This window comes from Schistocerca cancellata, chromosome 5 (genome assembly GCF_023864275.1).
Source record: "Schistocerca cancellata isolate TAMUIC-IGC-003103 chromosome 5, iqSchCanc2.1, whole genome shotgun sequence".
Taxonomy (NCBI): domain Eukaryota; kingdom Metazoa; phylum Arthropoda; class Insecta; order Orthoptera; family Acrididae; genus Schistocerca; species Schistocerca cancellata.
The window spans coordinates 365,383,308-365,527,486 of record NC_064630.1 but is presented as its reverse complement, the minus strand read 5'-3'; the positions used below and the strand labels follow the sequence as shown (position 1 = coordinate 365,527,486).

Sequence of the window (144,179 nt, the reverse complement as noted above, 5' to 3'; positions counted from 1 at the left end):
CGAACATAGATCGCTAAAGAATGTGAAGAAAGAGATGCGAGTAGCAATTTCCAGTTTAGTGTTGACATTAGATGAACTGATGATAAGGAAACGGGCTTATTCTTTCCACTGATTTAGTTCCAGGAACAAGATGTAGTGACAATAAAAGTTGATTAAAATTTCTCATCTAACATTTATTAAAGAAATAACTACTCTTACTCATTCTTTTCGAAGGATTGTTTATCCCACACTTCGAGTCAGATGTCACTTGGGAAAGGAGCCACGGATGTTTAAGTCAAGAGAGTTCTGGATCCAAAAAGTTTGAAAACCACTTGTATATTAATGAAACTTACTTCATATGTGCTAGATGATGAAATAGTTCTTCTTTACTCAGCCATTATAGCAAAAACCATCAGCAGCAGCAACAGCAGCAGAAGTAGCACCTACTTGTCAACCACTGTTCCAGTTGATCTTTCCATGCACTAAGGTCTTTTGCCATACACATCCACGTGGCTGTTGCATATTTTCCAATTTCCTCTGCCCATCTTCAATTGCGTCATCGGCCCTGTCTTTTCTTATATGTCGAACTGTCTATTATTCATTTCCCAGACTACGTACATATCCCTCCCAAGTCTATTTAATTTTCGTTAGGTCAGCGTGACGGACTACCGTCCTAAGGGGCCCGGGTTCAATTCCCGGCTGGGTCGGAGATTTTCTCCGTTCAGTGACTGGATGTCGTGTTGTCTTCATCATCATTTCATCTCCATCCGGCGCGCAGGTCGCCCAATGTGGCGTCGAATGTAATGAGACCAACACCAAGGCGGCCGGACCTGCCCCGTAAGGGGCCTCCCGGCCAATGACGCCAAACGCTCATTTCCATTTCCATTTTCATTTGTCAAAATTACATCTGGCAGTCCAGTCCATTCTTTGAAACACTTGACTTTTTTCCAGTCTGGTCCTGTAATTCGCAACTTGATGACAATAAAGAGACTGTGATATGTACAGATCATTTTGGATTCATCCCACTGGTCATCGCAACTTCTCTCCTTCCTTGTTTGCGTCGCTGCTGACACCCACGGTAATTAATTCATCGAGAATAATTTTCAGTTTTGGCAAAGTCTCTTAAAATAAATAAATAGAACATATAGTTCTAAACTAATTTCCCAAGCTCCCAAGAGAGCTGGTAAATCCTTTCACGCCACCATATCAAAAGTCCTAAATGTCCCTATTAATCAGAATCTAAATCGTAACAATGTAAATATCATGCAGTAATTTACGGCTACTGCTATTTAGGATAAAAGTAAACCCACTGATAATGAAAGTAGATCGTACATCCTAAGTGTATTAATGAGTCAAATAAATCTAATTATTGGCTGGCAACAGATAACCACTTATTAATATAACAATCGGAAATAGACCTACGACCACACTTGCTATATCTGTGATCATGTCCAACCTGTATTCATGGAGCCAAGATCTAATTCAGGAACAAATGAGGATTCAGAGTAGTAAATTTGAGTGGAGATTTCGTAGAGGTTCGTAAAATTATAGTCGTACTTCCTAACAATGTCCACTTGCGATTTATAGAAAAATGCAGGAAGAGACCTCATTAAACACAAGCTACACAAAAATTACCAACTTAAACTGGTCCCAGCGTTTAAGAAACTTAGTTTTGCTGTTATAGAGAAGACAGCATTTTCTTATAAGTATGTGATCATAAGTTTGAGGATGGATACGGGGCAGCACATAGCACAGGTATGCTAAAACGGACAGCATTAATTCTTGCATGCATACAACATACCAGACACAGTAGATTTCTCTTCTATAGTTCAGGATCATGTAAACACTGCGAATGACACAGAAGCAGAGCTGTGTTCTCAGGAGACGTCCTTAATTCCAGCAAAAAGTTAATTCGAGAATAACAAAAGCACACAAAATTTACGGTATTAGAAGGAATCAGAAAACTGATTTCTATTTATTAAGCAACATGACAGGGACCTACGCACTGACTAATACAAAAGTGACTGGACATGTGTGAAGCATAAGGAAAGACTAAACATTCAACTTTAAATTAAGTAAGAATAGTATATACACAAATTAAATAATTAAGACACTTATTAAAGTCTTAAGCTCAAACGCCGTATAATGCCCATGTGGCTATGGGGTCGACAAAAAGGGTTATCTTTTTAAGTACTCTCATAAAATATAGTGGATTTCTGTTCCGTGTTAAGCACGTATCTCTCCTTGATATTATTTCTACATTACAGCAATGAATTTACTTTGAGAAGCAATCAAACAAAACGCGATTCCTTTGTGTGATAAAAAGCACATGTGCACCCTGCCTGAACGCAAAGAATTTCTGTGAAAATCGCAGTAACTCTCATAAAAGCAATATCATACTCATTTCAACAACTAAACCTTCTAGTTATATTCTAGTGCTGAAAAAAAGTGTTAGTAAGGATACTTTCTTACCTAAGTACCATTATAATACTTTCGTCGTACAGGTTCGAGAGTAAATTGCAACCACGTCTCCCTTACCCGAAGTCCAGACGAAGAGTGTCGTACATAACCGTGAACGTTACCTTGCCCGTGTTAAGCTGTGGCAACAAGGGGAACAGTACTCCAAAGAGGCTCTCCGCTCCCTCGCCATATAGCGAAACTACTTTGGCAAAGGAACCGCTCCTGCCGCCACAGTTAACCTCTCTGTGCACATGCCAGTATCCCCAAGATGAAAAAACCTGAGTTAACAGAACGCGAATACCATCACCCACAAGGAATTACGTTCGATTCAATTTATCACGTATTCAGATTCATACAGATGTTCGGAGTAAAGAAAATAATGCGATACTCTTGATGCAGAATTGAAAATAGAGAAACAAAACTCTTTTCGTTCCATGAGGTCAACTACTATCAAAAACATGTAGCAAGAGGGAGAGAAAACAAAAGAGAAGATTACCTACTATGGAAGAGATCTAACAGATCCCTTTCAGAGGCAATTTTCTTTGTTGCCGCACATAGTCTACAAACGGATGTTCTTCTACACTGTGACGATTTCTATGAAAATGAATTGTGTATAGAATAGAAATCCTGTGCTGACACACAGTCGGCTTGTAATGAGAATGAAAATGGAACTGCCACATCCCATGGATGTATCTGCAATAACAAATATTTTACGTTACTATTGTAGGAAATATTGTTAAGATTTTGCAATCTTTATCCAGGATAATGGCACAAAATCTCATGTGCAGTAAAAGGATGTTACTGATCGTCATATGACAACGATCCAATAGTACTCATTTAGTTTCTTTTACGTTACCAAACGTTTAAATGAGAAACGTCCACTTCCTGGCAAGTCGTCTGTGGTGACATCTTTGTCCCTCAGATGCTTTTTTTTTTTTGCAGGAACATGGATTTCAAATATTAACAGATGTTACTCCGATATATTCTTGTTTTTGAATTTTCACTTCGTTTAATTCAGTATCTCGGTAGATAAATACGCATACGAGTACTCCTCTTTGCGCACTATCGCTTATTGTAAAATTTCAAAATTTTAAATAGTTCATGAAACGTTAGGAATGTCTACAGTACATTAACACATTAAAGATCGTGTCATAAAGGCAGAGGCATCAAATAAGTTTCATTGATCGTGGTGTAAATGACATGAATGTCACAGTGTTCAACACTATCACATTAACCAATTTCCAATATATCTTGTAAAAAGACACCGTAACTAATTAAAGCCACAAACTGAAATACTTTTTATAAGTACATGTGAACTCACTGCTTACAAATTGTTAGTGAAATATATATTTATGCAGCATAATATCCCCTCTAGCACTACAGTATTAGTGTGATTGTATGTATCAGATGAATCGTAGCATTCAGACTTCACTGTCACTTGATACACATTTTCAAATCTCCCGCTTGTGCCTTATTTAATGGGAATCAGCGTTCTCATCGTAATTCTAAAAATCGCACTGCAACACTTGTCAGTGACCTGCCGATTCCACTTCCTTCTCTGAACATCTGATCCCTTCTTACTTGGTTGTAATCCCAGAAACAACAGACATTTGTGTGTTTCCAAGCGAAAATATTATATCTTGGTTGGTGCATAAGTTCGTAGCGTTTTCAAAAAATACAAGAGATATACGTAACAGAGACTTTAGTGATCAATACTGTATTCTCTTTCACTGTTTATAACATTCTGGCAACGATGGGATATCTTTTAGATTCCACGACTGCAGAAACCACGTGAGTATGAGGGGAAGAACTCGTCGAACCAAGTACGAAGCGAACTTTCAGCCAGAAACGAAGTTCCTTGAAAGTTGTTCGATAGGGAGCGGAAAAGATGAAAATCTGAGGGCACAAGATCAGGTTAATGTGGTGGGTACGGAATGACTTCCCAACCCAATTACTGCATAATGTTTATGCCAGTGTAGCAGAACAAGGTCGGGCGTTACCGTGGATTGGCATCACTTCACGTGGTCTTCCTGGTCGTTGTTCTTGGACTGCGTCAGCAAGACGAATCAGTTGTTGACAATAAATGTCAGCAGTGATAACTAAACCTCGGGAAAGTAAATCGTAGTACGCTACCAGACGTATACCATTCTCCTTTGTCGATGCGCGCGCTCTTTGTACAGGAAGTTGCTGCTTCATTTGGACCCTACCATTCCTTTCTTTTTCTTATGTTTGCATAGACACACCATCTCTCGTCACCAGTAACGATACAAGATAAGAATGATCGGTGTTGTTCACGAGCCAGTTGGTGACGAGCAGTCAGAGAGGCACATACAGCCACTCGCTGAGTTACGTGATTGTTGCTTAGAGCGCGCGGTATGCATACACCCGATTTTTGAACCTTGTCAATTCCATGCAAATGTCGCACGATAGTGGAACGATCATAGTTCATCACATTTGCCAGTTCTCGAGTACACTGACATGGATCATCGTCGATTAATGCGTTTATACGGTCTTCATCAAACCCCGTAAGTCTTCCTGAACACGGAGATTCAATACGATCCTCCTTAAAATGAGAAAACCAGTTTCTTGCTGTGCTATGTCCAATGAAATTATCTCCATATATACCGGAGATGTTTCTGGCTGCCTCTGCTGCTGTCACCCCTGTATTCAACTCAAACAAAATAATGTCGGAAATGTTCGATTTGTCCACTTCGTACTTCATTTTCTACCGCTCCACTTTCGATCTCCGAAGCAACCGGAATACCAACACGCTAAACAAAAACACCACGAACTTATGCACTAACGTGATAATTTACAGTGCATGTCTGACCTGCACGCCATTTATCACAAAATAAAAGCTTTACATGAAAAATTGTACATTAGTGGTTTTATTTGTAGAGAAAGAAAGTACAGACTTATAAACAGAAAAAATATAGCCATAGTTACGTTAAATTATTCGCTTTTAAACATACAAAATGGCTAAATACAGATTTTCTAACATCTGAATGTGAAAAGGCTTAAGTTTAATACAAACCATATACATACCTATCTTTTTTTTTTTTTTACACGTTAAGTATGTTTGAGACCTGTTCGTCTAGCGCAAGGTGCAGCGAATTAGCTTGTGTGACAGAGACATGAACTAGAACCAGGCAGAATCCGCGTGACGCATTGAAGGCCGTAGGCTGGTACAATGACTAACCCGGGTGTTGCTTCTAGGCGGTTTCCCATGATCACTTAGGTCCCCAAAATCCACCTCAGAGGACAAAATACAGGAACTTTTAAAGTAGGATAATACACAGAATAAAGTTCACACAATTCGCAATCAGATGGCGCACGCGACTTCCCTCTCTTAGGTCGCCTTCGACGACTGTGACGACTGGCCACAAAATTAAATAATAAAATAAAATACAATTTTCCAAATTCTGAAAAACGGGAACTCCGGGTTATACGGGATAAACGCTAGGAAAACGAGGAAGAAGTAGACGAACAGATTTTAATTCAGTTCACAGTCAGATCTTGTGGGTAGATGTATACGCTATAAAATAAGTTTCCTGTTATTAGCATTCAAGACGCCATATGTAATTGATTAATTATCTCAGCTCATTCGCAACAGCACGCGTTGAGACGTATATCCTCTTCCCACAGAGGAGAAGCACGTCTAAGTTGCTTCGACAAAAGAAGTAACATCGCATGTAGAGAGTAGACTCAGTATTGGTGGAAAGATTTAAACATTGGATTTTCAAGGATTTCCTCCTAGAACTGATGTCCTCCCATCCGTCTCTGTCCCTCCGGCTGTCTTCCCCCTCATCTCGGCACTTATGTCCTCGAGCGTTCGGCCCTTCGTTTCTGGAATCAAGAAGAACGTGAATATGAATTCTGCAAAGGCGCATGCTCCGAAGAACCAGAAAGGGACGTAGGTGCCGAGAGCCGACGAGACGATCTGGAAGAGCTTCATGATGGCGAAAGTGACAACCGCCGTCAACACCGCCACTGCTGAGTTGGCTAGACCTCGGATCGAGGTCGGCACGATCTCGTTCACCACTGTCCACGTGAGCGCGTGGGCGCCCATGTTGTAGGTCACCTGCAGAACACGACAGCTGCTTAGTTCTCGAATTACTGCAAAGGGACTTGTATCCGTTCGAGTCCCTAATGATAGATACAGCAAGGTTAACAGGAAGTAGTAGCATTTAACTTACTAATCAAGGAGGTATTTGCTAAAACAGATAATTGATTACATAGAATCAAAGTGACAGATATGAACATGACCGAACCATCAGTTTAATAAGGCATGGCTGTAAATACAGGATGTAACTAAATTCCCTTTGCTGACTTTGAGGACTTGTAGAGGGAACAAAGTTTAGCATAGAAACTCACATCCAGAAAGGTACTATTTTCCAGATATATAAAATATCACTAGACACACTGCTCCCTGTCTATTGCTGCTTGTGGTTTGGATCCAGTGTCAAGTAGGGTTCGATGTGACTATCATCGCCGTCAACACCGATACGGTACATCTATACCATGTTCCGGTGCACACGATCACCAATCCCTGGTCCTCCGGGATTCACCGTATTCGTGACTTGTGCCAATAGGTTTTCCTCGGATGCCACAGGGGCCTCGTAAATCAAGGATTTCATCTGACTCCACAGGTAGCAGTGTAACCGGTTCGAGTCGGGAGAAGGTGCAGACCAAGCAGTCGGGCCACCACGACCTATCCACTGCTGGCACGATCGATGGCCCAGATGATCTCGGACAGTACGAGAAAAATGATGTGTTGCGCTATCGTGCTGGAACCACATGTTTTGATGTACATGCAATGGGACACCTCTCAATAGATAATGCAGTATGCCGTCAATGAATTGCAAACGCGCGGTACCCTTGAGATATGTCGGAAGAAGGTATAGCCCAGTCACACGTCCATCCAGGAACCCTGTCCACTTGTTCACGCCTTATAGTTCCTGAAACCCATGAGGGTGTTCATCAGGTGGGCTTCTCACACGTGGCCGTTGTGGAAATTGAGAGAATCTTCCCTAGTAAACTTGACTTCAGCCGTGAAAAGGATACCCCGTGGTAAGTCGTGCTCGTCCACAGAATGGTGAAAGAATCACCAGCAGAAGTGACGTAAAATCGTGTGGTTACATTGTCTGTGCCTTTTGGGGGTGTATTTACTACTCATGCTTAACAGGCCAAACTGTTTGGTGATCCAAATTCAATCCACCTGCTACGTTTCTGGTACACGCCGTCCTCTTCCACTGCGTGGAATACAGTCTTTCAGGGGAGGGTGCGCAGCGTCGGCGTCGAGCACTACAGTCGGCTCTGATGGTGATGAGTTTACCCTCTCTAAGGTACACTTGTGCACCGTAGCAAAGAGGGACTGCGAAGGTATTTGGCTGTGTATAAAACGCTCCATGCACGGCTGACGAGCAGGCCTACCCTTGCACGGAGCTTTGCCGTTCAGTAACATCATGTCGGTGTACGTGTAGTTCACTATGGTCGGTAGCAACACATTAAAAATGAAATGTAAGTACAACTTGCATTCTATACTGAAGTGAACGATTACTACCACACAACAGTCCGGTATGATCAAATACCACAAGCATAACAGCAGGTATAAACCTTTCTGATCAACAGCTCAACTGAATGACATTTAAAGATACTTGTAGTGGGCATGGGACATTAGGTGATCGGTGAATGACGTACGTTATAACCTAGTCAGTAACGCCGAAAATGCTGGAGAGTTGAACCTGTGTTGTGGTATTTTGCGTGTAGCGAGAAAACGGCACGTATCCGGACTTGTGTTGCTATGCTGAACTTAGTCGTCTTGGTCCTCACTACAAGTCCTCAACGTCTGTAAGGCAATTTAGTTATGCCCTGTGTACTAGCACGAAATATTAACAGAAGAATAGAAAAACGGCTAGAATCCGACATCGGGGACAGTCAGTTTGCGTTCCGGGAAATGTAGGAAAGTGCACGACAATACTGACCCTATGATAGACTGAAGAAAGGCAAAAATAGCATCTGTAAGTATAGTTATAACTTTTCGCAACGTTGACTGGGCCACACTGTTTGAAATTCTTATGGTAGCGGGTGTTAAATACAGGAAGCGAAAATTTATTTAGAACCAGTACAGAAACTAGACTGCAGGATCATGATCTTCGACACCATAGTCGAAAGACATGAATGGAAAGCATTGGTTGTGAAGGAAGTGTGATATGGTCGTACATGTCCCCGGTGTTGCTCAATCTGTGCGTTGAGCAAACGTTCTTTATCTTTATTCTTCGTTCCTATATATATTTTATTTCTCAACATAGTCATTATGGCGACGAAAAAATTTCTCTCGGCGAGACTAATTTGTTGTTTCGTCACTGAGAATGTTTGACTATGCTGACGGAGCCACAACCTCACCTCTGGGGATCAAGACGGAAATGTATGGAGCACGATTGATGACAGTGGACCCAAAGCGTCGGATTGTTGGAGAGGTTGCAGCAGAGTGGCATTGTCATACTGAAGGAGAGAGTGCTCCATGTATGGATAACCTCTTACAATTCGTGCTTTCAGTTTTCTGAGCCGACACACTTATGTTACACGCCGTCACGTCACACCCTACAATCTGGAGCCCTCCAGCGGCAGTGAGTTGAAAATTGCGTCAGCGAAGCGGAAAGGTTGCCGTTGCAATATGCATGACATGAAATGCCTCAAGCGATATTGAGAACACAACAAAATTCGGAGGCATTACTTTTCAGCACACTCTCGTAAAAAAACTGAGGTTTTCGAATGACATCGTAATTCTGTCGGAGGCAGCAAAGGACTTGGAAGAGCAGTTTAATGGAATGGATAGTGTACTGAAAAGAAGTTATGCGTCGAATATCAACAAATGTAAAACAAAGGTAATGATAAGTAATCGAATCAACTCAGACGATGATGGAGTAATAAGACACTAAAAATATTGTTTTTCTCTTATTTTCTTGTTGGGGGGGGGGGGGGAGGGGGGGATGGCTCCTCTGTTACTGAAGGGGAAAAGGTTGGTTGCTGAGGAGGGTAGAGGAGTGGTGGTTTAAGGATGGAGGACTGGCGCACAGTGTCGATGGGGTAGGATTGGCTGTTGGGGTATAAGAGGTGAGGAGTAGATTGAGTATTAGTAAGGCTAAATTTTGATTGGGAAAAGGAGTAGGGAGAGAACAGGGAAAGTAGGTGGAGGAAATAGAGAGAGGAGTGGAGAGAGAGAGCCCTGATGAGGTGGAATGGGTTGGACAGATGGGGTGGGTAAATGTAAGGATGGAGTTCATAATGTGGGAGGGAGAAATGATCGAAATTTCTTTGGGGGAGTATGTGGAGTGTGTGAAGGTGTACAGTTGGCGGGAAGTGTTGTTAGAGGTGCATCAGCATACGATAACTGGAAAGTAGATGGGAAACTGTAGGATTGTTGGATTCTAGCTTGTAGGTGGTGTAGATTGTTCGGAATTGTCCAATATGAGTGAGGAGAGGCGGGAATCTCATGAATCGATAAAGGATGCAGGAAAGCATGCCAGAGCACCTGACATTGCATGAGCTGGAGCGACTTATAGAATTTAGGTGGGGTGGATATTGATGGAACATTTGTGTAGCAAGGGATGGGTGACATCAAGGTTTCGTAGTTGTGGAGGACAGTGCAATCCTTAAATTCGACCAGATAATAGCTTTAATAGTTTTAATCTACTGTATACATTGGGACATTTCTTGTACCTACGTTTTTCTTTCCAACTTCTGTGATTGCCCTTTTTAGAGATGCGCATTCCCCTTCAACTGTATTGTCTAGTCCTTATTGCTATATCTATGGGTTTAGAGAACTTCAAGCGTATCTCGTCATCCCTCAGCACTTCTGTATCCAACTTTGTTGCGTGTTGATTCTTCGTGACTAATCTCTTCAGTCTACTCTCCGTCACTACTACATTGTCATCTTAGTCTATATCTGGTCCTGGGTACGCCTTACAATCCTGTATCTGATTTCGGAATCTTTGTTTGACCATGATGTGTCTAACTGAAATCTTTCCGTATCACCCAGCCTTTTCGATGTATATATCCGCCTCTTGGGAGTCTTGAACAGAGTATTCTCTATTACTATCTGAAATTTATTACAGAACTCAATTAATCGTTCTCCTCTGCCTCAAGCCCATATTGTCCTCTAACCTTTCCTTCTGTTCCTTCCAGTCCTTCATGACTTTTAGATTTTCATCTCCTTTATTTACTGAATTACCTTTTCAATATTCTGATATACTTTTTTTGTCTCTTCATCTTTTGCTTGCGACGTCGGCATGTATACCTGAACACCGACAGTGTTGGTTTGCTGTAGATTTTGACAAGAACAACCCTATTACTGCACTGTTCACTGTAACACACTCTTTGCTCTACCTTTCTATTCATAACGAATCCTACTCCCGTTATAGCCTTTTCTGTTGCTGTTCACATTACCTTATACTCATCTGAACAGAAATCCTTGTCTTCTTCCCATTTTACTTCGTTTACCCCTACAATATCTAGATTGAGACTTTGCGTTTCTCTTTTCATATTTTCTAGCTTCCCTAACACATTCAACATTCCATGCCCTGACTCGTAGAACGTTATCTTTTCGTTGATTATTGAATCTCTTTTCACGGTCCCTCCACGTTGGTAGTCCCCTCCCGGAGATCCGAAAGGGGGACTATTCGGAATCTTTTGCCAATGGAGAGATCATCATGACACTTTTTTAATTACAGGCCACCTGTACTGTGGACACACGTTATGTGTCTTTAATGCAGTGGTTTCTGTTGCCTTCTGCATCGTCATACCGTTTATTATTGCTGATTCTTCCGCCTTAAAGCGCAGCTTCCCACCCTAAGGGCAAGAGCGTGCGCTGTACCTCCGCCATTTTTGACAAGGCCGTTGGCAGAACGAGGGTGACGGCCGCCAATGCTGATTATTCATCAAAATGTAAGGAGTGGGGTGTTTCGACCACAACCTTTTTTGTGGATCTCATTTTGTTCACTAATTGTTCGTTGTATTTGTTGGGGGTGGAGGTCCCATGACGCTTGTTCAAGTTCTCCGTTGATGCATTAACTCAGTTTTTCTTTTTTTTATTACAGAGGGCAGCTAACCCCTGTCCGAACACACTGAGCTACCGTGCCACCAACCCCTAGATCATTGTGCCGTTTAGGCAGCAAGATAACTGATAATAAGAGACATAGTAAGTATACGAAATGGGGACTGACTATAGGAAGAACAATAGTTATGAAAAAGAGGAATTTGTTAAAATCCAGACGAAATTTAAGTGTTAGGAAGTCTTCTCTGAAGATATTAGTTTGAATCGTAGCTTTGTAAAGGTGTACGATAAACATTTTAGACAAGAAGACAATAGAAGCTTTTGAAATGAGGTGCCACAGGAAAATGCTGAAGATTAGATAGGTAGATCGAATAAATAATGATCTACTTGGGGTTAAAAGTATGAGACAACTTCACTAAAAGAAGGGATGGACTGATAGGAAGCAACCTGAGGCATCATGGAATCGTGATTTTTGTTACTGAAGGAAGTATGGGGGACAAAAACTGTAGAGAGAGACGTAAGCATGAATCCAGTGAACAGGTTCAAATGGGTACCTATGCAAAATGACTCTTGCACACAGTATTCTAGCGTGGAGAGCTGGAGGAAACAAGTTCTCGGACTGAAGAGCCACAACAACAAGAACAAGAACAAGAACAAGAACAAGAACAAGAACAAGAACAGGATCAAAATATGAAATCAGGAGAGGATGAAGATTAAGAAGACAGAGAATTCGCTACAGCACAACTCAGGTACACAAATCTGATGCCCCCATTCTCTAATAGCCACCTTAGAAGTGGCAAGAGTAGGTTTTTCTGAAAATGCAATACTGCTAGATAGTTTTCTCTGTTAGGTAAGTATAACAGCAACAAAACATGACACAAAATGTTGACTTAGTATTAAATGATTATACTCAGTTTCTTTTTCTCCTTTGTTAAATTTTCGTTACAAATACTAGACTCAGATTGTAAATTCATCTTATTTCTAATGACCTGTAAAATGAATCTCCACATAAAAGCTTTGTTTTCCCCCTGTTTCAGTTATTATAATTAAACTTAGCATCTGAATTGATGATTACTACAAAGTACACACTGGCCATTAAAATTGCTACACCAAGAAGAAATGCAGATGATAAACGGGTATTCATTGGACAAATATTTTATACTAGAACTGACATGTGATTAAATTTTAACGCAATTTGGGTGCATAGATCCTGAGAAATCAGTACCCAGAAAAACCACCGCTGGCCGTAATAACGGCCTTGATACGCCTGGGCATTGAGTCAAACAGAGCTTGGATGGCGTGTACAGGTACAGCTGCCCATGCAGATTCAACACGATACCACAGTTCATCAAGAGTAGTGACTGGCGTATTGTGACGAGCCAGTTGCTCGGGCACCATTGACCTGACGTTTTCAGTTGGTGAGAGATCTGGAGAATGTGCTGACCAGGGCAGCCGTCGAACATTTTCTGTATCCAGAAAGGCTCGTACAGGACCTGCAACACGCGGTCGTGCATTATTCTGCTGAAATGTAGGGTTTTCGCAGGAATCGATGAAGGGTAGAGCCACGGGTCCTAACACATCTGGAATGTAATGTCCACTGTTCAAAGTGCCAACAATGCGAACAAGAGGTGACCGAGACGTGTAACCAATGGCACCCCATACCATCACGCCGGGTGATAGGCCAGTATGGCGATGACGTATACACGCTTCCAATGTGCGTTCACCGCGATGTCGCCAAACACGGATGCGACCATCATGATGCTGTAAAAAGAACCTGAATTCATCCGAAAAAATGACGTTTTGCCATTCGTGCACTCAGGTTCGTCGTTGAGTACACCATCGCAGGCCCTCCTGTCTGTGATGCAGCGTCAAGGGTAACCGCAGCCATGGTCTCCGAGCTGATAGTCCATGCTGCTGCAAACGTCGTCGAACTGTTCGTGCAGATGGTTGTTGTCCTGCAAACGTCCCCATGTGTTGACTCAGGGATCGAGACGTGGCTGCACGATCCGTTGCAGCCATGCGGATAAGATGCCTGTCAACTCGACTGCTAGTTATACGAGGCCGCTGGGATCCAGCACGGCGTTCCGTATTACCCTGCTGAACCCACCGATTCCATATTCTGCTAACAGTCATTGGACCTGGACCAACGCAAGGAGCAATGTCGCGATACGATAAACCGCAATCGCGATAGGCTACAATCCGACCTTTATCAAAGTCGGAAACATAATGGTACGCATTTTTCCTTCTTACACGAGGCATCACAACAACGTTTCAACAGGCAACGCCGGTCAACTGCTGTTTGTGTACGAGAAATCGGTTGGAAACTTTCCTGATGTCAGCACGTTGTAGGTGACGCCACCGGCGCCAACCGTGTGTGAATGCTCTGAAAAGCTAATCATTAGCATATCACAGCATCTTCTTCCTGTCGGCTAAATTTCGCGTCTGTAGCACGTCATCTTCGTGGTGTAGCAATCTTAATGGCCAGTAGTGTAGATTAAATCAGAGGATTCTGCTACCTAAACCATTAGGGACGCAGCAACGAGCACATAAAAAGCAAACTAGCACGAGCAAAAAGGGAATTCCTGGCCAACAGTATACTTGTGTCAAACAATAGGTCATACGTTGAGGCAAAAGTTCTGAGAATGTACGTTTGGAGCACAGCATTGTATGGTAGTGAGACAAAGACTGCCGGAAAACCAGAACAGAAGAGAATCGAAGCATTTTATATGCGGTGCAACAGAAGAATGATGAACATTAGGTGGACAGATTAGGAAAGGTATTAGGAGGTTCTCCGCATAATCAGTGAGGAAAGGAATATATGGAAAACACTGACAAGAAGAAGGGACAGGATAACTGGACATCTGTTAAGACATCAGGGAATAACTTCCATGTTACCAGAGGAAACTGTAGAGGGAAAAACTGTACAGACACACAGAGATTGGAATAAATCCAGCAAGTAATTGAGGATGTAGCTTGCAACTGCTATTCCACATCAAATGAGACAGACAAGGCAAAAAAGGGAGAAAAATCTTATTTCTATGTGACAGAAAATGTAATGTTTTCATGTATAAACACTATACCATTTGTGTATCTTCTGTACATATAATGTCTGCGTAAGTCGCACATCACTTTTATCTGTGTTTGTGACATGCAGTTGTCAATCGAAGATGGGCTAAGAAATCATAACCTGGTACGTGACCGAATAAATATAGTATTGCAGGACAACGGGACGTATTTTCCTAGTTTTTATAGCACACTGCCTTTTAGTTTCAGTCGCTTAAAATTCTTCATGAACCGACATTGCCTGTCACGTGTCAGTAGGGAAGAAGTTTACACTACGGACTACATCTATAAAACTGATGATTTAACAGAAGATGCATTTGTTTGTTTAGAGAGATGTATGTTTGAGGAATATGATGGATCCAACGTGGTATACAAATGAAAAAATAAGGACGCCTCATTGACCAAATGCGTAGCTACAATATGACCACAAATGCGTAGCTGTAATATGACCGCAACGAGTAAAAATGCATAAGTTGCGGTAAGTCGTAATGCTGATGACTTCACACTGAAGTAAAGAATAAGCAGACTACTTGACATACTATGATATTAACCAGGAATTGACGTATTTTGTAGAATGTGACACAACAATCTCTAACTTTTGTTATTGTCATGGAATGCCTATGAATACAAATCTTGTGTTTACACATTTTATGTAACGATTGAATACACCGCATTTGGTCAAAAACTTTGACATTAATTAAGTCAGATACACAGTACATGGTAAATTTTCCCTATTGTGAAATGAAACAGTGTTATTGCACCGCAGCTGCAGTGCACTAATATATAGAATTTTCTGTATTAAAACCATGTTATTTTCGAGTTATGAACCGAGCTTTCGCAGATAGTGTTCACCTTCATCATCGGGAGCAGACTGAATGCTCTCTTGCATAGCAGTTGCCTCGTTTAATAGCGGTGGAACGTCGTCATCTGCACTCTCCACTCACATTTATTTGATCATCTGCGATAAGCCCGAACGGCCACCTTTTGCAACGCGGCCCACTGGAGAAGTGCTGGAAAATAGTGATGTTCTGGATATGGAGCCATGCCGATTCCAGTGCCGTGGCCATTTGCGCTAGGTTTCTCGGCTTATGATGCATGGTGCGAATAACCCTATCGAGATGTTCTTACAGTTTCACCATTGACTTTAAATCCGCGGAGTTTGGTGGCCAGGGGCGTACGGTAAACTCATGTTGGTGCTCTTCGAACCACGCACGTACACTGTGAGCTGTGACACGTTGCATTGTCCTGCTGGTAGATGCCATTGTGCCAGGGAAACAAAAATAGGGATGGACATGGTCCCCAAGGACAGATGCATATTTGTGTTGGCCCATTGTGCCTTCTAGAATGAGCAGATCACTCAGAGAATGCCACGAAAACATTCCTCAGACCACAACGCACCTTCCTTCGGACTGGACCCTTCCGACGCTTGTAGCTGGGTGTTTCACGCCGTACATGTCAACAGCCGTCTGTTCGATGGGGCATAAAACGTGATTCATCTGAATGGCCACTTGTCGCAACTCAGTGGACGCATAGTTGCGATACTGCCGTGCAAATTCCAGCCTTCGTCACCAATAAAAGGCCATCAGCATGGGTGCGTAAACCAGTCGCCTAGTGCGATAGCTCATACGTAGTAACGTTTGCTGTACGGTTATTGAGGATACACTGTTGGTCGTCTCTTGGTTCATATGGGTAGAAAGTTGCTGAACAGTTGTAAGTCTATTCATCTGTACATATGCCCGCAGCCGTTGACACCGGTCAACGGCTGCTGGCCGTGCACCACAGTTACCTCGGCACCGGTTTTGGATAGCGCCATTTTGCCATGCACTCAATACCTGAACTATGGCGGCAAGCGAACAGTTTACGAAGTTAGCTGTTTTGGAACTGCTTCCACCCTTAGACGGAAAGCCAATCACCATGCCCTTTCGGACGTCAGATAAAACGGGTTTTTATATGCCTATTCTTGTGATCGATGGTCCGTGAAACACATGCAGCCGTTGTTTTGATGTTATTTTATTGTATGGCAACCAGTTTCGGGAACTTAGTACGCCATCTTCAGCCCCTTAGCTGATGGTGAACTCCGATCGTATACGCGATCCAATAATGAGCAATATCTGTGAACTGGCTTCCATAGAATACTGTAACAGCGATGTTGTTTCTGTGACCATCAATAAGTTGGTACTGCTGCACGTATTTCATTTTATCACGGCAAATAAATCTCTCCGTTTCTGTATTACGACGACTGCACTATTTTCTGCGGTTCCGGACACGCTTTACATACCCTCCACTGATAGTCCTGCTACCTGCTGTCTGTGACTGTGTAAGTAGGCTGTTTAGGTTTTTATGTTGGTAACGCCATGTAGCGCTCTATATGAAAATCACTGGCTGTGCTGTGTGCAGTCTTTGGCCGGTTTGCATTTTTGGAATATTCGCCATTGTAGCGTTGGGCAGTTGGCTGTTAACAGCGCGTAGCGTTGCGCAGTTGGAGGTGAGCCGCCAGCAGTGGTGGATGTGGGGAGAGAAATGGCGGAGTTTTGAGAGCGGATGATCTGGAAGTGTGTCCATCAGAGACAGTAAATTTGTAAGACTGGATGTCATGAACTGCTATATATATTATGACTTTTGAACACTATTAAGGTAAATACATCGTTTGTTCTCTATCAAAATCTTTCATTTGCTAACTATGCCTATCAGTAGTTAGTGCCTTCAGTAGTTTGAATCTTTTATTTAGCTGGCAGTAGTGGCGCTCGCTGTATTGCAGTAGTTCGAGGACGAAGATTTTTGTGAGGTAAGCGATTTGTGAAAGGTATAGGTTAATGTTAGTCAGGGCCATTGTTTTGCAGGGATTATTGAAAGTCAGATTGCGTTGCGCTACAAATATTGTGTGTCTGTTTAGTGTTGATCAGAATAGGTAAAGAGCGAAATGTCTGAGTACGTTCAGTTCTGCTCAGCTGTTTGAAAATCAAATAATGTAAGAGGTTTATCAGCACAGAAATTCATTAATTTTTCTAAGGGGACGTTACAACTAGTTAACGCACGTTGACTTCGAAGAAAGGCGGTGGTCACATTAATGTGACTGAATAGTGTGGGACGGCATCTGCGTCGGACAGTGCAGGAAATGGACAGTGAGTGGAGTACAGGCGCCCAACTGCTAACCCTCTCCTCCATCCCACCCCCACCCCCACACCCCTCCCCCTACCACCGGTTCAGAATTCCGTGGTGGAAGGAGACCAGAGAAAGCCCGCAGCGCCAACACTTTCCTTTGATATAAGGTTTTTAATTTTGGTTGTACGTGACCGCCGAGTTCCCAGCGTCGGCTCCAGGCTCCACTAACATTATGGCTACAGACGTCTCTGTTAAATTTACTTTTGCACGACCTAATTTCTACCGCTTCTTTTATTACAGAGTCCCAGTAAAACTTAGAATGAGATAAGATCTTCGTCTCTTCAAAGGAGATGTTGTGTCCTTTTGTGAGGCTATATTCCTCTATCGCTAATGTCAAGAAAGTGTAGCGTCATGAAAGAGAACTATGGCACTCGTGTCTACCGTTTCTGCACCGCGGTAGTGAGATAAAAGGGTGTGTATTTTGTCAATTTATCAGTCATTCTAAAAAGTAAGAACTGATTTCTCACTTTGAGTGTTTTATGATGCACGTTCCACCGAACGACACAGCTGAGCGAAGTTCATCCAGAGCAAGTCACATGGGGTCAGCGTTCCTGGATGTTATGGCAATAAGAGATGCGAATCTGCAATAGGAAGCGTATCTTCGGTCTACAGCGAGGTAATTGGACTTTAATTTTGATTGTTAAACATGTAATGCAATTTTTATATGTTTTATAAAGAATTCAAAAGCCAAGATCGCTTAAATCTTGTATACTAGATGACCGGGACCGATGACCGTTGCAGTCTGGTCCCTTTAATCCCACAAACCACAAACCTAGATGACCGGTTTCAGCACACTAAAGGTGCCATAATCGGATCTGTGAAGATGTAACATGACAGCTTTGAAGGAGGGCTTACATGAGTTACACTATATACATTACTATTAGTACAGTACCACATACCTGAATGTAGATTAACATGTATAAATCATTTTGCATATAAGGACACATGAGGCAGACTAGCTGACATAAAATCAGTGTCGCAGAAATAAAAATTAGAAAACAACTGCTCTCATGGTCATACTATTCCATCACACATATAAAACCGAAGTCACAAGATGAAACTGTTTGACACGTGATCGGAGCTCGACCAACAACGGTCGGCATCACTCTCCCTCAAAGCTGTCATGTTACATCTTCACAGATCCGATGATGGCACCTTTAGTGTGTTTAAGCGATCTTGGCTTTTGAATTTTTTCTACAACAGAGTGAACGCCCCACAACACACTATGTCTTCACCGCAAAATTTTATATGATTATTTACCGCTGCAAAGAAAATTACATTTAAAGCGCAATTTTGCGTGCACGTTCATAGAACGGCCCAAAATTAGTCTAGAGACATATTTGTTTTATCGATAAGCATGAACGCGAACATTAAAACACGAAGGGTGACCAGTACCCAAGTAGCGCTCCAGCATTGCGGCAGCAGCCGGCGCGGGCTAAGGCACTGTTCAGTCGCTTATGGAGTACTGGTTGTTCTTCGTGTTTTAATGTCCCTGTTAACGCAGGTCGATAAAACGAATATCTTGCTAGACTAATTATGGAGCGGTAGGTCGAATGGGCACGTAAAATTCTACTGTAAAAATCTCTTTTTCGGTAACGGGAAACAAACCGATGCTTTCCAAAACATGGCTCTGAGCACTATGGGACTTAACATCTGAGGTCAACAGTTCCCTAGACTTATAAATACTTAAAGCTAGAATGAGATTTTCACTCTGCACCGGAGTGTGCGCTGATATGAAACTTCTTGGCAGATTAAAACTGTGTGCCGGACCGAGACTCGAACTCGGGACCCTTGCCTTTCGCGGGCAAGTGCTCTACCAACTGAGCTACCCAAGCACGACTCACGCCCCGTCCTCACAGCTCATTCTGGAAACATCCCCCAGGCTGTGGCTAAGCCATGTCTCCGCAATATCCTTTCTTTCAGGAGTGCTAGTTCTGCTAGGTTCACAGGAGAGCTTCTGTAAAGTTTGGAAGGTAGGAGACGAGGTACTGGCAGAAGTAAAGCTGTGAGGACGGGGCGCGAGTCGTGCTTGGGTAGCTCAGTCGGTAGACCACTTGCCCGCGAAAGGCATTGGTCCCGAGTTCGAGTCTCGGTCCGGCACACAGTTTTAATCTGCCAGGAAGTTACTTAAATCTAACTAACCTAAGGACATCACACACATCCATGCCCGAAGCAGGATTAGAATCTGCGACCGTAGCAGTCGCGCGGTTTAGGACTGAAGCGCCTAGAACCACTCGTCCACCTCAGTCGGCTCGATGGTTTCCGCTGACACAGAGCATTGCATGAAAAATGTGATAAATACAATTTATTTGGTTTGACTCTAGCTACAAATTAAAAAAAAGAAATTGCAAATATCTGCCGAACACTAGAGAAAATGTGCCTGACGCCTCTTTGGAGGGACATCCGGTATACACTGCGTCTGACAAAAAAAGTGAGGCGCCCAGAAACGAGATTATTGAAACGAAATAAAACTTTACTGGTTGAAAGGATATGCAAAGGTTTTTAGTAATTAAAAAATCTAATCAACTTTATGAGAACTTGGCAATATGACTATTATCAGTATGACTTTGCACTCTTTCTAACCAGGAAGCGTGCGCTGATTCGGTTGGGAAGGGTGTCGTAATGTCATTTTATCTCTTCCTGAGGCAAGCCGCTCCACAATTTTTGTAACTGTTACTTGATAACCTGGATATTGAGAATGAGACGTCCGAGCTGGTCCCATACATGTTCTGTTGTGGACGGATCGAGGGTACTTGCTGGCCACTGGAGTACCTCAGCATGACGCAGACAATTTAGAAAGACACGGGACGGGTGCGGACGAACGTCCTGTTGAAAAATGCCACCATGAGACTGTTGTACAAGAAGTAGCCTGTGGGGGGGCAGGCCAACCGTAACATACCGTTGTCCCGTCAGAACACCGTCAATCACTACCAGCCGTGACCTGAATCATAATCGATAACTACCCAAATCATGACACTAGAAGTAGCACCGTTGTGGATCTCCAAAACACTGGGAGAACTGCGTCTTTCCCAAGATCGCCACCGTAATCGCCGGCGATGGTCACCCAGGATAGTTCAGAACCGCGATACATCGCTCAGCACAAAGCGATGCCGCTCATCAGCAGTCCATTCTTATCAGTCACGGCACAGCTCCAAAGGCAGCCGTCTGTGTTATGGTGTTACAGGCAGCCAGCACACGGGACAGTAATTCCGCAGCCCCCCGCTGTAGCCAATCTCCGACCAATGCTGTAGCTAGTCTTCGAGCAATGCTGTAGCCGTCTCCGACCAATGCTGTAGCCAGTCTCTCACCAATGTGTAGCCAGTCTCCAACCAGTGCTGTAGACAGTCTCCGAACAATGCTGTAGCTAGTCTCCAACCAATGCTGTAGCCAGTCTCTGACCAATGTGTAGACAGTCTCTAACCAGTGCTGTAGGCAGTCTCCGAACAGTGCTGTAGCTAGTCTCCAACCAATGCTGTAGCCAGTCTCCGACCAATGCTGTAGCCAGTGTCTGACCAATGCTGTAGCTAGTCTCTGACCAATGTGTAGCCAGTCTCCAACCAGTGCTGTAGGCAGTCTCCAAATAATGCTGTAGCTAGTCTCCAACCAGTGCTGTAGCCAGTCTCCGACCAATGCTGTAGCTAGTCTCCGACCAATAGCGCGGAATGACTCAGCACGTTGCAGGGAGTTCATTACTCGTTCCCGGTCGACAGACGCAGATGGGGATTATGACGTATTTGCTACACATATCCTCCCTTGTGGTTGGCTGATGTGGTGGACCGAAAGCTTGACGGCAAGTATGCCAGCCCCTACTATTCCTTGCAGTTCAACAGCAGGCCACTGTCGCATAAGCCACACAAATATGGAATGTTGCAACATTCGACAAACCGGCCATATGGAGTCCCACAGTGAAATCCCTTTCAAACTCTGTCAGGCGCTGATAACGCTGTCTCACACATGTATGCGGCATCTCCGCGTTCTTTACAGTAATGACTCAACATCTGAGGCTCGTATATACGCTACCAGGCCTGTAGCACTAAAGAAAATCAACACTACAGCTGTTTAAGACTTCCCCGACATAGTAACTGCTTCATTAGTTCACGGGCCTCGCGTCGGATAATGTTCTGGAAGCTGCACAGTATTCAGACGAGCTAGCTACTCGTCATCTTCAGGTACTTACTGACGTGTTGCTCAATTGGCTCGCCAATATATAAGCTGACACGCAAGAAAAGCGCAGGCGCCAAAGGTTGAGACTATAACGTCATCGTAGACGAATCATAGAGTACGGCGACATCCAGTGGCCCTACCATACAAACGGGTCACGAGCTTCTCACTAGCGACGCGGGAAACGTGCGGCCACAAAAAGCTTGCTTCCCAGCGCGCACGCTGGCAGAGTGTTGACGCCCAGTTTAAGTGCGTGGACTTTGATTCTCCGGTTGTATTGTCTCGTAATCGTTCGTCTGCGGCCGACGATGCCTTAGTACGGCAAGTGCTGGTTCCCATTCCTTGTTGAGTTGAAATCCCTGTCTCTACTGATTAGGCCCTTACTTATACAAATTTTGACTCCTTCTTTAATGATGGAGTCCCAGTACGTGACAGCGGACAAAAGAATCTTTGTAGCCGACAGAGATAGTACCGAAAGTGCTCTGGCTATTAAGAACGACACATTCAAGGATAACTGTTTGAACTGAAATATTATCAATGCCATCGGTTTATGCCAATGCTCCAAATCAATCTCGGATAAATTACTAACTGTAATTGAAACATTCAGTTTTTTTAAAATGAACAAAAATCTGTTAAAGGATAAACTATGGATTCCGCTATTTGTTTTATACAGGCACGTTTTGAAAGTGAAAAAAAAAATCGCTGTGTATTTTCTGTGGAAAAAGCTATAGAGTAGGAATACGTATGGCGTGAGCATAGGCAACTGTGCCAGTAGTCAACATTACCCAAAGTGGTTAGATGAGATTGGTATGACGCCGTTGTTTTGATAAGAGCAGAAATTTAATTTCACATGTATTTTTATCTGTTTTCACGCACTATTTATTAGTAACAGCAGTGGCGCTGAACTGTCGCTGTTACGGATACAAATTGAAATTCGTCCAAGAGAGAACAGTCTCGTTTCATAAGTAAGTACCAAAGTGTATATTTATGGTTATCGTACTAATAAAAGATGTTCTGTGTGTTGATTAATACTGACAACAAATGCATAAAATCATAGGACTAATTTACGTGACTGTATCGACATATATTTGAGAGAAATGTGCTAAACAAATACTGGTAGTGTGGGAGTGGGCTCCCAGACAATTCGTTGAATGTGCACACATTTCGAGGAGTTTTCACGAGCAGACGGGATTCATATGTGGCAGTATACAAGGGTTGCCCAGAAAGTAATGCACCGCATTTTTTTCCTTCAACAATTCTTTACTGAACATAATGAGAATTACACGCACGAAAGAATGGTGTTTTATCTACACACCCTATTTTTCCACGTAATCTCCATCCCGTTCTATGGCCTTCCTCCAGTGCGAAACTGGAGCGTGTATGCCCCGTCGGTACCAATCCTTGTCCTGGTGGCGGAGCCAGTGCTTCACTGCGTGAACTTCGTTTGGTGACTGACAGATGCAGCGCCAACGGACGAGTCGCAATGCGTCTGTCCTCGCGAATGACATCAGCTCGCGGCAACATGTCAGGTGTGACAGACGTGGGTGGTCTGCCCGACCGCTGCAAATCGTGGAACTCCGCCGAACCGCCTTCAGATGACGTCACCCTCCGTGCGCAACTACTAACTGTACTTGTATCGGCAGCACATGCTCGATAGACTTTGCAACAAACGTTTGTGAATTTTCCCCACAGTTTCTTTCTCTGCACTGAGAAATTCAATGACAGTATGTTGCTTGTAAGGTATATAACCTACAGACGCCATTTTGAAACTGTCCTGCAGCTACGCTATCTGTCGGAAGTACGGAAATTTGGCGCGCTCACTCAGGAGACTTCAAATAATAGATACGTAACGTTTCGCATTCGAAGCTTTGTTTTCGGCTGAGAAAAAAAATGCAGTTCATTACGTTCTGGGCAACCCACGTACATACCTCGAAACCATTGCGCTCATTTTTAAGTAGTTACAAAAGGCAACCTGAATACTAGTACCTCCGATGTGGAGAATGAATATGTGTGACTGATATTTTAACTTGCTAAGAAGAGGCGAAGATTAGCTATATAGTACATGAAAGCGTAAGCGGAAGAATTGAAGTCATTAAAAAATTTCAAACTAGGATAAGTCGCTAATTTGAAACAGATTCGATGTTTTCTTTAACACTTTCAATTTGACTAATGGGGAAGCTATTTCGCAATCCCACCGTAGCATATGTATTAAAACAGAGGCAAAGCAATACGGCAAAGTTCACCACAAAACATAAAAACATTGTTATGGGTACTCCTTCTTTTCCTGTTACAGAAAACAGCGATTCTGAGCTGTGATACTAGCCGCCAACAAACGAAATTCCCTTGCTTTTATCTGCTGCATGTTTTAAGCCACGTTCATTCAAAATATAGAATTCAAAATGTTAGGATCCCAATGAAAGGAATGTACAAAGTGCAAGTTATTTTTGAACGGGATATCTCTGCAGTAGCGATGTAATGACATTCAACGGTTGCAGAGCACTTGCAGATAAGCCTCACTTCGCATCGCAGTCGCGTGACTATTGGCCGACGTACTTCGGCGATGAAGATTCTGTTCTGTGCCTCTCAGTGCTCATTCCATAGATATTCTTGCTCAATGGAAAAAGCATTTGACATCGTATTAATACTTCCGTTTCTGCTTATGTTGAGGACAAAGTGATTAAGTAATAATTTCCAATTAAACCAGCTTGGCTACGTTTTGGGTTATTGGACCAGTGGAGCTCCGTAATCACGGAGTTATAATAAGGAGAGCTGTCATGACGTCACAAACCTGTAGCTATGTCCGCCATGTTAACTGCTCCAAATATTGGCTTCTGATGAAGTGTTTTGATAAGAAATGGCAGCCTGCGTCATTTACGCTTGAACTAATCATTGTCACTTTAAAGTGAAAAAGAAATACTTTTCATTCTCTGGCCGTAATTTTTAAGTTTATTAAAAGATGCGCTCTCTGACCGGTAGATGGGGATACCATCTGTGACAACGATGAAAGATAGCGGGGCCAAAGATTATTATTAATGACCAATCCAGTGCGCACTAATTAGGTAGTTGCTGTCTGCCTGCGTTGAGATCCTAAAGAGACTAGACGAATGTGTAGCACACCAAGTATGAGTCACCTACTAGATGCGTTACGTAAAGTTTATGTGTGAAAATACATTCAGGACAATTTTAACAAGTTGTTTGAATATTTACTTATTAGTCTTTGAAAGCACAGCGTAATGCATGGACGGTCGTGGAACTTGCGAGCTTACGGTCAGCCGTTGTACGACACTGACTCACGTGCGATCAGTCAGCGCCACGGGCAAACAGACATGGGCAGTCGGTAGTACTGTAATTAGTCTAACTTTGTTCTCACGCTCCATGCAGGAAATATTAGGACGAAGCTGAAGAGTATCTCTAGATTCCTCAGGTACACTGAGGTGACAGAAGTCATGGGATACCTCCTAATATAGTGTCATGCCTACTTTTGCCCGGCGTAGTGCAGCACCTCGACGTGGCGTGGACCAACAAGTCGTTGGAAGTCCCCTGCAGAAATATGGAGCTATGCTGCCTCTACAGTCGTCCATAACTGCGAAAGTGTTGCCCGTACAGGATTTAGTGCACGAACTGACCTCTCGATTATGCCCCATAAATACACTACTGGTCATTAAAATGGCTACACCACGAAGATGACGTGCTACAGACGCGAAATTTAACCGACACGAAGAAGATGCTGTGATATGCAAATGATTAGCTTTTCAGAGTATTCACACAACGCTGGCGCCAGTGGCGACACCTACAACGTGCTGACATGAGGAAAGTTTCCAGCCGATTTCTCATACATACACAGCAGTTGACCGGCGTTGCCTGGTGATACGTTGTTGTAATGCCTCGTGTAAGGAGGAGAAATGCGTACCATCACGTTTCCGCCTTCGATAAAGGTCGGATTGTAGCCTATCGCGATTGCGGTTAATCGTATCGCGACATTGCTGCTCGCGTTGGTCGAGGTCCAATGACTGTTAGCAGAATATGGAATCGGTGGGTTCATGAGGGTAGTACGGAACGCCGTGCTGGATCCCAACGGCATCGTATCACTAGCAGTCGAGATGACAGGCATCTTGTCCGCATGGGTGTAACGGATCGTGCAGCCACGTCTCGATCCCTGAGTCACCAGATGGGGAGGTTTGCAAGACAACAACCATCTGCACGAACAGTTCGACGACGTTTGCAGCAGCATGGATTATCAGGTCGGAGACCATGGCTCCGGTTACCCTTGACGCTGCATCACAGACAGGAGCGCCTGCGATGGTGTACTCAACGACGAACCTGAGTGCACGAATAGCAAAACGTCATTTTTTCGGATGAATGCAGGTTGTGTTTACAGCATCATGATGGTCGCACCCGTGTTTGGCGACATCGCGGTGAACGCACGTTGGAAGCGTGTATTCGTCATCGCCATACTGGCGTATCAACCGGCGTGATGGTATGGGGTGCCATTGGTTACACGTCTCGGTCACCTTTTGTTCGCATTGACGGCATTTTGAACACTGGACGTAACATTTCAGATGTGTTACGACCCGTGGCTGTACCCTTCATTCGATCCCTGCGAAACCTTAGATTTCAGCAGGAGAATGCACGACCGCGTGTTGCACGTCCTGTACAGGCCTTTCTGGATACAGAAAATGTTCGACTGCTGCCCTGGCCAGCACATTCTTCAGATCTCTCACCAGTTGAATACGTCTGGTCAATGGTGGCCGAGCAACTGGCTCGTCACAATACGCCAGTCACTACTCTTGATGAACTGTGGTATCGTGTTGAAGCTGCATGGGCAGCTGTACCTGTACACGCCATCCAAGCTCTGTTTGACTCAATGCCCAGGCGTAGCAAGGCCGTTACCACGGCCAGAGGAGGTTGTCCTGGGTACTGATTTCTCAGGATCTATGCACGTAAATTGCGTGAAAATGTAATCACATGTCAGTTCTAGTATAATATATTTGTCTAATGAATACCCGTATATCATCTGCATTTCTTCTTGGTGTAGCAATTTTAATGGCCAGTAGTGTATAAGATGGAGTTTATGTCCGGCGATCTGGGTGGCGAAATCATTCGCTCGAATTGTCCAGAATGTTCTTCAAACCAATCCCGAACAACTGTCACCCGGTAACATGGCGCATCGTCATCCATAAAAATTCCGTGCTTGTTTGGGAGCATGAAGTCCGTGAATGGCTGCAAGTAGTCACCAAGCAGCCGAACACAACCTTTTACAGTCAACGATCGGTGCAACGGGATCAGAGGATGGTGTCCATTCCATGTAAACAGAGCCCACACGTTTATTGAGCCATCACCAGCAGGTGCAGTGCCTTGTTGACAGCTCGAGTCCATGGCTTCGTGGGGTCTGCGCCACATTCGAGCCCTGTCATCAGCTCTTACCAACTGAAGTCGGGACACATCTGACAAGACCGGTTTTCCAGTTCATATGGTCATGATCCCAGGAGATGCGCTGCTCCGATGTGCTCCTGTCGGTCGTCTGCTGTAGCTCATTAAGGTCAGATTTCGACGCAATGTCCTAAAAGATACGTTCGTCGTAAGACCCGCACTGATTTCTGAGGTATTTCTGCAGTACTGCTTGTCTGTTAGCACTAACAACTCTACGCAAATGACGCTGCTTTCGGTCGTTAAGTGAAGGTCATCGACCACTGTGTTGTCCGTGTTGGGAGGCAATGCCTGATATTTGGTATCAAGATCTGAGGAGTCCAGCAATCAAATGCTTACATTTTAACTTGGTTGATTTCAAATGGGAGTGCGGGATGTGCAAGAAGCAAGGGTCGCTGCAGAGAGGAGTGGTGCAGAGGAAGCATTTTTTTAACAAGTGTCTACCTTCAGTATGGATAGTTAGGTTTCTTTTCTGAGTAGGAGTTGCAGGCAGCATTTGAGATGCACTGAGAACTATTTCATCATCCTGCAGAAGAAGGTTGTTAAAAATACAAAGAACTAGTTATCTCATTGACATATGAGTTCGTGGTTTAATAAAACATCTACAAACAATAAATATGAATTATCTCTCGGCATTTTGAAAATAAAAGTACCGAAAGAAAATTCTTTTTGTTTCTAGGTTGTAGTTAGGTGTTAATGTTGATGATGGCGGCGGGGAGGGGGAGGGGTGGGTTGGGGGGTCAGGGATGCTAGCTAATATTTGCTTGCTCTCGAGCGCAATGGTCTCAGAAAAGTTGGGAAGTACTGGCGTAAATTTTTACTCTCAAATTATTGTATGGGTTGACTGATCCTAATTATGAATCACTGATATTTTAGTCAGAGAAGACTCCTTTTTTTCATTTTCATTTTATGATGTGCATAATATTTTCGGAATCCTTGATAGTCGGTGTGAAAGAGCTCATTATGTTCGAGATAGAACTCGTATGAAGCACGACGGTACTTACGAAGAAGCACACGAGGGCGGTGAGTGGCAACCATCCGAGAGGCTCTATGACGTCCTGGTCGGCGTGCTCCCTGAGGTAGAAGTAGACGCCCTCGACGGCGACGGAGATGGTGGCTGCGAGGTATGACGTAAGCAGCACAGGCCGCCTGCCTAGGCGGTCCACCACCAGCGAGCCCGCCAGCGAGGACGCCAGCTGGATGCTGCTCAGGATGATGGTGGACACGTCCGAGTCCAGGGAGCTGCCGCTCCACAGGAAGATCTGTGTCGCGTTCGCGGTCATTGCGGAGCTGCCGCACAGGTTGTACAGCCCAGCGAACACGAGCGCCATCTGGCGTGCAACAGAAAGGAATATCCAGGCCATAGCACCGCCGACGACTTGGAAGAAACTGACACCCCAGCTATCACAAGAACTATGGGCACTATCGGAGTAGTCCGAAAACCGTAAAGCTGCTGTATTGGGCAGACAGCTTGGAAACAGGACCTTCAAACAATGACTCTTATGCCTTTAAGCTCTGTTCCTTATGAATTCCGAGCATCTACAGTTTTAAAACTATACAGAAATGATAGGGACAAATGTCACTTACACTGAAATATTTTAACACGACGGAAAAGATGTTTCGAACTGCCACTGAGGAGAAAAAAAGCCACATTGCTTATGGACTAACAGTCATAATTAATGAAGAACCAATGTCATTGATCAGAAACATCATTAGACAACTTTTCATCGTAAAAGAAATAAGGGGTTAGTTTATGATTTGCTTATTTCAGTGTCAAATTTTTATGTTATCTGTTTGAAGCCTGATTGATAACTGGTGACGGCAGTTTGAACAAATTCACTTACATGTTTCTCAGATAGCTCAGACTGATGTTGCGGATGGTGCTCCAGTGGCAAAACGCATGGCTGGAAACCGAAAAGTCTTAACCTATTTTTGGTCTTAAGTCTTCCAAACTATTTTAAATTCTGATCCTATTACTGAATCCCCTATCCTTTCTATATATAGACTCCTATCACGCCATCAGAGAAGTCCTCCCCCTCATAGAGGCCTTAATTGTACTCTTTCCACCTATCCCCTCACCCCAACACATTTAATAGTGAAATATCCATTGCACTTTTAACGTTACTGCTCTTGCTTTTAATTTATTCGAAGGCTTTTGTGACTGTTCTATTTGCCAGTCAGTCATTCCGACAATCATTTCTTTTTCGATATCTTCATATTTTTAATGCAGTCATTTCGCCTTAGCTTTCCTACGCTTCCTGTTTATTTCATTCCTAAGTGTTTTGTGTTTCTGTATTACTGAGTTTACCTGAACATTTTTCTACTTCATTCTTTCGTCGATGAATCAAAGTATTTCTTCTGTTACCCATGGTTTTCTCGCATTTATCTTTCTTGTACCTATATTTTACTTTTCAAGTTCTATGGTCGCCGTTTTAGAGATGTCCATTCCTCTTCATCTGAACTGCCTACTAAACTATCATTATCATAGTATCTATGGCCCTAGACAACATTAAATTATCTATTTGTCCCTTCTTTCCGTGTCTCCGAGTCTTGTCCAAGTATACCTCCTCCTCTTGTGATTCATGAACAGCGTATTCCCCTTTTTTGTGCGCTGATTATTCCTGACTAGGCTCTTAAACTTCAGCATTGTATTGAACTGTATGTTAACCGGGGGCCTAGAAACGACGGAGAGGCTCCGGCCCCTCCGCAGCCCCAGTGGTCCGCAACCCCACGACGACTACCGCAGTCCACTTCACCCCACCGCACCCCACCGCCACTGAAGTACTCTTTCAGGGTTGTTATGCGGTGCGACCCCCGGTGGAACCCCCCTCCCCCCCCTCCCGGGAGCGTCTCACACTGGACGAGTGTAGCCCTTATATTTGCATGGTAGAGGAAGGGTGGTGTACGTGTACGTGGAGAATTTGGTAGCGCAGCAATAGCCGACATAGTGGAGCTGAGGCGGAATAAGGGGAACCAGTCCGCATTCGCCGAGGCAGATGGAAAACCGCCTAAAAACCATCCACAGACTGGCCGGCTCACTGGACCTCGACACAAGTCCACGGGGCGGATTTGTGCCGGGGACCAGGCGCTCCGCCGGACGGTGTGGCCGAGCGGTTGTAGGTGCTACGGTCTGGAACCACGCGACCGCTACTATCGCAGGTTCGAATCCTGCCTCGGGCATGGATGTGTGTGATGTCCTTAGGTTAGTTAGGTTTAAGTAGTTCTAAGTTCTAGGGAACTGATCACCTCAGAAGTTAAGTCCCATTTGAACCAGGCGCTCCTTCCCATTCCGGAATGACGTGCGTTAGACCGCAAGGCTAATCGAGCGGGCCTAAACTTCAGCAGAGTCTTCGTCATTACTAAATTGCGATATGAGTCTATATCTGCTCCTGAGGACACCTTACAATCCAATATCTAACTTCGGAATCTCTGTCTGACCATGGTGTAATACAGCTGGAGTCTTCCCGTGTCTCCAGGTCTTGTCCAAATATTCCTCGTCCTCTTGTGATTCAGGACCAGAGTATTCGCTACTGACGTCTGAAATGTATTGGGGAATTCAATTAGTCTTTGTCTTTTCTCGTTCCTACTGTCAATCCCATATTATCGCGTAACAACAATTTCTGCAATTCCTTCCCCAATAACCACGTTCCAGTCCCCCATGATTGTTAGATTTTCATCTCAATTTACAAACTAAATCACCTGTTCAAATCATCGTATATACTTTCAGTATCTGTTCACCTTCTTCTTGTGATTTCGACATGTATACCTGATGTGTCATTGTCGATGTTGGTTTTCTGTCGAATCTGATGAGAACTGACCTATCAATGAACTATTCCCTGTAATTCACTTTCTGTCCTACTTTCGTATTCATAACGAATCCTACTCCAGATATAAGATTTTCTGTTGCTGTTGTAACTTACCTACATTCCGTCTGACCAGAAACCCTTATCTTCTTTCGATTTCACCTTACTGACCCCAACTATATTTAGACTGAACCTTTGCATTTCCATTTTCCGGCTTTCTGTATTTCATACTATGTCCAAAATCTGGCATTCCACGCTCCTATTCGTAGACTGTTATCCATTCGTTGGCTATTGTATCTCTTTTTCATGGGCACCTCTCCGTTGCTGTTCCTTTCCGCAGATGCGAATAAACTATCCGGATTCTTCCGCCAATGGAGAGATCGTCCTGAAGTTTTTCTCAATTACGGGGCAGTTACAGGCCACACGATCTGTGGATATACATTCTGGATCGTTAATTCAGTGGTTTCCACTGTCTTCTGTATTCTCAAGTCATTAATCATTGCTAAATCTTCCTCCTTTTAGGGCAGTTTCTCATACTAAGGCTAAGAGAATGCCTTGAACCACTATTCGCTCCTATGCCCTCTTTGACAAGGACGTAGGCGGGACGATGGTAACTTCTTATGCTAGATGTCTTCTGCTGATATTGCTGACGACGTTTCCTGTCAGCTGGAATAGTTGCCAAAATCGTGAGATCACACTTTGTGGTACACGGAGGGCCCATGCTACGACCTGCTGTGTTTGACCAGCCTCCAGTCGCCCTAATGTTCTACCCCTCTTAACGTCATCAGTATGTGTTCTTTGAGCCATTTTCAACACACAGTTACAATTAGCACGTCTGAAAACACTTACTCGCTGCACCGTACTCTGACATGCACCAACACACCTCTGCACATGTGGACTGCTGCCAGCGCCACCGTGTGGCGACCGCAGGTCAAATGCACCGCATGGTCATACCCCGAGGTGATTTAAACCCTCAAACAACCCACCAGAGCGTTCTTTCACAATGTACCAGCATTATCCTTAATTTATGAAGATGAGTGTATTTAGAATTCCATCTCTGGTGAAAAGGTTTGAACAGTGAAAAATTCATACGCAGGAAAGTGAAGATAGACTGTAAGATGATGCTAGAACCATTGGCTGAAGAAGGCACGAGGTTCAAGTCAGCAGGAGTCAAAGCATGCAGTTTCTGTGCATGGTAGGGTATAGTAATCTGTGGATGGTAGGGTGTAGTAACACTCATCACACAATACAATACTCTGCAAACATTCATTTCACATGCAACTGTCGCGTGCTGCATCATCTGGGTCGGGAGTCTGTATAGTTCGTCCTCTTCCTCAATAGCTGTACTGTGGTACCAACTGCCCTGTGTCACTGACGGTAGCTTGTGTGTGAATCCGCTTCGAAAAATCGATCGTTTTGTTTTTGATTTGAAATCGGTTTGATAATGAAAGAAACTGATTTGGACATCAGGACGTTGTTTTAATACCAACTTAAAGATCTCTCGGCGTGCGTCCGCACCCATTTTTCCGCTGCTTTCACATGTCAATGTGGCCGTTAGACTCCTGTTCGAGAAACATGTGCTATGCACGCAGCCATACATTATGTCTGTGACTATACAACTGTTTTTCAAGTTGACAGCACTGTTAGAAGATGGTCTTATGTATACCTGTTTCTCGAGCTTTATTTTCCTTACAAACACTTCTGTAGTTTGAGTTCCTGCTATTTTGTCATTCTCGAAAGTTGTTACGTCTGTAATTTGTTTTAATATGGGACAGTTAGCAGGTGTGAAGTTCTAGAGTTGCTAGCAATATAGTCTGTATTTGATATGAGACAGTCACTGTTAGCAGTCGATTTGATGAGAGTGACCGAAGCTGAAAGACGGGTCCTTGAGGTAACCAAAGACGCCAGAGTAAAATGAGAAATAAGAAAAGGAGAGAGAAGTTGAGGAGCATGTAAACCAAGAAGATTTTGCAAATGGGGTGTGCTACAAGCAACAGACATGAGCTATAGATCAAATATAACTGAACTGAATTTTCCGAGAGTTAAATTTTCTGGCATGGTTATTTTGTACACAAAAATCTATTAGAGATAGAGGCCTGAATTTTTTCGGGAAGTTCCATGGTAGTGTTTGGAGGGAAACAGACTACAGACACTAACATACTATCAACGGGAAGGAAAAATACAAACTGATTACTTACAAAAATGTAACCTAAATCTAGATTACCAGCTGTGAACATTTGTAGAATAGAAACTTGCAGCTGAAGTGACATCTACGTTTTAGACAGACATGTTGGTAATATGTACTTAAAGTGTGAAGAATGTAAGTAACATTCAGCGTGAGAGAGCTGATTGGCCTCTGTAATAAAAAACTGAGTCGAAGGATCAACAAACAAATTTGACCGAATGTCATGTGACGTCCGCAGTGACCAAACACAACGATCAACAACGAACAAAATGCAAAAAAAAAGGGCTAGCATCTTTGATTCAGGCTCAAAACGTATTCGCTCCCGGGTTCGAATCCTGCTGCTGCTTGAATTTTGATTAATAATCAGCATTGGCGGCCGAAGACTTCCGGGATAAGAAGTCACCCTCATTCTGTTAACGGACTTGTCATAGAGGGCGGAGGAGCGGATAGAGATTCAAGGCAAACTCTTGTCCTAGGGGTTTGCCCCTAAAGGTGGAAGAATCAGCAATGATCAACGGCATGAGAATACAGAAGGCAATGGAAACACTGCACTGAAGACACGTAACGTGTTTCCACAGGACATGTGGCCTGTAATTCAAGAAGTGTCATGACGATCTCACCATTGACAAAAGATTCCGGAACAGTCCCTCATTCGGATCTCTGGGAGGGGACTGCCAAGAAGGAGCTTATCATGAGAAAAAGATTAAGTAATCAACGGAAGGTTAACGTTCTACGAGTCGGAACGTGGAATGTCAGAAGCTTGAACTTGATAGGGAAACTAGAAAATCTGAAAAGGGAAATACAAAGGCTCAGTCTAGATATAGTAGGGGTCAGTGAAGTGAAGTGGAAAGAAGACAAGGATTTCTCGTCAGATGAGTATAGGGTAATATCAACAGCAGCAGAAAATAGTATAACGGGAATAGGATTCGTTATGAATAGGAAGGTAGGGCAGAGAGTGTGATACTGTGAACATTTCAGTGACAGGGTTGTTCTTATCAGGATCGACAGCAAACCAACACCGACAACGTTAGTTCAAGTATACATGCCGACGTCGCAAGCTGAAGATGAAGAGATAGAGAAAGTGTATGAGGATAATGAAAGGGTAATACAGTATATAAAGAGGGATGAAAATCTAACAGTCATGGGGGACTGGAATGCAGTTGTAGGGGAAGGAATAGAAGAAAAGACTACAGGGGGAGAAGGTATACTTGGAAAAGGCCGGGTGATACGGGAAGATTTCAGTTAGATTACATCTTGGTCAGACAGAGATTCCGAAATCTGATACTGGATTGTAAGGCGTACCCAGGAGCAGATATAGACTCAGATCACAATATAGTAGTGATGAAGAGTAGGCTAAAGTTTAAGAGATTATTCAGGAAGAATCAACACACAAAGAAGTGGGATATGGAAGTACTAAGGAATGACAAGATACCCTTGAAGTTCTCTAAGGCTATAGATACAGCAACGGGGAATAGCTCAGAAGGCAGTACAGCTGAAGAGGAATGTAAATCTCTAAAAAGGACCATCATAGAAGTTGGGAAGGAAAACATAGGTACAAAGAAGGTAACTACGAAGAAATCATGGGTAACAGAAGAAATACTTCAGCTGATTGACGAAAGGAGGAAGTACAATAATGTTCTCGGAAGCTCAGAAATACAGAAATACATGTCGCTGAGGAATGAAATAAATAGGAAGTGCAGGGAAGTTATGACGAAAAGGCTGCAAGAAAAATGTGAAGACATAGAAAAAGAAATGATTGTCGGAAGGACAGACTCAGCATACAGAAAAGTCAAAACAACCTCCGGTGACATTAAAAGCAAGGGTGGTAACATTTAGAGCGGAACGGCAATTCCACTGTTAAATGCTGAGGAGAGAGGGGATGGGTGGAAAGAATACACTGAAAGCCTCTATGAGGGGAAAGATTTGTCTGATGTGATAGAAGAAGAAACAGGAGTCGATTTAGAAGAGATCGGTGATCTAGTATTGTGATCAGAATTTAAAAGAGCTCTGGGGGACTTAAGGGCAAATAAGACAGAAGGGATAGATAACATTCCATCAGAATTTCTAAAATAATGGGGGAAGTCGCAACAAAACGACTATTCACGTTGGTGTGTAGAATGTATGAGTCTGGCGACATGCTATCTGACTTTCGGAAAAGTATCATCCACTCATGTCCGAAGACTGCAAGAGCTGACAAGTGCGAGAATTATCTCACAATCAGCTTAATAGCTCATGCATCCAAGTTGCTTACAAGAATAATATATAGAAGAATGGAAAACAAAACTGTGGATGCGCTAGATGACGATCAATCTGGCTTTAGGAAAGGCAATTCTGACGTTGCGGTTAATAATGGAAGTAAGACTAAAGAAAGATCATAGGATTTCTCGACCTGGAAAAAGTGTTCGACAATGTAAAATGGTGCAAGATATTCGAAATTCTGAAAAAAGTAGGAGTAAGCTAGAGGGAGAAACGGGTCATACACAATATGTACAATAGCCAAGAGGGAATAATAAGAGTGGACGACAAAGAACGATGTGCTCGTATTAAAAAGGGTGTAAGACAAGGATGTAGCCCTTCACCTCTACTGTTCAGTCTGTACATTGAGGAAGCAATGATGGAAATAAAAGGAAAGTTCAGGAGTGGAATTAAAATTCTGGGTGAAAGGATATCAATGATACCATTCGCTGATGACATTGCTATCCTGAGTGAAAGTGAAGAAGAATTACATGATCTGCTGAACGGAGTGAACAGTCTAATGTGTATACAGTGCGGATTGAGAGTAAATCGAAAAAAGACGAACGTAATGAGAAGTAGTAGAAATGAGAAAAGCGAGAAACTTAACATCAGTATTAATGGTCACGAAGGAGATGAATAAGGAATTCAGCTACCTAGGCAGTGAAATAACCCATGGCGGACGGAGCAAGGAAGACATCAAAAGCAGACTAGCAATGGAAAAAAGGGCATTCCTGGCCAAGAGAAGTCTACTAAAATCAAATATCGGCCTTAATTTGAGGAACAAATTTATGAGAATGTACGCCTCGAGTACAGCATTGTATGGAAGTGAAACATGGACTGTGGGAAAACCGGAACAGAAGAGAAACGAAGCATTTGAGATGTGATGCTACAGACGAATTTTGAAAATTTGGGGGACTGAAAAGGTAAGGAATGAGGAGGCTCTACAAAGAATCGGAGAAGAAAGGAATATGTGGAAAACACTGATAAGGAGAAGGGACAGGATGATAGGACATTAAGATATGAGGGAACGACTTCCATGTTACTAGAGGGAGCTGTTGAGGGCAAAAACTGTTGAGTAAGACAGTGATTGGAATACATCTAAGCAAGTAATTGAGGACATAGGTTGAAAGTGCTACACTGAGGTGAAGAGGTTAGCACAGGAGAGGAATTCGTGGCGGGCCGCATCAAACCAGTTAGAAGACTGATGCCAAAAAAAGAAAAAAAAGTATGATGAAGTCAACATGAGAATTAATGTGATTAAATGTATATCAGAATGTTCACCAAGAAACACTCCTGTTGCCCTACTCTATTTCCATTCCACCAGGAGTCACGTTTATTAGTCAGACATGTAAACTTTTTGAAAATTGTTAGCATTTTTCCAGACTTTCAAAGGCAAGCTAGCTTAACTGTTGGAACGGTCATGGAAACGTTGTGTGAGCCATACGTCTTCCATGAGGATATTTGGTGCCGCACAATTTTTCCGCTTATCTGCTGCTTTCATCTGTTTGCTCATACACGAAAATCATGTCTGCAAATTCCATCACTGGGTAAAGCTCCATTTGGTTAGAGCTGTTCGACGCTACTACTTCAACTTGTGAACACAGACTGCAGTCAACTACGGTACACCAGGATTTCTCGTGTCAGTACGCAGTATGACATCTGCATTGGATTAGTTATGTAATCATCCCAACCTCTACAGTCCACTCCTAAGCTCTTGTTGGGATTACCTACCCCACAATCTTAGCAATGTAGGTACTGATACATGTACTCCACTTCAGACATATCAGAACGATTTTCGACTCGTCATTGCCGGATACGTCATATTGATACTCTTACCTTTTCCATCATCGTTGCAAGTTGGTTAACATCATCAAGGAATCGACCTGTATAGATCATTTCTGTATTCCAGTTGACACGCTCCTCATTACAGCGAACAAGATCCGCGGAACTAATTAATTAACGGGATACAATCGATACGAGAGCCACGGTACACGCAGGCTATATGAACTGCCACGTAGGACCCGCACCACAACACAGAAATGTGAAATAAGAAGTCCTTTTTTCAACCCTGTAGTGCAGACCTTCTTGATATCGTCAAAGACGTGCACGTGCTTACTTTGTGTGACCGTATACCGCTGAATTACGCAGAGAATTGGTTTTACGAATCAGGTCAGCATTCAGCTCTCAAAATGTCACCCACTGTCTTGCCTCAAATTCTCGGTAGCTGGAGGTCAGGGTGAAACACGTGGCATTTCAGTTGTCAAAATAGCTGAGCATGCTTAACGGAGTGTTGACAGTTTAAAGTGAGTTCGATATCCCGAAAAGGATTTTTTCCCATACTTAGTTGAACGGAATGGACAGTGTCTTGGAAGGAGGGTATAAGATGAACATCAACAAAAGCAAAACGAGGATAATGGAATGTAGTCGAATTAAGTCGGGTAATACTGAGGGAATTAGATTAGGAAATGAGACACTTAAAGTAGTAAAGGATTTTTGCTATTTGAGGATCAAAATAACTGATGATGGTCGAAGTAGAGACGAAATAAAATGTAAACTGGCAATGGCAAGAAAAGCGTTTCTGAAAAAGAAAAATTTGTTAACATCGAGTATAGATTTAAGTGTCAGGAAATCATTTCTGAAATTATTTGTATGGAGTGTAGCCATGTATGGTAGTGAAACATGGACGATAAATAGTTTGGACAAGAAGAGAATAGAAGCTTTCGGAATGTGGTGCTACAGAAGAATGCTGAAGATTAGATGGGTAGATCACATAACTAATGAGGAGGTATTGAATAGAATTGGGGAGAAGAGGAGTTTGTGGCACAACTTGACTAGAAGAAGGGATCGGTTGCTAGGATATGTTGTGAGGCACCAAGGGATCACCAATTTAGTATTGGAGGGCAGTGTGGAGGGGAAAAATCATAGAGGGAGACCAAGAGATGAATACACTAAGCAGATTCAGAAGGTTGTAGGCTGCAGTAGGTACTGGGAGATGAAGCAGCTTGCACAGGATAGAGTAGCATGGAGAGCTGCATCAAACCAGTCTCAGGACTGAAGACTACAACAACAATAACAACAACAGTTGACCTAAACCAGAATCCATTATTCTTTTGTTCTTTTTACCAGGCACCGAATCTTTAGTTAAGAACAAAACAATACCTGGGGAATAACATTTATTAAAAGACATTGATGGGAACGGAAAGGGTGCAAAATATCCTCCATAGCGTCTGGCATACAGCTGACTCTTTTCGTAGTACTAGGTCACAAGACGACCGTAAATACTTATTGCGGGACATTCAAGAATAAAAAAAACAAATGTTCTTCACCCTTTCACTACCATTCGAACGTATGTCCTAGGAGAGGTTATCAGAAAGACAGTGGTAATTTGCTGCATGTTATTGCTATGTACGAGGTTCCACTCCAAAAAAAGAGAAGTCTGCTGATAATTTTAAGAGAAATAGTAACTACAGCTGGCACCCACAGGTTGTGGTGTCTTCAAGTTTCATTGTTAACCTTCTGCTCAGCCCAGGTCCACATTGTCACATCGAATTAGTTTGTGCCTGCAGATAGGCAGCCGAATAAACTGATTCGTAAAGCTAATTGCCGTCGCCCCCTCCCCAACAATTCGTGTTAATGAACTGTACATATACAGGGTGTATCAGTAAGAGCGTGCAAAAATGTAACAGGACATATAATATGCTCCATTAAGAAATTTGAGATAACAAACGTGTGGGCGGAGAGGTCAGCTTAAGGAGACATGGAAATAAACTTGTCTACCGCTTTGTCTAACATTACTGTTTTCCAGTTTATTTACAACTAACATGCGTACAAGTTTACACGTACTGTGCTGTTTATTTTAATGTACAATCTTTATTTCTTGTAAGGAAAAAAGAAGGGAGAGCCTGGTTACTAGGAATTCATGATGCAGTTTTTATTTACTTGGCTTGTCCAGAAGTTGCTCTGTTGTGTTTACATCGTCCCATGACAGAACGCGCTATGAATCGACAGATCCTTCATTACTGAGTGCTATTCAGAGACTTACAGTGCATTACGATGGAGTAGTACAGGTGCAGTTTCGTAGAAGTCACTGGCATGCACCTTGTGTGCGTGGAAGCACGTTCCAATGCTCTCGCTGCTGAAAGGCTGTACAGGGAACGATTGCCTAACAGGCATCATTTGTCGCGACGACTGTTTATTGCTCTCGACCGACGGATGCTGGAGACGGATTCATTGGAAAGGAAGAGCGAGGGATCTTGCAACATGAGGAACACCCGCATACCCGATTTTGAAAAGGAGGTGATGGAACGTGTTGCAGGGAACCCCACTACAGTTACTCATCGTATTGCAAGTGAAATAGGCGTTGCATATACTGGCGTATGGGGCGTGTGGCGAATACTCCACGAACAATAATTACACCCATATTATACACAATGATTCCATGCAACACTTGGGGCTGGCTGTGTGCCAAGGGTCGCATTGTGTCAGTGGTTGCTCCAATAACGGATTGATGACCAGACTTCCTCCAAATCATGCTAGTTACTGACGAGACGTCGTTTGATTGTGATGGTATTTGGAACAGGGGGAATAGCCATGTGTGGGATGAGGAAACCCCCTCACGCCGTTGTAGAGTTACAGCATCAAGTACGTTTTGTTGTGAATATTTTGGCCGGCATTGTAGGCGACAATCTCAGTGGGCCGTATCTTTTACCTGGCCGTTGAGTGGCCATTGGTACTTGAGGTTCATGCAAAGAGATCTACCTGAGTTGTTCGTGAGAGGATGTGGATACAACATGACAGTGAACTGCCTCACTTCAGTGTGGATGTCCGCAACCATCTCAGTGCCGTATTTCCTGATCGCTGGATTCGAAATGGAGATCCTATTCCATGGCTTTCGAGGTCACCTGACCTGAATCCCCTTGGTTATTTCATATGTGAACATCTAAAGTCACTCGTGTATGAGACACCAGCGGATACAGAGATGAAATTAGTTGACAGAATTGTAGCTGCCTGTAACTTGATTCGAAAAATACCTGGGATATTTGTCAGGTTGCGTCAGAATCCTGTTCGCCGATGTCATGCTTGCATTGATGTTGATGGCAGTCAGTTTGAGCACATTTTGTAAGATATAGTACAAATCGTACGTTCATTGTGTCAGTGATGGTATTTTCAGTTAACTGTAACTTATGTAAATAAAAAATATTCTATGTGTATTGACGTTTGCTGCGTCACAAACGGTGTCCATACAGAGAACCTGTATTGGGACTTAGAATGTCTAAGAGAGGCTCTATCCACTGATGTGTGTCTCTTCTGTGCGCCTTATAGCGTTGGTACGGTGGTCTACTGCAACCCCAGAGGCACCTATGAATAACACTGCATGTCCCACCCCTCCTTGCGGTGTCAAACAAAGTAGTGGGAATTTTTTTCCCGTATTATTACCTCTGACTTAAAGTAGTAGATGAGTTTTGCTACTTGGGCAACAAAATAGGTGATGATGGCCGAAGTAGAGAGGATATAATATGTAGTCTGGCAATGAAATGTTTCTGAAAAAGAAAAATTATTAACTTTGAATATAGATTTAAATGTTAGGAAGCCTTTTCTGATTTTTTGGTATGGAGTGTAGCCACGTATCGAAGTGACACATGGACGATACACGGTTTAGACAAGAAGAGAATAGAGGCTTTTCAAGTGTGGTGCTACAGAAGAATTCTGAAGATTAGATGGGCATAACTAAGGAGAAGGTACCGAATGGAATATAAGAGAAAAGAACACTGTGGCACAACTTGACTAAAAGAAGGAATCGGTAGGTGGGACACGTCCTGAGACATCAAGGGATCACCAATATAGTATTGGAGGGAAGTGTGGCGAGGATGTAGGTTGCAGTAGTTATTGAGGGATGAAGAGGCTTGCGCAGGATGAAGTAGCAGATATAGCTGTATCAAACCAGTCAACCAGTCTTTGGAGTGAAGACCACAACTGCAACAATCTCTGGCTATGACATTAATCAAAATAACCCTACACTAATGTGTTTCACTCCCCCCCTTCCCATGCCCTCCACAAAAAAAACTTATCCTGAAAGTGTTATTCATAAAAAAACGAATATATTTTTCTGACATGTTTTGTAGTCCCGATAACTGTACTATTGCCAACTGAAAAAAAACCTCCACAAAACTGTCAACGTCCCTATTACGCCATTATCCGTCATTGTAGGCAAGTGACAAAAACATAAGAGTGAAGTGAAACTGCTACTATAATACAAAGTTTTCTAATTTTTTTGTGTAATCTAACGTGGACCGCCATAAAATACAAAGCGGACACCGTAAGAAGGAGGAAAGTGTAAAAGTGGCAAATCAAAAATTTTTCCTATTTTTCTTAGGTCGTCGATGCATTAAGCATTAAAGTGTAGAGTAACAATCCTTAAAAGCTGTGTTACAAGATTTTAATTTGAAAATTGCTGCATCATCCTGTTCTGTGAAGCTACACCGTCAAGGACTATGATCAGTAGCAGCAAGGTAGATATGTGGATAGTGAGGGATTGTAGTGCTAGTGATTCATTTGTCTTGTCATCGGCGACGACAGGGCGGTCAGGAGGCCTTTTGTGATCCTTCTGTTTTGAGTCGACAGGCAGTGTTGAGTTTAGTTTGCAAAAATCATTCTGGGGTACAACCCCGTCCCATCGTCTAGTAAGTACACCTGTTGAACTGCTTCGGCCATTTGGTCGGGGTGGTATTGTGGGCCTGCGGGGAGCTGAATGCACGTATAGACGGACTGATCCACATGTGGGACACAATATATTAGCGGCGTGTAGATTAAAACTTCCTGGCAGATAAAACGGACCGAGACTCGAACTCGGGATTCTTTTAACAGTGGTCTTGAGACATTCCCTCGCCTGTAGAATAGGTTCTAGACGTCCGCGTAGTAGGACGCAACTTAGGATCGACACACTGTGCGAGCAGCGGTGATAGAATGAATGTCATCCAGGGGCGAAATGTGGACACTTGTTGCACCTGATGTGTAATCAGGAACCACTGATAACTGTATGCTTGCAACAAGATTGAGACCACTTGTGAGGAAATGGGATATTTTTTTTATTTTGTCCGTCTCAGTTGCGTTGATATACAATTTTTACTGCAGTGGTTACTGGTTGACGCGTCCATTCTCAAACCACACATCCTGATATAAACCGTGTCTAGTCATGCAATACAGGGTGATTCAAAAAGAATACCACAACTTTAAAAATGTGTATTTAATGAAAGAAACATAATATAACCTTCTGTTATACATCATTACAAAGAGTATTTAAAAAGGTTTTTTTTCACTCAAAAACAAGTTCAGAGATGTTCAATATGGCCCCCTCCAGACACTCGAGCAATATCAACCCGATACTCCAACTCGTTCCACACTCTCTGTAGCATATCAGGCGTAACAGTTTGGATAGCTGCTGTTATTTCTCGTTTCAAATCATCAATGGTGGCTGGGAGAGGTGGCCGAAACACCATATCCTTAACATACCCCCATAAGAAAAAATCGCAGGGGGTAAGATCAGGGCTTCTTGGAGGCCAGTGATGAAGTGCTCTGTCACGGGCTGCCTGGCGGCCGATCCATCGCCTCGGGTAGTTGACGTTCAGGTAGTTACGGACAGATAACTACCTTTTTCGTAGGACTCTCCATACAGTTGATTGTGGAATTTGCAGCTCTCTGCTAGCTCTGCGAGTCGATTTTCCTGGGCTGCGAACAAATGCTTGCTGGATGCGTGCTACATTTTCATCACTCGTTCTCGGCCGTCCAGAACTTTTCCCTTTGCACAAACACCCATTCTCTGTAAACTGTTTATACCAACGTTTAATACACCACCTATCAGGAGGTTTAACACCATACTTCGTTCGAAATGCACGCTGAACAACCGTCGTCGATTCACTTCTGCCGTACTCAATAACACAAAAAGCTTTCTGTTGAGCGGTCGCTATCTTAGCATCAACTGACGCTGACGCCTAGTCAACAACGCCTCAAGCGAACAAATGTACAACTAAATGAAACTTTATAGCTCCCTTAATTCGCCGACAGATAGTGCTTAGCTCTGCCTTTTGTCGTTGCAGAGTTTTAAATTCCTAAAGTTGTGGTATTCTTTTTGAATCACCCTGTATAGTAACAAAAGAGACAAATAGCTTCAGTACAGAAAGTTAACTTGTGGGCAACAAGTACTTTCATTGAAATTAGCTTATATGTCCACCGTTGCACCTGACATAACCAGTTTTCCTGTGTTAGTGCCATTTCTTCGAATGGAAGGTGACGTGATTTTTCAGCAGAACAATGCATTCCACATACAGCTACTGCGACGGAACGTGCTGTTCGTAATGTACAATAACTGCCCTGGTCGGTAAGATCACCGAAAACTCTCGCCAGTTGAACACGTGTGGGATATTATGGAGAGGGAACTTACTCCTTCTCCACAGCCCTCAAGAACAATTGCCAAATTGCAACACAAAGCGCAAGATACTTGGGGCAACCTGTCGCAGGATGCCTTACGGCACCTTTATCATATTAAGAATATTTTGGAACATTGTTCTTAGGAAAACAGAGATCGATAATGCTTTAAGGTAACTGCCATCGCACCATACACGCTATGTGAACTAAGGTCTGCCCACATCTCACAACTCTTACACTCCTGGATATCTACAACTAGGCCACAAATGTTTCAACCTGTAAAACAAGCACATTTATCGCAGGCGAGTGAGTATGTTACGACACTCTACACTACCACTTGTGCCACAGGATAGACGCAATGCATTACTCACACAAGAGAGTGTGCCTTTGAGCATGCGCCACTTTTAAATAAATTTTGCACTGTTATGTAAACATAGGCTGATCATCATATCATCATGGCCTCTGTACTCACTGCTTGTGCTACTTGTCATTCAAAATATCCTCATATTAAAAAAAAGGCGTTACTATCTGGTACTTCTAGTAAATATTTTCTTTTTTTAACAAGCTATCATAGTTTTTAGCTGTCTATTCTCACTGATACTTTTATGTAGTACGAATATGCTACATAATGACTATATACAGTTTGTCGGCGCACGCTATGATAGTGCTACTATCACTTGGATGCTCCTTTTAATATTTATATAACTGTTCAGTTGTAACCTAGATTTGCATATTGTTCCTCATCTCCACAAAATGTGTACTGCATTTTGTAATCGGTATTTAAAACATGTCTTGGTCATTGCTTTGTAAAAAAATGGCGTGGCGTCGTAAACCATTATTTTACAGTTATTTTATCATAATTGTACAACAGGCAACTAAATATTTATGTAAACGTGTAAGACAGCAGCAGACAATTCCACTGTAGGCAGTACTCATCGAATTCCGCATCACTCCCGAATTGATGCCGCAACGTCTTTGGCTCAAGGCGGAACTTACCAACTCACGTTCGTCGCTTTGGTAATCGGTTGGCACCCTATCTGTCACTAACTTATAATACTATACGTTTAAAAAGAGCTCTAGTGAGCTACAGAAACGGTTGTCTACGATTGGCTGTTGGTGGCAGTATGTAAGAGCTCTAATCAGCAGTGTTCCACACACTTGCAGAGCGGCCTGGTCCACCCCACGACCAAGAGCATACCAGCCATTTATTTTATGCTATTTTCCTTCTATGACTGTATTCATTCTTCGAGCATCTACAATATGTATGCTCTTGTTTGCAGAGTAAAAGATGTTCAAATATGTGTGAATTCCTAAGGGACCAAACTGCTGAGGTCCTCGGTCGCTAGACTTACGCACTACTTAAAGTAACTTAAACTAACTCATTCTAAGAACAGCACACACACCCATGCCCGAGGCAGGACTCGAACCTCCTGCGGGAGGGCCCGTGCATAGTAAAAAATGGTCTGATGATGACCTGAGAAAAGACCGAAGCCGATCGCCAAATGAAATATATGGGAGTTACTTGCGAACTAGACTGATTCATTGGAATTTATAGTCGTACCCAAGCAAGAATACACACCTGCGTTGTCTTCAGAGGCGTCTACACTTTATTGATTTAATTATTTTAAGAAACTAGTTTAGTTTTAGGTTATTTTTACACTATTTTGGTACATATCCGATAGCACTATTCAAAATAACCTCTGTCGGTCATTAGATATTAAGGGCGATGAAGGCGACGTTGTACGTCCTTTCACGCAATTACATTAAGTCTGTCCTACTAATTCGAACCTTTTCTGGTCAATAGCGCTTAGAATTTAATATAGTAACTTTACACGCTTATCCAAGCGTAGTCAACGAATACTATCACCGACCCCAAGTAATTGAAAAATGGGTTATTCATCCCCCATATTTTTAGCCTGCTTCAAGCTGATCATATTTTGTCTGTCCTGCTTGCATGCGTTTCGACCATACGTGGAATTTGCTATCTCACATATACAGTTTCAGCCTATCCACGTTCTATAGTTCTATAAAATCGTCCTCGAGCTAGGACATTATACATACACACGCATTAACTTCCTGCGCCTTTGGTCCGGTCATCGGATCACTTTCGTAACACATTTTATGCCAGTCACATAGAAGAAGACGATTTCTCAAGTTACGCATGCGCGTTCCTTTCTGACATTCTCACAGCCTAGCTACCGGCGCAACCTCAGTTTACCTGAGAGCCCGTGGCCCACCGAACGTTGGCTGGGGTGTGGAAGCACGCTTCTGACGTTTGAGCCAAGTACAGCTATTGACATGACGTACACAAGTACCGTTTATTTTACATTTTATACGAGTCTTTTGCCCCTTTGGGCGTTCTGTATTAATGTTGTACCATGCCTCTTTAGGCAGATTGTAGTTTTAGTGTGTTCCGAAGAAGGCGTGGTTATCCGCGCCGAAACATAGGTCAGCATCCGGTTTCTATTTGCAATCGAGTCGGATTCTTTATTATCATTAAATTATTCACGATTGCTGACGCGCTGCAATGTTAAAAGTTCTCAAGTCTACACTTTGTGTTGATGCGACAGTTTGGGCACCTTTCAGGGTGACATGAGTTTTTCATCTGGTCTGTTATCATATACTTCTACAATAACGTATTATCTGTCACTTCATTTGTCACTAAATTGGTTTTATCCACGACGTTGTTGTATAATACGCACCAGCAGCGCCCTCCTGGCCGGAGCGCTGCGCCGCAGCTCCCGAAAGGCCTCTGCGGTGCCGCTGCCGCCCTTTCGGTCGCGCTGTTCTGCAGAGCGCAAGATCTGCTGCAGCTCGTCCCCCACCTCTTTGGCAGAGTCCTTCCCGCGCAGCCGCATCAGCGCCTCCGTCGCCTCCTCCGTGCGGCCCTTCGCCACCAGGTAGTACGGGCTCTCGGGCATCCACCAGAAGGTCACCACGAACAGCACAGGGATCGCCAGCATGACCTCGCACAGTGTGAAAAAGTCCACGTAGGGTGCTATGCTGGTCATCAGGATGCCGCCGATACCCATCATGACCATGCCCATCGAGATCATGAGTCCACGCACGCGATCCTCAGCAATCTCCACCTGATACTGCGGGCTCACCTGCCAACAACCGGATAAGTGCCGTCAAGCAGGTGCACATACTGTAATTACAGGCCTGCATTGCTAAGCTCTTGTAGAATTATGGAATACGTTCATTGCTCACATAAAAGAATCAAAATAAGAGAGGTTCAAATGATTCAAATGGCTCTGAGCACTATGGGACTTAACTTCTGAGATCATCAGTCCCCTAGAACTTAGAACTACTTAAACCTAACAAACCTAAGGACATCACACACATCCATGCCTGAGGCAGGATTCGAACCTGCGACCGTAGCGGTCGCCTGGTTCCAGGCTGTAGTGCCTAGAACCGCTCGGCCACGCCTGCCGGCAATGAGAGAAGCATCAATAAGTAATGTAAAACATTAATTTCTGCTAGCACGTTGGTTTTATTCAGGATTACATTACACCATTTTATACCTCACTCCTTTGGGTTCAAAACCCTACTTTCTAAAAATTTCCGTTCAATGCAGTGGACACCTTCCTGGGAGGGCCTGTTTATGCGCATGGTAATACGATCATTTCCGTTTACCACTCTACTGGCAGACGTCGATTGTCAACATCTTGCTGCGTGAATAACCTTCCAATCAGTCACTTATTGGTTCCTGCAGAGTGCATCCTCCATTGGATCAGACACATGGAAGTCGTAAGGTGCGAGATCCAGGAGGTAGGGCGGATGAGGAAGAACAGTTCAATGAAGTTTCGTGAGCACCTCTCGTGTGCACAGATTTGTGTGAGACCTTCCACTGTCGTGAAGGATGAGAAGGTGTTTCTTCAACTTCACGGCTCTCTGCAGCCGACCGGCACGCGGGAGATCTCACAGGTTTGGGCGACCTTGTTGCGATGATGACAGACTCCTCGTCCAACTACTCATCGTGCTTTCGCTCACTTCCAAGTCTACGTAGACATTCTGCAAGCGCCTATGAATACTTGCGATTCTCTGGTTTCCCTCTCTCAGCTTGGAACGTACCTCCATTACAGACGCTATTTTTTACGCTACATGTAGTGGAGCTGCCCATCGGAACTTCATGAACTTATAGGGGCTGAAGTGGGAATATTTTTTGAATAGTTATTTTTATTGCATGAACCGGTTTTTGAACCTTTTCAGGTTCATCTTCAGATGGTTACTGGAGGACACGTCCTTATTTTTAGCATAATGCTGGGTGCTGGCTCTTTGACAAGAAGATGGAACACGCTTTAATGTATCGCCATGACTATTGCTTATCTGACGATATCGTTAGTGTCCATCTTTCTACATCCATTCTGATGGTTAGTTGGTATATCATTTCGCACACTTTAACACAAAATATATATTAATTTACACTCTGACAGCGAAACTTCGCCAGCATCCAGCGTGTGCTGTACAACTGTTGCTTATAACACAGATCTTGACAAAAAGATATGGCATAGGCCTACTTTCCACAGAGATGTAATTTGTTCTTTTTTACATGTATTAAAGTCGATATAAGGGCAAATATTTTAACCAGACTGGCGATAACGTGAGAGCGCAAAATAAAATAAATAAATAAATGAATTACGACAAGAACAAACTTCAAGTGATATGATATCTTATTTCTATTTGTATATTAACGTATAACACAGTCATAATACATAAATTTTAATCAAGATTGGCATCAATATGAATGCACAGGAGTCAATAATACAGAGTTATCGCCTGTACAATGAGATACATCCATTTATATGGCCACGACCTTTACATTTAAACCTGTCAGGTTAGCCGAGAGCGCTAATGCGCTGCTTCCTGGACTCGGGTAGGCGCGCCGGCCCCGGATCGTATCTGCCCGGCGGATTAAGGACGAGGGCCGGTGTGCTGGCCAGTCTAGAAGTGGTTTTTAGGCGGTTTTCCACATCCCACTACGTGAATAGCGGGCTGGTCCCCACGTCCCTCGTCAGTTACACGACTCGCAGACATGTGAAGCACGTTCGCACTGTTTCATGAATTACACCATACACATGCAGCTCGAGTGCACTGATTCTGTCCCGGAGTTACAGGGTGGCGACAGAGAGAGCATCAAATTAGCCATGCCAAATCAGATTGTAACCACGCCGATCGTGTGAAAACTGCGGGACAAAGGCGCAAGAGAAACAAGAATAAGAAGAAGACCTTTACATTTAAGTTTAAATTTTAAATAATAACCAGCTTTCAAATGAACTGTTGATTTATTTCTGTTTTTACGATAATATAATCTGGAATATTAGTAAAGGTGGATTCTTTTTTTTTTTTAAACTAAGGTAATATGTATAAAAGTTTTAGTGTTTGTAATGGACTAAAGCTGTTGATATGACCATACACTTTATATCTAAAACCAAGAACAAAAGTTCAAGTGAACTGTCGACTCATTTTTGTTCTTACATTAACGTGATCTGGAATATTGGTGAAGGCAGATTCTGTTTGTTCCAGCTAGAAGTGACATGTATAAAAGTACTGATTTATTTTAACAGTAGAGGGTTTTACCATTTAGAAAAGTAGTATAGGTTTTATTCGGTGGTGGCATATTTGCATTGACACCAGTGTAGTTAGAATGTAAGGAGAAGGATAGGGGGGAGTGGTTATGAGGGAGGTGAGTGGTGAGATGGAGTAGGGTTGGTTGAGTGGTTACTTCTTTGGATTTGTAAATATTCAGAATGGGTACCCGTGGTCTAGGGGTAGCGTCTTTGATTTATAATCAAAACGTCTTCAGTTCCGGGTTCGATCCCCGCCACTGCCTAAATTTTGATAAATAATCAGCATTGGCGGCCGAAGACTTCCGGCATAAGAAGTCAGCCTCATTCTGCCAATGGCCTTGTCAAAGAGGGCGGAGGAGCAGATAGAGGTTCAGGGCACTCTCTTGTCCTAGGGGTGGAAAATTGCCCCTAAAGGCGGAAGAATCAGCAATGATCAACGACATGAGGATGCAGAAGGCAATGGAAACCACTGCATTAAAGACACGTAACGTGTATCCACAGGACATGTGGCCTGTAATTGAAGAAGTGTCATGATGATCTCTCCATTGGAATGGTCCCCCATTCGGATCTCCGGGAGGTTACCATGAGAAAAAGATTGAGTAATCAACGAAAGGACAACGTTCAACGAGTCGGGGCGTGGAATGTCAGAAGCTTGAACGTGGTGGGGAAACTAGAAAATCTGAAAAGGGAAATGCAAAGGCTCAATCTAGATATAGTAGGGATCAGTGAAGTGAAGTGGAAGGAAGACAAGGTTTCTGGTCAGATGAGTATCGGGTAATATCAACAGCAGCAGAAAATGGTATAACATGTGTAGGATTCGTTATGAATAGGAAGGTAGGGCAGAGGGTGTGTTACTGTGAACAGTTCAGTGACCGGGTTGTTCTAATCAGAATCGACAGCAGACCAACACCGACAACGATAGTTCAGGTATACATGCCGACGTCGCAAGCTGAAGATGAACAGATAGAGAAAGTGTATGAGGATATTGAAAGGGTAATGCAGTATGTAAAGGGGGACGAAAATCTAATAGTCATGGGCGACTGGAATGCAGTTGTAGGGGAAGGAGTAGAAGAAAAGGTTACAGGAGAATATTGGCTTGGGACAAGGAATGAAAGAGGAGAAAGACTAATTGAGTTCTGTAACAAGTTTCAGCTAGTAATAGCGAATACCCTGTTCAAGAATCACAAGATGAGGAGGTATACTTGGAAAAGGCCTGGAGATACGGGGAGATTTCAATTAGATTACATCATGGTCAGACAGAGATTCCGAAATCAGATACTGGCTTGTAAGGCGTGCCCAGGAGCAGATATAAACTCAGATCACAATATAGTAGTGATGACGAGTAGGCTGAAGTTCAAGACATTAGTCAGGAAGAATCAATACGCAAAGAAGTGGGAACGGAAGTACTAAGGAATGACGAGATACGTTTGAAGTTCTCTAACGCTATAGATACAGCAATAAGGAATAGCGCAGTAGCCAGTACAGTTGAAGAGGAATGGACATCTCTAAAAAGGGCCATCACAGAAGTTGGGAAGGAAAATATAGGTACAAAGAAGGTAGCTGCGAAGAAACTATGGGTAACAGAAGAAATACTTCAATTGATTGATGAAAGGAGGAAGTACGAGGTGCATTCAAGTTCTAAGGCCTCCGATTTTTTTTTCTGTGGACTGGAAAGAGATAGAACATGCGCATTGTTTTAAAATGAGGCCGCATTCATTGTCAATACGTCCCAGAGATGGCAGAACCGTACAGCAGATGGAATTTTACCGCCAGCGGCGAGAATGAGAACTGTTTTAAATACTTAAAATAGCGACGTTTTCCTTACTTGAACAGCGTGCAATCATTCGTTTTCTGAATTTGCGTGGTCTGAAACCAATTGAAATTCATCGACAGTTGAAGGAGACATGTGGTGATGGAGTTATGAATGTGTCGAAAGTGCGTTCGTGGGTGCGACAGTTTAATGAAGGCAGAGCATCGTGTGACAACAAACCGAAACAACCTCCGGCTCGCACAAGCCGGTCTGACGACATGATCGAGAAAGTGGAGAGAATTGTTTTGGGGGATCGCCGAATGACTGTTGAACAGATCGCCTCCAGAGTTGGCATTTCTGTGGGTTCTGTGCACACAATCCTTCATGACGACCTGAAAATGCGAAAAGTGTCATCCAGGTGGGTGCCACGAATGCTGACGGACGACCACATGGCTGCCCGTGTGGCATGTTGCCAAGCAATGTTGACGCGCAACGACACCATGAATGGGACTTTCTTTTCGTCGGTTGTGACAATGGATGAAACGTGGATGCCATTTTTCAATCCAGAAACAAAGCGCCAGTCAGCTGAATGGAAGCACACAGATTCACCGCCACCAAAAAAATGTCGGGTAACCGCCAGTGCTGAAAAAATTATGGTGTCCATGTTCTGGGACAGCGAGGGCGTAATCCTTACCCATTGCGTTCCAAAGGGCACTACGGTAACAGGTGCATCCTACGAAAATGTTTTGGAGAACAAATTCCTTCCTGCACTGCAACAAAAATGTCCGGGAAGGGCTGCTCGTGTGCTGTTTCACCAAGACAACGCAGCCGCACATCGAGCTAACGTTACGCAACAGTTTCTTCGTGTTAAAACCTTGAAGTGATTCCTGATGCTCCCTACTCACCTGACCTGGCTCCTAGTGACTTTTGGCTTTTTCCAACAATGAAAGACACTCTCCGTGGCCGCACATTCACCAGCCGTGCTGCTATTGCCCCAGCGATTTTCCAGTGGTCAGAACAGACTCCTAAAGAAGCCTTGGCCGCTGCCATGGAATCATGGCGTCAGCGTTGTGAAAAATGTGTACGTCTGCAGGGCGATTACGTCAAGAAGTAACGCCAGTTTCATCGATTTCGGGTGAGTAATTAATTAGAAAAAAAATCGGAGGCCTTAGAACTTGAATGCACCTCGTACAAACATGTTCCGGGAAAATCAGGAAGCTCAGAAATACAGAAATACATGTCGCTGAGGAATGAAATAAACAGGAAGTGCAGGGAAGCTAAGACGAAATGGCTGCAGGAAAAATGTGAAGACATCGAAAAAGATATGATTGTCGGAAGGACAGACTCAGCATACAGGAAAGTCAAAACAACCTTTGGTGACATTAAAAGCAACGGTGGTAACATTAAGAGTGCAACGGGAATTCCAAGTCTAATGAGTACACAGTATGGTTTGAGAGTAAATCGGAGAAAGACGAAGGTAATGAGAAGTAGTAGAAATGAGAACAGCGAGAAACTTAACATCAGGATTGATGGTCACGAAGTCAATGAAGTTAAGGAATTCTGCTACCTAGGCAGTAAAATAACCAATGACGGACGGAGCAAGGATTACATCAAAAGCAGACTCGCTATGGCAAGAAAGGCATTTCTGGCCAAGAGAAGTCTACTAATATCAAATACCGGCCTTAATTTTAGGAAGAAATTTCTGAGGATGAACGTCTGGAGTACAGGATTGTATGGTAGTGAAACATGGACTATGGGAAAACCGGAACAGAAGAGAATCGAAGCATTTGAGATGTGGTTCTGTAGACGAATGTTGAAAATTAGGTGGACTGATAAGGTAAGGAATGAGGAGGTTCTACGCAGAATCGGAGAGGAAAGGAATATGTGGAAAACACTGATAAGGAGAAGGGACAGGATCATAGGACATCTGCTAAGACATGAGGGAATGACTTCCATGTTACTAGAGAGAGCTGTAGAGGGCAAAAACTGTAGAGGAAGACAGAGATTGGAATACGTCAAGCAAATAATTGAGGGCGTAGGTTGCAAGTGCTACTCTGAGATGAAGAGGTTAGCACAGGAAAGGAATTTGTGGCGGGCCGCATCAAACCAGTCGGTAGACTGATGAAAAAAAAAAATCTTCAGAGTTCTGAAGGAAAAATTTGTTTCTCAGTTCAGTTTGGTCATTGAGTAAGTAGTCAGATGCTGTATTTGTATAGATAAATATTTCAATTTCTACAAGAAGGTCAAGTATCGTGCCTTTGTTGATAAAATGGAGTATTTTAGATTTTGTTCTTTGCTGTTTGCAGAATGATTGTGTTGGGCAAGATGAGAGGCAAAGCTGGATTTATTCAGGTTGTTAAGACGAAGTGCATCTATGTGTTCTTTAAATCTTGTTGTGAAGCTTCTACCGGTTTGTCCAATGTAGAAGCTGGGACATGAGTAGCAAGTGAGTTTATATACACCTGACTTTTGATACTGCTGTATAGTAGTTTTGGTGCTGTATACGATTTTATTTTGTATTTGTTGTTGGTGAAGAAGCTTATTTTTATGTTGTATGTCTTGAAGAGGTTGGCAATTTGGTGAGAAACCTTTCCTAGAAAAGGCAGGCTTATAAATGTTTCAACATAGCGTTTGTTGATGATTCATTCTGCTCAATGGAACATAACCGAAAACAGCCGCCCATACTGTCGCAAGCCAGCACTAATCATTGTGCTAGAAATGATGTAACTTCCAGAAATCATCTGAAGATGAACCTGAAAAGGTTCGAAAACCGGTTCATGGAATAAAACATAATTATTCAAAAAAATGACTGATTGCAGTTTTATGTAACTTATTTACAAGACAACAAGTGTCTGGAGTTGTTGTCAGATCGGTTACTGCTGCTACAATGGCAGGTTATCAAGATTTACGTGAGCTTGAACATGGTGTTACAGTCGGCGCACGAGCGGTGGGAGACAGCATCTCTGAAGTAGCGATGAAGCGGGTATTTTCCCCTACGACCATTTCACGAGTGTACCGTCAATATTAGGAATCCGCCAAAACATCAAATCTCCGATATCGCTGCGGCCGAAAAAAGATCCTGCAACCGGACGAACAACGACTGAAGAGAATCATTCAACGTTACAGAAGTGCAACCCTTCCGCAAGTTGCTGCAGATTTCAGTGCTGGACCACCAACAAGTGTCAGCCTGGGAACCAGTCAACGAAGCATCATCGACATGGGCTTTCGGAGCCGAAGCCCTACTCGTGTACCCTTGATGACTGCACGACGCGAAGCTTTACGTCTCGCCTGGACACGTCAACGCCGACATTGGACTGTTGATGACTGGAAAGATGTTGCCTGGTCGGACAAGTCTCGTTTCAAATTGTATCGAGCGCATGGACGAGTACGGACGTGGAGACAACCTCATAAATCCATGGCTCTGTATATCAACAGGGGACTCTTAGAGCTGGTGGGAGCTCTGTAATGTTGTGGGGCGCGTGCAGTTGGAGAGATATGGGACCCTTGATACATCTAGATACGACCCTGACAGGCGACACGTACTTAAGAATCCTGTCTGATCACCTGCATCAATTCATATCCATTGTGCATTCCAACGGACTTGGGCAATTCCAGCAGGACAATGCGACACCCCACACGAGCAGAATTGCTACAGAGTGGCTCCAGGAACACTCGTCTGAGGTTGAACACTTCCGCTGGCCATCAAACTCCACAGACATGATTATTATTGAGCGTATCTGGGATGTCTTGCAACGTGCTGTTCAGAAGAGATCTCCACCCCCTCGTACTCTTTCTGATTTAAGGACAGCACTGCAGGATTCATGACGTCAATTCCCTCCAGCACTACTTCAGACATTAGCTGAGTCCATGCCATGTCGTGCCGCGTCACTTCTGCGTGCTGAAATCAAATGTTCAAATGTGTGTGAAATCTTATGGGACTTAACTGCGAAGGTCATCAGTCCCTAAGCTTACACACTACATAACCTAAATTATCCTAAGGACAAACATACACACCCATGCCCGAGGGAGGACTCGAACCTTCGCCGGGACCAGCCGCACAGTTCATGACTGCAGCGCGGCTTTGCGTGTTCGCGGGGACCCTACACGATACTGCGCAGGTATACCAGATTCTTTGGTTCTTCAACACATTTCTGCAGTTCATCAGACATATTAAGTACCTCAAGACTACTTTGCCGGCAATGTGAAGAAAATGTATTCAGCATCAAGAAATAACACGAAATAGATATTTTCAGGTTTCATACTAGAAATGACAAACTGTTCCTTATCTGTCAGCTCAGTTCTTCAGTTGCTCAAGAACTTCAAGAAAATTTACCTGAACCAGCTTGTTAGGAAAAAATGAGGTCTGAGTAGACAGTTTAAATTTTTAATAGTGTACGTCCAGGTGGCGGACATTAAAAGCTCCAATTCCCTGCGACAAGCCGAACAGCCACCATAGTGCAATAGTGATGTTCATATTTAATGTTATTACCAGGTCTGGTAGGGTATATAAGTGGCATGAACAGCGTCAGATACTGAGTGATTACCGACAGCCGGCCGAGGTGGCAGAGCGGTTCTAGGCGCTACAGACTGGAACCGCGCGACCGCTACGGTCACCGTTTCGAATTATGCCTCGGGCATGGATGTGTGTGATGTCCTTAGGTTAGTTAGGTTTAAGTAGTTCTAAGTTCTAGGGAACTGATGACCTCAGATGTTAAGTCCCATAGTGCTCAGAGCCATTTGAACTATTACCGACAGATTTTGAAAGGATCTCAATGTGGGTCTCCATTTGACCGGCTGGTCGAATCGTGCAGTGTCCAAGTTTTTGTGTATTCGTATGAGACAGAGGTCCAACATCGGGCTCGATTAGACCGCACGGGAACGCGAAGACAGGCATAGCTGTCGTCAACGTTGCAGTCGACCACGTCTAGGTATCACTAGGGTGAATCGTCTAATTGTGCATCGCGCGCATAGTAACCCCTTCTCATCTGCGCCTGCCATGCGAGAATAAGTAATGGAGTCTCTGCCACATTCTTTGGTCGGAGACTGCCAGCAGTCTGACTAGGAACTTCCGATAGTGTAGTGATCAGGTAACCAGGATTGCTGAAGAATGGTGTCGCGTTGTGATCAGAGATGAAGCATTATTCTGTACTACCACGGATGACCATCGTTAGAGAATATGGCGGCGACCTAGAGAGAGGTTCCATTCTTCCAATGTTTTGGAGAAACACAGTGGTATTACTCCTGGCGTTGTGGTTTGGTGAGCCATTGGATACTACTTCATGTCACGGTTGGTATTGATTGAGAGAACTCCGGCGGCACAATGGTAAGTCGAATGGGAGATATTGACGACCATTATTAGAAGCTGTGGAGCAGCTTGCCGCAGGAGCATATACAACGGCTTTATGACATAGTTCTCAACCGAAACAGTGTATACGTCCCCCAGGGAGAAGGGGGGGCTACAACATCAAATTGACAAATGAGATCATACTGCCAAGGTCTTTGTAAACTTGACCCGATTTCTTAATCACTGAAATAACATCACATTCCTTCTGAACCTGTGAACTTTCGTTTCGTTTCCTCCTCGCTTTCTCGGTAATTCAATTTTTTGCCAGGCAATAAGATCGAATTGGGGGAAGGGGGGGACGGCAAGGGCATTTTACCTCCAAAATGACATTGCTCGAAGAAGCACTCTGGTGTTCAAATCAACCTTCATGCTAATGTTAAGTTTACTTTAGTCCACTGTGATCCTTTACCCATCCAGCGTCATGGTTAAGTCTCTGATTCAGCTCTTGAGCGCACTTAAAGATGTGGCGATCGAAATCGTCATAAGCTCAAATCTGCGTAAAGATTGCGAGTCGTGCGTGGTTCGTAATGGTAAATGCTAGTCCATTAGATATAGTGTTACTCCGTTACTTGTTGGCGAATTTTGAGGCATCCCGGCAAGGGCATGCGAATAGCGGGAGTAGGGAATTAGCGTGGGGCGCGTCTATATTGGTTCGTACGCTGGTTAGTGTTGACTGTAGCAGTAGCCGGTGCTTCGACAGACTGCAACCCTTGTACATAAGATGGGGGTGATGATTACGGTGAACTAGTAAAAGCCAGTCATAAATGAGCTATCACGCTTTTGAGCAGCACGTTTATTACAGAAATCATTTTGAAATTTTTGTGTACGTGAATTTTTAAGGTTGTAAAGGTGTATTTTTGAAAATCCATTTGTGTGATATTTTTCTTAAATTATAAGAAACTTCATTTGTTATTACATCTGGGAATAAAGATAATTTATTTAATTTTACATTTAATAGCTTGGCCTTCCCACGCTCTGCTCCATGCATTGCTAACATTCCAGTGTTAGCAAGAGAATACACTACTGGCCATTAAAATTGCTACACCAAGAAGAAATGCAGATGATAAACGGGTATTCATTGGATAAATATATTATACTAGAACTGACATGTGATTACTTTTTCACACAATTTGGGTGCATAGATCCTGAGAAATCAGTACCCAGAACAACCACTTCTGGCAGTAATAACGGCCTTGATACGCCTGAGCATTGAGTCAAACAGAGCTTGGATGGCGTGTACAGGTACAGCTGCCCATGCAGCTTCAACACGATACCACAGTTCATCTCGTGACTGGCGTATTGTGACGAGCCAGTTGCTCGGCCACAGTTGACCAGAAGTTTTCAATTGGTGAGAGATCTGGAGAATGTGCTGGCCAGGGCAGCAGTCGAACATTTTCTGTATCCAGAAAAGCCCGTACAGGACCTGCTACATGCGGTCGTGTATTATCCTGCAGAAATGTAGTGTTTCGCAGGGATCGAATGAAGGGTAGAGACACGGGTTATAAAAGATCTGAAATGTAACGTCCACTGTTCAACGTGCAGTCAGTGCGAACAAGAGGAGACCGAGACGTGTGACCAATGGCACCCCATACCATCACGCCGGGTGATACGCCAATTTGGCGATGACGAATACACGCTTCCAATGTGCGTTCACCACGATGTCGCCAAACACAGATGCGACCATCATGATGCTGTAAACAGAACCTGGATTCATCCGAAAAAAAGACGTTTTGCCATTCGTGCACCATGTTTCTTCGTTGAGTACACCAATGCAGGCGCTCCTGTCTGTGATGCAGCGTCAAGGGTAACTGCAAAAAAATGTTCAAATGTGTGTGAAATCTTATGGGACTTAACAGCTAAGGTCATGAGTCCCTAAGCTTACACACTACTTAATCTAAATCATCCTAAGGACAAACACACACACCCGTGCTCGAGGGAGGACTCGAACATCCGCCGGGACCAGCCGCACAGTCCACGACTGCAGCGCTTTAGACCGCTCGGCTAATCCCTCGCGGCGGGTAACTGCAGCCATGGTCTCCGAGCTGGTAGTCCATGCTGCTGCAAACGTCGTCGAACTGTTCGTGCAGATGGTTGTTGTCTTGCAAACGTCCCCATCTGTTGACTCAAGGATCGAGACGTGGCTGCACGATCCGTTACAGCCATGCGGATAAGATGGCTGTCATCTCGACTGCTAGTGATACGAGACCGTTGGGATCCAGCACGGCGTTCCGTATTACTCCCCTGAACCCACCGATTCCATATTCTGCTAAGAGTCATTGGATCTCGACCAACGCGAGCAGCAATGTCGCGATACGAGAAACCGCAATCGCGATAGGGTACAATCCGACCTTTACCAAAGTCGGAAACCTGATGATACGCATTTCTCCGCCTTACACGAGGTATCACAACGTTTCACCAGGCAACGCCGGTCAACTGCTGTTTGTGTATGAGAAATCGGTTGGAAACTTTCCTCGTGTCAGCACGTTGTAGATGTCGCAACCGGCGCCAACCTTGTGTGAAGGCTCTGAAAAGCTAATCATTTGCATATCACAGCATCTTCTTGCTGTCGGTTAAATTTCGCGTCTTTTGCACGTCATCTTCTTGGCGTAGCAATTTTAATGGCCAGTAGTGTAGTTGTGTCACTGGCAGAGAGTGCTATAGCAGGAGATATAAACGAAATTTGCTAACTTGAGGAACTTAAATTGATAGACTCATTGTTTGGAACCGTTCCTTGTATTCTGATACCGGTTGTTGTACTTGCAAATGTGGGCACCTCCAAGTGACTTGCAAGAATCTTTACAATGCGAGCTGTGTGTGAGAGGGCAAGCTAGTGGGGGGAGTTTGACGCAGTTAACATTGAGACTGCGCCGGTCGGATTGGCCGTGCGGTTCTAGGCGCTACAGTCTGGAGCCGTGCTGCTGCTACGGTTGCAGGTTCGAATCCTGCCTCGGGCATGGATGTGTGTGATGTCCTTAGGTCAGTTACGTTTAAGTAGTTGTAAGTCTAGGGGGCTGATGACTTCAGATGTTAAGTCCCATAGTGCTTAGATCCATTTGAACTATTTTGAAAATGTGACATACCTTATGTTGGGCAGACTCTTGTAACAGTCGAGGAGAGATGCAAGGAATATGGCCATCATACCCGGTTAAAAGCAATCAAACCAGTTGTCACACCGATAACTGCCTCGCATATAATCATGAAATGAAATACGACGAGACTAATATCTTGGCCCAAACGCTAAGTTTCTGCGACAGGATAATTAAGGAGTCTATCGAAATAAAGATGTCAGAGAAACCTAATAAACAGGAATTGAGGTTTCAGTTGAAATAATGTCGCGAGTCCGGCACTCAATCTATTAAAATCTTGCCAAGTATCACATCCATCAGAGTTGGAAAACGCTGAGGCGATTCGCGTTTTACGGAGTATCAGTTCGAACTGTGTCAAACAAACGAGCGTCGAAGGGCGCAGTGCACATCGGGAATCGAACCTGGCTGTAAATATCGGCGCGAGACCAACAATACTTCCCAGCCTGGCTGGAGTCCAGGCAGCTTGTACACGTTACAGTAAAACTCGCAGCACTTGATGATGGATTGGTCGGTCGTCGAAACGCTGTGATTAACGTGGAAACATCAACTCGGATGAAGAACTGGAAGCTCACTATTAACCCATCACGTCGAGGAAATATGAGAGATCAGATCTGAATAAAGCTCTTTTCCATCTAAATGTGTCCACTATTGCGACACATTCCACTGTTTTCCATTCACAGGGTATTCATGGTTATGGATAACACCGCACTGCACTTCCCTCGATATTCCACGACAACACACTGAACCACCTGTCAGTATTTTCACAGTTGATCTAAAAGCATTGACAGTGCTCTACGTTTTTCTTAGTCGCCACTGTATCGTTTACTGTAATGACACCGCGTGTTTCCGAAAACTGCCGCGGAAGGCCATGTGCATTAATATAGTGGTTCGGTAGTATACACCGGCCTGGTTTGTTCCGGGGCCAAAGGGATATGAGGGTACGGTGGCGGACGCATAACAAGGCCACTACAGGCCTTACGAGTTGCAGCGGCCTTTCTCCAGAGGGCACCAAGTTACTATTTGAGCCCAATTTTAAAACTTCGTAGCTATCGCGAAAGTCTCCGAGGACACTTCGTAGCTGTGCGCTTGGATAGACTCACGCTACAGGTAACATATGACACCGTTAACGAGTTTATTGGACGCCTTTTCATTGACTTACTGATTTCCCTCCTGGCTCTGAACGTACTCCAGCGTTCACGATGTACGAGAGTGGTCTGATAAGCCCGGTAAATTTCCAGAAACAATGGAATATTTATGTTGCTCCTTCATGGTTGGTAAGTTTGACTAACCCAAGGATGGTATAAAGAATTTCGATAACGTACAGTGTAGATAGCCATCTCAACTGGTCAGTGTGTCTTCTGTGATTGTAAAAGGAGAAAACCGAGCTTCGTGGTGTTATGAAACATTTTTAGTTGAAGAGTTGGACTTCCGCACAAATCAAAACAGAGCTGGATGAAGTTAATACTTGCTCTGCACCATCGTTGGAGACCATTTACTCCTAAAGTAATGAATTTAAGCATGGTCGGGCAAGCACCGAAGACGAAGCGCGCTTCGGCCGTCCAGTGGAGGACACCTCAAAAGAATGCTTTGAGAAAACCCATGATATGGTAATAAAATCGTGAGCTCGCTTACACTGTAGGCATCTCGGCTGAGTGATTCCTTAATATCCTGTTCGGGTAATTAGTAATATAGAGAAGCTGTGTGTGAAGTAGCTGCCGTGGTGTTCGCAGTCGACCGAAAGCTAATCCGGCACAACATTTTAACACAATATACGGCGATGTCTAATCGCAATCCTCAAGACTTTATACGCCGATTTGAGACTGTTGATGAAACCTGGGGATATCGTTACACACCAGAGTCGAAACGGAAGCAAAAACAGTGGACAAAGGCTGGAGAAAGTGCACTGAAGGACACAAAGACCATTTTGTCAGCTAGTAGGGTGATGGCCATTGTTTTTTTGGGATTCTCGAGGAATAATCCTCATAGATAACTTGAAAAAAGGCAGAACCATAACTGAGCCCTATTACGCTTCCTTGTTGGATCGTCTGAAACTTGCTCTGGCTGAGAAAAAGACCAACGTTGACGTACAAAAATTTGCTCTTTCACCAGGATGATGCACCATCCCACACATCAGCGATAATAATGGCGGAAGTCCATGAACTGGGCTTTAAACTGATTCCTCATCCACCCTATTCAACAGAGCTGACTCCCAAGTGACTTCTTCCTGTTGCCGAACTTGAAACTTTTGCTTGCTGTAAAGAAATTTCCGTCAAATGAAGAAGTGATAATTGCAATTGACGAGTATTTTGCAGACTGACAGAACTTTATTTTCCGAAATGGATGAAAAAGTTGGAGGATCGCTGCACCAAGTGTATATCGCCTAAAGGAGACTATGTCGAGAAGTAAGGTGAGTTGTTTACGAAACAAACATTTTTTGTTGCTATTTTATCAGACTTATCAAATCACCCTCGTATGTCGGACAAGGCAATAGGGTGACGTCCCAACTTCGTTGCGGGGGCCCGATTTCCCCGGGTTTGCTCCTCGTGTCATCTCATCCTGTTGAGTCTTTGTCGTTGTTTTGAGTGTGCGCTCGACGATCTGCTGGTGATGCCACCAGGCCAGTCGATTAGCCTCTGTGTATCATTTGAATTGTTCACGACGGTTCCCTCCCGACGGAGGCTCGAATCCTCCCTCGGGCATGGGTGTGTGTGTTGTTCTTGGCAGTTTGGTGTCTTAGGAATTCACAATTCACACAGATTTGAAAATTTGAATATTTACCGACGTTTTTAACCTCAGACGCAATCAGAAGGGCGTTATAAGTCTGACGTGTGTATCTGTGTACTTGTCTGTGGCATCGTAGCTCACCGAGCGAGGTGGCGCAGTGGTTAGACACTGGACACGCATTCGGGAGGACGACGGTTCAATCCCGCGTCCGACCATCCTGATTTAGGTTTTCCGTGATTTCCCTAAATCACTCCAGGCAAATTCCGGGATGGTTTCTCTGAAAGGGCACGGCCTACTTTCTTCCCCATCCTTCCTTAATCCGGTGAGACCGATGACCACGCTGTCTGGTCTCCTTCCCCAAAACCAACCAACCAACCATCGTAGCTCCCCAACGAAAGGTCCGACCTTAAGAGAGTTTTTTTTTTATTTTAAAGCTGGTTTAATCGGAATGGTTCTTAGCTACGTTCCATGAATGTCTGCTTATCCGTTTACATTTCATCAGGTGAATTAAGTAATAATGTTTTCCGCCAGAGCGCTCTCTTGATACACGCTGCGTATCATAAAGCGCTAAATCCAGTTAATTAATACCAGGCTGTAGAGTTAAAAAAAAATCTAAATATAAATCCGCAAGAACATAGGCTTATCTTTTACGGTTGACGAACAATGATGGTTTTGTGACAAAATAAAACACCTAAATCCGTCCTTACGATTTTATTTTATTTTGTCGCAACCAGTTTCAACGCTTCAATGCGGCATATTCAGGTCTGTATGCACAAAACAGTAACGGGAGCATTATCAGCTTATCAATGAAGTTACGTAGAAACAGATTAAAAACAGAATGAGAAACAATGGCAAGACTCTACAAGTGAATTCACACCGAACATTTGATAGAACGAATAGATGCCACTGTTACATATCTAAAATATACCGTAACGAATTTCCATTTAATGCATTGCACAATTATACTATCTGTTAAAAACTTCTTTAAATAATTATTCATGATTTTTATTGGTGAATCGGATATACATTATCTGCACAAGCCTGAAAAAAACCTACTGTAAGGCAAAATAACTGTAGAAGGTGATAAATGGATGGAAACAATACCTCACAAACAAGTAAAGAGAAGAAACATAACCTCTGTGTCACGTCAAAGTATAAAATGCTTAGTTGTACACAGATGAAGGGCATACACTATCATCTATCATCTATAAAATGAATGTCCAAGACATGTTACAAAACCGAACGTAAGATCCACCTCAGATCATAACTTATGTGGAACGTATGAAAGACGCCCACAAGGAGGAGGAGGAGGAGGAGAATATTAGTGTTTAACGTCCCGTCGACAACGAGGTCATTAGAGACGGAGCGCAAGCTCGGGTGAGGGAAGGAAATCGGCCGTGCCCTTTCAAAGTAACCATCCCGGCATTTGTCTGAAGCGATTTAGGGAAATCACGGAAAACCTAAATCAGTATGGCCGGAGACGGGATTGAACCGTCGTCCTCCCGAATGCGAGTCCAGTGTGCTAACCACTGCGCCACCTCGCTCGGTGCCCACAAGAAAACTGTTCATGATCAATGTTTTCATGTGCGAATGCATCTATATAAAATATACTGCCACGAAACAATCACACACAGGGATACTAAGTAGCCCGCAAGGATGCAGTGTATCACAAAGGATGACTCAACAACATACATACATGAAAAACCAGTAAAGCTTACTGGGTAGCATCCCGCTCAAAAAGTACTCCTCTGTTTTAAACATAAGAAATAATTGAGATCTAAAATAATTTATAGTTATGAACAAATGCATTGCACCCGTTACACACTTAGGTCTTTCAATGACATTGAAACCAAAAACCATTACATGCAAGCAATTAATTTTTTTCGTACCAAAATGCAAGTCATACAAATCGTGTCAAAGTCAAGCCACATTATTAATTGAGCAGTGAGAAGGCCACGCAAGATGCCCATAATTAAAACGTAAGTAACTGTAATTTTTATGTCAGACGTAAACTGTGAACGTGTGACAGAAATCTATAATGTATATGAAGACAGTAACTGTTCTCGAAAGAACAGAATACTGTTAATGAGCGTGCAGCTTTTCCCTGGAATAAATGATGCCAAACTGAAAACCCTCAGCTGCCGACAGGTGTTGTTGATATACCTCGATGTGGACAGCTGAAAATTTGTGCCCTGACGGGGACTCGAACCCGGGATCTGCTGCTTACATGGCAGACGCTCTATCCATCTGAGCCACCGAGGACACCGATGAATAGCGCGACTGCAGGGACTCATCCCTTGCACGCTTCCCGTGAGACACTCATTCCCAACTGTCCACAATTCTACATATGTAATGTACCTTGTAGACATTTGCCCATTCACTCATTACTCGTGCACGCTTTGGCGATTCCCGTAAGAGTTTCGGCAACCTGTACGCATTCGCACAGACGAAGGTCAATGGCTGGGTAGCCTTTAACTAAGTATATGAAGACAGTAACTGTTCTCGAAAGAACAGAATACTGTTAAACACCGTGCAGCTTTTCCCTGGAATAAATGATGCCAAACTGTAAACCCTCAGCTGCCGACAGGTGTTGTTGATATACCTCGATGTGGACAGCTGAAAACGGGTGCCCGGACCGGGACTCGAACCCGGGATCTCCTGCTTACATGGCAGACGCTCTATAAGTTGTCAATACATACGCCATTACAACAAAAACACTGGCAATGCCACGAGTCATATATAGTGGAATTTAAGTTAAGGTAATATAATGCAAATCCACGTGAAATTGAAGACAGGCACATATCACTAAATGTGGGCGTCTTTTATATGTTCTACATATGTTATGATCTGCAGCGAGTCTTACATTCGGTTTTATAACACGTCTTGGACAATCATTTTATAGATGACGTAGTGTATGGCCGTCATCTGTGTACAACTAAGCATTATACTTTGACGTGACACATAGGTTATGTTCTTTCTCTTTACTTGTCTGTGAGGTATAATTTCCTTCCATTTATCACCTTCTACACTTATTTTGCCTTACAGTAGGTTATTTTAGGGTTGTGCAGATAATGTATATCCGATTGACCAATAAAAATCATGAATAGTTATTTAAAGAAGTTTTTAACAGATAGTATAATTGTGCAATGCATTAAATGGAAATTCGTTACGGTATATTTTAGATATGTGACAGTGGCATCTATTCGTTCTATCAAATGTTCGGTGTGAATTCACTTGTAGAGACTTGCCATTGTTTCTCATTCTGTTTTTAATCGTTTCTATGTAACTTGATTGATAAGTTGATAAGATGGCGCATTGAAGCATTGAAACTGGTTGCAACAAAATAAAATCATGAGGTCGGCTGTAGGTGTTTTATTTTGTCACAATAGTAAATGGCCGTCGTTCCAAAGACCTACTCCCATAAGGATGGACATACAATTGATAATTTTTGTCTGTTGAGGTCGCCTATTTCAGCACCTGCAAAACAGGAAAAAGGTGATTGTGACTCAGCTGTGAAAGGAGAACATATGCTTTCGCATAATCTTTTGTAATTCTTTCTGGTCTACAATTCAGTACTAAATGAAATGATTTTATCCTAATAGTTTAGGCAGCTATTGCAAGAGAGCGCAATGGCAGCCCACTTTCTTCCGACTTGATTTAGAATTATCGCCACTGCATATGGCTTATGTTACGTAAATTAGCTGAATATATCCTACAACACAGTCAATGCGTAAATGCGTGAATTAAAAATAGAAACACGTAAATCACATAAAAGAACAAAATATCAGAGAAAAGAAAAAAGTAGGAACAATAATTTCAGGCTGAAACTCAAAACCGCACGTCGATATTGCATTGCAATTGTCATAATATTTATGAACATCCATCTATTGTGAGAATATGCAGATTTCGATGAGGCAATTTCATATTTTGTCCTGGGAAGTATTTATGTGAACGTGAGGATAGAGCGTCAATCGTACCGTGTATATTGGTAAAATATAAAGTTTAAAAAGCATGAAAAAGAACTTAAAAATTAAAAAAGGCACAAAGAAACCTCTAAAATGTAAAAAAATAATATGTATCGTCCCTTTAAGTTGAATATAAGTACTAATATTTTTATCCAAGCGTCATCGTGTCGGGGACCGTTAATAAAATAAAAACAATACATCAGAAAATGAAAAAGCATCAAATTTAAATATTAGTAAACTATCTAGTTGGCGTAGGTAAATATTAAAATCATATCAAATTGTTGAGTCGAAGTCTTAATCAATTTACTACGAAAAATATGCAATATAGACACCACCGTCAACGACGCCTCCCCTCACGCAACTGCCCGTTCCAGTGGCCGCACTTGGTCACGAAACGCGCTATCCACGCTGGAGGTTTAATGAGGCATGAGTCAGTACACTATCATCATACCACTGCAGGATATATGAATCGTAAGGTAGATTCGTAAATGAAACCGTATGTAATTATGTAAATATATGCTATAAGATAAGTAGGTACCTGTATTCTTGAACAATATTAGGCTAAATAAAGACGGATTGCTTTTCATATTTTATGTAATAAGTAATTATAACTTCAGTATGTATTCTGAGGTGTGGATGCGGGACGAGCAGGACTGGAAGGGATGACGCCAAACAGAAGCTTATACCCAGTAATAATGAAAGTATGCTGTCGTATAAAGGATAGCTGCTGTTACCTTCTTATTTTTATTAATCTACTCAGCGGCCTCCCGATGCTACGACGCTTGAATCAAGATATTTGTGGTGTCACCGTCAGACACCACACTTGCTAGGTGGTAGCCTTTAAATCGGCCGCGGTCCGTTAGTATACGTCGGACCCGCGTGTCGCCACTATCAGTGATTGCAGACCGAGCGCCGCCACACGGCAGGTCTAGAGAGACTTCCTAGCACTCGCCCCAATTGTACAACCGACTTTGCTAGCGATGGTTCACTGACAAAATACGCTCTCATTTGCCGAGACGATAGTTAGCATAGCCCTCAGCTACGTCATTTGCTACGACCTAGCAAGGCGCCATTACCAGTTACTATTGATACTGTGAATAATGTACCGTCAAGAGCGACGTTCACCATTAATGGATTGAAGTTAAGTATTCCACCAGCTACGTCCGTTTTTTCTAAATTCTAATTTCCTTGTCCTGTTCCAGACCTCACGCCAGCCTGCGTGAGCTAAAACGCGTGCCTTTCGGCTTCCTCTAGTAACACGGTGTTGGCTCTCCTGCCAACCACAACATATTACTACGTATATTATACTAAAAGGGGAAATTCATGTTATTTTTTTAATTATTAGAAGTTTTTGTGCCGTTTTTCTTTTTTTTTTTAATTTTGCCAACGGCCTTTCCGCAGTGGGAACATCGTCATATCACCGAAGTTAAGCACTGTTGGGCTTGGCCAGCACTTGGATGGGTCACCGTTCTAACAATCCTACCACAACAAAGGTCAAAATTTAATAATGATTGCGGTGTTGCTCACGATGCTAAATACTGCATTTTAGGGCAACAACGAAGTTATTATATGGCAGGTGTCATTATAGCACAGTTAATAAAGTCATTTCAGGTAATAATGAATAAACTAGGCACTCATCTTTTCGTGTTTCCCACGCTGGTCTCGTTGTAAAATCATGGCTCAATCGTCGAAAATCTAGGTGGTGATGATTCCAAGCTCGGATGCAAAGAGGCCTAGGTTTTATTCTGCGATATTCAAAAGTTTTGTAGATGCGCCTCACAAACCATTCTTGAAGATTACACTTTTGCAAGACAATGGTGATGTAAAAAAGTAATCAGCACTCCGAATTTAAGTTACACTTCTTTTTTATTACTTTCACTGCAATATCACGTAACACACAAAACAACACTTCACAATACAAAACATACTTGAAAACATCTTCCTCACTGTTAAAGTTCACATTTTATAAACTGACTACGTTATGCGTCTTTCCAGCATGACGCCCTAGACTTCACTTTCTCAAGGTAAGACTCTCTAACAACCAATAATCGCTTACGCACCCAATAATCAGAGTTACAAGTACGTCAAAGATCATAGTGACAAAACAAAGAATTCACATAAGAATAATATCATTGCAATATAAACATATCGATTATCAAAGTACCTCTACATTAATGAAATCAAATCTGAATGTTGTCTCAGAAATATGTAAACTACCTTACAGAAATATAGTAGAATGTTAAGGGTATCGAGAGGTTCAGATGAGGTGCCGTAATGGTAACGTAATTCAAGTACCATTACACCGTCCAGGTCTACCGAGTGCTGCTGGCAAGCGCGGTGCACTCAGCCCTTGTGACACCAATTGAGGAGCTATTAGTGAAGAAGCGGCAGCTGTAGCGAAAACTGGCAACGGCCGGAAGAGTGGTGTGCTGACCACATGCCCCTCCATATCCACATCCGGTGACGCCTAAAGACTGAGAATGACACAGCGGGCCGGTCAGCAGCACCGTTGATCCTCCAAGGTCTGTTCTGGCAGTGTTTTTTCTTTCGCATGCCGGCCACATTAGTAACAATTCTGCTAAGATTGACAGTAGATTCCTCCCTTTATGTCTCATGACTACGATCTATGCGTTGCAGTGTGCCGGTATGTAAGTTATTGCTTTCTGAAAATGAGGACATAAAACTTTTTAAGATTAGCGCAGCAGCCGACACCTGTTAGACGCCGAGCAGTGCGAGGTACTTACCGGGATCACGATGCCGATGCCGACGCCCCAGATGACGCCAGTGGCGAGCAGCTCGCCGAAGGTGGTGGCGAAGCGCTGCCACAGCGACGCCACGAGGAAGGGCAGCGCCGTGCAGAGCAGCAGGCGCCGCGGGCCCACCAGCTGCACCAGCCAGCCGGTGAAGAAGTTGGGCACGATGCCCACCAGCGGCGGCACCGACGTCATCCACGACGCCTCGTCCGCCGTCAGCACGATGTGCGATGTGTTCTGCTGCAGGCGCGGCACCATGGGGGCGTTCCACAGCACCGCCATGCCCACCGACATGTACGCCAGCGAGCCTGTGCAAACATGACACTTCTCTCAACACCATATCCGAAACTTACCAAACTGATTCTCCAACGTTCACACGCCTATGCTATGTTCTTGTGGTCTTCAGTCCAGAGACTGGTTTGATGCAGCTCTCCATGCCACTGTATCATGTGCAATCTTCTTCATCTCCCAGTACCTACTGCAATCTACATCCTTCTGAATCTGTTTAGTGTATCCATCTCTTGATCTCACTCTACGATTTTTAACCTCCACGCTGCACTCCAGTACTAAATTGGTGATCCCTTGATGCCTCAGAATATGCCCTACCAACCGATACCTTCTTCTAGTCAAGTTTTGCCACAAGTTTCTCTTCTCTCCAATTCTATGCAATACCTCCTCATTAGTTACGTGATCTACCAATCTAATCTTCAGCATTCTTCTGTAGCACCACATTTCGAAAGCTTCTATTCTCTTCTTGTCCAAACTATTTATTGTCCGTGTTTCACTTCCATACATGGCTACACTCCATACAAATACTTTCAGAAACGACTTCCTGACACTTAAATCTATACTCGATGTTAACAAATTTCTCTTCTTCAGAAACACTTTCCTTGCCATTGCCAGTCTACATTTTATATCCTCTCTACTTTGACCATCATCAGTTATTTTACTCGCCAAATAGCAAAACTCCTTTACTTGTTTAAGTGTCTCATTTCCTAATCTAATTCCCTCAGCATCACCCGACTTAATTCGACTACATTCCATTATCCTTGTTTTGCTTTTGTTGATGTTCATCTTATATCCTCCTTTCAAGACACTGTCCATTCCGTTCAACTGCTCTTCCAAGTCCTTTGCTGTCTCTGACAGAATTACAATGTCATCGGCGAACATCAAAGTTTTTATTTCTTCTCCATGGATTTTAATTCCTACTCCGAATTTTTCTTTTGTTTCCTTTACTACCTGCTCAATATACTGATTGAATACCATCGGGGATAGGCTACAACCCTGTCTCACTTCCTTCCCAACCGCTGCTTCCCTATCATGCCTCTCGACCCTTATAACTGCCACCTGGTTTCTGTACAAATTGTAAATAGGCTTCCGCTCCTATTGTACCCCTGCCACCTTCAGGATTTGAAAGAGAGTATTCCAGTCAACATTGTCAAAAGCTTTCTCTAAGTCTATAAATGATAAAAACGTAGGTTTGCCTTTTCTTAATCTATTTTCTATGATAAGTCGTAGGGTCAGTATTCCCTAACGGCCTATGCTATATGTTCATTAAAATTTTATCCTATCTAAGCATCCTTTCACTATTTCTTGGTGATACAACTATTTTTACATGGTTAAAAACAAACAAACTGCATTTATGTTCTAATAATTTTTATTTGTTTCGAACCACTTTTTGGCTTGTTAGGCCATCGTCATGAAACAACTGATTAACGTCCACAAGGGATACTAGAGCGTAGGAAACCAAAGATTGGAAACAAAGATATTATCAACCAGTGGTCTCTATACTATCTGGATGTAGGCACAGTCCGGCGTAACAGTCGCGACACTCCGTGCTCTTTTTGTTGCCCACAGTGACAGCAGCGCCAAGAGGCCAGCAAGCGATACTTCCGAATACGACCTCGGATGATGCGAATACTGACATTTATATTGATTTTGCAACATAGCTCTTACAAAAGGGAGTCTACGCAGTGCCACAAAAATCGACAATAACTACAAAATGACACCACATTTCTCATTCTTTAGATTCGTAAATACCGTGGAAGGTACGTTTCGGTACATTACAGGACAGTTTATTTACGATTCTGCTGTAACGTACAGATGTTTACCGAATAATGTCGTTTTCCTTTAACAACAAAGTTGTTAACACTTCCAGCCAAGTCAGTGAATTGGGAACGTGCAGAACCTATATAGAATGTAACAGTTATTGTAGTGTGCGAAATAAGCCACCACATCTGCACATTAAGAGAAAACTACTCAGCCGTGATAATAAATCGTCAAGAGCAATAAAATTGTTTTTCAACACAGAGGAAACCAATGCCACAACTGTTGCTAAATTTGAACCACAAAGAGTGAGAATCATCAACACATTCGCTTTTGAAGCAAATTTAATTACATTTATAGATTTATTCGTGTATTAGAAGGCCGAGGGAAGTGTTAGAATGGGTGAATTATTAGACTCCATAAAAATGTTTAAGTGTCAAGCAAAGAACCTATGGTAACAACAACAGACAAGAACAGACATATAGGTTTCGAATATACGAATATATGTTTATATTCTCTTACCTTCAGCGGAATAAGCCGGAAAAAGACCCATAATCGAAAATATTTCTTCAGAAATAAGTTGTAGCTTATAGCACTGAGTTAGAGTCATTCGGCTGGTTTTACATGTATTTCATGATAATTTATGTCAGTTGGTGATTTATTAACACATGGAATGCACAATTATAACAACTATTTCATTAATTAAGCAGTAACGTAATTAAAAACGAACATTATCCTTAACACGAGTGCGACTGTCTGCTTTACACCTCTTGGAGCGCTACTATCGGCTCAGCTGTCAAACCGCAACAACTTCCGCGCCAAAGAGTGCCATGACTTTATTTATTGGACTATGATGAAGGTGTCTGATTTCATATCATGGAAGTTGGCGCGACTATAGATCCTTGTTATCTACATAGTCCGCCATATTGTAATTGGACAAAAAATTTCCACCCCTCTGCACGTGCTACAAATTCTTTACTTATTTGTGACTTTGAACTTTTGTATCAATACGCCATGAATAGGCTGATGGGAGAGCAGAATCGACTAGTATTTTTATTGTGCCTTCTCGTAACATATCTTGGCAGGCGTGTTGTAATTAGGTAAGAAACGAAACACGAGCATCTTTGGCTGTCACGTTCAGACAGCTGGAGATCGACATCTAGGTAATATAGAGATCACTACTATCAAGACGCACGTACTTTTTGGTCATGAAATTAGATGACAACTGTCATAGCGAAACTCATCCCTCATGTAAAATTAAAATTTACAAGATGGATAATAGCAAACACATACATAGCGCAAAGACACAGTATTAAAGTATACTAAACGTTATAAGGAAAGACAAAGTCAGTAATATGACAATTCTATTGTGATACAGGTTTGTGGAGATGATTGTGATCACTGCTTTTGAGGTCTGGGAGTATGTGGGTAGCTGATTGGTTAATGTGAAGCTTAAGAGTGTACCACTATGGAACTGTCATGTACCTCACTTAGTTTTTGCAGGCAGCCTTTAGTATTATGTACATAGAATCCGAATATTTCAGTATCACGTTTTATCGTTATGTACTGTATTTGATACTGTCCGTTTGTCTGTTGTAATAGAATACTGCAATTTACCACCTTTGTTGCTTAACATTAGTGGTGAGCACTCGATTAGACGTTCCTCGCCTAATGTGATGACTAAAGATTCTGGGTGTGTCATAGCTTCTTTGTTTCTAGTGTTTGTTTTCCTACAATCAGTGTCTCGTGTCAGCGTTAGTAACTTGTCTCCTAACGATGGCCGAATAGGCCGAAAACTGGTTCGCGGGCCGGCCGGGGTGGCCGAGCGGTTCTAGGCGCTACAGTCTGGAACCGCGCGACTACTACGGTCGCAGGTTCGACTCCTGCATCGGGCATGGATGTGTGTGATGTCCTTAGGTTAGTTAGGTTTAAGTAGCTCTAAGTTCTGGGGGACTGATGACCTCAGAAGTTAAGTCCCATAGTGCTCAGAGCCATTTGAACTGGTTCGCGGTAAACAAACATCAGTAGGACAAAAACGTAGTTTGTTGGTTTTTCGACCACAAATTACAAAATTGAATCTTATACGAATCTATTTTCAGTAGATAAAAAGTAAGTGTCCCTATAGGTGGAAAAATCAGCAATGATCAACTGTATGAGAATGCAGAAGGCAATGGCAACACTGCACTGAAGACACATAACGTTTATCCACAGGACATGTGGCCTGTAACTGAAAAAGTGTCATGATGATTCCCCCATTGGCAAAAGACTCCGGAACAGTCCCCAATTCGGATCTCCGGGAAGGGCTGACAAGCGGGAAGTGACCATGAGAAAAAGACTGAATAATCAACGAAAGGATAACGTTATATGAGCCGTGGTGTAGAATTTTAGAAACTTGAACGCAGTAGGGAAGCTAGAAATTCTGAAAATGGGAAATACAAAGGCTCGTTATAGATATGGGAGGAATCAGTGAAGTGAAATGGAAAGAAGACAAGGATTTATGGTCGGATGAGTATAGGGTAATATCAACATTAGCAGAAAATGGTATAACGGGAGTAGGATTCGTTATGAATGGGAAGGTAGTGCAGAGAGTGAGTTACTGTGAACAGTTCAGTGATAGGGTTGGTCTTATCAGAATCGACAGGAAATCAACACCGGCAACGATAGTACAGGTACACATACCAATATCACAAGCTGAAGATGAAGACATAGAGAAATTACATGAGGATATTGGAAAGGGAAAATAGTACGTAAATGGACATGAAAATGTAATAGTCATGTGGGACTGGAATGCAGATGTCGGGGAAGGAGTAGAAGAAAAGGTTACAGGAGCATATGGGCTTGGGACAAGGAATGAGAGAGGAGAATGGTTAATTTAGTTCTGTAGTAAATTTCAACTAATAATAGCTAATACTCTGTTCAAGAATCACAAGAGGAGGATGTATACTAGGAAAAGGCCGAGTGATACAGGAAGATTTCAGTTATATTACATCACGATGAGACAGAGATTCCGAAATCAGATACTGGATTGTGAGTCATACCCAGGAGCAGATGTAGACGCAGATCACAATTTAGTAGTGATGCAGAGGAGCTTGAAGCTTAAGAGATTAGTCAGGAAAATTCAACATGCAAAGAAGTACTAAAAATGACGATACCCCATTGAAATTCTGTACGGCTGTAGATAAGGAATAGCTCAGTAGTTAGTACAGTTGAAGAGGAATGGACATCTCTAAAAAGGGCAGACACAAAGATTGGAAACAAAAACAGGAGTACAAAGAAGGTAACTGCGAGGTAACCATGGGTAACAGAAGAAATATCTCAGTTGATGGATGAAGGAAGGACATACAAAAATGTTCGGGGAAAACCAGGAACACAGAAACACAAGATGATGAAAAACGAAATAAATAGGAATTGTAGGGAACCTAAGACGAAACGGATTCATGAAAAATGTAAAGAAATAGAAAAAGAAATGATTGTCGGAAGGATGGACTCAGCTTATAGGAAAGTCAGAAAGAACTTCGGTAAAATTAAAAGCAACGGTGATGACATTAAGAGCGCAACGGGTATTCCACTCCAAAATGCAGAGGAGGGAGCGGATAGGTGGAAAGAGTACATTGAAGGCCTCTATGAGGGGGGAAGAGTGTCTGATGTGATAGAAGAAGAAACAGGAGTGGATTTGGAAAAGATAGGGGATCCAGTATTAGAATTAGAATTTAAGAGAGCTTTAGAACATTTAAGATCAAATAAGGCAGAAGGGATAGGTAACATTCCATCACAATTTCTAAAATAATTGGGGGAAGCGGCAACAAAACGACTGTTCACGTTGGTGTGTAGATTGTATGAGTCTGGCGACATACCATCTGACTTTCGGAAAAGTATCATCCACACAGTTCCGAAGATTGCAAGAGCTGACAAGTACGAGAATTGTCGATCAATCTGTTTAACAGCTCATGCATGCAAGTTGCTGACAAGAGTAGTATACAAAAGAATGGAAAAGAAAATTAAGGATGTTTAGATGGAATTTAGTTTGGTTTCGGGAAAGGTAAAGGCACCAGTGAGACATTTCTGACGCTGTGGCTGATAACGGAAGTAAGACTAAAAGAAAGAATCAAGACACATTCATAGGGTTTGTTGACCTGGAAAAAGCGTTCGACAATGTAAAATTGTGCAAGATGTTCGAATGCTCGGACTAAAACAGGTGTAAGACAGGGATGCAGTTTTTCGACCCTGCTGTTCAATTAGTACATCAAGAAAGCTATGATGGAGATAAAAGAAAGGTTCAGGAGTGGAATTAAAATTCAAGGTGAAAGGATTTCGATGATAAGTCACGCTTATGAAATTGCTATGCTGAGTGAAAGTGAAGCAGAATTACATGATCTGCTGAACGGAATGGACTGTCCAATGAGTACCGAATACGGATTCAGAGTAAATCGAAGATAGACGAAAGTACTGAGAAAGAGCAGAAACTAGAACAGCGAGAAACATAACGTCAGGATTGATGGTCATGAAATAGAGTCTACTAACTGGGCAGCAAAAAACCAGTGACAGACTGAGCGTGGAAGGTATAAAAAGCAGACTAGCACTGGCAAAAAGGGCGTTCCTGGCCAAGAAAAGTATACTACTATGTAACATAGGCCTCAATTTGAGGAAGAAATTTCTGAGAATGTACGTTTAGACCACTGTATTGTATGGTATTGAAACATGGACTGTGGGAAAACCGCTACAGAAGAGAATCGAAGCATTAGAGATGTGGTGCTACAGAAAAATGTTGAAAATTAGGTGGATTGATAACGTAAGAAATGAGGAGCTTCTGTGCAGAATCGGAGAGAAAAGGCAAAAAGGCATATGTGGAAAACACTGAGAAGGAGAAGAGACAGGAATATACGACATCTGTCAAGACATCAGGGAATGACTTCCATGATACTAGACGGAGCTGTAGAGGGCAAACACTGTAGAGGAAGACAGTGATTGGAATACAACCAGCAAATAATTGAGGACGTAGGGTGCAAGTGCTACTCTGAGATGAAGATGTTGGTACGGGAGAGAAATTCGTGGTGGGTCGCATCAAACCACTCAGAAGACTGATGACCCCCCCCCCCCCCAAAAAAAAAAATCCCGCATATGAAGAATGGTGTAACTACATTGACAACTGTTGACTGTATCTAACGTTTCCGGAACTTTTCAGATGGACGAAGCAACACAGCATGTCGCGAGGAAATGCACGTGCAGGTTCTCGCTGTCTGTTGGACTTTGAGAATGATCGGGTTATTACCGTGAGGACACAGCGGTATAATATCGACAGAATGCACTGACAGGGTCATACGGAGGCCGTTGCGAGATAGCCCCCCCCCCCCCCCCCCCCGTCAAGGCAACAGGCCAGAGGGACGCAAAACTGACTGATGGCGAAAAAGAAAGATTACCTGAGAATTAACCGGGAGAGGTACTTGAGTCATCCTATTCGGTCCTTGCATAAGTTCGTAACGTTTTTCAGTAAGTTTTATAAACACAGCAGATACACATAGCCCGTCCGGTTAGCCGGGCGATGTAACGCCGGGCGGGAAGGCGTGGCGGTCCCCGGCACGAATTTCCCCAGCGGATTAGTGTCGAGGTACGGTTAACCGGCCAGTCTGTGGATGGTTTTTAAGGAGGTTTTCCAGCTGCCTCGGCGAATGCGAGCTGGTTCCCCTTATTCCGCCTCAGTTACACTGTGGTGGTGATTGTTGCACAAACGCTATCTCCACGTACGTGGGCATCATAATTACTCTACCACCCAAACATTGGCGTTACACTCGTCTGGTGTGAGATGTTCCCGGGGGGTCGAACCGCACAATAACCCTGGGTTCGGTGTGGGCGGGCTGAGTGGGCTGCTGTAAGCTGTTGCGGGGTTGTGAACCACTGAGGGCTACGGCGGGGATGAAAACTCTCCGTCGTTTCTAAGTCCCCAGTTCCATCCAATACAATACAATGCACATAACAGACACTGTAGTCATCAATAATATATTCCTCTTCACTAGTTACAACTGTCTGAGAACGCTGGGGTAACTTATCGATTCCGCAACTGTAGAAATCAAGTGGTTTTGAGACGAACTCTCCTAGCCATGTTCGGAGTGCATTTCCATCCGGAAAGGAAGTTTCCTGAAGGTTGTTCGATAGACAGCGGAAAAGATCAAAATCTGAGGCCGCAAGATCAGGTGAATAAGTTGCATAAGACAGTGTAGCAGAATGCAATCGGGTGTTATCTTGGAATCGAGTCACTTCAAGCAGTCTTCATGGCCGTTGTTCTTGGACTGCGTCGCGGTCGTTGTCAATAAATGTCAGCAGTTATGGTTAAACATCAGGGAAGAAATTCGTAGTACACGACACCATAGCTGTTCCACCAGACGTAGATCATTATGTTTTGGGGATGCGAACGGGTTTTTGTATGGTGAGGTTGGTTTTCTTGCCCTCAGCCATTCGTTTCTTATCCTTACGTTAACATAAAGACACCATTCCTTCGTAGGAGTAACGAGACAGGGTCGGTGTTGGTCTCGAGCCAGTTAATGAGCAGCAAGCAGAGAAGCACATGAGGCCATCCTCTCATTTTTGTGATTTTGGCTTAGAGCATGCGGTAACCATACAAACGATTTTTGAATCTTCCTTCTCGCATTCAAATGTCTCACGATGGTGGTATGATCACAGTTCATCGCATCCAATTCTCGCTGTCGTAGATTATGATGGATTAATGCATTTCAACGATCTTCATCAAACGCTGAAGGTCCTCTTGAACGTGGAAAGTCACTAATGTCGAATCGATCCTTCTTAACATAAGAAAACCATTTTCTTGCTGTGCTCTATCCAATGGCATTGTCCCCATTACACGGCACATGTGTTTCTGTCTGCGTCAAATGTATGAGTACGCCGGAAGTTTTCCGACTTCTTCAGTACGGCCACCATTTACAACCACCCACAGCTCGATTCAGTATCTCTAAATGCAATGCATAAACTCAACTAGCATCTCAACTAGCAACAGACAACTAATTAATAAACCCATAACAACCTGAGTATCAACATGCAGAGCCCGCCGGCTAGCCGCGCCGTCTAACGCGCTGCTTCCCGAGCGGGTAGGCGTGCCGGTCCCCGGCACGAGTCCGCCTGGTGGATTAATGTCGAGGTCCGGTGTGCCGGACAGCCTGTGGATGGTTTTTTAAGGCGGTTTTCCATCTACCTCGGCGAATGCCGGCTGATTCCCCTTATTCCGCCTCCGTTACACTGAGTCGGCGATTGCTGCGCAAACACCGTTTCCACGTACGCATACACCGTAATTACTCTACCACGCAAGCATTTGGGATACGCTCGTCTGGTATGAAACGTTCCCGGATCAGGTGGGGGGAGTCCACTGGGCGCCGAACTGTATAATAACCCTGGGTTTGATGTGGGTCGGTGGTGGGGTGGGTCGACTGTTGTAGCCGGTTGTGGAGTTGTGAACAACTAAGGGCTACGACGGGACGAAGCCTCTCCTACGTTTCTATGTCCTCGGTTGCGGAGTTATGCACCAACCTAATAGCCGATGCCTGTGAGAAAAAGCCTTCCGTCAGCACTGGACTGTAAACGGACGCCGTTGTTCAAAAGAAATGTTCAGATGTGTGTGAAATCTTATGGGACTTAACTGCTAAGGTCATCAGTCCCTAAGCTTACACACTACTTAACCTAAACTATCCTAAGGACAAACACACACACCCATGCCCGAGGGAGGACTCGAACCTCCGCCGGGACCAGCCGCACAGTCCATGACTGCAGCGCCCGAGACCGCACGGCTAATCCCGCGCGGCGACGCCGTTGTCTTTGTGCTATTTTGTCCAAGTAGCAAAATAAAGAAGTGAACACTGTCTTTGGGCGCTATATGTGAACAATGCGCTTCGTTTGTAAAGCTGACGGCTACAAAAAAATGGCTCTGAGCACTATGCGACTTAACTTCTGAGATCATCAGTCGCCTAGAACTTAGAACTACTTAAACCTAACTAACCTAAGGACATCACACACATCCATGCCCGAGGCAGGATTCGAACCTGCGACCGTAGCGGTCGCTCGGCTCCAGACTGTAGCGCCTAGAATCGCACGGCCACTCCGGCCAGCCAGACGGCTACACATATCGCTCATGTTCATCAGTGGACATTTTACTGCTACTTTGTTAGGGTATTGCAGGATCTCAAAGTGTGTCCAGCAAGTATGCTGTTTACCTAAAGGTTACCGATGTTTGCCGATGTCTGCCAACTGATGACTAGTGTGAAACTGTCAGGGCTACGAGTTTCAAAGTATTTGATTCAATAGTAACTGAAATGGGAAACAGATCTCATGCACAAAACACCACTTCATCTCACTTCCATTTCTTGTCTGGCCAATGCAGTTTATTTTGTTGCCAAATATAGCACAAATATCGATACAGCTCAGCTAGTTAACGAAATAGCGGCATTGAGATTTCAATAGGAAGAGCTGATGAGGAGCACTGACACAAGAATCAAGTTCGTTATTGGCCAGCTTCCCATTTGGATGTTTTAAAGATTTATTTTTCATGGTATAGGTTATGAGATACCCAAACATAGAAATATCTTCGAAGATCTTTATGAAAATTCGAGATACTGCATTATCTTGTCAACGCATTTTCAGCAAATTAAAGATGATAAAAAATAGATAAGATCGGGAATAGTTGAAGCACGCTGTCGACAAGCTAGCTGTAGCTTGTCGATGAAGTACAACACAGCTGCTGAATCTGGCTTCATTGATATAATCAGTGAATTTAGTTCGATCAAAGCAGGGCAACTGAAAACAAATTATAGAAAAAAAAACATAATTCTTGGGAAAGAAAGTCTTCTCAAAACTTAATTATAATCTTTTTATTTCCAGTTAGTAAGTTAAGCGCTATTAATAATTTAAGAGGAGCAAATAAGTTCTGTTCTTTGTTATACAACTCACTACATTGATGTGGCAAACGTCGTGTGATAACGGTATGCACATGTACAGATGGTAGTAGCATCACTTACACAAGGTATAAACGAGCAGTGCATTGGCGGAGTTGCCTCTTGCACTCAAATGAGTCAAGTGAAAATATTTAAGACGTAATTATGGCCGCACGACGGGAATTAAAAGACTGTGAATGAGGGATGGTAGTTGGAGCTAGACACAAGGGACATTCAATTTCGAAAATCGTTAGGGGATTTGATACTTCGAGATCCACAGCGTCAAAAGTGTGCCGAGAGTACCAAATTTCAGGCATTATCTCTCACCACGGGCAACGCAGTGGCCGACGACTTCCACTACGCGGCCGACAGCAACGGAATTTTCGTAGAGTTGTCAGTGCCAACAGACAAGCCACAATGCTTGAGATAACCGCACAAATCAATGTGGGACGCACGGCGAAAGGAACCGTTGGGACAGTGCGGCGAAATTTGGCGTTAATGGGCTATGGCGGCAGATCATCGACGCGTATGTCTTTGCCAATAACCTGACATGTGTATAGCACCTGTCCTGGATTCGTGACCTATTGGTTGAGCCCTAGAAGACTGGAAAACCGTGGCCTCGTCAGACGAGTCCCAGTTTCAGTTGGTAAGAGCTGATGGTAAGTTTCGAGTGTGCATAGACCCCATGGAGTCATGGACCCAAGTTGTCAACAAGACACTGTGCAAGCTGCTGGTGGCTCCCTAATGGCGTGGGGCTGCTGCTTTTGCATGGAGTGAACTGGGTCCTCTTGTCCAACTGAACCGGTCATTGACTGGAAATGTTTATGTTCGGCTACTTGGGAGCCTATTTGAAGCTATTCATGGACTTCATGTTCCCATACAACGATGGAATTTTGTGGATGATAATGCGCCAAGTCACCGTGACTGAATTGTTGGAAATTTGTGGTAAGTTCCTATGGGACCGAACTGCGAGGTCATCGGTCTCTAGGCTTACACACTACTTAATCTAACTTAAATTGTCTTACACTAAGGACAACAAACACACACTCATGCCCGAGGGAGGATCCGAACCTCCGACGGGGGGAGCCATGCGAACCGTGGCAAGGCGCCTGAGACCACGGGGCTACCAAGCGCGGCCCAGAATTGTTCGCGATTGGCTTGAAGAACACTATGAACAATTCGAGCGAATGATTTGACCGGATCGCCCGACATGAATCCCATAGAACATTTATGGGACATAATCGAGAATTCAGTTCGTGCACAAAATCCCGACCAGCAACAGGTTCGCAATTATGGACTGCTATAGAAGCAACATGGCCTCGTCCAGAGACTTGCGAGTCCATAGCACGTCGAATTGCTGCACTGCTCCGTGAAGAAGGAGATCCGACACAATATTAAGAGCCTTCCCACGAATTTTGTCACCTCATTGTAAAACTAACATTCAGGAGCTCCCATAAACAATAAGTCAGAGACATTCTTTTACTTGTAATTCCTTTAGAAAATTTTTGCTATTTGTAATTTATTTCCAGACTGTATATGTAATTTTTTGGATGCGATATATATAGCTCATTTTTAACAACAGTTTTCAATAAAGCTTTAATTATATTCAATGTACCTTACAAATTACAAAAGTTCCTATATCTGTGTATAAAAAATGGCAGTAAACAATTTTATGGTGGTGGTGGGTGGGGGGGGGGGGGAGAGGGGGCGCAAGTTTGGCAGCTCTGCGAGGAGCGTGAGTCACCCTGGCAGCCTCTGAGCTCAGACTGTTGGTTGTAATGCTGACTGTAGGACAATTGGTGGTGAGATGGACTCAGAACAGCGTGGGGTAAGAAGATTACATGCTATTCAGATCAGACATCCTGGTGAAAGTGCGTAGGAAGCTGCGATTTTCGAGATCTATACTTCTACAACGCATGGAATCAAGCTCTGGGCGAATACCGGAGATGACAACAGTACTGAGTGTTGACTATTGATAGGAGACTGGTTTCTCGTCAGTATGTGCCAAGAATGATGAAACATATTGTTATATCCTTTGTTACCATGGTTGTATACGGCGTATTGCAGCAGCTTCATACGAGACATCACAAACGTCTCTAGCGCTCCTTGACCATCTTGCCAGATCCTCTGATTTTTCATCCATAGAGCGTTGGCAAAAAATTCGTCAAGATGTTATTCGCAGGCTGTCGGCTTCCATGTCACAACGAATACGTTAGCGTATTCGTGACTGTGGAGTTTACACCTCATACTGATGTTCGACATCAGAACCGAATGGTGTGAGAGTTTAATTGTTTGATAATGGAACACTTACTAGGGATAATAATTTCTCCTTTTGTAAAATGAGACTACATGTTTATTACACTGAACAAATGATAGTATTCTTAAATCATTGCTCTGACTTTTTAAAGTGGTTAGTCCTATTTAGTCTTCGGTGACATCAGAGATCGTAAAATTGTCTCATCTTTAGTCAGGTTGTAACAGTTTTCCGCCTTCCACCATATGCCACAAAATCGTGTAAATACGTACCACATGGTCTCGTTCTGGGGCCCGTAAGTCACGTAAGAATACCGCGGGTCATTTTCATGCTGATATCAGTGCAATTTCATTCTGTGTGTCGAGTCTTCTCGATTAGACCTTACAGAAAATAGTCCTTTGTCAAAATACTTTCTATACAGATTCGTTAATTTACTGAACGTATTCACGAAAGATTATGCAACTTCGATAGTTTTAATACCTCGATGAAACCATATAATACCTATGCTTTCTCAACACAAGAAAGTGAATTATTTATGAAATTAAAAATCTATTAAAATGATAAAACTACAGAAAAGTCAGATTGACTCAGACAGACCTAAACGCACTTGCATGACTGTAGTGCGTCAATTTCGGCAGTGAGTATATCAAATGGTTCTGAGCACTATGGGACTTAACATCTGAAGTCATCGGTCCCCTAGAACTACTTAAACCTAACTGACCTAAGGACATCACACACATCCTTGCCCGAGGCAGGATTCGAACCTGCGACCGTAGCGGTCACGCGGTTCCAGACTGAAGCGCCTAGAACCACTCGACCACAACGGCCGCCCGTGAGGATATCGTACACATTTTGACTCTCTCGGTTATGTTAAGGTACTTTATAACCCTCAAAGACTTTTTTGACATGTTCAGTTCGCGAGACGTCCCAATTCAAGAGTACGTGTGATATAAACAAACATCGATTTTGGCGAACGAACTTGTCTGCTACCGTTTCCGAAGTAGCTAGCTGGATGTGTAAGTGGTGACATAGGACTGATTGTGCATGAAATTAATTTTATATTGAAAGAAATAAAAGTGGATGATGAAGCAGCACTGAGATCGGGGTGTAAAGGTATAGCTGTAGAGAGCTTACTACGAGGGCCTGCTGAAACGTAATGCCTCCGATTTTCTTATTCTGTTCTCAATAATGGTTGACATGCTGTGTGTATAATGTAATATACCTCCTGAGGTGGTCATGCATTTGAAGTTTGTAAATGCCATGTATTGATAATTACAGTATGAATAGCTGGCGATGTATGCCAAACAGTAAACAAATGCATTATGTTGCAATTTTGCCTCGATAAATATTCCATGGACATTCGAGAACTTTCTATTCTGGTGGTCTTCTTCTGTTCTTGGACTGGAAGAGGAAGGAATGATTGTCTGAGGTTCATCTTGCTGTAACAGTCTATGTAAATTGTAAACGAAAATAAAATATAGTTGTTCATGACTTCAGACTTGTGTATGGTACATAATTATTCATAAACCCAAACCTTGCTTGTCCTGAGTAGACGTGGTCTTACGGAACATTAGCCATACTGGAAAATAATTAGTAATTTTCTTTTAGCTCATCTTCGAGACGTGCCACCGTTTAGGACACTAAACTTTCTTTCAGGTTCCACGAGCTACGAGGCGGCTAAGAATAATTCAATATATTTCACGTTCAGATTTTCTCACGGTTGCGAGATAACATCCCAGGTAGATAGGCCTGGTCACAGGATTCAAGTTTTAGTATAAGATTTCATCTGCAAAAGATTATGCTTGTTATCTTATATGGTATTCGAGGCGAAACCACGATCTGGAGTTACGGGTTTTATTACTTCACACTGAACTGACCTACGAAATATTATCTGATGCTATAAGCGCGTGAGTTTTAGCCATACTCATGGTATATACTGAGGAATATCTGTGATAATTAAAGAGAGAGACAATTAATTATTTATAATCCCGTAATCATCCTGAGTACAGAGCTGGTCTGCTGATTGCTGATCAGCGTCGCGCTAATAGTAATGTTGCGTTATTAATCATTTAGGGACAGAGTGCATAATTACCTAACAGACCTGTAATCATGGTATTATTAGAGTTATTTCTCTTCTCTTTTGACGTCACTTTATTAAAAGCTATCAAAGCATATTCACAGTTTCAAGTCGAAGTGCTTGGTGAGTAAACTCTCATTCACATCACAGAACTAATGTCAAAGACAATATATAATTGATTGATAATTCGTACATCTATCCTCTCTCGCAAAGAAAGAATTATTGCTATTTATAGTCAAATAATATTTATTACTATGTTATTTTCATTATTTTCATTAATTACTATTAACATATTTTTTAAATTAAATTAAATTACAATAACTCCGTCGAGTTGTCCGCTTCGCTGACGGAAGTTGAAACCCTCGTGCGCTAGACGGCTCCGAACTGTAGCGCGCAACATGACGCTGTGTTACGTAAATACACTCCTGGAAATTGAAATAAGAACACCGTGAATTCATTGTCCCAGGAAGGGGAAACTTTATTGACACATTCCTGGGGTCAGACACATCACATGATCACACTGACAGAACCACAGGCACATAGACACAGGCAACAGAGCATGCACAATGTCGGCACTAGTACAGTGTATATCCACCTTTCGCAGCAATGCAGGCTGCTATTCTCCCATAGAGACGATCATAGAGATGCTGGATGTAGTCCTGTGGAACGGTTTGCCATGCCATTTCCATCTGGCGCCTCAGTTGGACCAGCGTTCGTGCTGGACGTGCAGACCGCGTGAGACGACGCTTCATCCAGTCCCAAACATGCTCAATGGGGGACAGATCCGGAGATCTTGCTGGCCAGGGTAATTGACTTACACCTTCTAGAGCACGTTGGGTGGCACGGGATACATGCGGACGTGCATTGTCCTGTTGGAACAGCAAGTTCCCTTGCCGGTCTAGGAATGGTAGAACGATGGGTTCGATGACGGTTTGGATGTACCGTGCACTATTCAGTGTCCCCTAGACGATCACCAGTGGTGTACGGCCAGTGTAGGAGGTCGCTCCCCACACCATGATGCCGGGTGTTGGCCCTGTGTGCCTCGGTCGTATGCAGTCCTGATTGTGGTGCTCACCTGCACGGCGCCAAACACGCATACGACCATCATTGGCACCAAGGCAGAAGCGACTCTCATCGCTGAAGACGACACGTCTCCATTCGTCCCTCCATTCACGCCTGTCGCGACACCACTGGAGGCGGGCTGCACGATGTTGGGGCGTGAGCGGAAGACGGCCTAACAGTGTGCGGGACCGTAGCCCAGCTTCATGGAAACGGTTGCGAATGGTCCTCGCCGATACCCCAGGAGCAACAGTGTCCCTAATTTGCTGGGAAGTGGCGGTGCGGTCCCCTACGGCACTGCGTAGGATCCTACGGTCTTGGCGTGCATCCGTGCGTCGCTGCGGTCCGGTCCCAGGTCGACGGGCACGTGCACCTTCCGCCGACCACTGGCGACAACATCGATGTACTGTGGAGACCTCACGCCCCACGTGTTGAGCAATTCGGCGGTACGTCCACCCGGCCTCCCGCATGCCCACTATACGCCCTCACTCAAAGTCCGTCAACTGCACATACGGTTCACGTCCACGCTGTCGCGGCATGCTACCAGTGTTAAAGACTGCGATGGAGCTCCGTATGCCACGGCAAACTGGCTGACACTGACGGCGGCGGTGCACAAATGCTGCGCAGCTAGCGCCATTCGACGGCCAACACCGCGGTTCCTGGTGTGTCCGCTGTGCCGTGCGTGTGATCATTGCTTGTACAGCCCTCTCGCAGTGTCCGGAGCAAGTATGGTTGGTCTGACACACTGGTGTCAATGTGTTCTTTTTTCCATTTCCAGGAGTGTGTGTCGGTGTGTAAGAAACAGAGTACTATATTTTATCATTTCTAGCAGAATCGTCCACAAATGGTGCACTCTCTCCTTCAGCGCGACAAAGGCAGTCCACACCACGAACGTCGCGGCTTCTGCAAACAATCCGATGCTTTGAGTTATCGATCATACTCCATAAAAACTCGAAGTGACCCATACGATTTCGAAAACTTAAAGAACGCCCTCGAGGAGTTCACTTTGGTAGTGATGAAGCGGTGTAAACAGATTTGAGGTTGTGACTCCGTCAACGAAATCAAACATATTATAGCGACGGTATCAACAAACTGGTCTCTCGCTGGGAGAAATCTGTTCGTCGCCAGGTTCACTATATTGAGAAACAAATATGCAGTCGTGCAGACCAAAGATGTAAAACGTTAATAAAGTTTGTTTTATTTAAAAAGCCTAATGGGTTTTCACGAAAAAATTCGAAGTTATTACTTCTAGCACATCCTCATATTAATATTACACTATGTGATCAAAAGTATCAGGACACCCCCAAAAAGATACGTTTTTCATATTAGGTGCATTGTACTGCCACCTACTACCAGGTAATCCATATCAGCGACCTCAGTAGTCATTAGAAGTCGTGAGAGAGCAGAATGGGGCGCTCCGCGGAAGTCAAGGACTTTGACCGTGGTCAGGTGATTGGGTGTCACTTGTGTCATACGTCTTGACGCGATATTCCCACATTCCTAAACATCTGTAGGGCCACTGTTTCCGATGTGACAGTGAAGTGGAAACGTGAAGGGACACGTACAGCACAAAAGTGTACAGTCTGACCTCGTCTGTTGACTAACAGAGATCGCCGACAGTTGAAGAGGGTCGTAATGTGTAATAGGCAGACATCTATCCAGACCACCACACAGGTTAGTAGTAGTTTATCCTGTAGTGAAGTAGAAGTGGATAGTTCCTGTGAATTATCATGGGTGGAGGTTACACTCAACAACCGAGCTAGGTTAATAATTGGCTCCTTTTACCGACCTCCCGACTCAGCAGCATTAGTGGCAGAACAACTGAGAGAAAATTTGGAATACATTTCACATAAATTTTCTCAGCATGTTATAGTCTTAGGTGGAGATTTCAATTTACCAGATATAGACTGGGACAATCAGATGTTTAGGACGGGTGGTAGGGACAGAGCATCGAGTGACATTATACTGAGTGCACTATCCGAAAATTACCTCGAGCAATTAAACAGAGAACCGACTCGTGGAGATAACATCTTGGACCTACTGATAACAAACAGACCCGAACTTTTCGACTCTGTATGTGCAGAACAGGGGATCAGTGATCATGAGGCCGTTGCAGCATCCCTGAATATGGAAGTTAATAGGAATATAAAAAAAAGGGAGGAAGGTTTATCTGTTTAGCAAGAGTAATAGAAGGCAGATTTCAGACTACCTAACAAATGAAAACGACACTGACAATGTTGAGTGTTTATGGAAAAAGTTCAAGGCAATAGTAAAATGCGTTTTAGACAGGTACGTGCCGAGTAAAATTGTGAGGGACGGGAAAAACCCACCGTGGTACAACAACAAAGTTAAGAAACTACTGCGAAAGCAACGAGAGCTTCACTCCAAGTTTAAACGCAGCCAAAACCTCTCAGACGACCAGAAGCTAAACGATGTCATAGTTAGCGTAAGGAGGGCTATGCGTGAAGCGTTCAGTGAATTCGAAAGTAAAATTCTATGTACCGACTTGACAGAAAATCCTAGGAAGTTCTGGTCTTACGTTAAATCAGTAAGTGGCTCGAAACAGTATATCCAGACACTCCGGGATGATGATGGCATTGAAACAGAGGATGACACGCGTAAAGCTGAAATACTAAACTCCTTTTTTCAAAGCTGTTTCACAGAGGAAGCCTGCGCTGCAGTTCCTTTTTTAAATCCTCGCACAAACGAAAAAATGGCTGACATCGAAATAAGTGTCCAAGGAATAGAAAAGCAACTGGAATCACTCAACAGAGGAAAGCCCACTGGACCTGACGGGATACCAATTCGATTCTACACAGAGTACGCGAAAGAACTTGCCCCCCTTCTAACAGTCGTGTACCGCAAGTCTCTAGAGGAACGGAAGGATCCAAATGATTGGAAAAGAGCACAGGTAGTCCCAGTCTTCAAGAAGGGTCGTCGAGCAGATGCGCAAAACTATAGACCTATATCTCTGACGTCGATCTGTTGTAGAATTTTAGAACATGTTTTTTGCTCGAGTATCATGTCGTTTTTGGAAACCCAGAATCTACTATGTAGGAATCAACATGGATTCCGGAAACAGCGATCGTGTGAGACCCAACTCGCTTTATTTGTTCATGAGACCCAGAAAATATTAGATACAGGCTCCCAGGTAGATGCAATTTTTCTTGACTTCCGGAAGGCGTTCGATACAGTTCCGCACTGTACCTACAGAAAGTCAGACCAGCTGTGTGGCTGGATTGAAGAGTTTTTAGCAAACAGGACACATATCAATGGAGAGACGTCTACAGACGTTAAAGTAACCTCTGGCGTGCCACAGGGGAGGGTTATGGGACCATTGCTTTTCACAATATATATAAATGACCTAGTAGATAGTGTCGGAAGTGCCATGCGGCTTTTCGCGGATGATGCTGTAGTATACAGAGAAGTTGCAGCATTAGAAAATTGTAGCGAAATGCAGGAAGATCTGCAGCGGATAGGCACTTGGTGCAGGGAGTGGCAACTGACCCTTAACATAGACAAATGTAATGTATTGCGAATACATAGAAAGAGGGATCCTTTATTGTATGATTATATGATAGCGGAACAAACACTGGTAGCAGTTACTTTTGTAAAATATCTGCGAGTATGCGTGCGAAACGATTTGAAGTGGAATGATCATATAAAATTAATTGTTGGTAATTCTGGTACCAGGTTGAGATTCATTGGGAGAGTCCTTAGAAAATGTAGTCCATCAACAAAGGAGGTGGCTTACAAAACACTCGTTCGACCTATACTTGAGTATTGCTCATCAGTGTGGAATCCGTACCAGATTGGGTTGACGGAGGAGATAGAGAAGATCCAAAGAAGAGCGGCGCGTTTCGTCACAGGGTTATTTGGTAACCGTGATAGCGTTACGGAGATGTTTAACAAACTCAAGTGGCAGACTCTGCAAGAGAGGCGCTCTGCATCGCGGTGTAGCTTGCTCGCCAGGTTTCGAGAGGGTGCGTTTCTGGATGAGGTATCGAATATATTGCTTCCCCCTACTTATACCTCCCGAGGAGATCACGAGTGTAAAATTAGTGTAGAGATTAGAGCGCGCACGGAGGCTTTCAGACAGTCGTTCTTTCCGCGAACCATACGCGACTGGAAGAGGAAAGGGAGGTAATGACAGTGGCACGTAAAGTGCCCTCCGCCACACACCGATGGGTGGCTTGCGGAGTATAAATGTAGATGTAGATGTAGAATTCCAAACTGCATCAGAACCCACTGCAAGTACTATGAAAGTTAGGCGGGAGGTGTGAAAACTTGGATTTAATCGACGAGCGGCTTTCATAAGTCACACATCACGCCGGTAAATGCCAGACGACGCCTCGCTTGGGGAAGGAGCGTAAACGTTGGACGATTGAACCATGGAAGGACGTTGTTCAAAATGGTTCAAATGGCTCTGAGCACTATGGGACTTAACTTCTGAGGTCAACCGTCCCCTAGAACTTAGAACTACTTAAACCTAACTAACTTAAGGACCTCACACACATCTATGCCCGAGGCAGGGTTCGAACCTGCGACTGTAGCGGTCGCGCAGCTCCAGACTGTAGCGCCTAGAACCGCTCGGCCACAGCGATCGGCTGTGATTTTCATGGAAGGGGCTTGCACCCCTTGTTGTTTTGCGTGACACTATCACAGCACAGGCCTACATAGATATTTTAAGCACCTTCCTGCTTCCCACTGTTGAAGAGCAATTCGTGGATGGCGACTGCATAATGCACGTCCTCTGGCGGAGTGGTTACAAGACAATAACATCCCTGTAATGGACTGGCCCGCACAGAGTACTGATCTGAATCCTATAGAACACCTTCGTGATGTTTTGGAACGCCGACTTTGTGCCAAGCCTCACCGACCGACATCGATACCTCTCCTCAGTGCAGCACTCCGTAAAGAATGAGGTGCCATTCTCCAAGAAACCTTCCAGCACCTGATTGAACGTATGCCTGCGAGAGTGGAAGCTGTCATCAAAGCTAAGGGTGGGCCAACACCATACTAAATTCCACCATTACCAATGGAGGGTGCCACGAACTTGTAAGTCATTTTCAGCCAGGTGTCCGGGTACTTTTGATCACATGGTGTATTTTGTCCGTTTTAGGTTTCCGGACCTCAAGCGGTAAAAATGGACCCCTTATATGATCACTTTGTTGTCTGCCTGTCTGTCCGATTCTTAAAAACTCAGAAACGAGTAGACGTATCAGCTTGAAATTTATGTCGCATACTAAGATCTACGTCCCTTGGCGGTATAGTAAAGGTTAGTTTCTAAGTCAATGAAGCTAAAACATACGGCCATTTATGTCACATATGTTGATATTTTATAAATAACTTTTCTGCCGCACGTCAGGCTTTCACAAAATCATTTATAATGGTCAAAATCAGATCACTCTTTAATGGCTATAGGATACTTCCCATTGATGTAGAATCACGAAATTTGGCAAAAATGAAGGTTTCACAGTACAAGTAAAGGAAAATAAAAATCATAAAGTTGTTAATATGTAATTATGTAGCACAAAAAATATTACTTTTGTCGTTTGTTATCCGACGTCATACTTGAATTAAAATTTCTTCCACTTCCGTCGATCGTCTGTTGCAACAACCGTGCGTAGAATATTTGAATTAAAAGTAGCCTTGGTTGCAACTTTTTTTTTTATCAACTATGCGTTTCGCCTTCGTTGGGCATCTTCAGAAAATCTTAATAATTTTCTGTTATAACAATTTAAAAAACATAAAATGGCTCTGTGCTAGACGTAAGCACACGTCGAATCAGAAGAACCCACAGAGATCTTAATAAAGTCGTACCAGAGGGCCAGATTGGTACAATGGTACGACCATAATCAAAAAGAAGTGTACACATTTATGCACAGTAGACAGTGCTGCCGCCTTAACTTCACGGCAGGAACATCAAGTGATCACAGAAGCAAGCAATGGATGAGGCTTGTAGAAAATGGCTGTAGTTTCATTTATTTAAATTTTAAGGTAGTCTGAAGATGCCCCACGAAGGCGAAAAACGTTGTTAATGAATGAAAAAATTGCGACCGAGACTGTTTTTCATTCAAATATTTAAATTAAAATATTGTCGAAAGTCTTCGAATCCCTGGCCCGATATCTTCGCAGTATCAATGTTGCTAACAGGAAAAATCGTCAAGGTTCTCAATTCCCGGAATGTATGAACTGTGTATATACTTAATTACACGAAGACAGCAATGCGCGAGTCATAAGCGCAACTGGCCAATTTTTATTATTTTGTTTTATTCGTTATACTTAGTGAGAAATGTAAATATATTTATGTAATACATGTACCTGAACATGAATGTTTCAATGTACCTGTGTGTACCTATGATATAAGGCTTCCTGCTTTCAACCACCGAAAGTGAACAGTCGAGTGGCAGGATCGGTGACGAGGAAATGCGGATTACTGACGTGACGCATGGCTGGAGGATTGGCTGTCGTTGGTTAAGATACAGATAAAAGATTTAAATTAATGTGTTAAACTTATCAAACCGAAGAGCAGAAAGACAGTCATTGAGCGAACTATGCCCTGTGGTTTTATTCGTGAATGAACTACGACAGTTTTTATGTGTACAATGGACGCAGATCGGAGGGTCACTGGTTGGTTGGTTGGTTGGTTCGGGGGAGGGGACCAAACAGCGAGCTCGTCCGTCCCATCGGATTAGAGAAGGATGGAGAAGGAAGTTTAGCGTGTCCTTTCAAAGGGAACAGCTCTGCATTTGACTGAAGCGATTTAGGGAAATCACGGAAAATCTAAATCATAATGGCCGGACGCGGGTTTGAACCGTCATCAACCCGAATGCGAGTCCAATGTGCTAATCACTGCGCCACCCCGCTCTGTGATGTCACTGGTAAAACAATACTACACTAATGGCCATTAAAATTGATACACCACGAAGATGACGTGCTACAGACGCGAAATTTAACCTACAGGAAGAAGATGCTGTGATATGCAAATGATTAGCTTTTCAGAGCACTCACACAAGGTTGGCGCCGGAGGCGACACTTACAAAGAGCTGACATGAGGAAAGTTTCCAACTGATTTCTCATACACAAACAGCAGTTGACCGGCATTGCATTGTGAAACATTGTAGTGATGCCTCGTGTAAGGATGAGAAATGCGTACCATCACGTTTCCGACTTTGATAAAGGTTGGATTGTAGCCTATCGCGGCTGTGGTTTATTGTATCGTGACATTGCTGCCCGCGTTGGTCGAGATCCAATGACTGTTAGCACAATATGGAATCGGTGGGTTCAGGAGGGTAATACGGAACGCCGTGATGGAGCCCAACGGCCTCGTACCACTAGCAGTCGAGATGACAGGCATCTTATGCGCATGGCTGTAACGGATCGTGCAGCCACGTCTCGATACCTGAGTCAACAGATGGGGACCTTTGCAAGACAACAATCATCTGCACGAACAGTTCGACGACGTTTGCAGCAGCATGGACTATCAGCTCGGAGACCATGGCTGCGTTTACCCTTGACGCTGCACCACAGACAGGAGCGCCTGCGATGGTGTACTCAACGACGAACCTGGGTGCACGAATGGCAAAACGTCATTTTTTCGGATGAATCCAGGTTCTGTTTACAGCATCATGATGGTCGCATCCGTGTTTGGCGACATCGCGGTGAACGCACATTGGAAGCGTGTATTCGTCATCGCCACACTGGCGTATCACCAGGTGTGATGGTATGCGGTCACCTCTTGTTCGCATTGAACGCACTTTGAACAGTGGACGTTACATTTCAGACGTGCTACGACCCGTGGATCTACCCTTCATTCGATCCCTGCGAAACCCTACATTTCAGCAGGATAATGCACGAACGCATGTTGCAGGTCATGTACAGGCCTTTCTGGATACAGAAAATGTTCGACTGCTGCCCTGGCCAGCACATTCTCCAGATCTCTCACTAATTGAAAACGTCTGGTCAATGGTGGCTGAGCAACTGGCTCGTCACAATACGTCAGTCATTACTCTGATGAACTGTGGTATCGGTTGAAGCTGCATGGGCAGATGTACCTTTACACGCCATCCAAGCTCTGTTTGGGCCAATGCCCAGACGTATCAAAGCCGTTATTACGGCGAGATGTGGTTGTCATGGGTACTTATTTCTCAGGATCTATGCACCCAAATTGCGTGAAAATGTAATCACATGTCAGTTCTAGTATAATATATTTGTCCAATGAATACCCGTTTTCCATCTGCATTTTTTCTTGGTGTAGCAATTTTAATGGACAGTAGTGTAGTAAGTGATAACAGATTTGAAAATTTGGAAGACTGTGCTTCGTTGTGAATAAGTCAGAAATAGACTGTCGTAGACTGAACTGGAACTGTTCCGTGGGTGCCACAGATTAGGATGTTGGAAAGACAAATGTGCTGTGTAAATACGTCAGTTCTACATATTTCAAAATGTGCATATTCTTGAACTGCAGTCCCACGACGTCAGGCTCAGGACGACAGCTGCGACAGCACTACAGCCTTATCATTACGTGCGACAACTATTTAATGCCTCTGCAGACATTATTTTCAACCCAGAATTGCCAAATACAGGCATAGTACATCATCGTCGCCACACTATCTCGGAACGCTGCATCGATGCGAGGTGGAGCAAAGTGATCTTTGAGAAAACTGACCAATACACTCATGCACATAAATTAAGGGTAATTGCAAAATGTGGTGCCACACAACATGGCACTACACAAAAGTGGTGCTAATAGCCTAGGCACATAGGGGACACCCACAACACAGATCTTTAAGTCCACGGTATTGGTGATATGTTGACAAAATCGTTCCGAAACACATGTGCCACAAAACGCCACTGTTTCCTTCGCATGTACCCCGACATCAATATGGGATATGATCTCCATGCACACGTACACAGGCCGCATACTCTGGATCAGGTGGTCGAGCAGCTGCTAAGGTATAGCATCCCATTCTTGCACCAGTGCCTGTTGGAGTTCCTGAAGTGTCGTAGGAGTTTGAAGACGTGCAGCGATACGCCTACCTAGAGCATCCCAGAGGTGCTCAATGAGGTTTAGGTCCGGAGAACAGGCCGGCCACTCCATTCGCCTGATATCTTGTGTTTCAAGGTACTCCTCCACGATGGCAGCTCGGTGGGGCCGTGCGTTATCATCCATCAGGAGGAAGGTGGGACACACTGCACCCCTGAAAAGGCGGACATGGTGCAAAATACCGTCCCGATACACCTGACCTGTTACAGTTCCTCTGCCAAAGACATGCAGGGGTGTACGTGAATCAATCATAATCCCACCCCACACCATCAAACCACGACGTCCATACAGGTCCCTTTCAAGAACTTTAAGGGGTTGGTATCTGATTCCTGGTTCACACCAGATGAAAACCCGGCGAGAATCACTGTTCAGACTATACTTGGACTCGTTCGTGAACATAACCTGGGACTACTGTTCCAATGACAATGTACTGTGTTCTTGACAGCAGACCTTACGGGCTCTCCTGAGACCAGGGGTCAGTGGAATGCACCTTGCAGGTCTCCAGGGACTAAATCATGTCCGTTCAGTCGTCTGTAGACTGTGTGTCTGGAGACAACTATTTCAGTGTCTGTGGTAATGTCCCGAGTAAGGCTACCTGCAGTACTCCGTGGCCGTATACGGGCACGAATGGTGAGATATAGGTCTTCTTTTGGTTCAAATGGCTTTGAGCACTATGGGACTTAACTGCTGAGGTCATCACTCCCCTAGAACTTAGAACTACGTAAACCTAACTAACCTAAGGACATTACACACATCAAGCCCGAGGCAGGATTCGAACCTGCGACCGTAGCGGTCGCGCGGTTCCAGACTGTAGCGCCTAGAACCGCTCGGCCACTCCGGCCGGCTATCGGTCTTCTTGTGGTGTTGTACACTATGGACGTCTCGTACTGTAGAGACTGGACACGTTTCTTGTCTGCTGGAATCGTTGCCATAATCGTGAGATCACAGTTTGTGGCACACGTAGGGCCCGTGCTATGGCCTGATGTGTTTGACCAGCCTCTAGTCGCCCTAGTATTCTACCCCTCATAACATCAATATATGCTCTTTGAGCCATTTCCAACACACAGTCACAATTAGCACGTCTGAAAACACTTACTCGCTGCACCGTACTCTGACATGCACCAACACTCCTCTGCACATGTGGACTGCTGCCGGCGCCACCGTGAGACGACCGCAGGTCAAATGCACCACATGGTCATACCCCGAGGTGATTTAAACCTGCAAACCTCCCACCAGAGCGTTGTTTCACCATGTATCACCATTATCCTTAATTTATGAGCATTAGTGTAGCATCAGGTTCTCAAATGCAAAAATCGTGTATTGTTGTCTTTAAAATGAAATATTGTTCCAGCTGTAATTATGTTTTCAATCGACAGCATTCTAGTTGCAACGCTACCAACTTACAAACTACCGTTTTTCTCTTAATTTGTAAAATAATAGTTACATATGCTCCCATTCATTCAGTGCATTTGCCACGTTTCAGAGATTCTGATTTTTCCCATAAAAATATATATAATATTGTTAATATGTCATAAGAATAATTAGTCGTATGACTTAAGCTGATGGTTGATATTATTTAATGTAATCGGACTACTTTCTGGCGTTCTCCCATCATCGGTAGTATCAGTATTACAAAACACGTATACTCGTAGTTCTAATAAGTTACTTGTACTGCACAGGGTGGTCAGAATCAGTCTGATAAGCTTGTAAGGGAGTTGCAGGGTAGGTTGTGCTGAGGAATAATTGTTAAGAAATAAATCTGTACATTCCGTCGCTTCAGAGTTAATTAGCGTAGAAGTCAGCCAGCCAGGTCTTTGCGCGCGCAAAATCAGTCGGCTCACCAGGTACAATTCTGTGGCAGTTGTTCTCATACTGTAGTTGATAGCGCAAGATACTGTTCGGTCTTTGGCTCGAGTTCGATCCTCACTACCGTCCGATGTCCAATTTTTGTATTGCGCCCTCGTTCCGTTTTAGGAAACCAAACTAAGGACATGTTTGACAACAGGATGGCGGGCCCCTTGAATTTGCATGCGCAATGGCTTGATTGAACTTCAATGCTAATTATCTTGTAAACGGAGCAAAGTACCGATTTTTTTATTAAAAATTATTTCCCAGCACAACCTATCTTACAACACCCTTATAAGCTTTTGGGACTTTTTCTGACGATCTTGTATAAAGAAGTGTTTTATCAGCGGCTTTGCTGCACACTTGTGGGCCTATTCAACAACTTTATATTTGCGGGACATAAATTTAATGTCTGAGAATGATTCTTTTTCCTAAATTTCTTATCTTGCTTTTTGCACGCAAGTAAAGGTACCGGGTGGGTACATGATTACAACTTTGTTAATTTTGAGTTGGATAGTAAATCTGATTTCAAATCCTGTCTTTCCGACTATAACAAAAGCCTTCTAAGACCATACGTGTTTAGTTGTATTTTAAACGATCTTAATCTCTCATTCATTCTGAATGTCGTTCTGCACATATGTGTTATATGTTTTATACACAGCATTTTCAATGACAGGAAATACATTTGCGTTTGATATTGTGTAGGTCCACTCCCATCTCGCAATTTCTAGATGGAAGTGGTGTCAAAATCGATGAGAGCGCAATTCGTAAAAAGAGTTTGTATTTGGCTTCCAGCCCAGTAAATTGATTTAACCCGACCCTGTATTTAATATGCTGCAAAATATTCTGTGTGCTTTCCACGCAATAATATCAAAGACGAATAAGTATTTCAGTCCGATGCTGCGTAATTTTTGGTTGTATGTAGTGGATTGCACCATATCTGTAGATTTCAATATTAGCGTGTAGAGGGACAGGTTTTATTGTATTTAATAATATATTTTTCTTTGTTCTAAATTGCATAGTTGCCTTCCTTAGCGTACGATGAGAATGTCGATCGACATGACTATTGACAAATTTCTCAGGGTTGGGATTCACAGTTATGTAATTGTTGAAAAAGCATCTTAGTTGCCATTAACTGTACAAAATTATTTATTTCCACTACTTCATTTTCGGCATTAAACCGTTTCTCAAGTGGTATACTGCAGCAGTCTCTGCTTTAACATATGTCAAACTTCACTGTCACTGTCATATATGAGCCTTTTAACTACAACAATGCAGTAACGTTAAACTAGTGTCACGCTTCATTTTCGCTATGTACATAGCCTCTCACTCATTTGATGTTGCCATATTATTATACTTAAAAGGCTCAGATACGACAAATGTACGCGTCAGAGGATTTTTAAAGTTAGACATGTGTCTGTTGCAGTAAACCACTTGAGAAACAATAGTGAAAATAAATAATTTCTTCAGTCAATAGCTACTATCATGACTGCTTTTTAAACTCCAGTACGCTAAATGGTAGCATGTTTTTCTGACGAAAGCTGTCATTCGATTGTGATTCGCTGAAAAGACAGAAACCGGTAGTTGATAATGAAATAAAATTATTGACTTAATTATTCTCTGTAGTATTACGCAAGCAAGGAACAGCGCTGTTTTGGTTGCCTTGTTATGACATTCATATACGTTACTGTACAAGTGTTACTGCTTTATCATTACCTGTCGGGTGGCAACAGCAGATTTCTACAGGTTGAGAAGGTTGTTGACGACATACGTGTTTTTCTCCTGATAAGATGTAGTGCGATCTCGTGACATCGTAGGGAAGTGCTACCACATCTGGCAGGCCGTGATAATGCCAGACACTACAACTGACGAGTAACAACTATAGCTATTCGAATTTCATTGTCATGCATACCTTTATGGATTTTATTTCTGTACGAATTAGACATTTCCGTATGACAGCTAGGCTAAGTACCTGTATTTTCCTCGACACAAGCATATATTCAGATCCCCGATCTGGAAATAAAATAATTGCTTCTGACACAGAAAATCTGAAAAACCATATTTGATGATGACTGTTTTGGTTTTAGGGATGGTCATATTGCCAAGTAATGTTTTGAGAGCGTTATTTGGTATCAGCAACATCTTTCAATTAATGGAGGATGACTACAGGTTGAAGGGCTCTTGAAGTATCGCAGATCTCTGTAGATACCAGTAAAAACCTTTAGAAGACTGGTTCACTCACAATAATATCTCTACAGTCACTGTCTTAGTTATAGTTCGTCAGCAAAGCTGTAGTTAAGAATTAGATGGTTACTCCTTCTAAATCCCGTACTACGAAGCAGCAAACAATACTGAAGTGTTAGGCAGCTCAGTAACTAGCCTGAATTCTTTCGCAAATTTCATATTATTTACTCTGTTTCCACATGTCTATCGTTCGCCAACAAACAGTGTTGCATGAGTTGGAGGACTGCTGATGATCAAATGTTCTGATTGTGTCAGTGTTACAGGTTATCTGCGTTTCAGATTACACGATGATTTCCACATAGGCCGTGTGAGTGAAAGGTAGATCGGCATTTGCAGTGAGGGGTAGTTAACTGGTGATCGGATATGATTCCCATTATGCATCACATTTGCAACTACAGTTCTTGAAATTTACGGGCAATTGACGTGGTTTGGTATATTTTACATTTAAAATGCACAGAAATCAGTTTGTTAGCTTACATCATGAGGGCAGATCAACGGTAATCAAACGATCGTAAGTTTTAGTTTCACCCGGTCATTTGTGGGATTTCAATCTGCCTCCTCTGTCATCTGATGTTTTGTGTTGTTATCTGAGGAGAACATGGGCCATGATCGGCACTTAAACAAACATAATCGCTGAGGCGTTAAGATAGACATTCATATACCTTATTTGTTGTCGTAAACGTGTCGAATCACACTTAGTCTGTTGCAATGTACCCTCAATAAACTCAGAAACAAGGCTGCAAGATAGGATACACTGGTGTAATAAAATATCTACTATGACAAAAATCTACAAAGAAGGGGTAGCTCAGATGGTAGAGCACTTGCCCGCGTAAGCCAAAGATCCCGAGTTCGAGTCTCTAAATGGTTCAAAAGGCTCTAAGCACTATGGGACTTAACATCTGAGGTCATCAGTCCCCTAGACTTAGAACTACTGAAACCTAACTAACCTAAGGACATCACACACATCCATGCCCGAGTTAGGATTCGAACCTGCGACCGTAGCAGCAGCGCGGTTACGGAACGAAGCACCTAGACCCGCTCGGCCACAGAGGCCGGCATTTAGAGTCTCGCTCCAGCACACAGTTTTAATCCGCCAGGAAATTTCAATGTACAGAGAAATTCGAAACGGATTTCCATCAGCTACCGTCGTTGTTATGTCGCAGTTTCACATTTATTAATTGCGTATTCGTTACCAAGAAGTTCTGACCCTGAGAAGCTTAAGGGGAGGTTTTACTATCTTTTGGTTCAAAAATCGATTTTTTTTAAATTGCATTTTTGGATCCATAAAAGTAGAATCCACCTCTGAAGCGTTTTTTTCCGAATACGGAAATGTTTGTTATTCGCGGTTGAACAAAATAATGCACCTGCCTGAAATCGGCCTTTTTCACGCACTAGTTTTTCTCGTGAATTTCGACTTTGTAGCCGCAAATAATTATTCTATGTGCTTGTCCATGACTAAAACTGATAAAGTGATCAAGGAGCTTACGACGCACTACGGCTTGCTAATCCGACGGCATTCCAATTCGGTGGAACAGATGAAGAAGGCAATTTGGGCAACGTATTTCCACAAGTGTTCGACGGATGACCACCCACAACACCAGAATTGTCCAGCTGAGGTAACTAGTTGGTGCAAGTGACGCATTGCAGATGCTACCGGACATCTGAACGAATATCAACATGACCAGCCACTGTCCAAAGAAGTTACAAAAAGTGATTTATCTGACCTACGAGGCCTTTTTGGAGGACGAGTTATTGTACCGGTGCTTGGGAGGAAACACACAAAATTCAAATGAAAGTTTGAACGCATGTGTTTGGAAGTTAGCTCCAAGCATTTGCATTCTGGTGCGAAGACTCTGGAGACTGCCACTTCCCTGGCAGTGAGCAGCTTCAACGAAGGGTATTCAGCAATTCTGAAGACCATGTCAACGATGGACGTCACCCTGGGACTATATCCGACGCAGTTTGCCCAGCATTCGGACGACCACCTGATTCAAGCGGCCGAAAACCGTTTGTCACCGGCCGTACGAGCGACTCTGGAGCAGCGCAGGATGCCCAGATCGAGCAGAACGACCTGTATGAGGAAGAGAAGGACTAGTTTATGGACCCGGAACAGCAGATTGAACGTAAGTTGCATAATATTGCGTTTATATGTAGTCAAAGCTTCGAACGCGTTTTTCTCGAAATAACTTTCTTTTTATCGCGCGGTATGGTAACTTCAAATATAGTGAACCGATTGGGATGATTCTTTGTTTCCGACGAAGCTAACTAAATTGTCTAGAAGTTGTACCAGTTTTATTCCGATCCATCAACTATAAATATTTTTACTTGGCCGACAAAGTCGAAAAATCGATAAAAAACCCTTTTTTTTCAAATGGCTGCCATTTTGTTTGCTATGGTCCAAATAACTTAAGCGAGGTACAATTCCTAAAGAATTTTACATACTTCGCTAACGTCAACTCAATTTTGATTCCAGACGAGCTGGCTGACCTGTGACATACCGCGCGTGGAGGTCTACGTCGAAATTTTGTTTCGTTCCGACGGCACGTCCGCCTTGGATCTTCGACATTTCCAGTCAAATAAATTCCAGTTTGTAGAGAAAATATAAATAAACATTTTGACCAAATTTGACATTGATATCTGTAGCACATCCCGAGAAAAAAATTCTCAAAGGACATCCTTTTTTCGGACCGAAGGTAGTAAACCTCCCGTTAGTACTGGTTTAGCAGAAGTCAATATTTTCTTCACAGGAGTATAATGCCATGACATTATACTCGAAAATTTTCATATGATATGTGATATTTATAAACATAGACTAATAACTTTCAGTAAATAAATCACATTTGTTCACATGTGGTTCATGGTGTGGGTTCCTGTAGTCATGTCCTAGTTCATGAACCACGGGCAACGTATGAGTGGCCAAGTAAGTGGTCCCGACAGTCGGGATACCAGTTACTTTGGAATAAGGCTGGGCATCTCGGACATATTCTGAGTCGTGGTCACCTTTGTGCTCATACGGCAAAGACTACCAAATCCACCGGTTAGTCCCTCAGCCGTTGGGGGTAAAACCCAATGGGACTCGGGGCAAGTAAGGCTAGCAACCTGCTTCCCTGATACTCTAAATATGATGCTGGCAATAATCAGAGCAAAATGCCTCGGACCTTTGGAGGTGACGGAGTCCCACCTCTAACTGACAAACCAGGGACTCCTAAGATACGACTTGGCAAACAAATGGTAATGAGATGGGGAGCTATTAATATCAGTGGGGGCTACTCTCGGAAGAAGGTAGAGCTGGCAGAGGCTGCAAGTAAGATGGGGTTGGACGTTTTAGCTGTTAGTGACATTCGGGTAAGGGGTGAGAAAGAAGAGGAAGTGGGAGAATACAAGGTCTACCTGTCAGGCGTCAAAGCAGGAATAGCACAATGGGGTGTAGGGCTTTACATCAGGAAAGAAATGGAACCCAGCGTAGTTGCAATAAGGTATGTAAACGAACGACTGATGTGGATAGATTTGACAGTGTCTAGCAAGAAAATTAGGATTGTGTCAGTATATTCGCATTGTGAAGGGACAGATCAAGATAAGATGGATAGTTTTTATGAGGCACTCAGTGATGTAGTTGTTAGAGTAAAGGACAAGGACAGTGTTCTGCTCATGGGTGATTTTAACGCCAGGATTGGAAATCGAACAGAAGGGTATGAAAAGGTTATGGGTAAATTTGGAGAGGATATGGAGGCCAACAGGAACGGGAAACAACTCTTGGATTTCTGTGCCAATATGGGCTTAGTAATCACAAACTCCTTTTTTAAACATAAGGACATTCACCGGTATACTTGGGAAGGCAGGGGAACCAGATCTGTCATTGACTATATAATAACAGATCAGGAATTCAGGAAGGCTGTGAGGGACACACGTGTATTCAGGGGATTCTTTGATGACACTGATCATTATTTAATCTGCAGTGACATTGGGATTGTGAGGCCGAAAGTGCAGGAGGTCAGGTCCATATGTAGGAGGATAAGAGTGGAGAAACTTCAGGATAAGGAAATCAGGCACAAGTACATAACAGCGATCTCAGACAGGTACCAGTTAGTTGCATGTAGTCAATTACAGTCATTGGAAAAGGAATGGACAAGGTACGGGGACACAATACTAGAAGTGGCTAAAGAATGTCTTGGAACAGTAGTGTGTAAAAGTAGGATGAAGCAAACAGCTTGGTGGAATGATACAGTCAAGGCAGCCTGTAAAAGGAAAAAGAAGGCGTATCAAAAATGGCTACATACCAGAACCCAGGTAGACAGAGAAAGTTATGTTGAAGAAAGAAACAAAGCCAAACAGATAATTGCAGCATCCAAGAAGAAATCGTGGGAAGACTTTGGAAACAGGTTGGAGACTATGGGTCAAGCTGCTGGAAAACCATTCTGGAGTGTAATTAGCAGTCTTCGAAAGGGAGGTAAGAAGGAAATGACAAGTATTTTGGACAGGTCAGGAAAACTGCTGGTGAATCCTGTGGATGCCTTGGGCAGATGGAAGGAATATTTTGAAGAGTTGCTCAATGTAGGTGAAAATGTGATCAGTAATGTGTCAGATTTCGAGGTAGAATGGGATAGGAATGATGATGGAAATAGGATCACATTTGAGGAAGTGGAAAAAATGGTCAATAGATTACAGTGCAATAAAGCGGCTGGGGTGGATGAAATTAAGTCGGAACTCATCAAATACAGTGGAATGTCAGGTCTTAAATGGCTACACAGGATAATTGAAATGGCCTGGGAGTCGGGACAGGTTCCATCAGACTGGACAAAAGCAGTAATCACACCAATCTTTAAACATGGAAACAGAAAAGATTGTAACAACTACAGAGGTATCTCTTTAATCAGCGTTGTGGGTAAAATCTTCTGAGGTATTGTTGAAAGGAAAGTGCGAGTATTAGTTGAGGACCAATTGGATGAAAATCAGTGTGGGTTTAGGCCTCTTAGAGGTTGTCAGGACCAGATCTTTAGCTTACGGCAAATAATGGAGAAGTGTTATGAGTGGAACAGGGAATTGTATCTATGCTTTATAGATCTAGAAAAGGCATATGACCGGGTTCCTAGGAGGAAGTTATTGTCTGTTCTACAAGATTATGGAATAGGAGGCAAACTTTTGCAAGCAATTAAAGGTCTTTACATGGATAGTCAGGCAGCAGTTAAAGTTGACGGTAAATTGAGTTCATGGTTCAGAGTAGTTTCAGGGGTAAGACAAGGCTGCAACCTGTCTCCACTGTTGTTCATATTATTTATGGATCATATGTTGAAAACAATGGACTGGCTGGGTGAGATTAAGATATGTGAACACAAAATAAGCAGTCTTGCATATGCGGATGACTTAGTTGTGATGGCAGATTCGATTGAAAGTTTGCAAAGTAATATTGCAGAGCTAGATCAGAAATGTAAGGACTATGGTATGAAGATTAGCATCTCCAAAACGAAAGTAATGTCAGTGGGAAAGAAAATAAATGGATTGAGTGCCAAATAGGAGGAACAAAGTTAGAACAGGTGGATGGTTTCAAGTACTTAGGATGCATATTCTCACAGGATGGCAACATAGTGAAAGAACTGGAAGCGAGGTGTAGCAAAGCTAATGCAGTGAGTGCTCAGCTACGATCTACTCTCTTCTGCAAGAAGGAAGTCAGTACCAAGACTAAGTTATCTGTGCACCGTTCAATCTTTCGGCCAACTTTGTTGTATGGGAGCGAAAGCTGGGTGGATTCAGGTTACCTTATCAACAAGGTTGAGGTTACGGATATGAAAGTAGCTAGGATGATTGCAGGTACTAGTAGATGGGAACAATGGCAGGAGGGTGTACACAATGAGGAAATCAAAGAAAAACTGGGAATGAACTCTATAGATGTAGCAGTCAGGGCGAACAAGCTTAGATGGTGGGGTCATGTTACACGCATGGGAGAAGCAAGGTTACCCAAGAGACTCATGGATTCAGCAGTAGAGGGTAGGAGGAGTCGGGGTAGACCGAGGAGAAGGTACCTGGATTCGGTTAAGAATGATTTTGAAGTAATAGGTTTAACATCAGAAGAGGCACCAATGTTAGCACTGAATAGGGGATCATGGAGGAACTGTATAAGGGGGGCTATGCTCCAGACTGAACGCTGAAAGGCATAATCAGTCTTAAATGATGATGATGATGATGATGTTCACATAGTCAAATCCAACTGCTAGCACATTCACTGAAAGTTACCAATCTGTATTTATTGTTATCACATACAATATGTTCGGTTTTTGATATGCCATGGAATTATTCATTTGTGAAGAAGATATTGACATCTGACAAAGTAATATTAAACTTCTGAAGATGACAGATTAATCTGTTGCAACCGGTAAAGTGAAATAAATTAATAGTTGTGCAGCTGGCGACTGAACTTTATTCACTTCTTACCTGAGCTATCGTCCAAGTTTCAGTTCTTAACGTGGCCTTACTCCATGCAAATATCCTCACTACATACTTCCTAATATTCAAATTTGTTTTGGATGTTAACCAGTTTTTCTAAGAAGCGCTTCTGTTGCTACTGCACGATCTGTATCTTACATTTTCTCTACTTCGTCCATCATCAGTTATACTCCTGCTCATATAGCAAAATACATCTACTACATTCAGTAGTGTCTCATTTTCCAAAGAAATCCCCTTAGCACGCCTGCACGTTTGCATCCTATTATCGATGCTTTCTGTCGTCGATGCTCATTGTATAACCTCTTTCCAAGGCACTATCTATTCCACTCAACTGCTGCTCCAAGTCATTTTTCCGTTTGAGAGAATTACTGTGCCATCAGCAAACCTCATCAGTATTATTTCATCTCCCTCAATTTCAATTTCTCCTTGTTTTCCTCCACTTCTTGCCCAATGCACAGGTTGGATACTATCGGGGATATGCTAAAACCTCGTTCCATTCCCTTCTCAGCTACTGCTTGTATTCCAAGTCCTTCGATTGTTCGAAGTACAGTCCGGTTTCTGTACAAGCTACAGGTAATACTTCGCTGCCTTCGTTTTATACGTGCTATAAGGGGTAGTCAAATGAAAACAGAACACCCGTCACACCGGGACCATGGAATGGTTCCATTCAAAAGTAACCATCACACGCGTTGAGACGTTTATGCCAGTGGGAGACACAACGACCAATTCCTGCTTCATGGAACGATGTCGGCCGCTAACGGATCCATAGCCACACCCTCTCTGGGACTTCGTCATCCGACTGAAAGCGACGTCCAAGCACGTTTTCATCGTGTTGCCAACGGTGTGAAAACATTACGGTGAAAGATCCAGGCTGTACGGAGGATGCTGAAATGTTTCTTAACCAAATCGCCGAAGCGTATCCTGAAGCGAAGCCAGAATGGAATTAAATATGGGAATGACAGACAGAAGTGAAAATCTGGCCACATATTAAGGGAGGGCTGTGTGTAGTCGAATGTAGACACCGCTATAGCTAAACGAATATGCTATTAGGACGACCATAACCTAGAAAGTTGGAAGAATTATAATCCGTATAGTTGATTCTTGTAGAAATGAACTCAGAGACTACGATGCATCAGATACGTTAGAGATACGATACTACATAATGGAAGCCGATTGGGACTGAGGTTCATTGTCCGCTTCCCAATCCGGTGGAAGAGGCTGGCAAAGAGGACACCGATGCTCAAGAACTCTTGACCACAGTACATCTGCTTGAAAGTCACAATACCAGTCATAAGACGGACAGACTGGAGTTTCTAAGTACCATAGAACGGGAGTCTCCAAAGACTGAGAACAGATGTAAGGACAAGAAGACTCTACATGAAAGGCCGCACTACGGAAGGAAGAGTTCCCGAACTCGGCAGATACAGAGACTTTAAACAGCAGTTTGAAGACTGCTTGCGGCAGAGAAGAAAAGCGAGCTGTAACAGATTCGTGGCACAGAACCTACATCTTGACCCACAGAGTGCGCCATATAAAACCGTCTGTCAAAAGTTAAAATCTCCGACGGTGTCAATCCTAAAACACGCATACGGAAGCATAACAACTGGTGGCAATCTACGCAATTACTGATGGACATTCTCTTTCGAGGGTTTGTGTGGTAGAAGAATTTGATGAAGGGAAAGAAATGCGGAACAAAAGTGGGAAACCATACTGTGGAGACCGGATAGTTTGTACACTTTCGGAAGGGAATGTGAGGATAGAAATCCTGAAAGTGAAAGTGAATAAATCAACGGGCTGACGGCATCACTGCTGTAGTTCTACATGCCCAACATATGCACGTAAGTTTATATTTTTTACACCGTGTGTTTATTGCAGGAAAAATATCAGATATATGGAAGAAAACAACTGTCATTCTCCTGAAAACGGCTGAAAACAATGATCCCCTAACTCAAAATTTCTGTAGACCAATTTGCCCTCTCGATACCTTAGGGAAAGGCCTGGAGAATGCTAGGTGGGAGACTATAAGAGAAACGACTTATTCATGGAATGAACGCCCAACAGTATGGATTCAAAAGAGGAAAGTCAGCAGAAAGCACTTATGGTTGTACAACTGTTCGGAGCGTCAAAATATAAAAGCAACTCTGTCTTGCCCAGGAAAGAGCCTTACAACACACATTTTGAAAGCCTGTCCACAGGGATCCATATGTGGACTTGCCTTCTGAGACACTGTACTCGAACCGATGTTGGGTAAGCTGCAGGGTAATGAAGCGGTCTGGTGTAAGGCACATGCCGATGACCTGATGGTCGTGTGAAGGGGAGCTGCAGAGGCACCCTGGAATATGGGTGCTACACAGCACAACAATTACGTCAGTGTTGCCTAGGACTTCAATTGTCTGTTACACCTGTAAAGGCTGCGTACATATTGATAAAAGTAAAGTCGTGTGCCATAAATGGCTGCGAGACCCCGAAGGTCAGGTACAGCCGCCTAACTGGAAAGGTTTTCCCTATCTTTCGCGTCCGCATGCACCTTTCCTTCGCGATGTATGAGAGCCGTGTGCGTATCTGTTAAGTGTAGGTGACTGTAGGAAGTGTGTGTGCATAGTGAACTGTCATGTTGGTGTTGGAGATGATGAGAGGGGGGGAGGGGGTGAAACTGGGTGTCGACACATAACCTACTCCTCTCGAAGAGCATCAATGGGGTCGCCGAGCTTAGCATCCCCATCCGACAGTCAGATCATCAACAGTGTCGCGTGCCCTCACTTCATGAGACACTGTGGATGGGTTTGCAACTGAATCCGGCACATTTGGTGCTAACACTGGTGATCAGTGACTCTAAGCCACCACCCATCCTGTGTCTTCCACCACGAAGGCAAAGGTAAAATGGAGCCTTTTAAGAGGCCCGTTCATGAAATTAAGCAACAGGTCCATGAAGGAAAAATCCGTCACCAGATACCTAGATCTCATTCTGGACGAGAGACAAAATTATAGTGTACATATTGAATAAATCCTCCCCCCATGAACCATGGACCTTGCAGTTGGTGGGGAGGCTTGCGTGCCTCAACGATACAGATAGCTGTACCATAGGTGCAACAACAACGGAGGGGTATAGTGGGGCAGCAGTCTTTCCAGTAGTTGCAGGGGCAACAGTCTGGATGATTGACTGATCTGGCCTCGTAACATTAACCAAAACGGCCTTGCTGTTGTGGTACTGCGAACGGCTGAAAGCAAGGGGAAACTACAGCCGTAATTTTTCCCGAGTGCATGCAGCTTTACTGTATGGTTAAATGATGATGCCGTCCTCTTGGATAAAATATTCCGGAGGTAAAATAGTCCCCCATTCGGATCTCCGGGCGGGGACTACTCAAGAGGACGTCGTTATCAGGAGAAAGAAAACTGGCATTCTACGGATCGGAGCGTGGAATGTCAGATCCCTTAATCGGGCAGATAGGTTAGAAAATTTAAAAAGGGAAATAGATAGGTTAAAATTAGATATAGTGGGAATTAGTGAAGTTCGGTGGCACGAGGAACAAGAGTTCTGGTCAGGTGAATACAGGGCTATAAATACAAAATCAAATAGGGGTAATGCAGGAGCAGGTTTAATAATGAATAAAAAAATAGGATTGCGGGTAAGCTACTACAAACAGCATAGTGAACGTATTATTGTGGCCAAGATAGACACGAAGCCCAACCCTACTACAGTAGTACAAGTTTATATGGCAACTAGCTCTCAGATGACGAAGAAATTGAAGAAATGTACGATGAGATAAAAGAAATTATTCAGGTAGTGAAGGGAGACGAAAATTTAATAGTCACGGGTGACTGGAATTCGACAGTAGGAAAAGGGAGAGAAGGAAACATAGTAGGTGTATATGGATTGGGGCCAAGAAACGAAAGAGGAAGCCGTTTGTTAGAATTTTGCACATAGCATAACTTAATCATAGCTAACACGTGGTTCAAGAATCATAAAAGAAGGTTGTATACATGGAAGAATCCTGGAGATACTAAAAGGTATCAGATACACTCCTGGAAATTGAAATAAGAACACCGTGAATTCATTGTCCCAGGAAGGGGAAACATTATTGACACATTCCTGGGGTCAGATACATCACATGATCACACTGACAGAACCACAGGCACATAGACACAGGCAACAGAGCATGCACAATGTCGGCACTAGTACAGTGTATATCCACCTTTCGCAGCAATGCAGGCTGCTATTCTCCCATGGAGACGATCGTAGAGATGCTGGATGTAGTCCTGTGGAACGGCTTGCCATGCCATTTCCACCTGGCGCCTCAGTTGGACCAACGTTCGTGCTGGACGTGCAGACCGCGTGAGGCGACGCTTCATCCAGTCCCAAACATGCTCAATGGGGGACAGATCCGGAGATCTTGCTGGCCAGGGTAGTTGACTTACACCTTCTAGAGCACGTTGGGTGGCACGGGATACATGCGGACATGCATTGTCCTGTTGGAACAGCAAGTTCCCTTGCCGGTCTAGGAATGGTAGAACGATGGGTTCGATGACGGTTTGGATGTACCGTGCACTATTCAGTGTCCCCTCGACGATCACCAGTGGTGTACGGCCAGTGTAGGAGATCGCTCCCCACACCATGATGCCGGGTGTTGGCCCTGTGTGCCTCGGTCGTATGCAGTCCTGATTGTGGCGCTCACCTGCACGGCGCCAAACACGCATACGACCATCATTGGCACCAAGGCAGAAGCGACTCTCATCGCTGAAGACGACACGTCTCCATTCGTCCCTCCATTCACGCCTGTCGCGACACCACTGGAGGCGGGCTGCACGATGTTGGGGCGTGAGCGGAAGACGGCCTAACGGTGTGCGGGACCGTAGCCCAGCTTCATGGAGACGGTTGCGAATGGTCCTCGCCGATACCCCAGGAGCAACAGTGTCCCTAATTTGCTGGGAAGTGGCGGTGCGGTCCCCTACGGCACTGCGTAGGATCCTACGGTCTTGGCGTGCATCCGTGCGTCGCTGCGGTCCGGTCCCAGGTCGACGGGCACGTGCACCTTCCGCCGACCACTGGCGACAACATCGATGTACTGTGGAGACCTCACGCCCCACGTGTTGAGCAATTCGGCGGTACGTCCACCCGGCCTCCCGCATGTCCACTATACGCCCTCGCTCAAAGTCCGTCAACTGCACATACGGTTCACGTCCACGCTGTCGCGGCATGCTACCAGTGTTAAAGACTGCGATGGAGCTCCGTATGCCACGGCAAACTGGCTGACACTGACGGCGGCGGTGCACAAATGCTGCGCAGCTAGCGCCATTCGACGGCCAACACCGCGGTTCCTGGTGTGTCCGCTGTGCCGTGCGTGTGATAATTACTTGTACAGCCCTCTCGCAGTGTCCGGAGGAAGTATGGTGGGTCTGACACACCGGTGTGAATGTGTTCTTTTTTCCATTTCCAGGAGTGTAGATTATATAATGGTAAGACAGAGATTAGGAACCAGGTTTTAAATTGTAGGACATTTCCAGGGGCAGATGTGGACTCTGACCACAATCTATTGGTTATGAACTGTAGATTAAAACTGAAGAAATTGCAAAAAGGTTGGAATTTAAGGAGATGGAACCTGGATAAACTGACTAAACCGCAGGTTGTACAGAGTTTCAGGGAGAGCATAAGGGAACAATTGACAGGGAGGGGGGAAAAAATACAGTAGAAGACAAATGGGTAGCTCTGAGGGATGAAGTAAAGAAGGCAGCAGAGGATAAAGTAGGTAGAAAGACGAGGGCTAGTAGAAATCCTTGGGTAACAGAAGAAATATTGAATTTAATTGATGAAAGGAGAAAATATAAAATGCAGTAAATGAAGCTGGCAAAAAGGAATACAAACGTTTCAAAAATGAGATCGACAGGAAGTGCAAAATGGCTAAGCAGGCATGGCTAGAGGACAATTGTAAAGATGTGGAGGCTTATCTCACTAGGGGTAAGATAGATACAGCCTACAGGAAAATTCAAGAGACCTTTGCAGAAAAGAGAGCCACTTGTATGAATATCAAGAGCTCAGATGGAAACCCAGTTCTAAGCAAAGAGGGGAAAGCAGAAAGTATATAGAGGGTCTATATGTACTTGAGGACAATATTATGGAAATGGAAGAGGATGTAGATGAAGATGAAATGGGAGATACGATACTGCGTGAAGAGTTTGACAGAGCACTGAAAGACCTGAGTCGAAACAAGGCTCCGGGAGTAGACAACAGCCCATTTGAACTACTGACGGCCTTGGGAGAGCACGTCCTGACAAAACTCTACCATCTGGTGAGCAAGATGTACGAGTCAGGCGAAATACCCTCAGACTTCAAGAAGAATATAATAATTCCAATCCCAAAGAAAGCAGGTGTTCACAGATGTGAAAATTACCGAACTATCAGTTTAATAAGTCACAGCTGCAAAATACTAACACGAATTATTTACAGACGAATGGAAAAACTGGTAGAAACCGACCTCGGGGAAGATCAGTTTGGATTCCGTAGAAATACTGGAACACGTGCGGCAATACTGACTTACGACTTATCTTAGAAGAAAGATTAAGGAAATGCAAACCTACGTTTCTAGCATTTGTAAACTTAGAGAAAGCTTTTGACAATGTTTACTGGAATACTCTTTTTCAAATTCTAAAGGTGGCAGGGGTAAAATACAGGGAGCGAAAGGCTATTTACAATTTGTACAGAAACCAGATGGTAGTTATAAGAGTCGAGGGGCATGAAAGGGAAGCAGTGGTTGGGAAGGGAGTGAGACAGGGTTGTAGCCTCTCCCCGATGTTATTCAATCTGTATATTGAGCAAGCGGTAAAGGAAACAAAAGAAAAATTCGGAGTAGGTATTAAAATCCATGGAGAAGAAATAGAAACGTTGAGGTTCGCCGATGACATTGTAATTCTGTCAGAGACAGCAAAGGACTTGGAAGAGCAGTTGAACAGAATGGACAGTGTCTTGAAGGGAGGATATAAGACGAACATTTTGATGATAAACAAGGATAATGGAATGTAGTCGAATTAAGTTGGGTGATGCTGAGGGAATTAGATTAGGAAATGAGACACTTAAAGTAGTAAAGGAGTTTTGCTATTTGGGGAGCAAAGTAACTGATGATGGTCGAAGTGGACAGAATATAAAATGTAGACTGGCAATGGCAAGGAAAGCGTTTCTGAAGAAGAGAAATTTGTTAACATCGAGTATAGATTTAAGTGTCAGGAAGTCGTTTCTGAAAGTATTTGTATGGAGTGAAGCCATGTATGGAAGTGAAACATGGACAGTAAATAGTTTGGACAAGAATTGCATAGAAGCTTTCGAAATGTGGTGCTACAGAAGAATGTTGAAGATTAGGTGGGTAGATCACGTAACTAATGAGGAGGTATTGAATAGGATTGGGGAGAAGAGAAGTTTGTGGCACAACTGGACTAGAACAAGGGATCGGTTGGTAGGACATGTCCTGAGGCATCAAGGGATCACAAATTTAGCATTGGAGGGCAGCGCGGAGGGTAAAAATCGTAGAGGGAGACCAAGAGATGAATACACTAAGCAGATTCAGAAAGATGCAGGTTGCAGTAGGTACTGGGAGATGAAGGAGCTTGCGTAGGTTAGATTGGCATGGAGAGCTGCATCAAACCAGTCTCAGGACTGAAGACCACAACAACAACAACAACAGCATTGAATAAATGAGAAAGAGATGCAGGAATATGACGAGCAAATTTATTAACCTAGCCAGTTACGTTTACAAATTACCAATGAAAACAATACGAAAATGTCTCAACGCCATCCTAACTGCGATCAGGTGATACTGTGCGAGAGCTTCGGTCAAAAGACATTTCCTCATAACACCAGCACAAGTAGTTAACATTGTGCAAATAGAAATACTTCTTCGATTGACGGAAGCCTTTGGTGCTGCGCCAGTTGAGGCGTCATAGGTAATACTTGGAATATGTCCACTCGATCTCCAGGAACGAAAAAAAGCGGCGATGTGTTAGCTGAAGAAAAATCATGTAGTGCAGCTGAAAAGAAAATCATGTAGTGTAGAATGTACGCTACAGGCCATTAAAATTGCTACATCAAGAAGAAATGCATATGATAAACGGGTATTCATTGGACAAATATATGATACTAAAACTCACATGTGATTACATTTTCACGCAATTGGGCGCATAGATCCTGAGAAAACAGTACCCAGAACAACCACCTCTGGCCGTAATAACGGCCTTGATACGCCTTGGCATTGAGTCAAACAGAGCTTGAATGGCGTGTACAGGTACAGCTGACCATGCACCTTCAACACGATACCACAGTTCATCAAGAGTAGTGACTGCCGTATTGTGACGAGCCAATTGCTCGGCCACCATTGACCGGACGTTTCCAATTCGTGAGATATCTGAAGAATGTGCTGGCCAGGGCATCAGTCCAACATTTTCTGTATCCAGAAAGGCCCGTACAGGACCTTCAACGTGCGTTGAAATGTAGGGATTCACAGGGATCGAATGAAGGGTAGAGCCACGGGTCTAACACATCTGAAATGTTACGTCCACTGTTCAAAGTGCCGTCAATGAGAACAAGAGGTGACCGAGACTTGTAACCAATGGCACCGCACACCATCACGCCTGGTGATACGCCAGTGTGGCGATGACGAATACACGCTTCCAATGTGCGTTCACCGTGATGTCGCTAAACACTGATGCGACCATCATGATGATGTAAACAGAACCTGGATTCATCCGAAAAAATGACGTTTTGCCATTCGTGCACCCAGGTTCGTCGTTGAGTACACCAATGCAGGCGCTCCTGTCTGTGATACAGCGTCAAGGGTAACCGCAGCCATGGTCTTCGAGCTGATAGTCCATGCTGCTGCAAACGTCGTCGAACTGTTCGTGCAGATGGTTGTTGTCTTGCAAACGTCCCCATCTGTTGCCTCAGGGATCGAGACGTGGCTTCACGATCCGTACAGCCATGCGGATAAGATGCCTGTCATCTCGACTGCTAGTGATACGAGGCCGTTGGGATCCAACACGGCGTTCCGTATTACCCTCCTGAACCCACCGATTCCATATTCTGCTAAAAGTCATTGGATCTCGGCCAACGCGAGCAGCAATGTCGCGATACAATAAACCGCAATCGCGATATGCTACAATCCGACCTGTATCAAAGTCGGAAACGTGATGGTGCGCATTTCTCCTCCTTACACGAGGCATCACAACAACGGTTCACCAGGCAATGCCAGTCAACTGCTGTTTGTGTATGAGAAATCGGTTGGAAACTTTCCTCATGTCAGCACGTTGTAGGTGTCGCCACCGGCGCCAACCTTGTGTGAATGCTCTGAAAAGCTAATCATTTGCATATCACAGCATCTTCTTCCTGTCGGTTAAATTTCTCGCCTGTAGCACTTCATCTTCGTGGTGTAGCAATTTTAATGGCCAGTAGTGTAATATGAATACAGGCCACAAACAAGTAACAAACTCCTAGTGATATCCTCCATGTGTATTAGAAATGAATTGACGGTGCCCAAACAACGAGGTACACCTACGGTTTTCTCCCAAATATAAAACACAGGCTTCGAATGAGGCCTGCCACATCTTTTAATGGGTCACGGGCCTTATGCTACGTACTGGCGGATGTCCGCTGTATGCCGATATTGCTGATACTGATCGGCAGCAACTGAATCGCCATGGAGACTCCATATCAAGGAGATACTGCGTTGCGAGTCAAAGTGACAGATCTTGGTCAATAGTGCTAATGATACACTCATATTCAGAAAAAAATAACACCTTAAACGTCTAGAGATAGGAAGTCCAGATTCACAGAACATGTACATTAGTATGTTCTGCAGAAATGATCAGTATTTGAGCCATATCGGTCCGCGGGCTCAAGGTCAACATCGGTATCGTGGCGCAACACCATCTACTAATGAAATGTGCCTGCGGTTCTTGTTGTCGCTGTAAATCGAAGGTAATGAATCAGTGTGATTTGAGCAAACGTGCAGGATGCCGTGCTGACGTATGCGCGAACCGCACCGCCAAATCATAAGTTTGGCAGAGTGTGAATAATTAGCTTTAGAGGATGTGATGCATCGATCCGGGAAATAGTTGCTCATGTGGGACGAAGTGTTCCGGCAGTGCAACGTGCGTGTGCAGAATGATTCACGGAAGGCCATTGAACACGACGAGATGGGTCAGGTCGCACCAACTAGACCACCCCCTGAGAAGATCGACACCTCATCCGAATGGCATTGTAGGACAGATCTGCGCCCTCCTCGGCTCTGGTGCGATAGTAGAACAGTGTAACACATCGTACACCATCAGGGCTGAGAGTCCGTTGCTGTTCATCATGGCGTGGGTTACGTGCGCGTCGTCCAGTTCTGTGTCCACCTTTGTCGAATATACAGAAACATGTCACTGGGGATAGGAATGGCATCATATAGTGTTTCCAGACAAATCAAGGTTCTGTTCGTTTAAAAATGATGACTGAATTTTGGGTCACCGCAAACAGGAGAAGCGGCATCGGCATCACAGTGGCTGCTTTTGCACTGGATGTACAGCACCCACTCAAGGGCTTATGGTGTGGGGTGCTATTGGGTACAACAATAAATCACAGTTGGTGCGTATCCAGGGCACTGCGACCAGTGTGACCTACGTGAGTGACATCCTGCGACCAGTAGCCGTTCCTTCTCTGTGCAACACCCCAGACGACATTTTCAGCAGGTCAACGCACGACCACATGTTTCTGGACAAACACGTGTCTTCTTTACATCACAGGATGTCAGCCTTTTGCCCTTGCCCGCTAGAACATCAGACTTGTCGTCAGTCAAAAATGTGTGGGATATGGTGAAACGACAGGTGCAGCGCTGTGACCCAACGCCGACCACTACAGATGTCCTTTGGAACGAGCTGAATGCAGCATGGATGGGTATATCACAGGGAGCCATTTGCGCCTTATGCTCGGCCATACCATCATGCATGGAACAAGTTATCAGGGCCCATGTGCGTACCAAGCAGAACGAAACATGCTGAATCGAGGTGGGCCGGTCGGTGTGGGTGATCGGTTCTAAGTGTTTCAGTCTGGAACCGCGTGACTGCTACCGTCGCAGGTTCGAGTCCTGCCTCGGGCATGGATGTGTGTGATGTCTTTATGTTAGTTAGGTTTAAGTAGTTTTAAGTTAAAGGGGACTGATGACCTCAGATGTTAAGTCCCATAGTGCTCAGAGCCATTTTTTGAATCGAAGTGACTGAAATGCTAATCATTTCTGCAGAAAATACTAATGTACATGTCCTGTGCATAAGAACATTCTATCTCTAGTCGTTCAAGGTACTCTGTTTTTTTTCCTGAACATGAGCGTATTTGAAGAAACTTTTGAGTAGCACATTACCTTATCAATTAACTCCCGACCGATTCACTGCAAGATGTTGATAGAAGATCGAGAAACAACGCAGCGAAGATATCTGAGGTCAACAGTTACGACAGACGTACAACCCACTCTGCATGCACGGGGATTGTAACAACACCAGAGTGGAAATGCAGCGTGGGCCGAGTCCCGCCACCCGAAAATCTAGGACCAGCGCTACCAGTGCTGCCACAGCGGACTGTGGCAGCACTCCTCCACCGACAGCAACGATGCTCCCTCAGAAAAGGGGAGTTATTTGCCCCTGAAACGGGGCACAACGGAAGAGACAGATCCCAACACAACGCCCTCCACAGCGCCCAAGGAAAAGGCAGGGTATGCCTACGCACTTGGGAATGAATCAATGAGTTATGGAATATGGTAGACAAGAACTGATATGTTAGTGGTAGTAGACAGAGCTATATTCTGTAGTAGGTGTAGTTTTTATTAATAGTGGAATTAGTTATGGCGATAAGAAGCAAAACTGCAAAAGTAATAATGAACACACAGCAACCAAAGTATTGCATCATCTCGATATGTCATGCAGTTGTGTTACTACTGTGGCCGTTCCTCTACCAATCGGAGGGCCACCCTTGATATTGTTTGTAAAGATACACACTGTTAACATGAGCGCTACCTACGGGTAGAACGCAGAACTCTAATGCATTTCCGCATTTCAGTTGAAAGTAAAGCACAAACAGGCACGCATTAGAGACGCCTGTGGAACAATAGAGCGAACGTTCATTTTGCCACGAAGGACAATAGCGACCGGTGATAAAGCCCGCACCATCATGTTACGTACAGAAGGTTTGTCAACCAGGGAAGTTGCTTGACGTGTGTACTGGAGTCAAATCGGCTACAATTGACAGATTTGTAGCAATTAGACTGAAAGCGCGTGCACATTTTCTGTGTACACAGGGTGGTCGATATCTACGACTCATGTGCCAAAGAAACAGTGGGCTGAGTGCTTCGGAACTAAATTACCATTATAATGGCAACAGGACGTCATGTATCGCATAAAACTGTTAGGAGGCGATTGTATAATCCGTATCTCCATTCACGACTACCACGGAGAACATTACATCTTACAGCACAACACCATGGCCTTAATTACAGATTGAAAATAAATTGTGCAGCTGAAAGCCCTAGACTTGCGCTGGGTGCTGTTGACTAACGAAGCTCGGATCTGTTTGTACCCTGATCATCGCGGAAAACGTGTTTGGAGACAGTACAGTAATATCGAGTGCCTGCAGTACTGTGTCACAAACGTACAACAGGGCGGTGATGTAGTGATGTTCTTGGGGGAATTACGGTACATTGGGCCACCGTACACCTCTCGCGGTTCTTGTGGGTAGACTCTGTAGTAGGTGTAGTTTTTATTAATAGTAGAATTAGTTATAACGAGATTCTGCTACTAGTAGTGGGATTGTGTCGCCTACATGTTGCTGACAATTTTCGCTTCCTAGATAATAAATCACGTGATTATCGAGCTTTTGTCGCGAACACGTTCGTTCAGCATGCTAGGATTACCAGAATTGAGTGGCACATCTGCTCCCCTTACACGAACCTAGTCGAAAACGTGAAGGGTCGATTGAAACGAGCTATTTTTGGACGCCGACAATAAGCAAGTACGATTCTTTGCACAGCGTACACAGGATAGTCACTGAAGAGTGGGACATTTCTAACAGGACTGGCTTGATGATATCATAGATGGTACACCACAATGGATTCAAGCCTGCATCCGAGCAAGGGGACGTTCCTCTACCTTTTGATGTTGCTCAGGAGTAGTGTGAAAAAAAAAACCATGGGAAACAGCCGACTTTGCGGTCACACAAGCGTTTGTTGTTTGTTCTGCTGATCTGGACACATTGCGGGTGAATATACCCTGAGGTGACAAAAGTAATGGAATAGCGATATCCACATATACAGGTGGCGGTAGTATCTCGTACACAAGGTATAAAAAGGCAGTACATTGGCGGATCTATTATTTGTACTCCGGTGATTCGTGTGAAAAGGTTTCCTACATGATTGTGGCCTCACGAAGAGAATTAACAGACTTTGGACGCGGGATAGTTGCTGGAGCTCGACCTATGGGACATTACATTTCGGAATTCATTAGGGCATTCAGTATTCCGATATGCACAGTGTCAAGCGTGTACCGTAAATACAAAATTTCAGACGTTTCCTCTCACCATAGACTATGCAGTGGCTGACGGCCTTCACTGAACGACCGAGAGCAGTGGCATTTGCGTAGACGTATCAGTGCTAAAGGACAAGAAACACTGCGTGAAATAACTGCAGAAATCAGTGTGGGACGTTCGACGAATTTATCCATTATGACTGTGCGGTGAAATTTGGCATGCTAACAAACGAGCGATGCGACTGCGTTTGCTAACAGCACGACATCACCTACAGCTCTTCTCCTGGGCTCGTGGCCATATCAGTTGGACACTAGACGGCTGGAAAACCGTAGTGTGGTTATATGAGTGCCGTTTCCAGGTGAAAAGAGCTCATGGTAGGTTTCGAGTATGTCGCAGACCCACGAAGGCACGGACCCACGTTGTCAACAAGGGGAATTTGCATGCTGGTGATCTCTCCATAATGGCGTGGGCTGTGTTTACATGGAGTGCATTCAAAAATGGTTCAAATGGCTCTAAGCACTATGGGACTTAACATCTGAGGTCATCAGTGCCTTAGACTTAGAACTACTTAAACCTAACCAACCTAAGGATATCACACACATCCAAGTCCGACGTAGGATTCGAACCTCCGACTGTAGCAGCAGCGTGGTTGCGGACTGAAACGCCAAGAACCACTCGGTCACAGCAGCCGGCTTTAGATGGAGTGGACTGGATCCTCTTGTACAACAGAACCGATCATTACAGGAAATGGTTATGTTGGGCTACTTGCAGAGCATTTGTAGTCCTACATGGACTGAATGTCTCCGAACAACAATGGAATTCTTTTATGTATAACAATACGCCATGTCACCGAGTCTCGCGATTAGTTTGAAGAACATTCTGGACAATTCGAGAGAATGATTTGGCCACCCAGATCGTCCGACATAAATCACGTTGTGCATTTATGTGACGTAATTGAGAGGTCAGTTCGTGCTCAAAATCCTGCACCGGAAATCCTGTCGTAATTATCAACAGGTATACGGCAGTAGAGGCAGCATGACACAGTATTTATGCTGGAGACTTCCAACGACTTGAGTCCATAGCACGCCGTGATCCTGCTCTATGACGGGCGAAAGGAGGTTCGACACGATAATAGTAGGTACTTCCTGTCAGCTCAGTGTATACGTATATAACAATGCCAATTTTGAATTTCTATGCCATTCATGGGCATAGAAAAGGGTGATGCAAAAAATATGTTGATGGGCGTTCTTTGTACTCTTACAATGGTGTCAATGTATGGAAAAAATTGTTGTTGATAGAAATAATTAATATAGGAACGAATATAGCCTTGTGTTTAAATCAAAGGCAACAGGATATAATGCAATAAATAAATAATAAAATACAAAAAGTACATGCACAGATCCGAATGAGGACACCACGTGGGAGGACTCACCTGTTACAGCGGCAACCAGCTGCAGCTGAAGACGACGCATGCCGGCCTCTGGTATGTACGGCTACCGTTTACAATCAATTTTTCAGCACCCCGATCTCGTATATATGAACACCAGATAACCATCTCCCTTATCTGCAGCTATCACTAGGGACAGGTAATTTTAAAGACAAGTAGGTAGCACATTATCGTGGCAGAAGCCCAAAAGTAAACTGTTTACACCTCATTATATAGCAGGGAGTGCCTCATTAGACGGATAAAATTGCTTCCACGTGTAGCCCTTCTCTTTTTACTCATGTTTCCGTACTTTGCCACATCTTGGTACTTGCTACGCCCACAGCTCTCAACGATTTGTATTTTATTTCTACCATGTTTCCCTCCCTATGTAACTAATCACTGCAGTTACTAAGCACTTCTAGCGCGTCCGACTCATATTGATTTCCACTACATTTATTTTTCAAAATTACGGTATGTTTTCATTTCAATTTGTGGAGGAGACAACAGTGTAATTTTTCACCCATTACCGTTCATTTCTCCTTTTCGTTTTGCTTGTACTTCGTAACTGATTGCCTTATTTCCGAACTAGGTGTATATTCACACAGTAATCTAAAGATCACCCTCAAAGAAGGATATGTATCAGATTTTTGGCAATACTAATTTTCACTGGAATAAAGTAATACACCACACGAGGCACGCTGCCAAAGCAACGGATGTCTTTTTTTCTAAAGTTGAGCTATTTGTAGATGTAAAGTTGACCATACTGGAAGAATGTTGTATATGAATGAAAACGGCGGATGTGGTTGACGTAAGTTTCACTCCGAAGGACTTTGTATTGTTAAATAAAAGCAAAGAAACGAAAATAGATCCATAATGCTGGAATAAAACTGTCAAGAAAAATTGTAAGAACAGGCAAAATAACTTATGTTTCTGGAGCTAGTAAAGACGTGCCTGAAAAAACTGCCTCACATGTGCTATTGTACAAGAACGCTGCATATCTTTTTAACGCAAAAATTATACATTAGTGTTTGGTCTTTCAGTGGTTTTGGTGAAGCACCAAGGGTATAGCAATACTTCCGTACAACTACCTTGTTTATACGGGATATCTTACAACAATACAGCAAAAGTTTATTGTTTCTGGGCATAACTTTCTGCCCTGGGATCGTACTTTTGGAGTAATCGCGGAAGAAGAAGAGTAATGGATGTCATGATTATGTATGAGTGGGCGTATGTAATATCTGAAGCTTGCTTAAATCCACCCTCCATTATAAAGGAAATGAGCCAGAATGAGTTCGTAGCTGTCAATGTTCTTAATGAAATTACGAAGTATGACTCAGACCTGAAAATTACTATGATGAAAATGGCTGTAAGATCATTGGTTGGTCGCAAAATAGTAGTCACAGGATGTTTCTGGACCCATTTATTATTCATTACGCTGTTCAAGTTGTACCCGTCTTCAGATGGCCTGGTGGCAAATTGGTAAAAACAAATATTTTCTTTACAATCTTGCGAATGTACACGAGTGTCTTATGCTAAAACATTATTGAACAACGAAGGCATTTAAAACAAAACACATACGATTTAGCGTAGAATGAATATATAACTTCGACAAGAATGCCAGTTAACATTGAAAGAAATGTAAAGTTAACTAATCCACTCAGTGAATAACTTTGACCTTATACGTATGATGCTTACAGCCGAGTGATGCGGTTGACAGTTAGTCAAAGGGAACTTGTTGATACTAGATAGGGTAAGTGCTGTGGCGCTGCCTTAAATGGTCGATACATAACTGCAAGTAGTAATGACATATCTGCCACAAAATTCATACATACTAGTCTTACACCATAAATAAAAGTTAATGCCAACCTTACGGAAAGACAAATTTAAAAGACCTACCGGGTACTACTTCCACATGAGGGAGTTTACTGACACATATGGTGTAAGTACTATGGCGCTACCGTGTATGACATGCACGTTATTACAAGTGGTAATTTCTGAACATATTACAGCATTTGACATAAAATGTATGCAGTTTTTTTTCCTTACGTGGTAAATAAATATTAATACCAACACGAGGCTCACCCAAGTTTGAATTACATACAGGGTATTCCAATAAAAAAATGTTTTGTGAAGAAAACATACATTGAAACAATAATAAACCTAGGAACTTTCGTCAACAGGTAAAAGTTGCTACATAAACCATAAAATGTACAGGTGGACACAAAATTGCTGTCTGGGGTGGCCGCGCGGTTAGAGGCGCCATGTCACGAATTGCGCGGCCCCTTCCTCTGGAGGTTCGAGTCCTCCCTCGGGCATGGGTGTGTGTGTGTGGTTCTTAGCATACGTTAGTTTAAGTAGTGTGTAAATCTAGGGACTAATGACCTCAGCAGTTTGTTCCCATAGGAATTCAGACACACACACACACACACACACACACACACACACACACACAACAAAAACTTAAGCGAATGAAATACGAAAATGTAGATACTTTTTCACATTTTTACCCACTATTTGTTGAGCAGCAACTCGCCAAAAATGCTAAATAGCCACTGTCTGTTGCTGGGGGTGGTCTGTTCATTAATTATTATACGAGGGTTGTCCAGAAAGTAAGTTCCGATCGGTCGCGAAATGGAAACCAGAGTGAAAACCAGAAACGTTTTATTTGCAGCAGTTAGGTACACCTTCCACCTACTTCTCTACATAGTCGCTGCTCCAACTTCGAGTTTTGTCGTAGTGTTTTATCAACTTTCCAATATCCTCGTCATAGAAAGCTGTCACCTGTGCTTTCGGCCCGTTATCTGCACTGGTCTGAAGCGCGTTGTCTGTGGAAAAATCCTGTCTTCTTCGTTAGCGGTTCTTGTGAGCAGAGATGAGATTCAGGGGGAGACAATTACGGATTATATTGTGGGTGATCAAACACTTCTCTTCGGAAACGTTGCAAGAGCGTCTTCATTACGCCTGCAGTGTGCAGTCGAGAATTGGCATGAGGGAGGAACTGCTCGACAGTTGCGTTATGTGGGCTGCATGACACAGGCGAAATCTCTAAACGGGCCGTCATACTTGGCGGGAGACGCTATTCCCTACATATCTTTACGTGTTCACTGTTCACTCAGAACTGAAAAGAGCGGCGCGACACGATCGACGAGCATACTAGAGACACTGCGCAACACATCTGTGCAAAGCTTTACCGGCTTTCCCAGTGGTTTTCATTTCGCAATCGAACGGAACTTACTTTCTGGACAACCCTCGTATCTGGTGTAGGAATGTTGAATACTTAGGCTATTTTCGATTGACTGTAAACAATGACTTCGTTCTCTCATGTGACAACCAAGAGCGCTGTTGTTTCTTGCGTATGTGTCCTTTCTAAACCTTATCTTACATTCTGTATCCGTTCCTGCCAATTTATAAACTACTGCAAGACCCGCACCTTATCTTGTAAACTCCTGTATTTATCAGTGCCCTCATCTAGAATATGGCACAAAATTAGTCCTAGATTGTTATTTGCTGTATATTAGATTTTTGAAAGCATCGACAATTTGTTTCGGTGCGTGAGCCGACGCAAGAAAGAGAAATATTGACAACTGCATGTTTACTACTGGCTGTTCGCTTCTCCACCTTTCTGAAAATTTTTATACCTAGTTTCCGAATTGTTTTCTCGATAAGACCATTGGCTACCCCAACCTGAACTACTGTGTCAGTTTCTCTACCAGTTGTATCATCATCTAAACCAAGTTTTGCGATTCTACAAAAAAAGCTCCTTTATGTGCAGCCGGATGACAAGAGTCTGACGAAATGATTAGATCTGTTGAGTGGGTTATGCAACGTGTCAATTCAATTTTATACGTTCTCATGATATGCTAATCCAAAATCTCAGAAAACTATCAGTTTTAAATCATGTAGTGAACTGCATGTTTTCATGCCTATATTAGGAAACTGTGCTAGAGCCTGAATTTCACCGCAAATGCTCTGAAAAAGGAGTGAACATGTCATCGATGTAGCTACGATACAAAATCCTTATGTGATTTGAATACTTTGTTCTCTAAATAATTTACAAAGATTTCAGACAAGATTCCTGAAAAACTGGAACTAATTGCATGCCAGTTTTTGAAAATGTGTATTTTTGGTTAAATATAAAATAATTAAAAGACAAAGAAAGTTTTGTTAGTTCACTTCGCTGTACTGCATTGCGTAGTCTACCTTCCCAGGCGAAAGATTTTTCAAAACAATTCCTACAGGTACATTTGTATAGAGATCCACAATGTAAAAAGAGAATAAAGCAGCGTGTTCTGGAATTTCAAAGCTTTTCAGTAGTTTTGATATTATACGATTGGTGAAATCTAAAGAGTGCTTTAATTTTAGTTTGACAAAAACTGTTAACAACATGATGTGGGCTAGTTATATAGCTGAATATTAATACTGAGATCCAGAATCAGTGCATCTCCATGATAGTGATAATGTGGTTCATTCTTGGGCACGTCATGCTCTGCTAAAAACAATACAGAAAATCAATCGCAGTTTAACATCCTTATCCCTATTACTAGGTTTCCTTTGGTGTAGAAAGAGATTCTTCCTCCATTGCACATAAAATGAGGGATTTGTTGCATATCTGTAAACATCTTCATGTACAATACAGGGAACTTTACGTGAACTTGGCTTCCGAGTGAACAATTACATTTATTTTTCTTGTGTTTAATTTTTTTTGGCACTGTTCCTTGGCCTATATAGAAACATTTCTTTTTAGTTTGGAGCTTAATTAAATAAATACCCTGATTTTTTTCAGTATGTCACATAATATATTCCGTTAATATTTTTCATTACTTTTGCCACTGTAACAGAACATTAATATTTTTTTAATATGCCACTTTATTCCACAATGTACTTTTATAGGATACGCAACGTTCTCACACGGAAAGCTACACAAAAATTAAGATAAGTTTCTAAAACTTGTAAAATATGCTAAATACACCTTGGTGTTCAATAATACATACTGCATCACATAATGATACATAATAACTCGTGTAAATAAATTGTGTCAAAGAAAAACAACAATTATTTTTACCTCCTGAAAAATTATTATTAAAGACGTCTTGCTATTATGAAAAAACAGTCAGGAAGAACATCTAACTTGAAATGTACAACTGTGGAGCGTAGGAGTTTGAAAAAAGGTGGTGTAAATTTATCTTCCGTTTGTGTGAGGCAGCCGGTTTAGTTAGGCACCCCACATGCCACGAGTAGAAAGCGTATTCACGGAATCTGCCTAACAAATAACATTCCTGTGTATCCACTGCATACACCCACACTCCTTTGTTTTCGTGGTAATTGGGTGGTTGTGTTGTGTACCAGTACAGTAATACTGTTAACAACATTACGAGATGTAGCAGTACACACGTAGTGAAATGACCTGCATGTTGCTTGCACACTACAGAGTCTATGGAAATTGCAAACAGTATGGCATAATTTAACGCATGACTGTTTCAGAACAGAAACACTCCGCCTCAGTCTACATTCCCAGCAACTGAGAGACCAGGAAGTTGCGAGTAGGTACTATATTTTCCACATACAGTTTCTCCAGAACTGTAGTGGAAAGCACGCTTTCTGTGCTTGTTACATTTTACTGTCTGTACAGTTGCACTGTGTGGTATTGTTAAATTCACTGTATGTAAGGTAGGGTTTCTGAATACTGAATCAACTATACATTATTTCTGTTTGATAATAGGTGTCAAAAACGGATGCCTTCCGTTCACACTTATTTTAAATGTATGGTTTTGAAGATGACACCTGAGTGATTTAGATAAGATACTGTATGGTCTAAAAAGTGGCAATTGACTAAAGAACGAAAAATATGAGATCATCCGCATGAGTACTAACGAGAATCGGTTACATTTCTGTTACATTATGAATACACAAATCTAAAGGCTATCAACTGAAATTAAATTGGAGCGTAGATAGGTTGTGGGGAAAGCGAACCAAAGACTGCGTTTTATTGACAGAACACTTAGAACATGCAGCCTGTCTACCGAAGAGGCTGCCTACAGTACGCTTTTCCGTCCTCTTCTGGAGTATTGCTGCGCAGTATGGGATTCACATTTGATTGGATGGACGGAGGACATGGGAAAGGTTCAGAGAGGGCAGCTCGTTTTTTGTTATCGCGGAGTAGAAAAGAGGGTGCAACTGATATGATACGCGAGATGGGCTGGCAATTATTAAAACAAAGGCGTTTTTCATTGCATTGAGATCTTCGCACGAAATTTCAATCACCAGCTATCTGGCGCCCACCTACAGAGGAAGAAATGTTCGTCGTAATAAAATAAGAGAAATTAAAGCTCGGATGGAAAGATTTAAGTGTTCGTCTTTACCTACGCCGTTCGAGAGTGGAAAGGTAGAGAAACAGCTTGCAAGTGGTTCGATGAATTCTCTGCCAGGCATGTAATTGTGAATTGCAGAGTTGGTCGTCTAGATATAGATGCAGACGAGGAGAAACTGTTCACCAGCACTCTCCAAGTTACGACAGCTTTGGACACACCTCGTGTCAACGCGTGGGGAGTAGTCTGAACAAGAGCTACATCCACACCACCTGCAGAAAGTACAGATATTCTAATAGTAGTGGACGACTAACGACGATGAACACAGATTGCACAATGACGGTTATAGTGCTCCGTCCCTCAACTAAAATTCCTGACTTCTGTGCTGTTTACCACTGAATATACGTTTACTCATGATGGCATTGGCTATTGTTCAACACTCACATTTAGAAGTATCGTTAGAAGTAACGAAAACAAGCTTAGTGTGAACGTATTGTTTGGGATAATTTGTATGCAGATTATTGGGCTGTACATAATGTCACACAGGTTTGCATATTCAAACCATATCATTTTTCTCAGAGACTTTTTCTATCCTACTGGTGACGAACCATTGCAAGTTCTAAAATTATTGAAAAACAGTCTTGATCGCAACCGATGTTAACTTCTGACCAGTTTCGACCTTTTCATTACAGACCATCAACTGAGTTTGCGCTGTAAATACAAAAGGTAAAGTGCTGTATTACATATAGAAGCCAGTGAAGTAAAAGTATACTCTAATACGACGCATAATTACCCATCTGAATGACGGCGATGGCGCCTGACCAGCTGTGGAGGCCACAGTCACATATTAGGACGCCGTTTCCATGGAGACGTCCACGTTGCTATGTCTCGCCGTTTTCATGGAGACATTCAAGTTTCTGTGTCTCCTAGTTGTGGAAGATGTACTTGACACTTGTACAATACAGGAGATCGAGATCAATCACCAATGATAAAAGGGCCGTTGTTCACAAAAGGGGCGTCACTTTGCCCAAATTAGGTTATTGTGGATATTCTGCAGTGCATCACTGTTCACAAGAAGAAACGATTTGTTACAAATAATTTAGAAACATATGGAGTTTAGAATTAAAATATATCCTAATACGGTATTACAGGCATCAAGAGATTGCACACATATACAACGACGCATTTAGTTTTTTCTAGTGTTTTTAAGACTTTACATAACTGACTATTAATACAAATAAGCCAATATGTTTAATTTTCGTATGAATACTCCATTCATTGGTTTTATTACGAATTAAGTGCAGTAGCTATAGAATTAACGATCGTTTAGTGCTAATCGTTTCTTCCAAATGACGCTCTGGATCTCAGTTAACGAATTACACTAAATTTTAATGCAATTCATTAGGCTGGCTGTAGCACTGAATATGAGCTATAAATGAATATGAAGTCGTTTCTTGATTAGTTAAATTTAAAAGATAAATATTTAAAAATGGACAGTCAAAACGATAAGTAAGTCGTTCCCCATTGGCTGACGGCGATGCCTTGGGCTCTGGAGCGCCCTCTCTCTACCCTATATAACTCGTGGTTGCTTTAGCCCTTAACATCAGTTACTGTGACTGAGGCCTCCACAGCGGGTCAGGCACCATCTCCGTCATTCGGATGGGTAACGATTCGTCGTTTTAGACACTGCTTTTACTTCATTGGCTTCTCTATGTAATACAGCGCTTTTACTTTTGTTAGTACAATGCAAACGCTGATGATAGCCTGTAATTAAAAGGCATATGGAGTACACGAAACGATTACATTTACAGATCAATAGTACAAGTTGTTCTGAGGTACAAGGTATCAACCTGTGCTGAAACACCCATAGTAGTATGTTGTGTAGCCTCTGCAGGCGGCAGTGAAGGCGCTGACTCTGTTATCCAGTCGATCGTTCAGATGGCCAGTACCGTTCTGGAATACGTTATTCCACGCCTCACGTAGTTCTGTACGAGTTGTTGGTTGACGAGAAGCACGAGTCATTTCTCATCCCATCATACACCACACGTGCTCGATTGGAGACGAGCCCGGAGATTGTGCTGGCCAGGAAGGTTGCTGACCGTTTTCGAGAGCATGTTCAATTTCACTGGCAGCGTGTGGACCAGCGTTATCTTGTTGGAATAACACGTCACCTTCCCGTGGCAATAACGTCAAAAGAATGGGGCTAACAGTGTTCTGCACCTACCGGGCGTCCGCTCCAGAAACACAAAAGGTGAACGGGAGATGTAGCTTATCGCACTCTAGAGCATAAGTCCTAGGTTGGGGCCTGTGTATTTCGGACGAATGCACTTTACGAGACAGCACTCATCTACATAGTACACGCAAACGACCATCACTTGGGTGCATGTGGAACCTGCTTTCATCGTTGAAGACAATTCCGCGCCGTTCCATCTTCCCAGTGGTCCTCTGACGGCACTAGTCGAGCCGTGCATGTATGTCGATGTGCCGTGGCGTGAGAGGAAGAGGGGCTAGTGGTGTGCGTGCCCGTATTCTCACTGTTAATAACCGGTTTGTAACAGTTCGTGTTAACACGTCTGATCTCACAAGCGTTCTTATCTGTGCTGTAGTAGCTGTACGCTCTGCACTTACCATACGACGATCGTGGCGGGCGTTTGTGCTGCGTGGATGTCCATAACCTCACCTGTTGGTGTGAAAATTTCACGTGACCGTTGATACCAGCATCACTCAGAACTGACGTACGCTGTCTAACTTGTGTGGTAAATGTTCGTAAGGATCATTCCGTAACTCGGGAGGCCACAGTTAGACCCCTTTCAGATTCGCTCATTCGGCTGCAGGAAGCAGGAGTGCGACCCCGAGGCATGGTTGTCTGCTCGCTTCACACGTTTGCACCAGTCTGAGGCTGTGAGCATTCCATATTAAACAGTAGACACAGAAAACGCTCTGGCAGGTATACCACTACTCTATGTATTGGTGCACGACGTTGAAACCATTATCAGTACAACTACTAATCCTCATGTGGCTTATACCGTCATTGGATGAAAATCGACGTACTGTTTCCAGGCTTACTAATTTTTTTCCGGCAATTTTCCACCGACGGGCGAAGACGTCTCGATGTCAGGAGAACCGGACGGAGACGTATCGAGACAAGCGGTAGTAGCTACGCTGCGTGACCGCTGGCTACGCTAGTCGGCCTGGGGGTACTACGAAAATGGCGATATAACGAGTCTCATTTCAGGAGTAAATCAGTTCCCTTCGGAGAGCCACCCCCAGCAGATTATCGTCAGCTAGGATAAGTTACTATTTTCCCATCGCCACTGCCACTGGGCTCTTGAGAATGACATTGGCCCACTCCTCTGTACTCTGCCGATTACGTGACTCGCCCTGCCTAACACAACGGACATTCGTCATAATTGCTCGACTACGGCTGATAGATTCGGAAACATTTGCTCTCGATATCTGCTACCGCGGCCTACGTCTGCAGAAACACTTTCACATTTGCTTACATTATTACGAGGGTTATTCGGAAAATAAGGAACGATCAGTCGCGAAATGGAAAATACAGTGAAAATCTGACGAAGCTTTGCTCAAATGGGCACTGTGTCTAGTACGCCCGTTGATCGCATCATGTCGCTCTTTTCAGTTCTGAGATCACAGTGAGAACGTAAAGACGGCTAGAAATTAGCGTCTCCCGCCATGTATGAGGGCCTGGCGAAAGATTTCGCCTGAAGCTATGCAAGCCACATAACTAACTGTGCCGGCCGGAGTGGCCGAGCGATTCTAGGCGCTGCAGTCTGGAACCGCGCGACCGCTATGGTCGCCGATTCGAATCCTGCCTCGGGCATGGATGTGTGTGATGTCCTTAGGTTAGTTAGGTGTAAGTAGTTCTACGTTATAGGGGACTGATGAACCTCCGATGTTAAGTCCCATAGGGCTCAGAGCCATTTGAACCATTTTAACGTAACTGTCATGCGGTTCTTTTTACAAGCAATTCTCGGCCGCACTCTGCAGGGGCAATGAAGATTTTCCTGCAGCGTTTTCGATGGGAAGTGTTTGATCACCCACAATACAACCCGCAGTTGGCTACCCCTGAGGTTCATCTCTGCTCAAATGAACCACTGGCTATGAAGACAATATTTTGACACAGACAACGATCTGCAGTCCAGAGTACAAAATTGTCGAAAATCACTGGCGGCTGTTTTCCATAACGACGGAATTGAAAAGTTCGTACAACGTTACGACAGATGTGTAAGTCTGAGCGGCGACTGTGTAAAGACGTAGCTGGAAGGTGTTGCTAACCGTTGCAAATAAAACAGTTTTGATTTTCACTGTGGTTTCCATTTCACGACCTATCGTTCCTTACTTTCCGAATAGCCCTCGTATCAAGGGTCACTAATTGAACTCTGTAATAGGAACTGAACTTCTGGCACTTCTCGTGGCAGTTCCTTCTAATTCGTTTATTTCCTTGCGAACTTTAATTTTTCCCAGATAAAACTATTCGGTGTGTGAAATTGCAGTATTATTTGATGACCAGTAAATACTTAAACTATACAGTGTTGTTCATTGCTCTAGGTTACAGCACATATTATGACACCAGCTGGACGCCAATACCCAGAAGTTTGACGGGGAGGTAAATTGGGACCTGTTCCATGGCCGTTAAGGTAACCAGATGTTGCATCCCTTCACCTATTTCCAGTGTGTTACTATGGAAATTATAATGTATGCTAGTCTTATAATATTGAAGGATAACATACCATGAATCCACGCTGCGTCTGGACTTCTGAACTCACAGTCAAACTTCTTTCAACATCTACGTCAGTGTCTACGTAGTCTGTGTATGCTCTGGAATCAAGTTGGAGTTCAAATTTTTGAACATCTTCTGTAGTAATGTACTAAACGGTGTAAGTTCTTGTAGGCTTTTTAACGAAATTTTCAGGTTCAGCCCCTCATTATATCCCAAATGTTCTTTTTAAAATAAATAAATAAATAAATAAGTAAACACGTGAATTTCCGGACCTAGATGCAGTCTTGAAATATGATAATTATGCTGTCCTGCTCAACATACCAAGCGTTCCGAAGGCGCAGTTCATGCATCTGTCTCACACAGATGTTAAATGGGTTGCATAAACGAGCAGGATACTAAAACACAATTTAATGAAGCTTTGAAGCCTCCGTTCTCAGTCTTCGACGCCCATAGTACTGAGACACCGTATTTCTGTGAAAGAGTTACCATATACACGCTCTGTGGATGTAGTTAAAGTCGCCACTGTCTCTGTCACATTTAGAGAGGCATGTAGCCAACGCAGTGCCTGACACCAATGTCAAATCTTGGCGGAACGGGGCATACAGATTCTGGAGACCAGCATCGGAGTGCAAGAAATAATAATCCCGATCTTTCATATTTTATACGAAAAATTTATGTACTTCTTCGTTCACTTTTTGAAGCTGAAAGAAACGGCTATACACAATTTGATGCAGTCTGTTACGGACTTCATTCATATCTGATATAACAGATAATGGATCAAGCCAAATTAAACTGTCGTGATTGCCACTGATAATACGTCCTCCTTCTCAGTTCAATAGAGTCTGTGCTATTCCAAAGGTGAAAAACTGATTTTTATATGCGTCTAATTTCGTACAGACACACAATGGTTTTGATGTCATTTTTAACAAGGTGCAGCAGACAGCTGTTCTTCTTGTGACATGAAAGAATATTAACGCCCTACGAAGATGGCTACTGTGTGTGTGTCAGTCAGTACGAGGAGTTAAAATAGAATGCGAGTCCGGAACTGGAATTTGTGTTCTCAACCATTTATACAGTTGTGCGAGCAGAATATTTCAATCTTCTTGATAGTATTAATTTCATGGTACAACAGCACGTAGACTAGAGTGCTCACGAGAAACTCGTCTAGCTTGAAGAGGGAAACCAGATGGCGCTATGGTTAGCCCGCTAGATGGCACTGCCATAGGTCAAACGGATATCAACTGCGTTTTTTTAAAATAGGAACCTCTATTTTTTTTACATATTCGTGTAGTACGTAAAGAAATATGAATGTTTTAGTTGGACCAAGTTTTTCACTTTGTGATAGATGGCGTTGTAATAGTCACAAACGTATAAGTACGTGGTATCACAGTGCGGACGGTATTTGCTTCGTGATACATTACCCGTGTTAAAATGGACCGTTTACCAATTGCGGAAAAGGTCGATATCGTGTTGATGTATGGCTCTTGTGATCAAAATGCCCATCGGGCGTGTGCTATGTATGCTGATTGGTATCCTGGACCACATCATCCAAGTGTCCGAACCGTTCGCCGAATAGTTACGTTATTCAAGGAAACAGGAAGCGTTCAGCCACAAGTGAAACTTCAGCCACGACCTGCAACAAATGATGATGCCCAAGTAGGTGTTTTAGCTGCTGTCGCGGCTAATCTGCACATCAGTAGCAGACAAATTGCGCGAGAATCGGGAATCTCAAAAACGTCGGTGTTGAGAATACTGCATCAACATCGATTGCACCCGTACCCTATTTCCATGCACCAGGAATTGCAGGGCGACGACTTTGAACGTCGTGTACAGTTCTGTCACTGGTCACAAGAGAAATTACGGGACGATGACAAATTTTTTTCACGCGTTATATTTAGCGACGAAACGTCATTCATCAACAGCGGTAACCTAAACCGGCCAACGGAAAATCCACGATGGCTGCGACAAGTGGAAAATCAGCGACGTTGGCGGTTTAATGTATGGTGCGGCATCATGGGAGGAAGGATAATTGGACCCCATTTTATCGATGGCAATCTAAATGGTGCAATGTATGCTGATTTCCTACGTAATGTTCTACCGAAGTTACTACAAGATGTTTCACTGGATGACGGAATGACGATGTACTTCCAACATGTCCGCAGCTCGTGGTCGTGCGGTAGAGTTCTCGCTTCCCACGCCCGGGTTCCCGGGTTCGATTCCCGGCGGGGTCAGGGATTTTCTCTGCCTCGTGATGACTGGGTGTTGTGTGCTATCCTTAGGTTAGTTAGGTTTAAGTAGTTCTAAGTTCTAGGGGACTGATGACCTAAGATGTTAAGTCCCATAGTGCTCAGAGCCATTTGAATTAGAACTTCCAACATGACGGATGTCCGGCACATAGCTCGCGTGCGGTTGAAGCGGTACTGAATAGCATATTTCATGACAGGTGGATTGGTCGTCGAAGCCCGCCCGTTCGCCGGATCTGACGTTCCCGGATTTCTTTCTGTGGGGAAAGTTGAAGGATATTTGCTATCGTGATCCACCGACAACGCCTGACAACATGCGTCAGCGCATTGTCAATGCATGTGCGAACATTATGGAAGGCGAACTACTCGCTGTTGAGTGGAATGTCGTTACACGTATTGCCAATGCATTGAGGTTGACGGACATCATTTTGAGCATTTATTGCATTAATGTGCTATTTACAGGTAATCACGCTGTAACAGCATGCGTTTTCAGAAATGATAAGTTCACAAAGGTACATGTATCACATTGGAACAACCGAAATAAAATGTTCAAACGTACCTACGTTCTGTATTTTAATTTAAAAACTCTATTTGTTACCATTTGTTCGTCTAAAATTGTGAGCCATATGTTTGTGACTATTAAAGCGCCATCTATCACAGAGAGAAAAAAGTGGTGCAACTAAAACTTTCATATTTCTTTACGTACTACACGAATATGTAATAAAAATGGGGGTTCCTATTTTAAAAAACACAGTTGATATCCGTTTGACCTATGGCAGCGCCATCTAGCGGGCCAACCATAGCGCCATCTGGTTTCCCCCTTCAAGCTAGACAAGTTTCGTTCTTTGTAGTTTTTTCCTTTGACACTTATTTCGTGATTTCGTGAGATATTTGGCTCGGTCACGATCAATGGACCACTATGAAGCTCTTCAAAAGTTGTTTTGAATTCATGACATCGAGGTATATATGGCACTGTATTCCAATATCGTTAACTTTTAAAGATGCAGATGGGGCCTGAAGACAGTTGAATACCGAAACTGTTAGTCAAAATAGAATAAAATAACATCTCAGTTACATGGCTATTGTGGGAATTCATTGATAATAAAGTTAATGAATGGGGTTTCATTGTGTTCAGTGATGAAGAGTGTTTCTGCGGATTCGAGGACGACCGTCGTCGGCAAATATGGCACTGACCTGGTGGGAGATCCCATTCTTCCAGTGTTTTGTGGCATAGTTTTTTAAGAGGACCGTGCTAGCTCACACACGTCACGAGACTCTATGAACTGTTTGCATGATGGTTATGAATTCGTGTGGGCAATAAGAATCCAGGCCTGTCCCGGTTGAACATGTGTGGAACCAGCTCGGACGTTAACTCCGTCCCAGTGCCAGTATCAGGTATATGAAAGACCAGTTACAACAGTTGTATGGCAACTTGCCTCAAAAGAGGATACATGGGTATTATGACATCCTTCCCTACAAAACCAGTGCGCGTATATGTGGTGTCACCGCCAGACACCACACTTGCTAGGTGGTAGCGTTTAAATCGGCCGCGGTCCGCTGGTATACGACGGACCCGCGTGTCGCCACTGTCAGTGATTGCAGACCGAGCGCCACCACACGGCAGGTCTAGAGACACTTCCTAGCACTCGCCCCAGTTGTACAGCCGACTTTGCTAGCGATGGTTCACTGACAAATTTCGCTCTCATTTGCTGAGACGATAGTTAGCATAGCCTTCAGCTACGTCATTTGCTAGGACCTAGCAAGGCGCCATTATCATTTGCTATTTATCTTGTGATGCATGTACCGTCAGACCGAGGTTTACCAATTATGGATTAAAATTAAGTATTCCATCAGCTACGTACTTTATTTGCCAGTCTCAATCCCTTTAACTGTTCCAGACCACGCCAGCCTGCGTGAGCTTAAACGCGTGCCTTTCGGCTTCCTCTTAGTGGCTTGGCTGTCTTGCCAAGTCACAACAGTATACAAGCTGTGTCATACTAATAAGTGGGTTCATATTGCCAAGTTCTTCGCAAATTGGACTCGATATTGTAAAATGACATCACCTACCCTCTGAACCCATGAAGTTCCATTACGTTTCCTCCTCCGCTTCTGAATTCTTCATGTTTTGTCAGGCTAGGTATTTTCTCTGATTTTTATCGAGGCCGCTCCTAACTCTCCTGGCCTAGCCGAGTCCAAGGTGCGGGCCGCAGCATAAGTGATGATCAGAGCCTGCTTCCCTATACATCTTGCAATGGAGGATCCTTCAGCAGTGTATCAACACATCGGTGACAAATTCGTTTAAACTCTTTTGCACCCACTTACCACGTATCGTCTCGTTAATGTAGCGCCAACAACGGGTGCGTATATGTTGATTCAGAAACAGCGCTAACGTTCTCTTTCTGTAATTATTTTGTTGGTGTTTCATCACCCCACACAGGGTGGTTATGAAAATTAGACCTGCAGTCTGAAATGGTGGTCTCGTCACCTTAGGGGCTGCATACCTTTAATATGGAATCGGTACAGCAACTACGAGTGGAGCAGCACATAGACAAGAGAACGACTCATGCCTCTCCTCTAATGCTAATCATTCTCTCATTGTTTCCGAGACTTTCGGTCATTATGCGTACCATGCACCCTACCATCTGAAGCGTGCAGAAAGAGAGAGATTTTAAACTTTTAAACTTTAGGTGTGCTAGAGAATATGCTTTAAAATGTAACAGTCTTTTAGTCGGACGAGTCTTGCTGTAAGGTGGCACCTTACTAGCACTCTTCTAAATACTTTGACGTGATTTACAACCAGAATTAGGTATCATTTGATAGGTTGTACATGAATATTTAAAGAAGACTGAAATTGTCATGTACACCTTGTAAATAGTTGTTAACGCTTATTGCATGAAAGGTGATGGAGTGCCTTTATTATCAAAGCGGCGTAATTAATGATTGACTATACTAGTAGAGGTTGGAACGCCAATGGAAATGAAACGGCAGGCGTAACTCAGGTCCTGGGTGGAAAAGCCCGCACTGGTGTGTTGGTCTTGCTTAACAGAGGAAGTAGCCCTAGCCGGACGGTCGAGGCACCTGAGCGCTGAAGCGCAATAGCGTGGCGGCTGGCCGGTGTTGTAGCTAGGCCGGAAGCATAACTGGAAACTCTGAAAATTTTGGACGCATTAGAGAGGGAAAAAGAAACGTTACTTGGGAAATCACGCAGGCTGGGTTATTTCCGAAGATTTTTACTCTGAGAAGTGTGCCATTGTATGAATTCCTAATTAACGGAGATAGGTATTCCCTCTCTTTTCGTGCTGGACAACAAAAGACTAAAATATGGTTGGTCGGTGTTCGGAAGAATCTGTAGAGAGGGAGAATATGCCGTGGTTTCGAGAATGTGATTCTCCTTCTTCAGTTACAAGGGCGGGGAGCCGATCTTTGCTGGGGAGCCAGCAGCGGAGAGAAAGGGCCTTCTGTTTCGAGCGCCCGTGCTTCACAGTCGATCAGCTTTTGTTGGTACCGACGGACTTGCTGTCTTTTCTCTCAGGAAATTTTATAGTTAGAACTGGTAGACACGGTACTGTTGCCAACTTATACGATTCTGGATTTCGCCTCTGGGTCTGTAGAACACAGAGAGGAGAAGACAGTACTAGAGTATACTAGTCAGAGGACAGCCTTCTGCCGTCCCAGTGTTTGAAAGAGTTTATTTTGTGCCTCGAGATCTTTCATCGTCGCATACGTGTACGAGAACCATCACTCCGACGCACCGGACGCAGCACATACGGTGAAATTGGTAATTGCTTCGCCTTATTGGGCCTATGAGGCTAAACAGCTGTGATGACGTAAGTTTTAATTCCACTGAGGTTGCACACCACTGTAGATAATCTTCGAAAGTAGTGCCTTCTAGTGTCTGGTATGTAGGTGGTGTCGATCATCTCGCGTTATTTATATTAGATCTCGTTGCCATAAAAATGGACAGATTTGGGAAATTGATCAGTAATATTAGTTAGGAAATATAAACATTTGTAATATAAAGGGGTTTTTAATCTACAATAAATGTATAAGCGGGAACAACATTTATCATTTAGTAGCTACTAGTTTCCTTAATCATTTATTTATCTGTAGGTTGTAATTGGTCACTGTAATTCTGCCAGAGACAAGATAGGGCTTTGAATAACAGTTGAACAGAATGCATGGTGTCTTGAAAGCGGGTTATGTCGGAGCTGTCTGTAATCAAAAATTAAGCTCGTTTATAACCAAGGCTCACTAACTCAACTTTGGAAACGATAACCGCTGTAAGACACAGAGGGCCCACCACGTGTCACCTCTCCACCACGAGTGCTACCAGACGGCTCCACAATTTCGCGAGCTCCAGACCTCTCCACGAAATTGTTTGACATTTCGGACTTTCACACAATCAGAGCCAGGAGCAAAAATATAAGCATTCTCATTGTCCATTTCCTGCTACTGCTAAAAGTTCATGTGTAAGACACTGGTTCATTGAAGGACTTTTTGAATTCACAATATGATGAGTGTTGGAAACGCCAGCCGCCCTGTGGGGATTATTGGCCCTTACATATTCGCACAGCCAGTTCAGTCCACCACGAATGTAGGGACGTTACGGAAAAACCTGCCCACCGTCTTCAGGGTAGACCAAACCCCACTTCTCCCTGCAATCGGAAACTGGCTGAGGTGATTACAAAAACGAACAGGGCTAACACACATGGATGGTTAGAAAATGATGATATTATACAGCTCTTCCCATCGGCGACAGATAAAACTTTTTCCAGGGATAATCAAAATATTGGCCCCAAAAAACTCAAGCAACAGAATAAAACAACGTGAAAGCATTCATCGTCTAAGAACTATTGCTGTCATTAGTGTTGAGTCGTAGTAAATCGTATTTTTAAGCATCGCTAGTTTCTCGAACTTCCGTAACTAAGTGCGCTTCTTCTCTGGTAGAGGCACTGTATTGCTTTAAACGTCAGTTGCGTCCAAGCGCTCCCAGTTACGTGCACATATGTGTGCGGAGAATCGTTATTTGGGTTCCAGGGAGTCGTGTATGGGTTCTATAAGAACAGGTCGCATGGAGCTGCGTCGCACATAAAATGTTTGAAGAATTTCTTGAAGAGCAGACCACGAGTTAAAAGTATTAAGTCGGTTTGTGAAGAAACTTTTATACACGGGAAGGTGCGTGGAATTATTTATGAAATTTGTGGATGAAACAGCATAATGACTGGTCAGCAACTTCCATTGGCGGAACATATTGATATTTGAACAGAGACGAAATGAATTCAGTGAACAGTTATAAATTATGAAATTATTGGCGAAATGCGATGCAGCATTGGTTACTTGAGCGTGAATGTACAATGAGCTTAGCTGTTAATACAAGTGCGCATGAGTCTGGGCATTGGTACGTGCCAGAAGAGATATTAAAACGAAGTAATATTGATTTGTGCCGTTATTAATTGAAAGTGATATTTTTCATTTTATAACTGAGGCACTTCAATATTTGAAAACTGAAAGAGACATTCATTCGTAACAGGGTACAAGGTCAGGTTTATTTAGTAACGAAGCGTGTTGTCCCTGTAAAGCTCCCATACTCAAGTCCGTCCCCGTAAGGGCGTATCTTGAAGTTCAACAGCAACACAAACTTTTCTGCACAGCTGACAATGTTACTGAAGTAGAATGTGATCACTACTGAGGGCACCTTGTCGCTTCTCGACGTTAAATGCAATTAAAGCAAATGTATCATATTCGACAACGTAGTTCTTGAATATATGTTGATGTGTGGAACACGGAGGGGTTAACATGAACAAGGACCAAGGGTGTGAAAGCAAACTGAAAGAATCCGAAATTATGTTCAGACTTAATTTATTGTTCAATAACTGAATACAGAAGTCTCATGTTTTATATACAAATCCCATTCAACGGACCACGTGTCTTTACATGGCCATGATGCACCCCAATAAACACTTCATATTAGCTTTAATGCCATAAGTGTTATTTGGTATTAAAAAAGAGTAACAGCTAAAAGAGAAACTAGAAAAAGGCACAGAGAACAATGGCACAGTTTCATCAAAAATTTGGGAAGAGATGTAACAAGAGAGACAACTTCAACAGTTAAAATCATTAAGAAATTAAACAGAGAAGTAATGTGCTTCACACATTCAAATAATAAACAAAGAGACCTCGCTAAAATATTTTCAAGAGATATGGATCCAAAAACAAACAGGACGTCAAACGGTGTAAATATATACACAGACACTAACGCTCTATATGAAATCTCTGTATACAAATGGTATTGACCTGACTGACTTACCGTCTGACTGACTCATTATCGCACAAACCAAACCGCTAAGGCTAGAAACTTGAAATTTGAAGGTCTGTATCTTATGCTGTACGCGTCGTTCAAGAAGGTACTTTTCGAAATTCCAACTATCAGGGGGCGAAATAGGGTATGAAGCTTTATTTTTTTAAATGTTGCTGTTAAGACAACTTTGAAGCTAGAACTACAAAAATTGGAATTTGGTTTCTTGGTCAGAAATAAAGAAATACATGTTTCAGCATTTTTGGAAATAGTTGGTGAAAGCTTTATTTAAAATATATTATTATTAAAGAAATATTAAAGCATTTTAAAGCAACATATATGAACATTGGTATTTTACTTCTCGGTTACAAAAAAAAGACATCTTTCGTTGTTTTTGAAATTTAATCGCTAAGGGGATGAAACAGTGGATGAGACTTTCTATGAAAATATCTTATGAAAGCATTTTATGGCTATATCTATTAAAATTTTAATTTGGCTTCTCGCTTAAAAATAAAAAAATATGCGTTTCACTGTTTTTGGAAATTCGACCGCTATAGGGAAAAAGTTTTATGGAAATGTTTCACTGTGCAAACATTTTTGAAGCTAAACTTGTGAAAATTTGCATTTGGCTTCTCTGTTAGAAATAAAACATATGCATGTCACTGTTTATGGACATTCAAACCCTAAGGGGATGAAACAGGGGGTGTAACGTTTTATGAAAATATTTCATTGCGAAAGCATTTTTGAAGCTAAATCGTAGAGAACTGGTGTTTGGCTTCTCGGTTAGAGATGAAAAAATACTTGTTTAACTGTTTCTAGAAAATCAATCCCCAAGGCGCTGAAAAACGGTCTCATTGATTCCCTGACTCATCATCGCCCAGGAGCATCGCTAAGGATAGAAACTTGAAATTTGGAGAGGACGTGGATCTTATACTGTCGGCATCGTGTAAGAAGGGATTATCCGATGTTCCACTCCTAAGGTGGTGAAATAGGGAAGGAAAGGCTTTTTGAAAGTATGTAGCTGTTAAGAGATTTTTGGAGCTAGAACTACAATAACTGGTGTTTGGTTTCTCAGTCAGAAAATAAAAAAATAGGTGTTTCAGCATTTTCGGAAATTCAGCTACTAACGGGGTAAAATAGTGGGCGAAAGTATTTTTGATAATAAATAATTACTAAATAACTACTAAAGAATTTTTAGCGCTACATCTGCGACAATTGGTATCTGAGTTCCCGGTTAGAAATAAAAAAAATACTTGTTTCTGTGTTCCTGGAAATTCAATCCATAAGGAAGTACAATAGAGGACGAAAATTTTTGAGAAAATACTTCGCTACATTAAAAAATTTTAAAGCTAAATTTATGAAAATTTATGCTACACTTCTCGCTTAGATATAAAGAAATATTTGTTAGTAGATCAATGTTTGCAATGGAAATAGCACCACGAGAATATAAAAGGTATGATTCATAAAAAAATTTGACTCTAGGTACCAGAATCGTTTATGGTCAGAACTATATTCGGAAAATATCATTCTTATATGGCCTTAATTGATGTGAAAAGCTTTGAAGTTGTTGAAATTTCTGAACAAAATATAAATTCTGCAGGTCATACAGTCTACACGAGCGAATCACCGGACGCTAAGCTAGTCCACTATAAAAAGTTAGAATCAGTACCGAATTCCAGCGAAAGTAACAGACTGTCTGACGAAGATGGCACTAATATGGAACACTTTAAATTCATTGACAGGACATGAAAGGAATGGTTGCAGAACTTAATGAACAGAATCAGGAGTGGAGAAATCCGCTATACGTATATGGATGGCAGAGAGCAATTGAAATACCAGTGCATACAAATGTGATGTCGGAGCCTGAAAAACTAGAGAGGAATAAGCTTGCCTAACATTGGTTATAAAATTTGCTCCACTACCATAAAATCAAAATTAGAAACGCTTCATGAACCCGGGGGTCATCTGTAGGTGGCTTCTCCACACTGAAGATGCTAACTAAACAAGGAAAGATATTATAAAGCAGAAAACACATCTGGAATTTATTGATATTAAGAACGCTTTCGATACAGTTGCCAGATCAGAACTTTTCACAAATCTGGTAGAAAGTAATATTCCATCATGCATCATAAGGTAGGTCACAAAATACGAGTCAATATGCGAGTCTAGTCAGAATTGGACAACAGCTGTCGGAATGGAAACACATTGACCAAGGAGTAAGAAAAGAATGTTTCCTCTTACCGCTTGTTCAACGTACTTATAAATAGAATAATAAATGAATGCAGACAAAATCCCCATATCATAATCAAGATAGACAAACTAAGCTAGACACACTTACACACTTTTGTCAACAAATGATCAGGATCTGTTTGCAGAATCCGAGGGTAATCTATAGAGATCTCTGTATGGCCTGCCCACAGCAGAAAAAAATGTGCAACTTGGAAATAAAATAAAATCAAAACCATGGTCTTCATCGGGAAAGATCACAAGACAACTTATATTTCAACAGACAATACAACCCTAGAGCAAGTATCAACATTCAAATGCCTAGGGAACAATCTCAGTGACATTCAAGGAAACGATATGCAACACAAATTTCACTAAAGTCATAGGACTAAGAGATAGCATCTCCAGATCACCGAATGTTCAGCGTCACACCAGGTTCAAACTGTACAACACCCTGGTCAAATCTCCTTTCTTGCATGACAGCAAATCTTATGCATTTCGCCGAACGAGGTGGTGCAGTGTTTAGCACACTACACTCGCATTCTGGAGGACGACGGTTCGAATCCAAGTCGAACCATCCTGATTTATGTTTTCCGTGATTTCCGTAAATGCCTCCAGGCAAATTACTTCTTGGTACGATTCAAAGGGCACGTCTGATTTTCTTCCACATCCCTGAAACAGTCCGAGCTTGTTTTCCGTCTCTAATAACATCGATATCAGCGGAATGTAAAACCCTAGTCGTTCTTCCTTCCTTCTGGAAACTCCGCAAAGGTGACGAATGGAGCGCCGAGATGCGCCGTTGCGCAACGACAACAGCCTGTTCTGGAAACCTGTTCATTCAGTTGCATACGTGAAGGTGCGATCTAATTCGATGTACCAGTACGAAGCAGATGACTTATCTACACATTGTGACACACTTGTTCCTTGGTAGTGCCCTCTGAAACTTTGCCAAGGCGAGAGGACAGCCAGTTTCTGTACAAGATTCCATAATAATTAACCTAAAAGACAGTGTTGTGACTGATAATCCACAAGTTACAGATACTTTTAACAATCACTTTCTAAACGTAGCAACAAATATAGGTTTAAATGGATCAACTGAAGAAGAAAGAGAATATATGATAGACGTTGTATAGGTTACTTGCCATTTTTAGCAACTGTAATAAAAATAAATAAAAATAAAAATAATGTAATCTCTTTCGTCCCCTCCCTAGTCGGAATATACAAACACTCACAAAGTGAGAGCAGACGCTTTCAGCACTATCAAAACAAACTAAAAACGAACACATCCCGCAATAGCAAAACAAAACACGCAGAATGGAGGGAGGACAGTGGTATTTCCCAATACGGAAGTGTAAATGTGCTAAGTGAAATGAAAGTTCTGTGTACAAGAAGTCAACAGACACAAGTAGAAGACGAAGAATGATAGAAGAGTGCAATAAATAACAAAACACCATGAGTAACGAAAAGAATAAGAACTGTTTATAGTAACAATTAAAGCGTATGAATTATTATTGATTACAACCAACAGAAGAGTCAGGGAAAAGAACCATACTGTTATAATGTCCACTTGAGAATGTTTAAAAATAAAGCGAAACGCTTCTGGTCTTAGTAAGGTTGCTAAAGACGGTATTTAGCCTATACAACTTGTGTATGTGCAACTGCGGAAAAAATGACCGAAAATCAAAGGAGGCAACATGTGTATTACAATTGTCATTCCACAAAATTTTAACATTTACGGCACGGTGCCCGTACGCCACACGGGCGCGGCCGCCCTGGCATTGCGACGGCGCCCTATACCGTACGGGCGAGCCTTTATTTGGCTCCGTAAGCGGGTTTAGCGCGTCTCCAAAGCAGTTTCATCAACTAATGTGGAGGTATTTCATTCTTCTTCCGCAAGAGGCAAGCACATATCGGCTATCTCATCCTGGGAGCGGCTGTGAGCACTGCAAAGACGAAGTTACCTGCAGTTCATTCACAGGTGTTTACGATCGTGAAAATATCGCGCATCGAGTTGACGGAGGCAGAGATCTTAGATGTTCTTTATGGAGATGCAGGATCTAAAATTGACGATTCTGACAAAGAGGATTCGTACGCTCCAGACGAAAGTACAAGTGATGATTCAGGTATGTATATGTCTCATTTGTTCATAAAGTGTAGAGTTCGTTACCATAATTTATATTGTGAGTAATGTTCATTACTTCACTTGCATTTAGTAACTTTTAGTACCACTCTTAGCGTTATTTTTTTTCTATTCAGACAGTGGTACAGACCACCAATCACTGTCTGTGGTACCAGGTCGTGTGTGCCTCACTGAGCACAAAGAGCAAGATTGG

At 43.2% G+C, this 144,179-nt stretch overlaps 2 protein-coding genes across 2 annotated transcripts; both read right to left on the bottom strand.

The window, feature by feature from the left end:
• Nucleotides 1–6,178: 6,178 nt before the first annotated feature.
• On the bottom strand, nucleotides 6,179–28,638 carry LOC126188541 (facilitated trehalose transporter Tret1-2 homolog). The gene is made up of 2 exons (XM_049930141.1): nucleotides 28,312–28,638; nucleotides 6,179–6,520 (listed from the first exon to the last, which is right to left on the bottom strand). The coding sequence occupies exons 1-2, from the start codon at nucleotides 28,636–28,638 to the stop codon at nucleotides 6,179–6,181; spliced, it is 669 nt and encodes a 222-aa protein (XP_049786098.1).
• Nucleotides 28,639–46,623: 17,985 nt separating this feature from the next.
• On the bottom strand, nucleotides 46,624–120,082 carry LOC126188540 (facilitated trehalose transporter Tret1-like). The gene is made up of 3 exons (XM_049930140.1): nucleotides 120,043–120,082; nucleotides 69,135–69,451; nucleotides 46,624–47,058 (listed from the first exon to the last, which is right to left on the bottom strand). Exons 1-3 carry the CDS (start codon nucleotides 120,080–120,082, stop codon nucleotides 46,624–46,626), a joined length of 792 nt encoding a protein of 263 aa, XP_049786097.1.
• Nucleotides 120,083–144,179: the final 24,097 nt, after the last annotated feature.

Coding starts and splice junctions, on each gene's coding strand:
- LOC126188541 (XM_049930141.1), bottom strand. CDS start 28,638: ATGGCGCTCGTGTTCGCTGGGCTGTACAACCTGTGCGGCAGCTCCGCA. Junction 6,521..28,311: donor CCGCCCTCGTGTGCTTCTTC/GTAAGTACCGTC, acceptor CGTGTTCTGCAG/GTGACCTACAACATGGGCGC.
- LOC126188540 (XM_049930140.1), bottom strand. CDS start 120,082: ATGCGTCGTCTTCAGCTGCAGCTGGTTGCCGCTGTAACAG. Junction 69,452..120,042: donor GCTGGTTGCCGCTGTAACAG/GTGAGTCCTCCC, acceptor ATGTTTGCACAG/GCTCGCTGGCGTACATGTCG. Junction 47,059..69,134: donor GCATCGGCATCGTGATCCCG/GTAAGTACCTCG, acceptor GGTTGTTGGCAG/GTGAGCCCGCAGTATCAGGT.